Consider the following 116,204-nt stretch of genomic DNA (forward strand, 5'->3'; position numbering starts at 1 on the left):
TGCTAATTTCTCCAGCCCCACCCGTCCATGCACGCCACAAACCCTCCCCTCCTCTACCCTGTGAACTCCGACTGCCAAACTCCTTCCCCCCCCCTCCCGTGCCTATATAAAGCCACAACAGCAGATCATTTTTTCTCACCTGAAGACGGACGCTTGTGTTGCGACCGAAACGTCGTGGGTTTTTTATTTTTTTTTTCTATATACGAAAGAACCAGAGAGTATCATAATAACAGTCTGGACCACTGGATGTTTCCACAAGATTGGAAGGATGCCCTCTCTGGTGTTTCTCCTCTTTAAGAAGAGGGACTACACATACTAACAACTACAGGGGCATTTCACTCATCAGTGTGCCAGGAAAGGTCCTGGCAAGGATTATGCACCATCGCCTTGCCAGGCACGCTGAGGAGAGGCTTGTGGAGCCCCAATGTGGTTTCAGAAAGGGCGGTCCTGCACAGATGCCATATTTCTGCTACAGCAGTCGTGAAGGGAATTCCAACAAGACCTACATATCTGCTTTATTGATCTGGTCAAGGCCTATGATACCATCAGTAGGCCTGGGCTCTGGGTTGTTCTTCGTGCTTTTGGAGTCCCTGACTCTCTGCTCATGATCATTAAGAACCTTCATGATGGTGAGCGGGCCCAGGTAAAACTACGTGGCCATGAGTCGGAGCCATTCCTTGTTCACCTTGGGGTGTGACAGGGATGTCCTCTGGCTCCCACATTATTTAACATCTATTTCGACCACGTAGTTCGAGAATCCTTCGATGGCTGTACCGGAGGCATTTCCATCTGGTACAGGTACAATGGGAGGCTGATCAAAAGCCCGGGTGTGATCAAGGGATGGCTCCCTATTGGTCAACCATGTTACGTATGCAAATGATCTGGTAATTGCTGCTCACTCAGAGGACGAGTTGGAGGCACTGCTGCTGAACCTGGAGCTTGCCATTAAGAGGTGGGGCCCCACAAAAACTAAGCACCTACCTGGGTATTTTGTACCAATAGACACTCCACCCCCACAACTTCCAATTGGTGATGGAGCAGTTGTGGAGAGAGTGGAGAGTTTCCCATACCTAGGCATTGTGCTCATGACCGGCTCCGGTTTGACAACAAAGGTCTCACTCCAAATCAGTCGAGCGGCAATATCTTTTCATCAGTTGCGTAACACTGTGTGGAAGCTACCTGGTCTGTTGCTCCACACGAAGCTTCAGGTGTTCTCGGCCACAGTCATGCCCTCCCTTCTCTACGCCAGTTAAAAACATTTAGGCTGGCCTGCCTACGATCCATCCGGGGTTTAACCAGGCTGGATTGTGTGAGGAGCTCACAAATTCTTGAAAGGTCTGAACAAAGTCCCATTGGTGATCTCCTCCAGCTGGGAAGGCGCTGGGTCATGTAGCCCGCATGCCCAGCCACAGCATGCCTTAACAGCTTTTGTTCGGCCAGTCAGAGGGGGCTAAACGGGCGCGGCACGGGCTAGAGAAGAGATGGAGTGATGTGGTACAGGAGGACGTGGAGCTGAGTGGACTTGCCGATGACTGGTACCAGCGGTGTCAAGATCGGCCTCTGTGGAGGAGGCTCGTGAAGGATGCTACTGGGCAGTTGGAGGTAACAACGGAGGGCAGAGGAGCGACGCTCACAACAACAAGCGGTGGGCCGGGTGGCTAAAGTACAGCAGGTTGGCACAGTACGGGGCACAGGTGGTGCATCGGTCAGTCATCTCAGTCAGTCGACCCGTGCCACCTGGGTCTGCCCCATGACCTCCTGCCGGCGGGCGTTCGACACTTCACGTGGCCTCAGCGTGCACATTGACTGGCAAAAGCGACGTGGTGACATCAGCGCCACTTAGTGGCAAATGCTGGCGGTTGTTGTTGATAGTGGCTGGGAGCACGTGATGGTAGATAGGTGCACGTGGTGGCGATGGTGGTTGCGTGCACGTGGTGGTGGTGGCTGGGTACACGTAAGGAGCGCCAACAAAGCGGTTAGCGCGCTGCGCTACGAAACCGGCGATCCGGGTTCAATTCCCGCTCACGGTCAACACCAGTGACGATTTTCTGAACCGGTCCGGGATCTCCCCTACGTAGACTCAGCCTCAAATAAGTACCTGGTGCGATGTGTACACATTGCCACTGGAGAGACAAAGGCGGCTGGGCATGGTGCTGACCACCCAGCCCCTGTGGTGTCGTGCTGGCCTTCATGTGTACTTGCTGACAGCACTTGCCCCAACAGACTGTTAAGTCTATACGGGTGATCTTTGTCTTTGGGTGGCTCGGCTGCACGTGGTGGTGGTGCTGGTGGCCTAGTTCGCGTGTGGATGGTGGCTGGGTGTACGAGCACATGCGATGTAAGTGCACCACCTTTAGGGAGCCCTGGGTATCGCGACAGTCAGACGAGTTGGAGGGAAAGTCCGAGCAGTTCAATGTGAATGCTGTGAAGGTGAAGCTTTGCGTCATCGTCATCAGGCATGGGCTATCCACTGCTGGGTTAAGATGCCGCCACCTCTCTCGACACTGCGATGTCATTAATAATAATCCACCTGGCACCTGCGCATAAACTGATTTCACCGCTCCATCTCCCAGGCGGATGAACCATTCTTGGACACGTGCCGAGCTTTTCGTTACGCAGTAATTGTACTGTGAAAAGTAATTGTTTTAATTGCGGATTGAGCGCGATTTTATTTCGAGAAGAGCCGTGCTGTGCGATGATATAAATAGTTGGACAATGTTTTCTGCCTGTGCTTTCCCACGCACGCCACTGGGCGGGGGAGGTGATGAAGGGCGAGACCCGTTTGATGTCATCATCAGCATCATTTGGAAGAGGGAGGGGTCCCCACGGGTTCCCCCACCCTCGAGAGGCAGGATGTCTCAGGGGCTGTCATTTTTGAAGGGCCCCAAGTAAATCTACACAAACATCGTAACCAACAATTTTTTTTGTCGTGGTCAATTACTCGGGGCCCTCTACAAATTAATTCGGTTTCATAAACTTAGCTTGCTTCTGTTTAACACGTAGTAGTAGGGCGTTCACGACCAATATCATCCATAAGAGGTGTTTTTGGGTGAGATCGCGTGAATATAAATGTGTCGTTAAACCCGCAACCACCCGACACAGCCAACTAGTAAGGTTTGTCACGTAAACAGAACGTGCCAATTCGTTACTAGTGTAGTGGGTTCCACGAAGACACACACTTGAAGTTGGAGGCAACACGTTTATTCTAACACCCCAACAGGGTAACTGCATAAACGTACGGAATAACGACATAGGTGGTGACTACCACGAGTAACTTAGACCACAACGGGGTAACTACATAACCAGGTCAGTCAGTAACGCAATGCCTGACCCACAAAGCCGAGCATAACGACCGAAGACCGAAGAGACGTTGCACTGTGGGTTAATTCCAGAAGACAGCCCCGATCGGCTCTCGGGACCTCCCTTTTATGTGCCTAAGCATGGCCTGGCTCCACCCACGGCAACGCCCCCTTCTGGAACCTACCAGAAGGTTCTGGGCCACATATCACGTGTCCCGATCGCCCCCCTAGGGCCCCCCTCGCTACCCTGTCTTGGTCACGTGCACTCTCGGATTCACCCAGACCGTCATGTCCTGAAGTGCCCTCTCTCTGCCCGTTGCCAGAACCATGCCCCCTCGGGTCCCCTTCCATGCCATACACACTCTGGTGCCAGAGAGAGGCTCTAACACGCACAGTTCCCCTCTTCTCTCAGTAGCTGGCGCTAAATGCCGTAGTGACTCAATACACGCCACTACACTAGTACAGCACACTGGTGTGTTGGAGAGCAAAGCAATTTCGCCAGTAATTACTGGCGAATTGGTTGAACATGCTGGTAAACCACACTCACGTGAAATGGACTTTTAATGCAAGCAAGTGTTTTCTTTATTAAAAGCCAAAATACCAGTCATGAGTATGCAACCGGTGTTCGGAACAACTTCTAATACTGTTACAAAATTGTTGTTATTCATCAAAAAAGCAAATCAATCGGGCAATGCTCTGTACGTAAAAGCAATCAACATAAAACAATCCAGCGTCAAAAGCAGCAAATGTACGATTGAAAATGAATAAGGACTCGATACCACAGACCCTAAATAGCCGTGATACTCATTGACGAATTGACCTTAAGCATAGCCCGGTATCCTGAGTCGCGGTCGATGAGCAGGCGTCTTCTCTCGCCTGTAGGAGTCGTTGTGCACGATGCCCCTTCCTCCGGTGCAGTGCAGATCAACGAGGGCAGCACGGATCGACGTGCGCCGTGGCGATTCCGCAGTGACGCGGCCACAAGCCGGCAGCTCGACGAACGATGAGCCCCTGTCACGGCGGTAACGCAGTCACGGGCCGTTCATGACAGCACAGCAGCAGCGGTGATGTCATCCATCGCTGAACTCTATTGCGAAGCGTAGACACGCGATATCCTCATGGATGTAGACAGCACCACAGCACTTTCTCCCGGTTAGGTGACAGCTGGACAGGTATCCTCACCGTGATGAGAGTTCCACGGACGACTAGATATAAAGTCGTTCTGTAGCTCGGATTGATTACACTATGTAACACGATTTTTGTTCCTGGGTAGTAAGTGTAATTTCGTAATTGCTTATGCCTAAGAAGTATAGAAAATGGCTATTATTCCCAACAAACTTTGTTTTTGTGACCAGGGCAGTGATATTTTGAAATTTACCTATTTAAATGAGAAAACGGCCGAATGTATGTCTTTTCGTTCACATAAATATATAAAAAACAATATATTAATCAAAATTACCATGTATTTATACTAAAGTAATAAAAATATGACTACACAAGATTTAGAACTGAGTAGTTTTTCGAGATTTTACGATAATACTGTAAATCACTTTCACGAATCAGCCCCCAAATGTAGTCTCCCATCATGTTCTCGTTATACTATCCTTGGTAGTGGCTTTCAAAGTCCAGTATATCCTGGTGGAAGCGCTCGCCTTGCTCCTCCGAGTACGCTCCCATGTTCTTCTTGAATTTATAAAGATGAGCATCAAGGATATGGACTTTGAGGGACATCCTACAGCGCATTGTGCCGTAGTTCTTCATCAGTCTCAACCAACTCCACATCGTTTTCGACCTTGTGATTGCCCGGGAAGCCACGAACCACTGCGACAAAGCTGTTCCAAGTCGCTTTCTCTTTACTAGTGATCTTCTTGGGGAATTCATTGCACTCCAGGATCTTCTTTATCTGTGATCCGATAAAGACACCGGCTTTTACCTTTGCCTCGGAGAGCTTAGGGAAGAAATCTTGAAGGTACTTAAAGGCTGTCGACTCCTTATCTATAGCTCTGACAAATTGTTTCATAAGGCCAAATTTGATATGCAGTGATGGCATCAGCACCTTCCGGGGGTCCACCAGTGGCTCCCCACTTGACGTTGTTCCTCCCCAGAGAGAACTCGGTCCGCTGTGGCCAGTCCCGCCTGTGGTCGTGCGCCTTGGTGTCTAAATCTTTTGTAGTAATTTTTTTTATTACTTTAGTATAAATACATGTTCATTTTTATACATGTTGGTTTTTTCTGACTTTACGTGAACGAAAAGACACAAATTCGCCCGTTTTCTCATTGAAAATAGGTACATTTCAAAATATTACTGTCCTGGTCAAAAAAAGCAAACTTTGCGGGGAATTATAGCTATTTGCTGTACTTTTGAGGCATAAGCAAGTAGGCAATAACACTTACTACCCAGGAACAAAAAAAAATAGTTACCCAGTGTTACGGCTCGTCACTTGATTGGCACAGTTCAGTGCTTTCGGTGTTCTCTCCTCTGTGTGGATCTTCTCCTTGAGTCGTGCTCATCTCCACTTAGTCACCAAAAGACAAAGACCCCTCCGTATAGCCTTAACAGACTGTTGGGACAAGTGCTGCTAGCGAGTGACTATGAAAGCCGAGATGCCACGCGAGGGGGTGGGTGGCCAGCACCACCCCCGACCGCCTTTGTCTCCCCAGTGGCGATGTTTACTACACACCGCACCAGGTACTCATATGAGGCTAAGTCAACCGAGGGGAGACCCAGAACCGGTTCAGATATTCATCACTGGTGTTGGCTGTGAGCAGGAATCGAACCCGGGATGCGCTACGAACCCGGCAACCCGGGTTCGTAGCGCATCCCGCTAACTGCGACACTACCGCTCCCCATTTATTCACCAACGACTCTTTAACACTTCACTCTTCAACCACGGAACATCTTCAGATACGGTTGAACTAGCTCCACCGCTGTATTACTTCTCAACACTTGAAGTTCTATAGCTTATTGTTGCTGACTACATTACAGCGGTGTTACAGCTTATCTCTCTCTTCTGCTCCTCCACTGCCTCCCACTACCCGTCCAGTGGGGGGTGGCTCTTTGTCCCGACGGCGGACGGCCCGTGTCTCGTGATGATGGGAGCGGCTTTTCAAGGGTCAAGAAGCTATCGCGCTCGACCGACGCGAACCACGCAGTGCCTTGGCCGCCGCTTGTCTGCCCACAGTTCAGTGATGGCCATGCGTGGATATACATACTGAAATCACGAATTGACCAATGTATACAAATTATTTGTTTCATTGTTTATCAGGTCCTTCCCGTGAGCAAGGGCTGCCTCTCTTTCCTATTAGTGGAAACTTTCGCGGTATGGTGCCTCCCTTTTCGGAGGTAGATGGTGTTCGTTTTTATTTTGATAATGCCGGGAGCCATTAATTTCATGTTCGGCAAAGTGGGGTGTTCCTTCTCTCCCTCTCAGTGGCTCAGTCAGCTCTCAACGCAGAATTGTGTTGCGACTCTTAAGGTCATTTTTACTTCGGTGTGTGAGCCTCAAGTCGTCTCAATTAAAAAAAACACACGAATAATAAAAACCGTTGTGCATCCACATCAACCAACGCATTACTATAACTCAACCAATCTGTTCAACGGTATACCCACGACACCACCTCCGAGGTAAAACAAAAAAAACTGGCACACACCGTGGGAAGATGAAGAATATCTCACGACACTGGAATGTGGAAGAGCTACCGTTGTCCTGCGCGGTGTTTTATTACGCAACTGAAAACAAAGAGAGCACTTAAGAATAAATATATATGCAGGGTCAGCCACTTCAAAAATAAAAGGGACGATGCTGGGAACAGCAGGCCAGGTGGTTTAACACATGGAGAGTTTGGGTGGGTGGGGGGTATTTTGACTTTAAACTTTCGTGACTGCAGGAATTAATATTCTTTCGTTCTTTCGGTAAAGTCACGGAGATAGAAAAAAAATATTTTAAAAATACTGTATTTGTATTATTTTTATTATCATGTTTTCTATCTACGTGACTTGACCGAAAGAACCGAAGAATAATGGTGGGGGTAGTCGAGGGAATTTGTCAGTTTTCGATTCTACTTTATTCTTGGAATGATGGAAATATGATCAGGAGCTGATTGCCAACGCCGAGGTCTGCTGGTCACGAGCGGAGTCCACTCAAATACCTCATCAGATCGTGTTGTTTCCTGGCCCTCAAAGGGGCCTTTTCTTCCGCATTTAGCTCGACTCGTCAGATCTGGATTCGAATTAAGGACGTCCATTTCGCTCGGATGACGGTGTCAGTTGTGCTCAAGGTGGTGGACACGGCAAGCCGATTGGCACGGTTGGTTGGCTACGTACGGTGCGAAAAAAGTTCAACATACACGCATACAAACACGTGACGGGTGGGTCCATCGCGAGAAGGGGACCCCCACCGTTACCCACCCAGTTCACGATTTTACAATATTTGGTTTTGAGATTAAATTGTGTGAAGTGCAGTTTAACGCCATACGGCGCAGTAACACTCACGCGATCAGACCCGAAACACAATTATGAATCATAACATTGACCGCGAAAATACACGTGTTAAAGTCCCCCACGCCCACCCCCTCCCCAGGTAAAGGCAAAATGTGATGTTGCATTGGTGTACAGCTTTTCCCCGTGGTAGCTCACGTGGTAGCTCACGTGGCGCAGCAGAACTCGCAATGACAGGGCTGATTGTGCCATCGCCCTGATGAATCACATGACTCCGCATGCACAATTGCAACAGCGCATTCCACTCCTGTCCCATCCCTGCAATTGCAACAACCACAATTACCGTATACGAGCAGAGCGCGCACTGTGTCCGGATGCTGCCGCCGTGTAAAATGGACTTGAGCCCAATGGACTTGCAGTCCAGGGGTCGCCGGTTCCATTCGAACTCCCGGCGCGGTAGTTGGAACGGTGCAGTTTTCTTAAATCTCACCCCACCGCCTCTATCCACCAAGAAGTACAGATGGGTACATCACCGTCGATCGGCAGATCATGTGTGGCGGGGGAAAGTGTGGTGGGTATTTCCAGTTCTTGCGATGCATCTGGCGAGCGTGGAAGAGTAGGCCAAATGTTATCGAGAAGAGGCTTTTTACAGCTCCGTCTAGGGCTGCCTCTTACCCTTTTTTTCTTTCAATACTTACCTTGTATGCATTACTGCATACACAAATCCATTTCAAACTTCTAAGAAATTCTAACTGACGCGCCACGGTGGCGAGATGCAAATTACCTTGCCTGGTATATAGGAGCACATGGATTCGATCCCGACCCTTACGCCTGCTGTATATTTTGAGTATGCATGTTCTCCCCGTGCTATAAATTTCCACGTGACAAGCCACTTAGTTGCGGTATCATTTGTGACCAGGTCGCTTCTGACAAAGAGCCGTAGAGCTCAGAGGGCCTTACCTTGTAATATTTTTTTTTTAAAAGTGTATGGTTTTTAGTTTAGCTGTTGCAGAAGCATTTGAATGAATCGGCCGCATTCAAATCGAGATAAATTTCCCCAACCAAATTCACAATAACGTAACACGGTGGTGATCTATTCGTCGGGGGCGTATTCAAATAGAGCCACTGTACTGCGATTTAGCTGCAAGCAACGTGAGTTGAGGACGGGGTGGCTTGGTCACATTATGCCCCTAATTGCATGCGATTGTGACTGGTGTGCCTGGTTGGGTGCGTGCTTGCTCTGCCCTCATGCTGGCATGAGCCCGCTGATCACATGAAAGGCTTACAGTGTGCTTGCTGCTGCTGCCACGGCTGGTGGTCATGCTTCACGCTGGGTTACTGGCAGCTGGCTCAGTGCTCTGGGAAGAGAGAAGATTCCACAGGGGGCCAGGAGAGAGCCAAAAACCATCGTTGTCTTTCTCGACTCTCAGCCGGAAAACATCTCCCAGCCGGACAACTTCTGATGACGGTAACCATCCAGTGCTTTGTTCCCGGCGCAGCGTTAATCAGCTCGGCACGTGTCAAGCAGGCTGCAGTGTGCTGCTGAGAGACCCCCGTCCCCCCCACCTCTCTTGTTATAGAAACTTATCCTCCGCCACACTTTCCACATGATACATCGTTGGAGCAAGGGCTTAACTCTTTCACTCGAAATTGTCTGCAAATGCTGCTAGGCTGGCTTTGAGTCGTGATTATAGGCGTACGGCACTGCCATGAAAGTACAATGTTATTTAATGTGTCCTGTATTCCTAGGAGAGTATTAAGATAAAATAAGGGCACAGTAACGCAGCCTTTCTAATGCACAGCGGCGGGGGGGGGGGATGCACGAAAGACAAAAGCAGATCGTATCGTTACTCATTGTTTCACGATTGACATTTGTTTAAAGTTTATTTAACATTGACTGCGTCGTGCCCCCCCCCCCGCCCCGAGTGGTATATATGCCCCCCTTTAAACAAGCTTACCCTGGTACAGGGTTGCCATTAGTGATGAAGTAATTACGGATATAACCCTATTAAGTCTGTAAGCTCTTTCACGACCTCGCGTGAGCGTCACCGAGAGATGGAAATTACAGTAATGTTCTAAATGGGCTGGAGATCAACACGTTGTATTTAGTACGTTATAGAAAATAATGCAATGCACACACACATTTAGTATGTATATTATGAGTTGTGTAATGAAACGTTTTCGGAAATGGTTTAAAATCTACTTTACCGATGTTCTTTCAAGACATCTGATCAGAATACTCTAGATTGCAGAAGAGCTCTCTTTAGGTCTGACAAGCGCTATATCAGGTTTGTGGGATCATAGTCCAGGTTTGTGGGTTCATAGTCTAGGTTTGTAGGTTCATAGTCGAGATTTGTGGGTTCATAGCCTAGATGTGTGGGTTCATAGCCCAGATTTGTGGGTTAATAGTCCAGGTTTGTGGGTTCATAGTCTAGGTTTGTAGGTTCATAGTCGGGGTTTGTGGGTTCATAGCCTAGATGTGAGTTCATAGTCCAGGTTTCTGGGTTTATAGTCCAGGGTTGTAGGTTCACAGTCTAGGTTTGTGGGTTCATAGCCTGGATGTGTGGGTTCATAGTCCAGGTTTCTGGGTTTATAGTCCAGGTTTGTGGGTTCATAGTCCAGGTTTGTGGGTTCATATTCCAGGTTTGTGGGTTCATAGTCCAGGTTTGTGGGTTCATAGTCGAGGTTTGTAGGTTCATAGTCCAGGTTTGTGGGTTCATAGCCAATGTTTGTGGGTTCATAGTCCAGGTTTATGGGTTCGTAGTCCAGGTTTGTGAGTTTGTAGTCCAGGTTTGTGCGTTCATAGTCTAGGTTTGTGGGTTCACAGTCTAGGTTTGTGGGTTCATAGTCCAGGTTTGTGGGTCCATACCTTAGGTGTGTGGGTTCATAGTCCGAGCATCAGGATTCTCAGTCCGGTTTCTGCATACAGGGAGTTCATGGTGCAGCCTGCTGGTCAACGTTGTGTTCAAGTTGGAGTGCACAATGATCATCATCTGATAAAGGTGTTGCAAGATTTAAAATTAGGCTAAATATGTATTTTATAGTCTATTTTATATATTTTGAGCTCTTTACTATTTTGTGGACATACAATGTCCATGATGTAATGTTGTGTTTCCTTGTGAAGCGCTCTGTAACGATTTTATTGTGAAGGGCGCTGTGTTAAATACAGTTTGAGTGATGGCCAACAAGTGGCTGTACCTTTACCTTAGGAATGAATCGTAATTAATAATTGCGAAAGCAACACGTGACTCTTCCATGTTTGTGAAGATACTTTTGTGAAGAGAGTGGGAGTGAGAATAGATGATTGTGGAACTCCATAGCCCAGGCTATTTTGACAGCAGGCTAGCCCTTGTACCACAAATGTCAATATGTACACGATTACTGAAGACATTTAAGAGAAGCGAAATGGTGTTGAAAAGTGGCAGCAAACTCAAATAATTAAGTTTTTACCGATCCATAATAGAGTTTTTTGGGTTAGATCGTGTAAATATAAATGTATTGTTAAACCCGCCACCACCCAACACAGCCAGTTTCTACTGATTACGGCCTATGTAATGGGCATGATAATTAGTTACTGAGACCAAAATGTAACTGGCTTACTGTGAATGGCCCTCATGTTTTACCAGTACAAACTGTGCTACTCCCTTACAACACATCTTTAAATGTAACTTCATGTATTCTTAAATGTCAGTTCTTGCCCGAGTAAAAGTGTTGCTTGTTCGCATCTCGATTGCGGTATTCATATTTATACGACCGTATTTATATCAGCTGAAGGTTTATGTTTCGTAGAGCAGCGATTCTGCTGCACAAATTGGTTGGCAATGGCACTAAGTTTAGGGGCTTGATGTTCTCGCTTGTGAAGTGATGTTATGGAACAACTTGGAATGTTTCGAAAGACAAAATAAGATAAACGGTCTCCATGCTCAAATGACTAATAAATATAGCAGGCAATGTCCCCTTCAAAATGAAACAATAAGAATAGGTTTTACAGAAAGGGTAAAACCTATTCATATTTTTTCATACTTTGATACTGGCAAAAAGGTCCCATTTTGATGTTATTGATGAGCGAGTTGAGTTGCTTTCTTATTTGTGCACCACTACCCAATACAGCAACAGCACCAATATGTTTAACATTAATACGTTGAATATGAATTGATGTTCTCATGGAGAAACTATCACCCGCCATTGGAATGTGGAATTTACAACCAACACAGTATCTGGTTTCAGGCAACTATAGAGGTGACCAACAAACCTCTGCTTGTTTGTCCCTCTCGCCTGTCCCGCCAGCCAGCCAAACTTTTTTCAATCACATACAGTACTGTTTTGTGTGACACTCGCATATAATTCCCCCCTTCATCGGCACCATTGTTTTCCTCCAGCAATGATCCCTATCGTCACTAGATGCCAATAACAATACCCCGCCAATCGCCACGAAGTGGCTGTGACGTCACCACGGCGCCTGTGCCAGGCCAGGTGCACTTTGAGGCCACGTGGAGTGTCCGAAGGCCTCGCTGACAGGAGGTCACGGGACAGACCCAGCAGGTGCCATGGGTTTGCCTGACTGAGATCACTAGCAGATGCTGCCAGCTATACCCCAATATTGTGCGAACTTCCTTCACTTTAGCCACCCGGCGCTCCGCTCGTTGTTGTGAGCATCGCTCCTCCCCCCTCCGTTGTTGTTGGAGGGCGACTACCTCCAACTGCCCAATAGCGTCCTTCACGAGCCTCCTCCTCCACAGAGGCCGATCGTGACACCGCTGGTACCGGTCATCGGCAAGTCCACTCAGCTCCACTGGATGGCGACACGCACACACACGTAATGTAGTAAAATATATTTATAACTAGCTTTTTTTCCCGTCCAAGGACGGGTGGATATTTCAGTAAATTAGAAATATTCAATAGAAAAATTGTTCAGCTCATGATTATTAATGAGGGGGAGGGGGTTGCCCATGTGGAGTGACGTCACCCGCTAATGGTTATTGGGGAGGGGTGCGGCATGTGGAGTGACGTCACCCCCTCATGGTTATTGTGGAGGGGTGTGGCATGTGGAGTGACGTCACCCCCTCATGGTTATTGTGGAGGGGTGCGGCATGTGGAGTGACGTCACCCCCTCATGGTTATTGTGGAGGGGTGCGGCATGTGGAGTGCGCGACCTTCTTGTGCGTTCATGGAAATTTCCACGCGGGGATGAATATTAATGAAGGGGGGGGCTCTTTTGCAGTGACGTCACGCACAGATGTAGCACTGTGCTGGATAGATTTATTTTTTACCGTCACTTTCTGTAAAGAAACGTCATATTTGAAGCGACTTTGCGTAATACATTATTTAATTCAACTCGACCTTCCTCTGCGTTAGTGTAAAAAATCCACTCACTCATGAATATTAATGAGAGGGGGTGGGCCTCATGTGGAGTGACGTCACGCGGGGGACGGACAGACATTTCCGGTTGATTATAGGTAATTGGCGACGTTTCGGGCAATGGCCCTTCTTTCATGGGCTATGAAAAACGTCGCCTATTGTATATTTTGCTTCTTTTAAGGCCACAGTGTGGTTGACGAATGTGTTGAGTTGTTTGTAGAGTCTGCTTGTGTGCCACTGCCAACGCAGCAGCATGTACAGTCCTTAATGTTCTTTGGTTCAAATTATAATAAACATAAAATAAGCAAAAAACTACGTTTCGATCACAACACAAGCTGTAGCTTTCCCCCTCTTTTTTCCTCCTGATGACAATCGCTTGTGTTGTGATCGAAACGTCGTAGTTTTTATTTATTTTATTTTTTATTAATTTGAACCTATCTACGTGACTTTACCGAAAGACCCAAAGAATATGAATTACTGCAGTCACGAAAGCTTTAAGTCAAGATTTTACAGTCCGAAATATTTGGTGGGCATGTCATAATGCAATCGATTATAATTATCAATCGACGCATGTCCGTTTACTTAAACTATTAAGCTCGGCCGAATCTAGGCAGACGCTAATTAAACTCGGGTGCTAAAATTGTTAAATGTATGACAGACAAAATCGAATGGTTATTTAATGTACGTAAATTTGTTTACAATTAATCAACCGTACAGAACAAATTAGTACGGTAGTCCAGTGATAACACATTCCTGCGGAGGGAGCTGGTAGGAACGTTGGGTTGCTCGGTCAATGGCCAGGGTCCGACTGTGAGGGCGGGCACAAGCCGGCGTGAGTAGGTTAAACGTTGAGTTTTATAAGGGCACAACGGGGTGACCAGCCCCTCCCCACCCAGCCCCTCCCCTCCAGCCCCACCCTCCCCACCCAGCACCTCCCCACCCTACCCTCCCACCCAGCCCCACCCCTCCCCATCCAGCCCCTCCCCACCCTCCCCTCTTCACCCAGCCCCACCCCTCCCCACCCTCCCCTCTTCACCCAGCCCCTCCCTCCTCACCCAGCCCCTCCCTCCCCACCTAGCCCCACCCTCCCACTCAGCCCCTCCCTCCCCACCTAGCCCCACCCCACCCTCTCCACCCAGCCCCTCCCCACCCAGCCCCTCCCCATCCTCCCCTCCCCACCCAGCCCCTCCCCACCCTCCCCTCTTCACCCAGCCCCTCCCTCCTCACCCAGCCCCTCCCTCCCCACCCAGCCCCTCCCCACCCTCCCCACCCAGCCCCTCCCCACCCTCCCCACCCAGCCCCTCCCCACCCTCCCCTCCCTACCCTCCCCACCCAGCCCCTCCCCACACTCCCCACCCAGCCCCTCCCCACCCTCCCCTCCCCACCCTCCCCTCTTCACCCAGCCCCTCCCTCCTCACCCAGCCCCTCCCTCCCCACCCAACCCCTCCCCACCCTCCCCTCCCCACCCAGCCCCACCCCTCCCATTTTTGGATGCACGACGGACGGACGGCCACAATAATCCCCTGTGGGCTGGTGGTGTCACCAGGAGGTTCCTACCAGTAAAATCCTATTCCCAGGGTTATAAGACGCACGAATATCATACTTGTTTTAACATTCTTACCCGCCCCTACTTGACATCTGTGAAAAAGAGCTTTATAGCTCATCGGATTCCTTCAGTACAAATAAATATTCTGATGAATTATAGCTGTCGACATATTTGAGTTACAACGTTTTTTTTTAATAATGATACTAATTTAGTTTTATCCTGCTTATATCTGCAAAATAACTCCTTTGTCTCCTCCCCAATCCTGATGTGTTTACACATCAAGGTGCTCATCGAATAATACTGAGCTCCACCGACCCCCAGAGAGAGAGAGAAGGGCCACAACAGATGGGACTGGGGTGGGCATCTCACCCACCACACTGATGTGATGTTGGCCGTGGGCTGGAATCGAACTTGGATGTGGTTGTGTGTGTTGTAGTGGGGGTGGTGGTGGTGGCGTTTGTCTCTCTCTCTCTGTCTCACCCACGTCACGAAGTTGATTAAAACCAGCCGTGTACGTCGACCGAAGGCGAAATCCACACGTGGTGGTTGCACCCAGCAACATCAACATCCAACATTGGCACGAACCACCCCACACACGCACACGCACGTGCTTCATGCTCGCCTCCTCCGTTCTTGCCTCGGCAGATGAATTCAAATATCGTCTATCGTTGTTGGATCCGTCGTGAAAACTCGTGGACGGGTGAAGCCACCCGGCGTTGGGAGAGCAATAAACAACACGCGGTGCTTTGGTGTTGGAAGAGTAATCAACAACAACCCCCCCAAAGACTGGGAGGAAAGTCACCAATTCTCGTGGCCAGAGTTTGTGGCCTTGAATAATCGTCACCTGTGGCCAAGGGCGTTGTGAAACCCTCGAGCTGTTGGGGTTTGGGGGGGGGAGGTGTGGGAAGGATTCTTTCGTTGTTTTTCCTCGGGACAAAAGTTTTTTTTTGGGAAGGGTAAGTTCTTTGCCTTTTGTTTTTGCTACATTCTTTGTAACTTAAAATATTTTTTTTTCTTCAAGAAAGGGTTAAACCAAAATTGTTCCGCGTGGAACGTTGGGTAGGCCACAACCCCCACCCATCGCGAGGCCCACGTTTAACTGGGTTCACGTCTAAGAAGTAACAAGTGATGTTCATTCGTCCGCCGATGTTGATTGTTTGGTGTTCTCTTAAAGTTACAAGCTGTTAATTGTTCCGCGAAGTTGTCTCGCTCAGTAGTTGTGTAGTTGTTGTTGTTGTGCGTGAGTTTTAAGTGAACCTGTCGACTCAGCTCCTCGCACGAGTTACCCCCGGGGTTACGGTGTGCAGCAAAAACGTCGCCACTTGGGGGAGAGACAAAGACGGCCGTGCGTTTGGTTGCCAGACCCCCCCCCCACACACACCTCCCCCTTCCCACACCCCCCCCCCACACACCTCCCTCGTGTGCCACAGTGCCCGTACGCCTTCGTAGGAGCTGCTGCTGCTGCCGCCGCTCGCTAACGGAACTTTGCCACAACAATTGGCAAGGACTTTGTACACACACGGGCTGGGGATCTCGTCTCGGTGTCTGTGTGTGTGTGTTGAAGTGACGATTATCCTGGGCCTCCCCCCACGCCCTCCTCTAGGTCGACACGGCCTTAAATTGGTACCCGGTCCATTGTGTAAACGTCGTCACTGGGGGGGAGGGGGGGGAGACAAAGGCGGCCGGGTGTGGGTGCTGGCCACCCACTCCCCCTTCATCGGTGCTCCTCGCGAACAGCACTTACCCCCAGCAGTCTGGTAAGGCCACATTGGGGGATCTTTGTGCTTCAGAGTGCCGTACGGTTATCGTCAACATTATTTGCTAGTGCATCGCTGGTGGTGGTCAATCCACTGCTGGATGAATCGCTCGCCGTCACCATTGTATCGCTCGCCGTCACCATTGTATAATATATATATTTTATCAAATGTACCGTGCTGGTAATGGAAAAACTCCCACGACTCTAGGAAGTGGGCCCCGAAGCGTGCCACAACGTAAGGGACCGTGGTGATTTACAGCCAACGTGATTGAGCGTGGACAATTACACCCAAGCCGAAACATAACATTAAAAAAATGTTTAAAAATAAATATATTTTATTATGTATGATAGAATATAGTATTGTCATCAGTATGACATACGTATACCAAGTTTGCAGTCGATACGACATTGGGAAGTGTGTTAAAATTGAGTTACAAGATTTGAGAATACTACAACTGAAATGAAATCGTGTAATCCCTTAACGTTGAGCTCCCTCGCCTGCACTCCCGACTTAAGATCGTTAACGTCGCTCCGGTAACATTGACAATTGAGCACACACACACACAAATAATAAACACTTGTTAAAAAACACACACACGTAACAAAAAGTTGCTAAAAATGGTACGGCGGTGAGATGTTGGGGCTTACTAATCTGGAACAAGCAGTGGTTTATATATTCTTGATTCTTTCGGTAAAGTCACGTATTTTATTGTTTCCCTTCTACGTGGTGACTTTACCAAATGAACCAAGAATGTGAATCCCTGCGGTCTCGAAAGCTTTAAATCTAAATTTACGCAGTGGTTTGTCAATGAGCGCGCGTTGTGTGTGTGTCTGTTGTAACACGTGTTACACTTAACACGTGTATACTTAACACGTGTTACATTTAACATTTAACACGTGTTACACTTAACACGTGTACAGGGTGCTTTAACATTTTTTAAAACACTTTTTGGGACTATCGTTATAATACACTGTAACGTGATAACAAATGTATGTTAATAGCTTTAAAAAAAGTTTCCACTTGTTCGCAGTGCCGGATTATCCTAGCAGCAAGAGTAGCTACACATGTAGCTGCGAGCTATCAATTCCGGTTCAGTGATTCTGCACTTGCTCTATTACTATAGTACTATACCGCCTTCGACTTTTACCAACGACTGGGTGTTTAAGGTTAGCGATTTGTCGTATTATCTGGCTGTATAGCAAATAAAAAACTACATTTACTTTACTATGCAAGTTAAACATTTGTGTTTTAATATTTATGTGTTTTTTTATTACACGCTTTTATTTAACTCACTGACTTTACCGAAAGAACCAAGAATATGAATCCCTGCAGTCACGAAAGCTTTAAATAAAAAAATTCACTGTCCGTTGTCGTAAGCTCAAATCCTGTAACTCAATTTTAACCCACTTCCCAATGAGGTATCGACTGAAAACTTGGTATTCTTATGTCATACTGATGACAATACTATATTATATCATAACAAATAAAATATATTATTTTTTTAAACATTGTTTTTTATATGTTATGTTTCGGATTGGGTCTAATTGTCCACGCTCAACTGACGTTGGCTGTAGTAAATCACCACGGTCCCTTACGTTGTGGCAAGCTTCGGGGCCACTTCCTGGAGTCGTGGAGTTCTTCCATTACTAGTACGGTACATTTAATTAAAGCGTGTTTTTTTTAAATAAAAAAAATATTTTTTTTTAATGTTACTTCTTTTTTTAGGGCCCATTTATAACACATGCTGTCGGGCCTCCGCACTAGCTTCATCCGGCACTGGCTTGTTCGCCATCGTTGTCAACGCACGTCTGGAATCTTCTACAGGTGGATCTACAGAGCCCCAGAGGGACGTCTATTGTGGGGTATCACTCTCTCTTGTGGGGTATCACTCTCTCTTGTGGGGTATCACTCTCTCTTGTGGGGTATCACTCTCTCTTGTGGGGTATCACTCTCTCTTGTGGGGTATCACTCTCTCTTGTGGGGTATCACTCTCTCTTGTGGGGTATCACTCTCTCTTGTGGGGTATCACTCTCTCTTGTGGGGTATCACTCTCTCTTGTGGGGTATCACTCTCTCTTGTGGGGTATCACTCTCTCTTGTGGGGTATCACTCTCTCTTGTGGGGTATCACTCTCTCTTGTGGGTATCACTCTCTCTTGTGGGGTATCACTCTCTCTTGTGGGGTATCACTCTCTCTTGTGGGGTATCACTCTCTCTTGTGGGGTATCACTCTCTCTTGTGGGTTATCACTCTCTCTTGTGGGGTATCACTCTCTTGTGGGGTATCACTCTTGTGGGTATCACTCTCTCTTGTGGGGTATCACTCTCTCTTGTGGGGTATCACTCTCTCTTGTGGGTTATCACTCTCTCTTGTGGGTATCACTCTCTCTTGTGGGGTATCACTCTCTCTTGTGGGGTATCACTCTCTCTTGTGGGGTATCACTCTCTCTTGTGGGTATCACTCTCTCTTGTGGGGTATCACTCTCTCTTTTGGGGTATCACTCTCTTGTGGGTATCACTCTCTCTTGTGGGTATCACTCTCTCTTGTGGGTATCACTCTCTCTTGTGGGGTATCACTCTCTCTTGTGGGGTATCACTCTCTCTTGTGGGGTATCACTCTCTCTTGTGGGGTATCACTCTCTCTTGTGGGTATCACTCTCTCTTGTGGGTATCACTCTTGTGGGTATCACTCTCTCTTGTGGGTATCACTCTCTCTTGTGGGGTATCACTCTCTCTTGTGGGTATCACTCTCTTGTGGGTATCACTCTCTTGTGGGTATCACTCTCTTGTGGGTATCACTCTCTTGTGGGTATCACTCTTTCTTGTGGGGTATCACTCTCTCTTGTGGGGTATCACTCTCTCTTGTGGGGTATCACTCTCTCTTGTGGGTATCACTCTTGTGGGGTATCACTCTCTCTTGTGGGGTATCACTCTCTCTTGTGGGGTATCACTCTCTCTTGTGGGTATCACTCTCTCTTGTGGGTATCACTCTCTCTTGTGGGGTATCACTCTCTCTTGTGGGGTATCACTCTCTCTTGTGGGGTATCACTCTCTCTTGTGGGGTATCACTCTCTCTTGTGGTATTGTTGCAAATTCTCGGAAGTGTTGACATTGTTTTTGAAGCCTCCTGTACTTTAATTTTTGTCACGTTGAGTACGCGCGTGCTGTGTTTGTTGCACAGCACTTATATGGTCCCGTGGTGAAGTATGGTCAAAACCCGCACGGACCGACGGGAGTGGGGGGTGGAGAGGCCTTCATCCAGCAGTGGAATGATTAAAGGCCTACGCAGTGCTGTGCATGTTGTTTATTAGTGCGGTGTTAATGGGCATGTAGCTGTGCACGTCTCCCGCAAGTTTATAAAGCAGCGATTAAAAAAGCGTTGATTAAAACGACACGGCAATAAATGAGTTCAATGTACGTAGTTTAACACGTTAGGATTTTGCCGACAGATGTCCACAATAGAGGTTTTCTTTTTTGGGTTAGATCGCGTAAATATATAAATGTGTCGTTAAACCCGCCACCACCCGGCACAGCCAACTCGTGAGGGTTGTCACGTGAACAGTACGTGGCCAATTCGTTACTAGTACAGCACTAACCGGTGTGTTGGAGAGCAAATCCACAACATTTACACTCACACTGTCGAAACTATGTACTCAGATTGTAAATGTTGTGGATTTACTCTCCAACACACCGGTTAGTGCTGTACTGGTAACGAATTGGCACGTTCTGTTTACGTGACAAACCTTACTAATTGGCTGTCGGGTGGTGGCGGGTTTAATGACACATTTATATTTGCGTGAGCTAACCCAAACCTGTATTATCAATATACTTAATCACAATTTAAGTAAGTCTAAGTTATATACTGTATGTTCCCATCGGTCTCTCCGACTGAAATAACACTAAGTGTATTAAATTTGGCCCTAAATTTGCAGCACATTTGGGAAAGTGAGTATCGATCAGCAGCAATGTGGGTTGGTGTTCAGTGTAAATGGGTGGATGGATGAGAGAGCTGGTGGTGCATACTGATCCAAGTCACACACAGATCTCAGAAGCTAAGCAGGCATTTGAGCCTGGATAATGCTTTGGTGGACGACCAACCACCACCAATGCACGGCAAGTGCAGCAATATGGCAGTGCAGAAAAATCCCATTAATAATTGTACTGTGCTTCTATGCTCCCACAATTATGCTGCCTGCCTTCAACCGACCCGCACTGATTGGCGTGGTCAAGTGTGGCCAAATAACCCTGACAGGCGTGGGGAGGCCCTCATCCAGCAGTGGATTGATCAAAGGTTCTGTATATGAACCTTATGGCTTGACCCCGGGGTCCCGAATAAACGGAAGTCAAAATCGTAATTAATTTATTTTTGGCGACTCCGTCCCATCCGCGCACATAAACAAACGCAGCGACCCACCTGGCGTGGATCGTTCTGTTGTCATGTCCAAGCTCACCAGCGAGGACGAATGCGCAGAAGAGCTGAACAAGCGAATGCACTCCATGCTCGGGTATGGGCAGGATCATAACAAGTCTTATCCAAAGCTGCTTAAACTGCCTACACGACTGAAGTCCTTTATTTGTCATAACGGTATGCATAATACAGTGAAACTGCTCTCTTATCATCAATATTATTTGTGACCTACCAATGTCTGCAGCCAGGATCAATCGATGACAATCCTATTACCTGCAGATATTTAACAGATGAGATGTGTTGCACCGTTAATTCCTCCTGTTTGATATTTATCTTGTCCGTATGCATCTGTGCAGATAGTTTTTTTTTTTGCGGTTAAGCCATAGTCCCCACATACCGCTCGTATCAATGCAGATAAGAGGAGCGGCGACCCACTGCTCTGTAGAGTAACATTGATATAAACGCTTGTTACAATATGAACAGCGCATTGAAAACGCGTACTATTTTACGTACTGTTTACAAAGTGTGTTCACACATCCACAACTGAGAAACACGATGAATGACGGAGAGGGGTGTAAATTAATTTTTCAATAGTGTATTTAAATAGAGGTACTGCAGGTAAGTCGTTTTCAGTTTTAAAGGCTTAGTTTAACAATACAACACTTGCCACCATCCTTCAAACTCATTGGTGAAAAAGAGCAAAGTTTTTGTTCACATAATGTTTACATTATATATAATATATTATAATGTTTACGCGAAAGCCGGGGGCTTATGGGACCCTGGGGTCCAGCCATAAGGTTAATATGTACAGTGAGGGAAAAAAGTATTTGATCCCCTGCTGATTTTGTACGTTTGCCCACTGACAAAGAAATGATCACTCTATAATTTTAATGGTAGGTTTATTTGAACAGTGAGAGACAGACTAACAACAAAAAAATCCAGAAAAACGCATGTCAAAAATGTTACAAATTGATTTGCATTTTAATGAGGGGAATAAGTATTTGACCCCTCTGCAAAACATGACTTAATACTTGGTGGCAAAAGCCTTGTTGGCAATCACAGAGGTCAGACATTTCTTGTAGTTGGCCACCAGGTTTGCACACATCTCAGGAGGGATGTTGTCCCACTCCTCTTTGCAGATCTTCTACAAGTCATTAAGGTTTTGAGGCTGACGTTTGGCAACTCGAATCTTCAGCTCCCTCCACAGATTTTCTATGGGATTAAGGTCTGGAGACTGGCTAGGACACTCCAGGACCTTAATGTGCTTCTTCTTGAGCCACTCCTTTGTTGCCTTGGCCGTGTGTTTTGGGTCATTGTCATGCTGGAATACCCATCCATGACCCATTTTCAATGCCCTGGCTGAGGGCAGGAGGTTCTCACCCAAGATTTGACGGTACATGGCCCCGTCCATCGTCCCTTTGATGCGGTGAAGTTGTCCTGTCCCCTTAGAAAAAAACACCCCCAAAGCATAATGTTTCCACCTCCATGTTTGATGGTGGGGATGGTGTTCTTGGGGTCATAGGGCAGCATTCCTCCTCCTCCAAACACGGCGAGTTGAGTTGATGCCAAAGAGCTCCATTTTGGTTTTATCTGACCACAACACTTTCACCCAGTTGTCCTCTGAATCATTCACATGTTCATTAGTAAACTTCAGACGGGCATGTATATGTGCTTTCTTGAGCAGGGGGACCTTGTGGGCGCTGCAGGATTTCAGTCCTTCGCGGCATAGCGTGTTACCAATTGTTTTCTTGGTGACTATGGTCCCAGCTGCCTTGAGATCATTGACAAGATCCTCCCGTGTAGTTCTGGGCTGATTCCTCACCGTTCTCATGATCATTGCAACTCCACGAGGTGAGATCTTGCATGGAGCCCCAGGCCGAGGGAGATGGACAGTTCTTTTGTGTTTCTTCCATTTGCGAATAATCGCACCAACTATTGTCACCTTCTCACCAAGCTGCTTGGCAATGGTCTTGTAGCCCATTCTAGCCTTGTGTAGGTCTACAATCTTGTCCCTGACACCCTTGGAGAGCTCTTTGGTCTTGGCCATGGTGGAGAGTTTGGAATCTGATTGATTGATTGCTTCTGTGGACAGGTGTCTTTTATACAGGTAACAAGCTGAGATTAGGAGCACTTCCTTTAAGAGTGTGCTTCTAATCTCAGCTCGTTACCTGTATAAAAGACACCTGGGAGCCAGAAATCTTTCTGATTGAGAGGGGGTCAAATACTTATTTCCCTCATTAAAATACAAATCAATTTATAACATTTTTGACATGCGTTTTTCTGGATTTTTTTGTTGTTATTCTGCCTCTCACTGTTCAAATAAACCTACCATTAAAATTATAGACTGATCATTTATTTGTCAGTGGGCAAATGTACAAAATCAGCAGGGGATCAAATACTTTTTTCCCTCACTGTATACAAGAAAGCTGTGGGTTAGACTTCCACTCTGAAAGCAATAGGGGGGGACACAGTGCACATGGCCGTTGTGTATGTTAGGCATTGAGATGTTTAATTCACAGCTGTGACTGTAATAACATTCACCTCATTTAGGGCGTTGATGCGGCTTCTGTCTATGTGGCGTTACCCCACATGATGTCTGTGTACACTTCACCTGACGTAAAGCAAAACATCATCAATCTCCATCTGTCTCTCCGTATCTCTGTCTTTGCATTTCAGTTTAAATATACACATTGTTTTTCTAAAAAAAAAATATTGCATGTGGTATCACTGTTTGTCTCAGCATCTCCATTTTTATATAAACTAGCCTCTTGCCCGTCCTAGGACGGAAGCTGTAATATTTACAAAAAAATTGAGCAGAGTTATAATTGTATCTTGTGGGTAATTTTAATGGCAGTGAATCTTGCACAAAAGTACGTCATCAAACACTTCACTGCATTTCACTGTAGCACTGTATTAATAGCAGTGAATCTGGCGCAAAACGAAGTCATCAAACACTTCACTGCAGTTAACTGTAGCATTCTAGATTGGAAGTTTTCGTGACTGCAAGGATCCATATTCTTTGGTTCTTTCGGTAAAGTCACGTAGGTGGAAAAAGAAATTAAATCACGACGTTTCGATTGCAACATAAGCAATCATCATCAGGTGTGACAACCACAGCAAGAAATCTCCAGTAAAAAAATATTTCTTGCTGTGGTTGTCACACCTGATGATGATTGCTTGTGTTGCAATCGAAACGTCGTGATTAGATTTATTTTATTTATATTTTTTTTATTCCACCTACGTGACTTAACTGTAGCACTTATTAATGGCAGTGAATCTTGCACAAAACTATGTCATAAAACACCTCACTTCACGTCACTGTAGCACTGTATATAACTGACCTTCAATTTGTTCCAAATTATTCTATTCTGCTTTCGGTCGCTGGGGTTGAAATTAATTGGAAATCGATACAATATCTGGAAAATCACTGAGAAATGTCTATTTTACCATAATCTAGAAGCATAAATTAGACTTACCTTTTGTCTCAAGTGCTGAAGAAATAAATAAAGACAACAAATCCACTTTGTTGCTGCGTATAATTATTTATTACATTCACTTTGAAGAAAGAAACGTGAAACTTAAAGCGAATTTGCGTGAGTGTAAAAATCCACCTGCTCATGAATATTAATGACGGGGGGTGGGGGGGGGGTGCGGCATGTGGAGTGACGTCACGCAGGTTACACACCAGACATTCTTGGCTCATAGTAGTAATATAAGATATACTTTTCTGTTTCTCCAATTGTCTCTTTAAAATCAAATTGTTAAAGCCATTTCCATTTGGTGTAAAGTAAATTTTAGGAGGAATTAGCCACTGTAATTTCGACCCTTTTGTGGATTATCGGCGTTTCTAGCCTTTAAACTTTTCTGTCACGGCAAACACAAATTAACTTCCCTTAAAATGTCACTAAAAGCAGAAAACGTTGACGGGAGTGTGAGAGAACCATCACTTTTAATGATTTATGCCATCTCAGTTTAAGTGATGTTTTATTGAAATTAAAGTTTTAAAGCAAATATTAACGGATCTAAAGTGATGTGCGAGTATTAGAATTTTTAAAGTCACGGGCTGTTTTAATAAATATATTGTATCTGTTTTAATCAGCAAAATGTCATTGCATACGTTATTTTTTGTGGGCAGAAGTCTAATACTGCATATGCTTTTTTTGCAGTTAAATATTTGAAGATACTTCGTCACTTTGGCTCTGAATTTCTCCCTCATCCTCACCAAGAATTATGTGCGGATCTGCAGATTTAAATGACATTTATCCCGCGACATAATACGCTGCAAACACTGCACGATGGAAACACCACTGTCTCTGAACAAGTACATCCAAGATATTTGTTGCACTCAATCCTACAATGATTTCATGGCAGCTTACAACATCAACAGGGCTGCAATCTGCGACCGGGCCAAGCAAAGTGCCACTGAGCATGCCAAGGAGGAGGAGGATGCTGAGTGTGCACAGCATGCGCTTAAAAGCATAGGGCTGCTGTGTACAGTCCCCTCGGCATTTCCTCACTGCAGTGAGCATGAAGTGTGGGCCGATGGCTCCACACGGGCTCAGGAGGCATGGCCAGTGCTGGAATCGATTGATCCTGCCGATGATCGGCAGCTGCTAAGTGCTGCCCCGTCAGACAGTGCAATGGGAAATCAGGATGGGAAGCCGCTCGGAGTCAGCGCTGATGCGACGGGAAGGCGGCGCTTGGATGAGATGGCAGAAGTGGCGGGTGTACAGGTAGGTTACGCCAGTGCGCTGGATTCTAAACGTGCGGACGAGTTGCAGGGGATGGGAAGTAACAAACAGCACTCGGCGGGTGACACTGTAGGATCGACAGCTTTTTCTGCGATTTGTAAATGCAGATCTGTGGCCGATGGCCGAAGTGGTGTAGCTGTGCTCCATAGTGCGAGGGAAGCACGGGGAATAATGCGTACGCACACCGAGCAAGCTCTGACATTTATCACCCTTGGCGAAGGAGATGGCAGCAGGCTCGCTCCTGTGAATGATACAGTTTCATCAGCTGGGCAAAACTGTGACCTGGTGAAGTGCACAGGTCGGCACGTAGACAATGCCAAATATTTAACCTCATTTTATGATGTTGATCTTCATAATGGTAATTTCAAGCCGGATCATAAACGAGCAGTGTGTACCAAAGGATCGTTGAATAACAACAGTGTTTTGGTAAATGTCCAGAAGGCTATGTTAAAACATGAGCCACTGCAGGGAACTTTAAAAGCAGAGGATTATTCAAAAGAAGGAATTTTGAAAGAAACCGAGGAACCACATCTACTGTTCAGAAACCCAGGTTACTATAATTACGGAGAACACTTCCCATCAGATTACAAACCTGGCAAGATAGACATTTCGGATCACCATTATGAAAAGATACAAGAAGTCCCTTCATTTTCAAGTGACCATCAAAAACAGGAACAAGAGTTTAGAGATTGGTGTGATGAAGATAACGGTCGGCTTGAATATTTGTCATCTTTCAAACCTAAAACACAAAACAAAGCGCAGGAAATTTGCTCAGCGAAAACCAAGTGTCCGCAGATGGGTGTGCATGGTCATGATTTTTCTGAGTTGCTGGATACCGACAAACAGGAAACCATATGCGATTTAGATGTCAAGCTGCCCGCTCGAGATGTTTCTCCAGAATACGCTCCATCAGAACTGGAATCTGACCAACCGAGTGGCGTGAAAATGAGGACAAAGACGTGGGCCGAATCCAGTCCCAAGCTGGAATTTTGTGACTTGAACAGCTTCTGTCTTCATCACGACTCGCCGACACGAAGCCCTTGCCTGCACAGTACCGTCGTGCACAGAAGGCACATCAACACACAGTACCCGATCACCACCACTCGACAACTGAGCTCCCCGGTGGCGTCCCCAGTTCTGTCGCCCATGCACAGCCCTCTTCGGTCAAGCCAAGAGCACGGCCTCTGCACCGACGCAATCCTCATGCACAATCACGAGTCGAAGGTGCGCAAGCTTGCCAAGTCGTGGGATATGACGGCCCTCAAGAATTCAGAAGTCAGTCGTTCTGCCGACTGGACCGAGGAGACGATGAGTCTGAAACAGAGACAGGAGAAGCTGCAGAAAGCTGGGTCCATGGATGCCCTTTCCTGGGGTAAAGGCGATCAGAGCAGTGACGTTTTGCGTGGCAAAATGCGTCTGGATCCCAAAGAACCTGCGCAGCCTCTAGGCTGCAATGCAGAATTCACAGGTATGTCTCCAGATGATGCTTATGGAGAGGGCTGTTTGCTTACATGATTTATCAACTGAATGGTGAAGCCTTGAATCTATTAGTGATAAGTTCAAAAGTGTCAATATTTTAGAGAAGAGTCGCTAAACTCTGTAACTATTGTTTGTGATAGTTTTCCATTATGCCAGCATTAATTACTGTGGTGCTTATAGAACACTTGCCTTGGCATAACAGGGAACATTGATCTGTTGGTCCACAGCGTGGGTATTTCATATATTTTTTTCAGTAACCTTGCACAAATGACAGGTTTAGTTTAATATATATTGCCATTATCGAGGGAACGATGGGTCACTGTGAACCCGGTGACCCGAGTTCGATTCCCAGCCATGGCTAACTTCAGTGAGGAATCATATCTCAAGCAGTATTTGGCTTCCTCCTTTTACCAGCCGTATTGAGCGGCACTGTAAAGCACGGTCAAATAGCCCGGGTGGCTGACACGGCGTGGGGAGACCTTAAAGCGATAGACTAGTGGTGGCCATCTGGCATCTCCCGAGCCGCATGCGGCTCCGTCGAAAGGGCATAACGTAGAACGCACCATTACAGTAGCAAAAATGTTTTTTTTATGTCTCCCGTGCTGTGCTGAAAACTGCCAATATATACACATTTATATTTACACGTGGCGCTTTGCAGAACTGATGGTTACTTTTTGGCTCTTGGTCTGTTACAGGTTGGCCACCCCTGTATTAGACGAACAAGTTTCAATTAAATTTTCTTAGCTGAATAATTAAATTAGCTATAGTAATTTAAAACCAAAATATACAGTCGGCAGCGATGTGTTTTTTTTATATACTTCTAGCTAATCTAATTAAAATGTTGACAACATTATACAGTACTGTTGCTGTTTTATTTACCAACGCAGTGTAGGGAGATGTTGACCTCTTTGTATTTTGTGCATTAGGGAGGGCGCTGTTGGAATGGGTTATCCGTTCGATCCCCGATGGAGATGTTATCAGCTCTCAGGAGAAACAGGAAGAGGCTCGCAGACTCTGCTCGAAGCTCCTGCACGCTGGGCTTCTCTGCGTAGCGAGGCGTTCACCAGAGCTGAAATCCACAACGTTTTCTGCAGAAAATTCACCACCTTTTCAGGTACGGTTACTTTTCATTGCCGTGGCAATTAAAACTTGTTGCATTCTTGCAGAGGGTTTGTGGTTCGTGCCCAGCGGATGCCCGTGACTATTACTGCGGGCAGATTAGCCGAAAATGTCAACGGTCCAAATTTGGCTTTATCGCAACATCGCCCCCTACGGTGAAAGTACCATAGATTATTGTCGTCTGCTGAAACGTCGTGCATTCGTGATAGCGAATACCAAATATACTAATTGTGTGATTTAGCTTTCCTTGGGAAACAGCTTAGTTGTCTCCCTGCTCAAACGGGCAATGGGGCAGCACTCATCTCTGTCATTGTGCCTTAGCTGGTCGTGGATATGACACATTCCCATGGTGGTGGGTGCCAGTTTATCCATGCGATGGCCACAGGGTGGTATGCATTTTATTGGCGATCTCTGACAGGGGTTTGAACTGTCAACTCCTAATTTGGTTGAACGCTCTGAGCACAACGCCACTCGGCCAGATCTTAAGGAGATGAGCTTCATGAAATATTTGTTTTTCCATTCGAGCTGTGCTGTGTGATTACTTGATTGATTGATTGATTCTGCTCCAGATTATCGGTTCAATTACTCGACCTGGCATAACTACAGTCCCGCGGCTCTTCCTTGAAAAAGTGTTCACAGGAAATATTCTTGTGTTGTCACGGATATAATATTTCACGAATCTTTAAGCTATTAAATGTGAGGAATGCCCAGTGCCTTTTGAGTCCTAGTTTGTTCAACACTACTGTTGGATTTATTAAGGCACGAGTGACATCGCTGTGATGTCACTCCCATTTGTTTTACTACAATTTTTTTTACGGTATAATTTCAAAGAGTGATGTATATCTATGATGTGTGTCCCCATGCTGTCTGGCAATGAGTTTGAAGCTTGGCTGATGATTACAAAAAACACTTAATGTGACTCTCAGGAATGCCCTCGTGATGTTGTCCCTGTACTGTGCCACACTATTGTAATTGTTTTTATACGCTATCGCTGGAGAGATATCACAAACGTCACTGCAGGGTCCTTTTTTCCCCCCCATCATTAACGAAGCTTTCAGCTCATGTGGAACAGACTGGCACACACAGCTATTTTGTGTACTCGATTAGAACTACTTGTTTTTTTTGGGTCTTGTATTCCTTTAATAACGTGATATTTTTAGACGTTGTTATTTTTCCGTGTGCGATATTGATGCTGCAGATAATTTATACTCGCGCACGCACATCCAGCGCTAGCTGTGAGAGCGGACTGGTATCGATGGCTGCCCTGTAAAAAGTGCAGTGTTTTTTTGCATCCTAATCAATAATGTACGGCGAGAGCTGCGTTCCAAAACCTGCAAAGGTTAATTTTTTTCATGGCCACTCGTGTGCCTATTTGCAGTTGTACAGTGAGGGGAAAAAAGTATTTGATCCCCTGCTGATTTTGTACGTTTTGCCCACTGATAAAGAAATGATCAGTCTATAATTTTTAATAGTAGGTTTATTTGAACAGTGAGAGACAGAATAGCAACAACAAAATCCAGAAAAACGCATGTCAAAAATGTCATAAATTGATTTGCATTTTAATAAGGGAAATAAGTATTTGACCCCTCTGCAAAACATGTCTTAGTACTTGGTGGCAAAACCCTTGTTGGCAATCACAGAGGTCAGACGTTTCTTGTAATTGGCCACGAGGTTTGCACACATCTCAGGAGGGATTTTGTCCCACTCCTCTTTGCAGATCTTCTCCAAGTCATTAAGGTTTCGAGGCTGACGTTTGGCAACTCGAACCTTCAGCTCCCTCCACAGATTTTCTACGGGATTAAGGTCTGGAGACTGGCTAGGCTACTCCAGGACCTTAATGTGCTTCTTCTTGAGCCACTCCTTTGTTGCCTTGGCCGTGTTTTTTTGGTCATTGTCATGCTGGAATACCCATCCACGACCCATTTTCAATGCCCTGGCTGAGGGAAGGAGGTTCTCACCCTTTGATGCGGTGAAGTTGTCCTGTCCCCTTAGCAGAAAAACACCCCCAAAGCATAATGTTTCCATCTCCATGTTTGACGGTGGGGATGGTGTTCTTGGGGTCATAGCCAGCATTCCTCCTCCAAACACGGCGAGTTGAGTTGATGCCAAAGAGCTCTATTTTGGTCTCATCTTACCACACCACTTTCACCCAGTTGTTCTCTGAATCATTCAGATGTTCATTGGCAAACTTCAGACGGGCATGTATATGTGAATTTCTTGAGCAGGGGGACCTTGCGGGCGCTGCAGGATTTCAGTCCTTCACGGCGTAGTGTTACCAATTGTTTTCTTGGTGACTATGGTCCCAGCTGCCTTGAGATCATTGACAATATCCTCTCGTGTAGTTCTGGGCTGATTCCTCACCGTTCTCATGATCATTGCAACTCCACGAGGTGGGATCTTGCATGGAGCCCCAGGCCGAGGGAGATTGACAGGTCTTTTGTGTTTCTTCCATTTGCGAATAATCGCACCAACTGTTGTCACCTTCTCACCAAGCTGCTTGGCGATGGTCTTGTAGCCCATTCCAGCCTTGTGTAAGTCTACAATCTTGTCCCTGACATCCTTGGAGAGCTCTTTGGTCTTGGCCATGGTGGAGAGTTTGGAATCTGATTGGTTTCTAGATTTGAAGCTTTCGTGACTGCAAGGATCCATACTCTTTGGTTCTATTCAGTACAGTCACGTATGTAAAAAATAAAACAACAAAAATCACGACGTTTCGGCCACAACACAAGTGGCCTTCATCAGGTGAAGGGGCCGTGCTGTCACGAAGACAGCGTAGGAATTAAGAAAGTCAAGCCAGGTCGCGTCCTTTAAGCTGTGTGGGAGGAAACCAAACGCTTTGAACAAAGGAATTAGCATAAAGTGCTGATAGAGCACCAAACACGGGGGGGAGGGGAGTTTACAAACGTTGTTTTGAAGGGAAAAATAAGCTGCTGTGAAAGTTTGGTATATCACTACTTGGATAAATATACTGTACCATTGAAAATTAGTTTAATGTTTGGTATGATTTAGAACATCTTTCCAATGATTGCTTAATTTTAAACCATCTTCTCGGCTGAAATTGTGTCTGTGTTTGTAAATCTGAATTGCCTCGTGGACAAATCTCTGATGATAACCTATAGGTTTGCAAAGGACCTTGGTATCGGAGAACACTATATCGTGATCACCCACAGCGTTGTAACAGTGGTCAGCCATGGCAGAAGAATTCGTTCTGCCGTGTTTCAAATCTGATTTGTGCTCGCGAATTCGGTCAGCGACATGTCGCTTCGTCTCCCCGATATAGCAATCACCACAAGTGCAGCTCAATTTGTAAACCCCGGGGTACTGTAAGTCAGGAATGACATCCTTCACGGATGGGATCAGGTCACGGATTTTGTGTACTGTATTGAACCGGACCAGGATCTTGTGTTTGTTTAGAATTTTGGAGATCTTTTTAGTAACGTCTGCTATATATGGTAGTGTGATGGTTTTGACCGGAGTATCAAGTGGTTCTTTCTGTATGGAGGGAGAAACAGCTTGGCGGATGGTACTGTCAGAGTATCCGTTTCTCTTGAGGGCCAGGTGTACATGTTTTAATTCACTGGTCAGGTGGTGTTGGTCTGAAATGCAATGAGCCCTGTGGTATAACGTTTTGATTAGAGTATTCTTTTGAGCTGGGTGGTGGTGGGAATCAGGCTTCAAGTAGGAATCTGTGTGGGTGGGTTTCCTGTAGACAGAATGCCCCAATGAGCCATCAGGTCTCCTCTCAATCAGAACATCCAAGAATAGTAGCTTGCCATCTTTCTCTACTTCCATGGTGAATTTGATGGCGGGATGTCTGGAATTGATGTGGTGTAGGAAAAGGTTCAAAGCTGGGAGGCCATGTGGCCAAATGACGAAAGTGTCATCCATATATATCTTCCACAGGGAAGGTCTGAGGGTGGAAGTCTGGATGGCGTCTGATTCAAATTTCTCTATGAAAACATTGGCTATCACTGGTGATAAGGGAGAACCCATGGGGGTACCCTCATTTTGTTTGTAGAAGGTGCCATTCCAAGTAAAGTATGTATTGGTGAGGCAGTGTCTAACCAGCGCAGGTGTATCGGGGTCTAGTCCATGTTGTACCAAATTTTCAATTATTTCAATGGTATCAGGTACCGGGACCTTGGTGAACAGGGAGACCACATCGAAGCTGACAAGGATATCGTCAGGGCACAGTACAACGTCTTTGACCATAGAGACCAATTGGGCTGAGTTAAGTACTGCTGAGGAGGTCTTGCCAGTGAAAGGTAGCAAGGTATCTGACAGAAAACGTGCTAGCTTATAGGTAGGGGAGTTGATCGTGGATACGATGGGTTGTAGTGGAGTTCCTTCATTATGAATCTTGGGGAGACCATAGAATGTAGGGGGTCTAGCAGCAGAAGGTTTTAGGGAGGGACGTTTAGTTTGTTCGATTAGGGAGGTCGAACTTGTGATGATCTTGTTGGTTTTTATAGTAAGGCTATTAGTAGGGTCATTTTTAATTTTTGAGTAACTTCCATGGTTGAGTAGGTTCTGGATTTTGTTGTTGTACGAATCTTTATCCATAATTACAGTAGTGTTGCCTTTGTCGGCTGCGAGGGTTACTATATCACTTCTGTTTTTTAAATTCGCGAGTTCAGAGCGTTCATTTTTGCTGATGTTGCTAATGAGTTTCTTAGCATTCTTAAGAATAGTGGCTATTTCAGCTCTCGCAACGTCTGCTTGGATGTGTCCTATGCTTTGAGGACTACATCGACTTGAGAGATGATATCATCTACAGGAATATGTTTCGGGGTGACAGCAAAATTTAGCCCTCTAGCCAGTACTGTTTTCATATTGTCCGAAATCGGGGTGTTACTCTGATTAATGACGATTTTGTTAACGTCTAGTACTTAACTCAGCCCAATTGGTCTCTATGGTCAAAGACGTTGTACTATCCCCTGACGATATCCTTGTCGGCTTCGATGTGGTCTCCCTGTTCACCAAGGTCCCGGTACCTGATACCATTGAAATAATTGAAAATTTGGTACAACATGGACTAGACCCCGATACACCTGCGCTGGTTAGACACTGCCTCACCAATACATACTTTACTTGGAATGGCACCTTCTACAAACAAAATGAGGGTACCCCCATGGGTTCTCCCTTATCACCAGTGATAGCCAATGTTTTCATGGAGAAATTTGAATCAGATGCCATCCAGTCTTCCACCCTCAGACCTTCCCTGTGGAAGAGATATGTGGATGACACCATCGTCATTTGGCCACATGGCCTCCCAGCTTTGAACCTTTTCCTACACCACATCAATTCCAGACATCCTGCCATCAAATTCACCATGGAAGTGAAGAAAGATGGCAAGCTACCATTCTTGGATGTTCTGTTTGAGAGGAGACCTGATGGCTCATTGGGGCATTCTGTCTACAGGAAACCCACCCACACAGATTCCTACTTGAAGCCTGATTCCCACCACCACCCAGCTCAAAATAATTCTCTAATCAAAACGTTATACCACAGGGCTCATTGCATTTCGGACCAACACCACTTGACCAGGTGGTGTACACCTGGCCCTCAAGAGAAACGGATACTCCCACCGTACTATCCGCCAAGCTGTTTCTCCCTCCATACAGAAACAACCACTTGATACTTCGGTCAAAACCATCACACTACCATATATAGCAGACGTTACTAAAAAGATCTCCAAAATTCTAAACAAACATAAGATCCTGGTCTGGTTCAATATAGTACACAAAATCCATGACCTGATCCCATCCGTGAAGGGTGTCATTCCTGACTTACAGTACCCCGGGGTTTACAAATTGAGCTGCACTTGTGGTGATTGCTATATCGGGGAGACGAAGCGACATGTCTCTGACCGAATTCGCGAGCACAAATCAGATTTGAAACACGGCAGAACGAATTCTTCTGCCGTGGCTGACCACTGTAACAACGCTGTGGGTGATCACGATATAGTGTTCTCTGATACCAAGGTCCTTTGCAAACCTATAGGTTATCATCAGAGATTTGTTCACGAGGCAATTCAGATTTACAAACATAGACACAATTTCAACTGAGAAGATGGTTTGAAATTAAGCAATCATTGGAAATGTGTTCTAAATCATACCAAACATTAAACTAATTTTCAATGGTGCAGTATATTTATCCAAGTAGTGATATACCAAACTTTCACAGCAGCTTATTTCCCTTCAAAACAACGTTTGTAAACTCCCCTCCCCCCGTATTAGGTGCTCTATCAGCACTTTATGCTAATTCCTTTGCTCAAAGCGTTTGCTTTCCTCCCACACAGTTTAAAGGACGCGACCTGGCTTGACTTTCTTAATTCCTACGCTGTCTTCGTGACAGCACGGTCCCTTCACCTGATGAAGGCCACTTGTGTTGTGGCCGAAACGTCGCGATTTTTGTTGTTTTATTTTTTACATACGTGACTTTACCCGAATAGAACCAAAGAGTATGGATCTGATTGGTTGATTGCTTCTGTGGACAGGTGTCTTTTATACAGGTAACAAGCTGAGATTAGGAGCACTCCCTTTAAGAGTGTGCTCCTAATCTCAGCTCGTTACCTGTATAAAATACACCTGGGAGCCAGAAATCTTTCTGATTGAGAGGGGGTCAAATACTTATTTCCCTCATTAAAATGCAAATCAATTTATAACATTTTTGACATGCATTTTTCTGGATTTCTTTGTTGTTATTCTATCTCGCACTGTTCAAATAAACCTACCATTAAAATTATAGACTGAACATTTCTTTGTCAGTGGGCAAACGTACAAAATCAGCAGGGGATCAAATACTTTTTTTCCCTCACTGTATAGCCTCAGGGGCAATTTGTGTTGATGAGAATGTTTTGCAGTTTTTTTGAGATGCAATGCAATACTCGAGCACACGGGGTTGTGAAGTGGTCTGTGTTCAGTCAAAATTCAGATGCCGTCCAAATCCAGCATGGATGTTGCTGTTCTGTTTGTAAATTGTTAGCACACCGCGTTTGATTTCACCTCCCGGCGCGGCAGTTGGAACTATGGGGCAAGTTTCTAAAATATCTGGCCCACTGCCTCCGTCCACCCAGCTGTATAAATTGCTAACACCACAGTTAGGTGGAAAAAAATTCACGTGCGGTGGAGTCAAATGTGTGTGAACTCCCACATCTACCCAAAGGTCTGACCAGTGTGGAAGAAGTAAGCCGAATTCCCTCGGCAGGGGCTGTCTAGAGCTCTGTCGAGGGGGAGGCCCATCCGCTAACAGTGGCGTTAGCATGTGATCGCAGGGCTGCACCTGTACCTTTACCTTCCTTTAAGGCAGAGGAGCTGTATGCCTGGGCGGCTGTGGGTGGTGAGAGAAGAGCGGCTTGGGACGACAGCCCTCCGCAGAGACTGCAGGCAGGCTGGCCTTCATTCAAGTCCGGAGAAGCTTCTTCCGCCCAGGCTGACTCGGCGCATTTGGTGGAAGGTGAGATTAATGAACGGTGGGGCTGCGAGGTGGCCAGGCGATGACGCTTAAGATTTAGATGCGATGCAATGGATGGAGTCCATGTGTTTATTGAATCCATCTGTGAGGATCCTTCAGTGTCATAACTACTCTGGAGTCTTCTTTGGTTCTTTCGGTAAAGTCACGTAGAATGAGAATAAAATAATAAATTGATAAAATAACACAATAATATTCTCTGGAGTCTCTGCGTTTCATTCTACATGTGGAAATAAAAAAATAATCAATGGAATTGGTGGCAAAGCATCCCAATGGGGGGGACCCTTCTAAAGAGGAGCCCTGAGACTCTGTGTGGCCTTCTTGGGCAATTAAAGTGCGTCATACTGGTAGGAACGAAGTTGTAAACTGAGTGTACCAGCCTGCAATAGATTAATGTGTCCGCCCTTCCGTCTGTCGGTCCGTCCGTCCATCCGTCCCCTTTCAATACTTTAACGAAGTGAAATCTCGTGCTGTTGGGTGTATAATTTGTCCGAAGAACCCTCAACGATTTTGAGGGCAAAAAGGTGGGAAGACGCTCTCAATTTGCACAATTTTACGTAACAATGTCATAAAATTGCGCAAAATTACAATGTTCCTACCAGCCCACCCTGCAGGGACCTGTTTATTACTACTAAGAGTTCAGAGCTTACTGATATATTCATTAAAGCTCCCCCCCCCTTCTCCCCCCACAGGCTATTTAACTCATATATGTATATTGTAATGAATTTCAATCTTTAATTGCATTTTAAGAAAGGATTACCAGATTTAATTTTAATTTGGGTAATTCTGTCATTTATTACAGGTGTTGAAATGCTATTGTTTGTTTTGCAAACTGAATTTGAACACGTAGGCTTTCGCGACCAATATCATCCATAATATAGGTTTTTTTAGGTTAGATCACGGAAATATAAATGTGTCGTTAAAACCGCCACCACCCGACACAGCCAATTAGTAAGGTTTGTCACATAAACAGAATATGCCAATTCGTTACTAGTGCAGCACACTGGTGTGTTGGAGAGAAAAATTTAAAAATATATACAGTAAGGGAAAAAAGTATTTGATCCTCTGCTGATTTTGTACGTTTGCCCACTGACAATGAAATGATCAGTCTATAATTTTAATGGTAGGTTTATTTGAACAGTGAGAGACAGAATAACAACAACAAAATCCAGAAAAACGCATGTCAAAAATGTTATAAATTGATTTGCATTTTAATGAGGGAAATAAGTATTTGACCCCTCTGCAAAGCATGACTTAGTACTTGGTGGCAAAACCCTTGTTGGCAATCACAGAGGTCAGACGTTTCTTGTAGTTGGCCACCAGGTTTGCACACATCTCAGGAGGGATTTTGTCCCACTCCTCTTTGCAGATCTTCTCCAAGTCATTAAGGTTTCGGCTGACGTTTGGCAACTGAAACCTTCAGCTCCCTCCACAGATTTTCTATGGGATTAAGGTCTGGAGACTAGCTAGGCCACTCCAGGACCTTAATGTGCTTCTTCTTGAGCCACCCCTTTGTTGCCTTGGCTGTGTGTTTTGAGTCATTGTCATGATGGAATACCCATCCACAACCCATTTTCAATGCCCTGGCTAAGGGAAGGAGGTTCTCACCCAAGATTTGACAGTACATGGCCCCGTCCATCGTCCCTTTGATGCGGTGAAGTTGTCCTGTCCCCTTAGCAGAATAACGCCCCCAAAGCATAATGTTTCCACCTTCATATTTGACGGTGGGGATGGTGTTCTTGGGGTCATAGGCAGCATTCCTCCTCCTCCAAACACGGCGAGTTGAGTTGATGCCAAAGAGCTCCATTTTGGTCTCATCTTACCACAACACTTTCACCCAGTTGTTCTCTGAATCATTCAGATGTTCATTGGCAAACTTCAGACGGGCATGTATATGTGCTTTCTTGAGCAGGGGGACCTTGCGGGCGCTGCAGGATTTCAGTCCTTCACGGCGTAGTGTGTTATCAATTGTTTTCTTGGTGACTATGGTCCCAGCTGGAGAGCTCTTTGGTCTTGGCCATGGTGGAGAGTTTGGAATCTGATTGATTGCTTCTGTGGACAGGTGTCTTTTATACAGGTAACAAGCTGAGATTAGGAGCACTCCCTTTAAGAGTGTGCTCCTAATCTCAGCTCGTTACCTGTATAAAAGACACCTGGGAGCCAGAAATCTTTATGATTGAGAGGGGGTCAAATACTTATTTCCCTCATTACAATGCAAATCAATTTATAACATTTTTGACATGCATTTTCTGGTTTTTCTTGTTGTTATTCTGTCTCTCACTGTTCAAATAAACCTACCATTAAAATTATAGACTGATCATTTCTTTGTCAGTGGGCAAACGTACAAAATCAGCAGGGGATCAAATACTTTTTTCCCTCACTGTATATAACTGTAAAGTGCAGAGAAATCTCAAGACACTTCAAACTCTCTAGCTCTGGCTCACAGTGCCTCTCACATGTTTCCAAGCTTAATGAATCACCTTGGAGGAAAAACAGCTTCCTCGTGACCTTGAAGCAACGTGTTTGAACTAACGGTTTGAGGGGTGAGGCGACCAGATGGAGATGTACGGACGAACGGACGCACGGACGGACATCGTCATAACGGCTTGGAAAGTGTTTATAAGGGAAAGGTCCGGATTGTTAAGTGTCAGTTTTATTTTCTTGCAGAGTATCGAAAGAAAATCCTTCGAATGAAGCAGAAGCACGAGGGGGCTGTGTCACGTGCAGAGGTCAGCAAAGGAGTTGTAACGTAACAATTGAACAAATTACTTGCAATTAACAAGCAACTCGATGCATTTGTCAATCGTGATGTGGCCTTAAAGGGAAAGTGTATAATAATAGTCAACGTTTGGGGCAATGGCCCTCTTTCATAGCATATGAATGTGATTTGACGTTAAAAGTGTATGAGATTCAAGTGTTGCAGTGGATACAGCATCGTGAGCATCATTATTATTATTATACATCACCGCGAACTCTCCTGTATGTCCATTGGCTATCAAGTCCTAAGAATAACATTTAAACATTTGTGTTATCATACTTATTGAATGTGTATGTAAAGTTATGAGGTTTTTCTTTGATGTATATTGATTATATTTGAAGCATTGTTTTTCGATATAATTTTGTTTACACAGTGCAATTTGTTTGCTGTGTGTTCCCGTACTTATTTAAATTAGTGTCTTCCTTGAGAAAGACACTCCTGGTCTGAATGGGCTGCTTTTACTTGGTCATGAAGGTCCGCTGCCTAAAATCTGTAAATGATGAGAAAACCCATGACAACAGAAAACTTTAATGCAGTCTGGAATTTTAAATACACAAAGGCATGCAGCGTCCTATGTACAAAAAAGCCTTTTGTCAAGAGTTGAGAGTGTTGCCCCATGGTGTAAAGGCAAGTCCTATCCACATTATGCTCCCAGAGGATGTGGCAGCAGCCAACATTGATAGCTGCACTATACTGATGAGTCCTAATGAGGACAAAGTGCCGGTCTACAGCTGTGTCTTTGTTTCACTGCTGTCTGCTGGGGGTGGCTACATTTGATCAATTTGTTGAGTCCGTGGTCCTAAACGACAGCATAGCCCCACGATCAGTTCCTTTGAGCCGGTGGTCTGGTTAAGGCTGAAAGCTTGTGTACATGCGGTGCAGTGCACCTTTGTGTCTTGTTGCATCTATTCTATGCATGGGTTGAGGATGATATCTCATTCGAAAATTTGAGCCACGTATAATTCATGAACTATTGTTATACCGACATAGGGGCCCCGGGAAGATGTGCGTTTTCATGCAACTCGCAATAAGGCCCAGGGTATCGCCTCCCTCACAAACTCGTACGTTTGTAGTAAATAGAGAGTCGTCGGGTAATGTTGCTGTGGTGTGATTCTTAGCACTCTGGACTTGTAATCCCACAGGTTGCAGGTGCAATCTCCCGGCACGGCAATTGCAATGGGCAAGTTTCTTTGAACCTCTCATCCCCTCCCCCACCCGCCTCTCTCCACCCAGTAAAACAAACGGTTAGCACCACAGTTAGCTGATGAGGGGGGGGGGGGGGGGGGGTAAAGCATGGGTGCTCCCACCGCTTCAGAGGTGTTCGGTCCAGCGTTGACGGAGCAGGCCAAACTACTTCTGTAAATGTTGAAAATGTGTGTTTTCAGAGAATACACGAATGTAGAGTCTTTCACTTGAATGGAGAGCATACAAGGGAGCTCACGAGGCTGGAGCATAAGATCGCGGACTTGAGGAGAAGGATTTCTGAGCTGGCTGACATCAACAGCAATTGCCTGGGACGTCACGGCACCGTGAGGGACGCGGCCGCCCACGCGGAGGCCCACGGGACACAGGGCATGAACGCTCAGACGCAGACGGATGCGACGGCGCACGCGACGAAGATGTCCGAGACAAGATCGGTTCAGACATCTCCCGAAAAGATGGTTTCCCCGCTCGGCACGCTATTCTACGGCGAAGAGCCCTCCAGGGCGAACGCGGCGTGCTCTCCGCAGGCCGAGAACACCCCGAGACCAAAGTCGTGCTTCCAGGCTAAAGTATCGCGTAAAGTCGGCCCGCCTGCTTCATTTCCCTTCTACGAACCCTCGCCTAAGTCGGCCCCAAAAATGCCCAAGGCAGGGGGCTCTAACACATCTCCACCTTTGCCTGCGGTCGACAATGTAAATTCCACAACTTGTGGAGACCCAAAGCTTCCTCATCCACTTCCTACAGACTGCTGCCTCCCAGCTATGTCTGAAGGCTCCATTCCTCTCCCCCCTTCTTTTATTCCTCCAACTATTCCTGTGGATTTGATTCCTTCGCCTCCTCACGGTCCTCCACCTCCTCCTCCCCCTCTTCCTCCTCTGCTGCCTCCTCTTCCTGGGGGCTCCATTCCTCCACCTCCCCCTCTTCCTCCTCTTCCTACGGGTTTCATCCCTCCTCCTCCACCTCTTCCTCCTGTTCCTTTGGGCTTCGTCCCTCCTCCCCCTCCTCCTCCACCTCTTCCTGGTGGCTTCATCCCTCCTCCTCCACCTCTTCCTGGTGGCTTCATCCCTCCTCCTCCACCTCTTCCTCCTGTTACTTTGGGCTTCGTCCCTCCTCCCCCTCCTCCCCCTCCTCCCCCTCCACCTCTTCCTGGAGGCTTTATCCCTCCTCCTCCACCTCTTCCTGGAAGCGTTATCCCTCCTCCTCCACCACTTCCTGGAGGCTTCATCCCTCCTCCACCACCTCTCCCTGGCGGCCATATCCCTCCTCCTCCACCTCTTCCTGGAAGCGTTATCCCTCCTCCTCCACCACTTCCTGGAGGCTTCATCCCTCCTCCACCACCTCTCCCTGGCGGCCATATCCCTCCTCCTCCACCTCTTCCTGGAAGCTCCTTCCCTCCCCCTCCTCCACCTCTTCCTGGAAGCTCCTTCCATCCTCCTCCTCCTCCACCACTTCCCGGTGGCTGCATCCCTCCCCCTCCCTTTCCACCTCCGCCCCCTGGAGTGTCTGCCCCGCCACTCCTCGCTCACCCGGGTGCCTTGTCAAGTGCGTCGCACGACGGCGTTGGCTTCCCGCACAGAGGAGGGCATCAGGCGGCGTTCCCGCACGGCGTGGCGCTGCAGCGGCCCTCTGTGGAGCCGCACCTTCCGATGAAACCGCTGTACTGGGTGCGCGTTCAGCTCAGAGATAGAAGGTACCTTCTTAATGCTGTGTTAAAAGGCAAAAAACTAGGAATTCAACATGTCTTGTCTGCTCGATATGCGGGTTTCCCTCACTTTATGCCGTAGATGCGTTCTGCAATGCACAAAGCAGAGTCACGTAGAGTAGACCGCTTAACCCACAATTCACCGCACAATGAACCACAATGCCTTGCTGATCTCGTCAAGGAGCATAAATTATCACAAACTCTGATCATCCTCGCAGTGGCTTTTGGCTAACCATCGATGCATTTCTTGCGGCCGTCTGTAACACTCTTCCCATATTAGAAATGCATGCACTTTTTAGTCATCTAGATTGAAAACGAATTTAATTTTTTGTCCTTCCCCCGCACCTCCGATTAGCATGGTTGACTATGTACAGTGCAAAAGAAGTTCAACATATACATACAAGTAGCGCATACAGTAAACAAACAGTGAAAGTGGATGGTCAGCAGGAGACGGAGGAGACTTTTGCGATGGAATAGCAGCCGCAGGAAGAAGAAACATGCCCTAGAGGACGACTACCATGGAGTTAGAGAAATAATGTGTGCAGATGTGTCTTCACAGGACAGAGGGATGGCAATGAGCGTGGGCAAGCCTTCTTCCAGCAGTGTATAGAACATGGCTGGTGATGATGAAGCATGGATCCTTATAGCCAAGCAGTTAGGGAATTTTATACCAAGATCAAACATTAAAAGGTTACGTCGATAAAAATTCCAATTTCACGTGATAAATGGGATGCGAATCAAATAGGCTGATGTCTGGCCAATAAACTCTGAATGCACCATGTCCTTTCCCAGAGGCATTGATGATCATGGCCTTCCATTCAGCTCTGCCCATAATATTACTCTAGAACTTTGCATGAGTTACTCCTCCCAGTTGCATCCAACTGTTTAAATTGCTCATGTGACTCAATTCGCTGTCTTCTGCGGGCTTCTTGTACCTATAATTGTGGCAGTCAAAACATCATACGTTGTCCTTTATTTTCTTATATCATGTCGAAGAAATCTAACTTGCTTTTCTCTGTTTATTCTTATTAATGATGTTGTCAATTAAAAGTCTGAATACAAATAGTTTTGGTGTAGCTTTGGCGTGCACTGTCTAAAAAAAAAAATCACCAAACTGGGTTTGATTCCCGGACGTGGATAACGTCAGTGACAAGTGATATCTAAACCCGGTACGTATATGTATGTACTGTGAACTTCTTTCGTACCGTACGTAGCCAACCATGCTAATCGGAGGTGCGGGGGGAGGGACACCAGACTAAACATCAAAAGCGGCACCAGTACACCCTCTTCACCATCGCGATGTGACCCAAGTGGTGAAGAATGGTGAAATGACCCTACTAACCAACCAGGCTGTATTCTCAGCTCCCTTAACCCTTACATGCAATTTTAGCATCCTCTGCTTTAACTTAAACTCGTCAAGGTCAGGGGCTTCTATTTGCCGTGCCATCAACCGACAATCCTCTCGTGTTTGTTGTATTTTTCTGACTCGATGTCTTTACATTGCAGAGCACTGTCGTCTTTAATGTAAGGTTATTTTGATTGCAGGTCAGATACCGCAAAGACCATCTGGGATGGTTTGGATGAGGCAAAGATAAATCCTTTGGAGTTCGAAGAACTTTTCTCCAAAAAATCCGTGAAAGAGAAAAAGAAGCCGCTCTTCGACGTGTTCAGCAAAAAGTCTAAAACCAAGCAAGTGAGTCGCTCTTTAAAATTCTTAAGCATAATGTTGGCCGTCTGCCGCTTGTTTGCAGAGGTTTGTGGTTCGAGCCCACCAGCTGCCCTGGTTAATACTGCGGATGTATTATAATAGTAATAACAATAATGAACACAATTCATAGCGCGCACATATTTCACAAATCGGATTCAATCTTCGATAGAAAATCTCGCGAGGCGCGGATCAAGAACTTTAAAGCATTAACCAAGGAATTTACCGCCGTTTGCTTTGCGTTGGACGGTCAAGATCCCGTGATATAAATTCGCAAAGAGTGGGCAATTTGTGCTGGTGTCACGGTCCAAATTTGCCAAATTTACTGGCATATTACCTCATTGGGTAAAGTCACATGGCACTATCGTGCCCCCCCTCTACTGCTCTTAAACTACTACGGACTGTTATCACCTGTGAGCCTTAGCGCCTTATCCAATGTTCATAGACGTTGGAGCTTAGAAGAATTTTAACATGTAGACTTTCGCGACCAATATTATCCATAATAAAGGTTTTTTTGGGTTGGATCACATAAATATAAATGTGCCGTTAAACCCGCCACCACCTGATACAGCCAATTGGTAAGGCTTTCCATTTAAACAAACGTGCCAATGAGTTACTTCAGCACACCCGGTGTGTTGGAGAGTAAAGTCACAACATTTACAACAAATCGAGTACGACGTTTCGCTGGTGATTGCAAGCAGCTTCATCGGGAGATTAGCCAGAATTGTGAAGGAAGTCTTTTATCGAAGAACGGTACAACAATGTTTTTTTTTTTATGCTGCACTGTCCTCTGCTGCCCAACCACGTGGCCCCACAACAGACGACAACAACTTGTTGCACATTGTTGGTCACCCATTCTAGCATTCTCAAGGAGCTCAAGCCTGCGTAGCTTTCGAGCTCAGGACACCGGGAATGTTCTGGGAGATTTGATCACAGGGCCATTTGCATCATATACAGCAAACCCTTGTTAATTCGACACATCTGTGGCTCTGGCCTTGCCGAATTATCCAATATTACGAGTTATTTACAATGGTACTCCTCAGTGCCTCCTGCCCCAATAAAAAATGTTTTTTTCCGAATTTTCCAAAAATTATTTTCCCAAAAAGGTAACACTTACCATGAGTAACCAGCACTGCAGGCAAAGAAGGAGGATGTGGTAGGTTCCATTTTGGTAGGTAACAGAGGTTGTGGAGGGGGGCTTAATGCACCTAGTATGTACTTACTGTATTGTATGTTCAAGGTGCTTGATTTAATGTCAAACTCTTCACACTATACGCATTGATACACTTGCATCAATTCTATCCAAAACTTCGGATTTGACCCGCAGACTAAGGGATTTATACTTCAATCCCTTTCTAATACTTCTTGGTGTAGGTGTAGATGAGATTTCTGAGAGGGTTGGCTTGCACAGCGTGCATAAACAATGTAAAGTTCAAAGCAACAGGTCTGCACTAACGCTCACCGTGCGCGCCTCCACTCGACGGAGTTGTTGTTTTGGTCGTGGCGTGCAGTCTCGCTCCATGTGTATGCCGAAATTGGACCATTCGGTACGGCAATTCGGCTCGTGGCGAATTACTTGTCCACAATATATATATTCCGAAAGTGCAGCCGTGCCGAAATATCCCCAATTACGAATGATAAAATTATCGTAATGATGAGGCTTTACTGTAATGCGAAAATGACTTGAAAATAATAGCTTTTAATTTATATAAAAATCGATTCGCCTGGTTGTTCGGATACATAAAGCATGTGCCGGTCACACTTCATACCTTGTAAACATTTACTTTGTGTATTTTTGTAGATATAAGCGGGTAAAACTAACTTAGTATCAAATATGTACACAGCTGTAATCAGAATCTGAATATTTATACTGGAAGAATCCGATGAGCTGTGAAGCTCTTTTTTCACAGATGTCCAGTAGGGGCAGGTCAGAACCTAACAAGAACAAATAATACAAGAACACGATAGGAGTACAAATTATAGGCTGATGATGAAGTTCGTTGTAATTACTAGCGAAACGTCGTACTCCGATTGTAAATGTTATGGATTGCCCTCCCACACACCGGTGTGTTGTACTAGTGTAGTGACATTGGGGATGTCACTGTATGGTGCCGGACCTAGAGGGCCATGGCGTGCGATGTCCCTACATCGCGGACAGCACCGTGTGTGCGATGCATCGTCATCGCGTACACCCTGTAGGTGGGTGTGGTACCAGCCCCTTAGCGGGGCTTGGTGAGCGCTGGGATAGCGAGGGCACCACGTACGGCGTGCAGTGTGGGCTCCCACTAGAGGGAGCGGGAGAGTGTCAGCCCAGAGGCAGGGTTGCCCCGGGCCATGGCACTCTAGTTGACCCCGTAGGCACGTGTACCGGAGTGTCCATAGGGAGGCCCCCAGGTAGGGGGGGGGGGCTAGGGGGTGATCACGTGTCCGGGGTCAGCTCTCGAGAGGGATCGAGAGGGAGCTGGAACGCTCTCGAAGGTGGGCGGGGCCGAGGGCGGAGCCGGCCCTGACCCGGGAGGAAATATGGTGGGTCCCTGGGAGGGACCAGGGTTGCTTCGTTCTGCAAGCTGCAAGCTGGAAGCTCCACGTTCTACATCTGAAGAGGCGCCAACACGTGGCCCGGGACCCGAGGACGGGTCCGGTCCGTCGTAGCCATAACTCCTGTATGGTAGTGTAGTTAGCTGGGTGGTCACCACCCTAGGCTGTATCTGGTAAAGGGGCAGCTACCCCTTTGGTTTATACGTGTTGTGTAATAAATGTGTTGCCTCTGAAGAAGAACGTCTGCGACTCAGTTGGACTCGCTACACTAGTAACGAATTGGCGTGTTTTGTTTACGTGACAAACCTCACTAATTGGCTGTGTTGGGTGGTGGCGGTTTTACGGCACATTTATATTTACTCGATCTATCCCCAAAAAAACCTATATTATGGAGGCAAGGTAAGCAAATCACTTTAAAAATATATGCAAATAAAAACAATTCTTAAAAGGTAGGGCCCGCTGAGTGAAAACAAATGCAAATACTTTAATTAGTGGATAATTGCTGTGTTTGTGTGCTTGCCTGTGCTGACACAAAATACAGTAGAACCCATTTTAACGACGGTAATTGGTTCCACGAAACCGGTCGTAAAGTAATTTGGTCGTTAAGCGAGTCTAGGAAATAGTCCCACCACTTTGGAGCTCACCGATTGGTCGAAATTGGCGTTCATTTGCTGCTGTCGTAATCCCGTCATCAGAGGAATGGCCGGTAAGCGACCACATTGAGCTCTGTGGAGGGCCCCGTCTTCAACCGATTGGTCGTTAACAGGGATGGTCGTTAAGAGGAGTTCTAATGTAGTTACTGTGTTTGTGTGTGCTTGCCTGTGCTGACTCTACATATTATCTTCCTGAGACACCGTTGGGTGATACTTCATGAAGGCCTCGTGCTGTTTATGTCCATTCCTTTTCACGATGACTTTGAACACGCGACTAAGCATCGCGTAAGCGAACCACGTTGTTGGAACTGTGTTTTGAACGCAGGTCACTAAAATCTTGGATGGCAAGCGATCTCAAGCTGTAGGAATTCTAATGTCCAGCATTCACCTTGAAATTAAGGACATTCAACATGGTAAGGCGATCTCTTTGCACCATACCTGCGGTTTGCTGCTGTTCCATTCGATATCCCGCACGGCGATTGCCGTGGACTAATGCAGGCACGTAAACACGTCACATAACGCCGTCAGGCCTCCTGCTGCCTGCCCATATTTGCTCATTGAGGAGAGGATTTAAATGTGGGGTACTACCATCCATATGTGTATGGTCAGCACACTGGACTTGCACACCAGAGGTCGCTGTTTCCTTTAAATCTCCTGGCAAGGAAGTTAATGGAAGGTAGTTGAAGTTTCTTAAATCCACCCCCCCCCCCCTCTGTTCACCCATTTTTATAATGGATACGGTTGGTCGACCAACAGGTCGCATGTGATGGCATAAAGTGTGGGTCTTGTCACCAGATACCATTTCTAGGGGCTCTCTAAAGTGCTCTTGAGGGGGAGGTCCTTCCACCAGCAGTAGCATCAGCATGCAAGTGCCGGGCTGCACCTTAACATTTCCTGTGGTGAGAGCATTGAGCTCGCAGTCACATCACAGCCAGGGGTCCACTCGGCCCTTCTTCCGGGGTTGACACAATTGTAGTGGATTCAACTGAGTCGCAGACATACCTCTTGGAGGCAACTAATTTATTAACAGCAACACATTAACACAAAGGGGTTACTGCTGCCCCTTTACCAGATAACCTATGGTGGTGGACCACCAGGCTAACTACGCTAGTTACCGGGAGTAGCTACAACGGACAGGATCTAACTGGGGTCCACGTCCACGTGTTGGTGACTTCTTCTTGGACGTAGAACGTAGAACGTAGATCTTCAGATGACAACAGCAACGCTGAACCCCTGTCCCTGTGCGGACCCGGTTTATACGCTGCTGGGTCGTGGCTGGCCCCGCCCTTGGCCACGACCACCTTCGAGAAACCTCTTGTCGTTTCTCGACCCTTCCCGTAGGATCTCACCCTGACACGTGACCCCCTCCCCCCCTAGCCCCCGCCGGGGGCCCCTGTATAGATCTTACCCGTCACGTGCCTCCTAGGGTCAACCAGAGTGCCATGGCCTAGGGTAACCTTATCCCATGGCTGACACTCCCTCCTGTAGGAGTCAGCACTGCACGCCACGCGTGGTGCCACTGCGCTATCCCAGCACGCACCCTTTTAGGGCTGGTACTACACCCACCTACGGGGTGTCCGCGTTGACAATGCATCGTTGCCTCGCTAGAGCCGGCATTACTCGGCTACATTCACGATGTCGCTACATACGTGCTGTCCGCGATGTGAGTACATCGCACGCCGTGCCCCTCTAGGCCCGGCACCACACAGTGACATCCGCGATGTCACTTCACAATCATCGTCTTTCATATGTTAATGCTCCACATGCCTTTACTTCTCAAAGTGCATGAAAATGGCTTCGCGTAATCCAAATGCCCACGGATCTATAAACAACAACAGCAATCAGTTACTGTATAAATAAACAAACATGAATGCAATGTTACATTACTTTCAGTATCTGTCTGTTTCTACAAGTATGTATGTATGTATGTTGAACTTTTTTCACATCATACATAGCCAATCGTGCTAATTGGAAGTGCGGAGGAAGGACACCAAACTAAACACATAAACAGTTCTCAAGAAATCAGTTTTCAATATAGATTTAAAAGTGCATAGCTCCAGTGGCTTCCTAATATTGGAAGGAAGAGCATTCCAGATGGCCGCAGAAGTGCATCTGGAAGCGCAGTGCAGTGACCATCTTTACATGCAATGCACATGAGTCTTTGTTCATAGCTTATTAGAGAAAAATAACCCTGGGGTCTGAACCAATCCAGGCTTGTCGATGCAGTGGTATATGTATATATGGCCAAGCAGACCATTCCCAAACTTAAGTGCCACCGTAGCAAAGGACATACCACGCTGCGGGAAGTCAGCAGTGGTTGGCCTATGGGGAGACGCATCAAACTTATTTAGTTGCTATTAATGTCTCCTAACGTGGAAACATTTTTTTTTAATAAATGTGCATTTAAAGAGACTGACCTCCACAATGGGAATATGGAATTGTCAACTACTGGCTCAGGGACGTGAGAGAAAGATAAGTGCTGCCGAGTTTGCTCGGCCTGTAGACCTGTTGCATTACATTGCATTTGCAAAAGATTTGCTAAATTTTGTTTTATCAAACTATTTCTCTCTGAAATTTACCAGAATCTCACAGGGCCACTGGATCTTCTTTCCCTCGGTCGCTTCGGGGTGGTTTCATTGCCATGCTAATTTCTCTGCTCCAGCAGCTGCTCCAGCAGACCCACCTCTCTCTCTCTGCCCACCCCCCTCTCTCTCTCTATTTAAGGCCTCGACACAGAGGCATTGGGTCTCTGTGTGTCTATGTTGTGTCTCTCTCTGTGTGTCTGTTTGCCTCTGTCTGCTTGTGTGTCTGTCTGTGTGTCTCCGTGTCTGTGTTTTGTCTCTCTCTCAAATTTAGTTCTACCTGATGACGACTTGCTTGTGTTGCAATAGAAACGTCGTATTCTATTATTTAATTTATTTTCTTTCTACGTGACTTTACCGAAAGAACCAAAGAGTACTTAATTTTAGCCCAGAATCTTCCTTTTACATATACAATATGGATAGTTCTCACAAATGTATGGCAAGAAGCGTGATATATCCGCGAATATGCAGGGCACCCATTTGGCCAATAATAGCGTTCATAAAATTTGATGACTTACAGTAATAATGATGAGGCTGATCATTTTCTCCGCGTCTTATCTAACAAACCATAATTTGTGATTTTGTCATTTCCATTGGATAAATCTAAAGACACTGATGTTTGTTTTTTAACCATTACATTTTGCGATCACCGGTACCATGATGTATAATACATGGTTTATTTTGCATTTCCAGGCTTAAATATTTTGGCATGTAAATAATTGTGAGCTGTGCACGAGATACTATCCCCTCCTGTCTGACCTCTTATGCTCTGAAGGAGGGCCGTCGCCCGGAATTATCGGCCGAATATTATTATTTTTTCCTCTTAAGACCTTTGTCCATTCTAAAGAGTGTTTTTGATTAACGTGTTCAGTGTTCTTGTTGTTTTGTCTTGTAAGGTTACGTTGTCTGTATTTGTGGCTTAGCTGTGCTTCAGTTGGACAGCTCCCTGGTGGATCTGGAGACTCTGCAAGCTCTATACGAGAATGTAAGTTGTATTCATCCGCTTTCCGCGTGTGTACTGCGTCTCCTTGGAATAACGGAATCAGAATCTTTATTTAACGTGAGCGGTTATGCCACGGCTCCCCCACTCCTAACTTGGCTCTGTACAGTGCGAAAGAAGTTCAACATACACACATATAATGATTCTATCTTAAGCTGATTATTTAATGATGCTGCTGCTGCGTAAAGTGCAGTCTCCAACTCTGATGCACTCTTATCGCTCTGTATGTGCGATGAAGAAGGGACTTTGCCCAAAATGTCGCTTGTATATTTTTCTTTTAGGGCCACAGTATTATTGACAAATATCTTGGAATTGTTTGTTAAGTATTCTGTACGATCACTTAAGAGTCCACATGTTCAGTACCATACAACCATCATACAAAGGCAAGTCACTGCGTCGTACTTTCAGATGTGCTTCTGCAGCCGTCTGCAATGCTCTTCAAACATTCGGAAGCCACTGGAGCTATGCACTTTTCAATCTAAATTGGAAACTCATTTCTTGAGGACTTTTTTTTTGTATTTAGTTTGTTGTTCCCCCGCACCTCTGACTAGCACGGTTGGCTACGTACAGTGCGAAATAAGTTCAACATACATACACCAGAAGAATAACTATGATTTAACAAATGTTTACTTATCAATTTCTTAATCTGCACAGTTATTTTTTTTCTATTTCCTGTGCCTGTTCATATTACACCACTGGTATAATAAAATAACTACCTGGCCTGGTATACAGGTGGTGGATTTGTGGGTTCGATCCTGACTGATGCATGTATGTGTGGAATTTGCATGTTCTCCCAGGCGGGAATGTGGTTTTTTCTCCAGGTTTTCCATTTTTTCCCCTCCACATTTAGAAACACGTATTTAGAGTATTTGCCTGCTATATATTTCCACCACGATAAGCCACTTCGTTAGCTGTCATTTATGGCCAGGCCGCTTCTAAAAAAAAAGAGCTACATTACCCATTGTGGCCTTACCTGGTAAAATAAAAAATAGTTAATAGAATAAGATGCAGACTCCTCGACATGTTGTGATGCCTTGATCATCCAGGGTCTCCCACCAACCCTGTGGTCTGTGTCTTCTTGCCACACGCTGCTGAATGGCGCCGCAGCATTAATGGTTGAGCCTTGCGCATGTAAGACCAGGCAAGCCGGCAGCAATTTTCCAATGAGTCACGCTCTTCTGGTGAGATTTGGAGAAGCCAATACAGGGTCAAGATTTTGCTCATTTAAACATTCTTCTCTAAAATGTTGCTCCTGATGCCCCCTGAGGTTATTTAGCATTTTATCACTTTCCAACCAAGGTTGAAAGCATTTATGCGCTCATTAGCTCTCCGTACATTTGTCCTATAACGGTTGGGGGGGGGGGGTGGAGAAGGCACGATAACGCCCTTAACAATGATGCAATATGAATGAAACCAAAGTGTAAAGTTGCGTGGCCATTATTGACTCGCTCTATTGAAAACCGGTCACATTTATGCCACGGGTGTTTCTGTTCGAAGCGGTACTGGAGGGCACGTGAAGTTGATGCTCTTTGTAAAAAAAAAAATGTTTTGCTTGCAATTTCATCAGAGAGGTGAAAAGGAAGAACTGGGAAAGATTATGCAGTTTGTAACGTCTAAACAGGGCGCGGAGGACACAAGGCAGCTGGATAAGCCTGAACAGTAAGCGTTTTCCTCCTTGTGCTATCTACCAGTGCTTGTATACATGGAGCTCTTGTCTAACTCCCAAGTCAAATGCAGAGGCGTAGCGGCGTGGTTGCCATGGGCCCTGTAGTCTATAGGCCAGAGCACTTATTGCTACTACACAAGCTAGCAAAGCTTAGTATTTACGATTGATTTATGTGGCTAATATGACTGAATAATTTTTGATATCCCCATTAAATTCAAGTGGTTATTGCGTAATTCACTTTTATTGACCGCTTGGAAAAATTGGAACCTCTCAAGTTATCTCCAATTGAGGCGGTATAGACAAGTGACATATCTTATCTGGGCTCTCATGGACTACTTGGTACAAGGCATGAAATGGGGCCCCCTGTCCAATTTCCCATCCCCTTCGGGAGCCTGGTGCCTGAGCCCCTCTGGAACCATAGGTCCTGGTGCAGTTACACCGCCTACACACAATAGCTACTTCTACTGGTCAGGAGTCAGCGTCTCCCTGATCAGTCGAGCATCACCATTGGTTGCCCTGAGCCAGTGGTGGTAATTCCACATTCCCATGGTGGCTGCCGATCGATATCTAATTTATATTTATAGAGTGCCTTCACTCAAGGCGCTTGACATAAGCTTCCAAAACGGTGACAGAATGGAGTGATGTAGATGGCAGGGGGCATACAAGCATTGAGGAATGAGTGACAGCGTTAAGACGGTATTTTAGGGATCACAAAAGTGTAGGGGTGGGAGTTGAAATGAGTGGAGGGGTGAGGGAATAGAATGGGCAACAGAGAAGAGGTGAGGCTTTAAGAGAGGAACAGAAGGAGGTTAAGGAGGGGGACTGCTTAATGTACACGGGAAGTTTATTCTAGTGGAGGGGTGCAAGGAGAGAAGGATCGAAAAGAGGATTGGACACAGCGAGAAGGAGGGGACGGAGAGCGATAGAGAATATTGGGAACGGTGCAAGCACTGTAGAACCGTAGCCAATTGCAACGTTTGATTTTTTTTTCTCAAATAAAAACAGCCCTGTGCGTTCTTTACTGCCACGTGTGTTTCTTCGTTAGGTTCCTGTACGAACTGTCGCAGATTCCCTGCTTTTTTGAGCGGGTTTTCTGCATCGTCTTCCAGTCCACGTTTACGGAGCACATCAAGTCCATACACTGCCGGCTAGAGCTGGTGCATCGCAACAGCAAGGTAAGGTGGCCACAAGCGGCACCTTACAGTCACTGTCACTCAATGCCGGAGGTGACCCGATGGCTCACAGAGGTCAGAGCGCCTAGCTGTTACCGCTGAGGTCCTGAGTTCGAATCCAGGCAGCCGCCCTGCGATTATATCAGGTTTTCAAATGTAGCGAGTTGATTGTCTCGCCCCATTCACCGATTAAAACTAAACTACTTTTATTTTACCAGGTAAGGCCCACTGAACTATATTGCTCTTTTTCAGAAGCAACTTGGCCACAAATGATAGTCCAACGAAGTGGCTTATCGCGTGAAAATTTATAGCCGCAGAATACTCTAAACGCATGTTTCTAAATGTGGAGGGAAAAACTGGAGGACCCAGAGAGAAAAAAAAAAACTAAACAACCACAGGGAGAACATGCAAACTCCAAATATACAGCAGGTGTCAGGGTCGGAATCGAATCCACGACCTTCTGAGACCAGATGGGTAAAAATTGCTCGCCCTACTATGGGGACCTGAGGTGACTTTAAAGAGGATCTCGGGTAACTCTGTGATGTCCGCTTCTGTGGACCGTTCTCTAACAAGAGGGGGTTTGCAATGTTCTGCGAGACATCCAAATGAATTATCGTTGCTATGACGCCGGTAGCTCAATTGCGCGATAATGTTGGAGAGGAAGACGAATGTACGTGTTCAATATGAATACGTTAGTATAACGGTCTCACCGATGTAGCAATGAGAATTAATAAGATATGTTCAGGTGTAACGCTTGGTTTTATATTTCATTCAGGTTTTGGTTGTTGGGGTTATATTTTATGTTTATTAAACTTAGGACATATTTTTATGTTTGTGAAAGTTTTTGAAGCAAGCCAATATGACGTAGTTATTAGTTACTTCAGTCTGTAATTAAATATTTGATGTAAACAAATGTACTATGGCCAGTGATTAAACTGTGAATGTAACAAATAAGCATTTGATGATCCTGTGCTTAAAATAGATTCTTAGACTCATGAAACGCACACGTTGAATTATGCGTGTGAGATTTTGACACTTTTATCATGCGCGTAATGCATTGTGCATGCAAGGATTGATTATCTGTCACACAGGCAACTGTTCTCTTTAGGCTCGCGGAACAAACGAGGCAGAACACACATGTGAGAGATGATACCAGAGAGCTCAATACTGAATAGACGCTTAAAGAGAACCGTGGTGTCAGATTGTGATACATTTGTCGAATCGTTGGCGAGAGGGGAGTTAACTGTTACGAAATTGTATTCATTACTAAATTTACAATGCCTTCGAATAGATATTCGGAGGCTTGAGAGAGAGAATTAAAGTCTTAAGATCCTGACAAAAACTCGACAACGATACCGACGTGCAGCGCAGTGAGAGAGGGGGTTTGGGATTGAATTCCAGACGACGGGAGCTGCGACAGAGATACCACGTTCACTTTGTCCGCTTCGAGAGAATGGGCATGGCAGCGTGGTGGGGGGGCACTTGAGGCACATGTCCCAGCGAATGATGGTTTCTAAGTATCGTGGATTCATTGACAAGATGTTTCCCCTTTGTGGCGCTTGTAAAATCCACAGTGGATGCAGGGTTTCCTTGAGTCAAATTATATGTTCGTGAACTGTAGACGTTTGATTTTTAGGTACAACATTTTAGACGCAATATTTTTGACACAACAGCGATTGATTTATAGGCAACAAACATTTGCTGCATTTACGTTGAGTGAGCTGAACGAAGCAGAAACACAGGCTACGGAAGGAGATGTGGCGGAAATTGATTTGGCCCTATCGCCGCTGATAGGCGAACGTAAAAGAAAGCTGGTATCGGATGGTCTTGAGTGTAGGAACTGACTATTATAAATTACCTTTTTTATTGTATGAAGAAAAGCGACTTTTTATATCGCAGCGGTGGCATGCATTGGGAAGGAGAAACATTTGTGCAAATAGAATGCTATTCACTACATTAGCATGGAGAGATACGAGCTTGGAATTACACTTGAGAGACCGAAAGAGGGCAGTAGAGAATGTGTGCAGGTCAATTATGTTATTGAATCTGTTAAGAAATGTCAGTGGGCTTGGGCAAGAATACATCACGTCTCGAAGGGACGGCGATGGCCAATGACGGTCGAAGGTCAAGAATACGAACGGAGCAGCAGCCGGGGAACGGAGCAACTCCGTGTGGGCATCCGCCGGGGCGATGGAGCGATGAAAATCGGCTGGCGTGCCAATACGAGGCCGATTATTACATCGCAGGATCGTGAAATATGGTGTTGGCATGGGGAGGGCTTCATCCAGCAGTGGATTTATTGTGCCTGATGATGATGATGATGAAGGGTTAAATGCATTTTAGTTGAAGGAGAAGCTAAATTGTCGACTTTGCAGGGAGCACTGTAATATTGGAGGGTTTTTTTTAGCAAGGATGACAAAAAGGCTAGCGCTGTGCATACCATATGCTGTGCGTTCTGCAGTGTGCACCGCACCCCACCGTATGGCAGCCACATTTAAACACCCGTAGCAGTTATGGCTGCAGCATGCACTTAACAGAGTAAATAAAGTCATTGTCTGGAAAAAGAGGAAGAAGCTTGGTAATGTTTTACAGACGTTACACACAAGCCTCCGTTTGATGTGGATCCTGTGTCAGAAGCAAGATCCTTCAAGGTTCATGGGTAACTGTTTGCGAAGCTGTTAACACGTTTATCTGCAGAAGGATCGTTCAAACATGATTTGTGTTTGTAAAAGCATTCATACAGTGCCGCTTTTCCTTCTCTGATAGAGTAATTTGTCAACATTTTAAATATTTATTTCAACATGCATTAGGGTTCATTTCCCTACAGTTTGCACACTCCTGGAAACTTAGAACAGTTGCATTGTCCCTGAGCTATAACATTTAAAGACATGTTTCTAAAGTTTGTTATTATAGGTGTGCTTTCTGTTTAAGGTTTTGAGAATGTATCTGCCTGGTCTATGCAGATGTTGTAAGTTTTAGACGACATCGTATTTGGCTGCGTAGGTTTTCGCGGTTGTAATTGTGCAGCTGTCCGATGCGTTTTCGGGTTGTACAGTGAGGTTTGTTCGTGACGGCGTCCGACGTTTCGCTCCTCATTCATGAAAGAAGCTCCCAGCACCTCCGACGAGCAGGGTTGGCTTCGTACGGTGCAAAATAAGTTCAAACGTACATGCATACATACGAGCGTAACGTCGGCGAGTATGCCAAACGGCACGCGGTGCAACACCAGAGCACATCTGAGAGCTATAGGTGCGATTTAAAATGAAATGAATACTATTTTGAACTGAAAGTGTGACGTGGAAAACTAGTTTTGGATACAAGATGCAGCATGGAGAGTTTTAATTTCGTGATACTAAAGTGGCACCAAATAGAAGACAACCATAATAAGCAAAATTTTTAGTCCGTGAATTGTTTTGTGACGTCATTTTGTGACTGGTCCACTGTATTTGCTCCAGAAACCTACGATTTACGTTGATTTTGCGGATATTTGATTGGCATTTAGCGACGCATCAATATATTGGCTAAAATGGATTGTCACTCTCACGATACGTGCATTCCATCGTGCGAGTAAGAATCGATCACTTGCTCCTTATACAAACGATATGGTAAAGTTCATGATTCGTAAGTGATTTTTGGGTCCGATCGCGTGAGTAAAATGTGTGTCGTAAACCCTCCGCCACCCGATGCGGCCAATTCATAAAGTTGTCACGTGAACAAATGTGCCAAGTTATTACTGCTTCAGCAGCACTGGTGCGGTATTGAAGAGTTATCCACATGATATTAAACAATTGGGTGCGCAACGTTTTGATGATAGAAGCAGAATCGTCAGGCAGTTTCCAGAATTGTGAAAATGTCCTTTCAGTCTTGGGGGACGTGTGTTCCACTTACAATGAAGTTCAAATTAGGCTAATTTAAGAAACAACTTTACAAACAGGACGAAGGAAAGAATACAAATGGGGCCATACAATCGAGATAAAAAAAACTAAACCGTTGTTGTATCGACTCGCTACTCCGAATCGGCACTGCGGCGTTTCATGCCACTATGGATGTGTTTTGACGCAACGCTGCGGGATGTTTAACCCGCTGGTATTGTCTCGCACAGCTGCTGAAGACCAGCGCCGGAGTCCACAAAGTGCTGAGCCTCATTCTTACCTTCGGGAATTACATGAACGGCGGCAACAGGACCCGCGGCCAGGCCGACGGATTTGCGCTGGAAATTTTACCCAAACTCCGCGACGTGAAGAGCAACGTATGTCCGCGCACATTTTCGGCCCACATAGCGCAGGGTGTTTTTAGGCTTCTGTGCGGTCGTGTAGCGGTTAGCGCGCTGCGCCATGAACCCGACGACCCGAGTTCGATTCCCGCTCGCAGCCACTAACAGCAGTAACAATTATTTGAACCGGCTCTTGAGGCTCCCCTAGGTCGACTCAGCCGCAAATGAGCACCTGGTGCGGCGTGTAAACATCAGCACCGGGGAGACAAAGGCGGCCGGGCATTGTGCTGGCCGCCCACCCCCTCATGTGCTGTGCCGGCCTTCGTAGGTGCTCGCGAACAACACCTGCCCCCAACAGTCTGTTAAGGTGATACAGGGGATCTTTGTGGGGCGACATGGTGGACAAGAGACGATCGTGCAGCAAAGTCCATTGTTTTACTGCACTAGTGTCTAAAGTCGATGCTCCCTGCCTTCACCAACCCACACTTACTGGCGTGGTGGAGTACTGTATGACCAAATAGCCCCCCCCCCCCCGACGACCCACACGGTTATGTATGTAGAACTTCTTGTGAGGATGCGCTCATCAAGCAGTGGATTGACTTGTACAAAATGTCTTGATTAAAAATATTGCCGTTTACTTAAAATAATAGGCGCAGAAACACGTGACCATGGATTGGTTTGAAAAGGCTCCTCGGATATATACATATGAAGTAAAATTTGGAAAACAATGAGTAGAATTTTAATTGAATAATTATGTTGCTCGGTACAATGGTTAGCAGCACACTGCAATACCGAGATCATCAAACGATGATGCAAGTTTTGTTTTTTTAAATCCTCCCCATCTCTGTCCATCGAAGAGTAATAAATATTTGTACCACAGTTGATCGGCTGGTCACTTGTGGTGGGGTAAAGTGTGGGTACTCCCAACTTTTCCATGTCTGGCCAGCATGGAAGAGCAGGCCCTTCCATCAGCAGTGGTGTGAGCAAGCAAGTTGCAAGGCCTGGCCTTTATGAAGGTTTTACAAAAGAACAGCTTTAAAAGTGATAGCTGTACGTGCCCTGATATTGTGTTTGTGTTTTCTCCCTCAGGACAATCGCATTAGTCTAGTCAACTACATCGTGGCTTATTACCTGCAGAACTTCGACGAGGTGTGTGAGTCTTACGCAGCGGGTTTCAAGATGGCTACACACTTTTAAAATGGCTAGGGAAAAACCTATGGCCCCACTCAGGGGCGGAGCCAGGATTTTCAGCCCGGGGTGACATTCAACAAATTTTAATTTCAAGAATGATTAGAGAGTCAGGCTGTTGAACTAAAGTTCAGACGATATGATTGCGGCGCGGGCGCATCGACTGGAACGGCTCCATGATTTCGTCGTTGGTGTGACGCCTTTTGCAACGTCGTTTTCGACGAACAGGAGCATCGCGTCAGTAAAGTACTCGGTGCCCATGGTTGTACGCAATCGGGTCTTAATGTGCTTCATCGCGCTAAAGATGCGCTCGGCTGTGGCGGCGGCCACCGGTGGGGTCAACACGAGGCGCACCAGGCGGTAGACCAGGTGAAAGCCGGAATCTCCGCCGCCACTTGTCGCCAGGTTGATGGACAGCGTGTTCACATTCTTCAGCTCTTCATCTCGCCGGATTTCCTGGTCGAAGTGGAGCAGCTGCTGCTCGAGGAGAAGCATGTCGAGATCGGGAAAATCGCGCTTGTAAAAATCACAGGCCAGCTCCAGGATCTTGCTGACGTTGAACGACTCAAATCGATCGCGGGGCGATAAATGGACCGCCAGCCGCAACATCTTCATCGACTCCACGCCGAAACGCAGATCGAGCTCGACCAGCATCTTGTCGATCGAGGCGTTAAAGAGGTCGATATGAAACACGTGGTCGTTGGTGATGACGTAGGTGCAGCGCCGAGGACGTCCAGGGCGGGTGTAGTTCATGTCGGCGACGGGTACCTCGTTGACGTCGCAGAAGGCGTTGACGTCCTTGAGCAGATCGTCGTAGCCGTTCTCGCACAGCTCCTTCAGCGACTCAGTGGCGCAATCGACAAGCCGCATCGCATTGACAACGTCCTGGTCCTCTTTCTGCAGCGCCACGTGCAAATCGTTCGTGATCTTAAGCAAGCGCTCCTCCGTCAGGTGGAGGCAGAACGCGAACTTGAACGAGAACATGTCGTTGAGAAGGCGATGAGCTTCGGCCCGTTGCTCTGCCTTGGCGCGCCGTCCTCTTCCACGTTCTGGATGACGACGGCAGTCGCGTTGAACATCTCAATCAGGCGGTGCAGCGAGCGCCAGAAAGACGACGACCACCTCGTGTTGCCCGCCGCCGACAACGCCGTCTCCTGATTCTGACCGCGGCCGGTGGAGACCGCCAGCTCGTCGACCAGGTCGTCCACGAGCTTCTTGTGCTCGGCGAGCGGTTGGTCGTTGCGCTTGCGCGAGCCGGTGGCAGTGCGGGTTATGTCCTGGACGAGGTCAAAGAACGCGGCAATGTCGGCGACGCCATTTGTGCAGGCAGCGACGAGAGCGAGCTGCATCCTATGCGCCCAGCAATGCGTGTGTAGTAGGCCATGTCGTTCATGGCCTTGATCAAGGTCTGCAAGCCAGCGATCTCACCGCTCGTGCTCGACGCGCCATCGTATCCTTGGCCGCGGCAGGTCTCAATAGGGTGCTGGCGACCCGAGAGCGGGTTGACAATGGCGCTGCAGAGGGTGGGCGTACACGTGTCCGACACGTGCTGAATGCCGACGAGTCGCTCGCGCAGGATGCCCGTACTGACCTCGACAAAGCGGTTGACGACGTCCAGCTGCTCCTTCTTCTTTGGTTCTTTCGTTAAAGTCACGTAGAATGAGAATAAAATAATAAATTGATAAAATAAGATAACACAATAATATTCTCACGACGTTTCGGCCACAACACAAGCGGCCTTCATCAGGTGAAGGGACGAGACTGTCTGGAGGACAGCGCTGTCCTCCAAGCGGCCTTCATCAGGTGAAGGCCGCTTGTGTTGTGGCCGAAACGTCGTGAGAATATTATTGTGTTATTTTATTTGATCAATTTATTATTTTATTCTCATTCTACGTGACTTTACCGAAAGAACCAAAGAAGATGAATCCTTGCAGTCACGAGAGCTTTAAATCGAAATTCAGCTGCTCCTTCTTGCTGACGTCACGCGACTCGTCCGCCACGATGCAATAGGACACGTCGCCAATCTCGGCGTCGAGGCGCCGGCGCACCAGTTGAGCGTGAGCATGGATCAGGTCCTTCTGAACGTCGGGGCTGGTCATGGTCGCATTCTGCGGCGCGTTCTCCCAGGTGATGGCCGCAAGCAGTGCGTCGCACTTGCGTAACATGTTGAGAATCTCCAGACAATTGCCCCGGTCAAGAGAGCCAGGCGACTCGTCGTGTCCCCGTCATCGCAATGCCCCGGTTCACGCAGACGCGCATGACGTCGACGGAGGCGTCCAGGCGCTTGCGGTTTCCGTCAATAGTTTTGGCATTCTGTCGGGCCAGCCGAGCGTGGCCCGTGATGACGTGCTGCTGGGCGTTGAGAAGGTCCCTGGCCTTCTTCACGGCGATGTTGTGTGCCGACTTGTGCCCACCCTGATGCTTGAGTAGGCTGCATTTCTTGCCACCGATCTCATTCCAGGTTGAGAAGCCGGGGGAGTAGATGAATGCCGACGCAACGTTATCTGCGCTTGACGACGGCGGGAAGAGGTAGCAATAGAAGCAGTAAACATGCTCGCTGATGAACGAGCACTCGAGCCAGTCGAAGATGAACAAACAAAGACGCCGTCGGGCAGCGGGCAGCGCCGCCAGCGAACTTGGACGGTATTTCAACGTCCCGGTCAGGCCAGGTTGTGGAGCCGGAGGCGGTACGAACCGTCTCGCTTGCAGATACGCGTAGCGCAATACTTCGGCGTCCGACTCCGCCATCGCCGCCATCGGTAGCCTCGTGGCGGGGGTCGCGATCCAGAGCGCGAACAGACCGCAGCTGCCGCTCTTGCTCATCGGACTGTGGCGAAATCCGTTGTTCATCCGGCGGCGGCGAAGGCGAAGGCGAACGATCACGCCTCCGCCGAAGGGCAGGCTCGTCTTGCGCTTCAGGAGCAGGCCGAGGACGCCGCGCTAAGAAATCGGCTATACCCCACGCCATCGGTTGTTGACACACTCTGACAATGCAGTTGCACGGAGTCCGCCAGACCGAGTGTCGTACACTTCTACGCAGAATGTTTCAGATTTTCGATTTTTTTTTTCTTTCGGGGATGACAATTGTCTTCCCTGTCACCCCCCTGGCTCCGCCCCTGGCCCCACTCCAGGCTAGATACGGTCCACGTGGCTTCGTTTCATATGACCCACGTGGCTTCGTTTTATTTAGCCCACGGCCACATTGAAGCCTACCACTTCGTAACACGGTCAAGCTCGTATTTACGTTCCGATTCACGATTTCACTCCTATGAGGGCAGACATTGCATTTAACGACACATTCATATTTAGGCGATTTAACCCAAAAAATTATGGATTTGTACAAATTATTTGCCTCACTATCTTCATTATTTTACAAAGTATCCGTTAAAACTGCTTTTATGCCGGCTCACGAATTAGCCAACTCTAGCAACAGGGCAAAGATGCTTGACAGATGATTTCGCACAACGTTGCTTTTTTTAGGCCCTGGCTGTTGTTCGTGGGGGTCTACAATCCAGTGGATATCAGAGCCAGTTCCAAGCCTGGATAAAAAGAGAGTGACCAATGTAGAAATCAGAAAAAGGTTGCACTTAGAAGAAGACCTGATGCAGGCAATGATGAGAAGGAAACCGGCACGATTTGGACACATGTGGGGTGGACAACAACAGCAACATTTTAAAGTGTGTTGTTGTTGTTGTTTGGAAAAAATGGAAGGAACCGGAAAGAGAGGAAAACCTAACAGAGAATGGCTTGACGATGACATCATAAGAGATTGGTGCCGGAAAGATGTGGCACTACTTGAGCATATTGGCACAGGACAGAGGAAAGTGGAATCATTTGATGAAATGTGCAGCAGACACTTACCGGGCTATCTGCCCATGGACCGTGATGATGATGATGATGCTACTGCTGTTGTCCCTGGGCAGGACGCTGGGACAGAGCGGAGCATATTCCCACTGCCAGAGCCACAGGAGCTGCTCCAGGCTGCCCAGGTCAAGTTTGAGGACATTCAGAGGGATATGCGCGAGCTCAGAAAGGATCTTAAAGGTAACGGGACCAGTTGTCTTTGTTTCAGCGTTTTTCTTTTAGCACTTAACTTGCGTTGGCAGGAGTCCACAAGAACAATTTATGAAAGAAAAAAAAACTCAAACGCATTTGTCAATGACACTGTGTCCTTGCAAAAAAAATATATAATAGGTGACATTTTGAGCAATGACCGTCCTTCATAGCATAGTCCCCCTGTGACTTTATAAATCCCGAAAACTTAACACATTCATCAATAACACTGTGCTATGAAGAAGGGCAATAGCCTGAAACGTTGCCTCATATATATGTTTTTATTTTATGCCCACAGTGTTATTCACAAACGTATTTAGCTTTTCTGTATTATTAGCATCGGCTGGCCTCACCAAATACCTACATATGCTCTCCTAAAACTGTCAAACTGATCTCCAATTAATAAGATCCATAGTAGAATAAAATTTGAAACTACAAGCTGAAGACCAGAACCTGCATTTCTTGTTTTTACAATCCCATTGTTACAAACGTGAGAGTGCCGTTTTATCGAAAAGCATCCAGTAATTGTTAAGTATGAGAATAGGTTTTACCCTTTCTGGAAATAACACAGGTGTTAAGATATTAAAACACCAAACTGTAACTTTTTGCAAGGAATAATGTCTGCATTAACCACATATACTTGTGGTGAACATGCAAACAATTTGGTGAATGCAGACATGATTCCTTGTGTCGTGAGCCCAAAGATGATGGAGAGCCGGTACTTGAGACAACAGTTTATTTAACAAATAAACTCAACGCAAGATCCCTACTATGAAGGGCAATGGCCCCTTACACCCGCTACCTGGGGAGGTATGGCCTCCGGGCTATAGTGCCTCTGCCTCCTAACATTGGGACCCACTCTACACTCAGCCCTCCGGCTTGGGGCCCTAGGGGAGGCTACTCTGACCCGACTCAGCCAAGGTCTTTGGGTCCCGAACACTGGCCCACTCAGTCCCGGCCCTTACAAGGACATCGGGTCTGGGGGTACCCAGGGTCCGACCGCTACCCCACCTCAGTGCCGGCCCTTAGAAGGACAGCGGGTCTGGTGGTCCCAGGGTCCTACCACTGTCCCACCTCAGTGCCAGCGCTTAGAAGGACAGCAGGTCTGGTGGTCCCAGGGTCCTATTCTAAGCCCAGTCTTCTGTCTTCGCCTTGAGAATGACTGCCGAACTCTTTCAGGGGACCGGCTTTTATACCCCTCCTAGGGTCCCCATGCCCCTGGCCACGCCTCCCTTCCAGAGTGTTCCAGGGGATCCTGGAATATTCCCCCCTACTGACGTATGTCCGCTAGTGCAGCTAAGTACACCGTGTGTTCATGGCGTTACACTTGCAAAAGGTTTCAGTTTTTGTGTTTTAACATCTTAACACATGTTTTGTTTCCAGAAAATGTAAAACCTGTTCTTATATTTTGATACTGGCAAGGGAGGTCCCATGATGAAGGAGATTAAGTGTTTACTGTTACCTCACCTGGTTCGTGTTGTGTTCACTTCTCTACACTTGATCGTGTTCGCGTTGTGGCTCTGTGGTGTTCTCACTGGTTCGTGTTTTGTACACTTCTCTACACTTGATCGTGTTCGCGTTGTGTCTCTGTGGTGTTCTCTCTAGTTCGTGTTGTGTACACTTCTCTACACTTGATCGTGTTCGCGTTGTGTCTCTGTGGTGTTCTAGCACCATCTTTGATGACGTTAGTGTGGATTGCAAATGTTCAGCGGTTTTTGAGATGCAATTTGCAATAATGACACTACAGTGAGGGAAAAAAGTATTTGATCCCCTGCTGATTTTGTACGTTTGCCCACTGACAAAGAAATGATCAGTCTATAATTTAATAGTAGGTTTATTTGAACAGTGAGAGACAAAATCCAGAAAAACGCATGTCAAAAATGTTATAAATTGATTTGCATTTTAATGAGGGATATAAGTATTTGACCCCCTCTCAATCAGAAAGATTTCTGGCTCCCAGGTGTCTTTTATACAGGTAACAAGCTGAGATTAGGAGCACACTCTTAAAGGGAGTGCTCCTAATCTCAGCTTGTTACCTGTATAAAAGACACATGTCCACAGAAGCAATCAATCAGATTTCAAACTCCCCACCATGGCCAAGACCAAAGAGCTCTCCAAGGATGTCAGGGACAAGATTGTAGACCTACACAAGGCTGGAATGGGCTACAAAACCATTGCCAAGCAGCTTGGTGAGAAGGTGACAACAATTGGTGCGATTATTCGCAAATGGAAGAAACACAAGAACTGTCAATCTCCCTCGGCCTGGGGCTCCATGCAAGATGTCACCTCGTGGAGTTGCAATGATCATGAGAACGGTGAGGAATCAGCCCAGAACTACACGGGGAGATCTTGTCAATGATCTCAAGGCAGCTGGGACCATAGTCACCAAGAAAACAATTGGTAACACACTACGCCGTGAAGGACTGAAATCCTGCAGCGCCTGCAAGGTCCCCCTGCTCAAGAAAGCACATATACATGCCCGTCTGATGTTTACCAATGAACATCTGAATGATTCAGAGGACAACTGGGTGAAAGTGTTGTGGTCAGATGAGACCAAAATGGAGCTCTTTGGCATCAACTCAACTCGCCGTGTTTTTGGGGGTGTTTTTCTGCTAAGGGGACAGGACAACTTCACCAGGTCAAAGGGACGATGGACGGGGCCATGTACCATCAAATCTTGGGTGAGGACCTCCTTCCCTCAGCCAGGGCATTGAAAATGGGTCGTGGATGGGTATTACAGCATTACAATTACCCAAAACACACGGCCAAGGCAACAAAGGAGTGGCTCAAGAAGAAGCACATTAAGGTCCTAGAGTGGCCTAGCAAGTCTTCAGACCTTAATCCCATAGAAAATCTTTGGAGCGAGCTGAAGGTTCGAGTTGCCAAACGTCAGCCTCGAAACCTTAATGACTTGAAGAAGATCTGCAAATAGAAGTGGGACAAAATCCCTCCTGAGATGTGTGCAAACCTGGTGGCCAACTACAAGAAACGTCTGACCTCTGTGATTGCCAACAAGGCTTTTGCCACCAAGTACTAAGTCATGTATTGCAGAGGGGTCAAATACTTATTTCCCTCATTAAAATGCAAATCAATTTATAACATTTTGACATGCGTTTTTCTGGATTTTGTTGTTGTTATTCTGTCCCTCACTGTTCAAATCAGAATCAGAATCAGAAATAAACCTACCATTAAAATTATAGACTGATCATTTCTTTGTCAGTGGGCAAACGTACAAAATCAGCAGGGGATCAAATACTTTTTTCCCTCACTGTACGTAAAATAAATATTATAATCCAGTCAGAGCAGTGCAACTTCCACCCCCCATTTACCCCATGTGTTTGAGAACAGATTACAGAAGCAGATATTACAGAGCACCATCTGAGATTCTTTAAGTGACCTCTGGTCTACACTCCAGGGTGGCACCACATTGCCACCTGCTGCTCGACCGCTTAATGTTCATCACGTGACAGTCAAACTGAAAAATGTGTATTAAGAATTTCCCACCTGGAATTTTACCAACTTAATTGCAGCACCAAATCTGAATTTGACGGGTTTTTTCTGTGCAGTAATTGGTGGCCCCCTTTTGATTCCGTATATTTCAGTCTCACGGAGTCCGCGTTCCAGTGCGGGTGTCAATTTGGGTGGTGTGGCTCAGGATTCCGAGTCCCCCCCCCTCCGCTCTTGAGAGCGTGGGTTCGAATCCAGGATTCATCTGTCTGCGATTTAAACCGGTTTTTCGAGTGTAGTGAGTTGACAGTCTCGCCCCAGTCGCAAGTGATGCAAACTTGGCAACATTCCAGCTCTGAGAATTAAAATAATCAGTTTGACTGCGATGTGATGAACGTGTTCTTTGTGTAGTGTGTGCGGTGCTCCCTTGTGAGAGGTCATTAGAAGGCATCTAAGAATTAGTTCTATTATATCTTCTTCTATGGGGTGTTCTCTGTCAGTCTCATGAACTGTGTACTCTGTGCGACTTCCAAATGGGTGCTTCTTTTCATGACATGGCACCGATAAAATAATAGAAATAAAAGAGGGATTTTTATTTATGGTCATGTGATTTTCTTTCGAGAGAGAAAACTATTCTATAAGCATGTCCATGTGCATGGCCCTCATTTTCTTCGAATGTTCAATGTTTATATTCTTGGTTCTTTCGGTAAAGTCACGTAGAAGGGAAACAATAAAATAATAAAAAAATATATAAAACAATACAATTCTCACGACGTTTCGACTGCAACACAAGCAATCATCATCAGGTGTGAAAACCACAACAAGAAAATTTGAAAAAGTGGCGGTTTTTTTACGTTGAAACGTCGTGAGATATTTATTGTTTTATATTTTTATTATTTTATTGTTTCCCTTCTACGTGACTTTACCGAAAGAACCAAGAATATGAATCCCTGCAGTCACGAAAGCTTTAAATCATTGTTCAATGTTTGTTTATATTTCCAAGCGGCTTTATGGTATTGCAATGATTTTGAGAGATGCCTTATTAAAGCAATAGATCTTTTCTTTCCACCATTGAAAGCCTGCGAGTTGGAGATGAAGAAGGTCTATAAGCTGTCGAAGAGTGAACACATTGAGCCTTTCAAATCCCACATGGAAGCCTTCACGCACCAAGGTGAGGTCCTGCTCGCTCCTGTTACCTCACCAGGCAAAGTTCCCCGCGGTCTCCTTCATTGGAAGAGTAGAGCAAGGACGATTCGTCCTTTAAGTTAATTAACCCTTCTCCCGTTCCGAGACGTTTGCAAGCTACAGTGTGGGTGTCCCATTCACCGGTGAATCTCCGAACGCGCAAGCGGTTCACGTTAATTTTACTCGGAGAGGCGTAGCGCCGTTGTTTTTAAAGACATTGTACTCGCCGCAGAGATGTGTAGCGACACGACCACACTCTATGATAGCTGTCGCCAAACTGTGCCACACGCCCTCCTCCCTCATGGCCTTTTACTTCCTCCCCCATGCAAAACACTCCTTAAAATTAAATCGGCCAACCATCCCAATGCAGGACTCTTTAAAGTTAGTCGTGAAATTCTTTAAGAGTGTCCTGGATACATCAATGGCATTATTATTATTATCATTTTAAGCGGAAGCTGCGAAACATCCAGTTATAAATCAGGTGACGTAGCAATACCATCTCAACGTGATGCATTTTTTTCGGGACTTTAAGTTTGCTTGAAATGAGAGAGTTTACTTTGTAAACGATTGCTTTTCATTTGTCGTTTGCAGCAAATATTGACCGTGAAGTTGAAGAGAAGTGTCTACAGGAGACGCAGGCAAGGTGTGTCCCTGCTGGAAACCGCCACTGGCTATGGGCAGCAGAGCCTGGCGGCGGTGGTGGTAACTATGCTCGCCTGTAATCTAGCCCTGTGTGTGGAGGGCACCCAGGGTTGTTGGATCGCACAGATGTTGCGAAACTCCCTTCCCGTGGGTGTCGAGGAGGTGTCATCGCCAGGAGAGTGCAGTAAAGTAAATTTGTAGTCCAACTGAGTCGCAGACGTTATCTTAGGAGCAACACTATTTATTTACACAACGGTACGTAACATAACACAATCTACACTCGGGTCTCGGATGCCCATCTAACCACGCTACGGCAGAACTAGACACGGTTCGCTATCCCGGTTCGGACCACAAGCTGGGTCCCGGACCGTGTGGCTAGAGGCTTCTTCTCCCCGACGTGGATCTTCGTAACACCGGCACACGAAGAACCCCGTGCTCTTCACGGGGCCCCCGTTATATGCCCCCGGGCTGGGGCTGGCTCCGCCCTTCACTCCGCCCTTCACTCCGCCCACCTTCCAGGTCCCTCGAGCTCCTTCTCGAAGGTTCCCGAGAGCTCCTTTGGACCACGTGACCACCCCGGGGCCCCCGTCCACCTTTGGCCCCCCTCCAATATCATCTGGTCACGTGTCAGCAGGTCAACCAGCGTATCATGCCCCAACGTAACCCTGGCTGCCTGACGCTACCTCTCGCTCGCTCTCGCTCCCTCACCGGGAGCCCGCACCGCACACTGCTTGCGGTGCCTTCGCGCTAACCAGCGCTCACCCAAGCCCGCTAGGGCTGGTACTACATCCCGTAACCCGGGCTGCCCACAATGACACCACATTACCCGCCATGGCTTCGTAAGCCCCGGCACCATAGTGACAAGCACAGTCACTACAAATGTGAACTACACCTTTTCTGTCTATGAGGTCGTGTTTTCCCCTTACTCTTGTGGTTTTCTCCAGGTGCTCCGATATTCTCCCACGTAAACGCTCATGAATTGGCCGTTAACACCTTAATATATAGAGGACTACAGAGCTTCGGCAAATGTTGGCGCAAGCTTATCGCGTGACTGGTTTCTCCCTGCACTTCCGAGTCGTCTTCTGTCTATGAGAGCGAGCGAATACTGTGCATCGGCAGCGGTGCGTTACAAGTCGAAATTATCATCGTAGGAGATGAGCAATTAGTCACTTGAGCAGGGTAGTACTTTTAAATCTGGATTGAAAACTCATTTTTTGAGAACTGCTTTTTGTGTTTAGTCTGTTGTTTTTCCCCGCACCTCTGATCAGCATGGTTGGCAACATGCGATGCGGAAGAAGTTTAACATGCATGTAATGATTCTGTGTTGAACAAATTATTTAATGTTGCTGCTGCGCGGGAGTGCGGTCTCCAACTCTTAAACACTTCTATCTCTAAAACATACATACGCTCTTATACATACATATATTAACCTGATGACTGATAGAATGTAGCATGGGTATTATTCTCAGCCTGCGACAAAATCGCCCCGCAGTGCTGCCGATCTCATCAGACCTCGGCAGCCAAGCCTGGATAAATGCTTGCGTTGGTGACCGCCATGCACAACCAGGTGTTGTAGACTTCGGGGCGAAGTTGTGGCCAGCAGTGGGCAGTTGTGGCACAATCCGTTGTATTGTACTTTTTTGCTCCTGCATCTATACGTCCTTGTCTTCATCAAAAACACAGTGATAGGAATGGAAAAGTAAAGTTTAGTCAAGTAAGCCCAACAACTAACGGAGGTGGGAATGCCCTCATCCAGCAGTGGATTCACAAAATGGGCTGTGTGTGTGTGTGTGTACATGATTACCAGGCAATACTTTCGTTTGGCCTACTGCGCGCCGTGCGGACACCGCACCATCTGGACGTTGTGGGCACTGCAGTGGCGAGATGTTAACTCCCTTGCCTGATATACAGTGAGGGAAAAAAGTATTTGATCCCCTGCTGATTTTGTACGTTTGCCCACTGACAAAGAAATGATCAGTCTATAATTTTAATGGTAGGTTTATTTGAACAGTGAGAGACAGAATAACAAGAGCAAAATCCAGAAAAACGCATGTCAAAAATGTTATAAATTGATTTGCATTTTAATGAGGGAAATAAGTATTTGACCCCCTCTCAATCAGAAAGATTTCCGGCTCCCAGGTGTCTTTTATGCAGGTAACGAGCTGAGATTAGGAGCACACTCTTAAAGGGAGTGCTCCTAATCTCAGCTTGTTACCTGTATAAAAGACACCTGTCCACAGAAGCAATCAATCAGATTCCAAACTCTCCACCATGGCCAAGACCAAAGAGCTCTCCAAGGATGTCAGGGACAAGATTGTAGACCTACACAAGGCTGGAATGGGCTACAAGACCATTGCCAAGCAGCTTGGTGAGAAGGTGACAGCAGTTGGTGCGATTATTCGCAAATGGAAGAAACACAAAAGAACTGTCAATCTCCCTCGGCCTGGGGCTCCATGCAAGATCTCACCTCGTGGACTTGCAATGATCATGAGAACGGTGAGGAATCAGCCCAGAACTACACGGGAGGATCTTGTCAATGATCTCAAGGCAGCTGGGACCATAGTCACCAAGAAAACAATTGGTAACACACTACGCCGTAAAGGACTGAAATCCTGCAGTGCCCGCAAGGTCCCCCTGCTCAAGAAAGCACATATACATGCCCGTCTGAAGTTTGCCAATGAACATCTGAATGATTCAGAGGACAACTGGGCAAAAGTGTTGTGGTCAGATGAGACCAAAATGGAGCTCTTTGGCATCAACTCAACTCGCCGTGTTTGGACGAGGAGGAATGCTGCATATGAGGTGGAAACATGCTTTGGGGGTGTTTTTCTGCTAAGGGGACAGGACAACTTCACCGCATCAAAGGGACGATGGACGGGCCATGTACCGTCAAATCTTGGGTGAGAACCTCCTTCCCTCAGCCAGGGCATTGAAAATGGGTCCGTGGATGGTTATTCCAGCATGACAATGACCCAAAACACACGGCCAAGGCAACAAAGGAGTAGCTCAAGAAGAAGCACATTAAGGTCCTGGAGTGGCCTAGCCAGTACCCAGACCTTAATCCCATAGAAAATCTGTGGAGGGAGCTGAAGGTTCGAGTTGCCAAACGTCAGCCTCGAAACCTTAATGACTTGGAGAAGATCTGCAAAGAGGAGTGGGACAACATCCCTCCTGAGATGTGTGCAAACCTGGTGGCCAACTACAAGAAACGTCTGACCTCTGTGATTGCCAACAAGGGTTTTTGCCACCAAGTACTAAGTCATGTTTTGCAGAGGGGTCAAATACTTATTTCCCTCATTAAAATGCAAATTCAGAATATTTTTGACATGCGTTTTTCTGGATGTTTTTGTTGTTATTCTGTCTCTCACTATTCAAATAAACCTACCATTAAAATTATAGACGGATCATTTATTTGTCAGTGGGCAAACGTACAAAATCAGCAGGGGATCAAATACTCTTTTCCCTCACTGTACAGAAGGTCGTAGGTTCAATCCGGACCCTGACACCTGTATATTTGGAGTTTGCGTGTTCTCCCCGTGGTTTTGTCGCCCTCCGGGTTTTTCCCTCCACGTTTAGGATCATGCGGTTTAGAGTATTTGGCCGCTATAAATTGCCACACGATAAGCAACTTTGCTGGGCTATGATTTGTGGCCAGGTCACTTCTGAAAAAAGAGCTATACAGCTCAGTGGGCCTTACCTGGTAAAATACAAATTAGTTGAGTTATTGAGTCGTCTGCTGCGGGTGTCCTCTCATGCGTGGCAGCTTCCTGGACACGGCCGCCTTTTTTTGCTTCAAGCCGAAGTCGGGGGAGAAGGAGGTGACCCCCTCGCATTTCTTCTCCGTGTGGCTCGAGTTCTGCTCGGATTTCAAGGAAAACTGGAAGAAGGAGAATAAAGTGATCGCCACCGAGCTGTAAGTCACTCTGCCCGTCCCTGTCCTGCTGCGTTATCGTACTCTCCAGGCTATAAGATGCTCATGAAGGTAAGATGCACCCCTAACTTTTGGGGTCGTTTATCAAAGATTTTTTTTTTTTAATCGGGAGAATGCGGTACTGTTCTTGCCGAAGATAGTTACGTACTAGCTGCTTTAACACGGTGAGAGACGTCTTGCGGAAGATGAGTTGGAACCGCTCACGGCAGGACCATCGTCCGGAAGATGAGCATGAACAACTGACTCAAAGCGCGTCTTTTGGAAGACAATTCATTCTGTGGATTATAAGACGCACCCCCCCCGCCCCAAACCTTGGCTTTAAGATACAGCGGAGGGGGAAAGTCTTATCATCCGGAGAGTATGGTGATAAAATGTGCTTTTATATCGCGCGATTCGGGGCACTTGCCAATAAAATAAAAAAACACTCAAACCCCTAGGTCAGCTCAGCCTCTAATGAGTACCTGGTGCAGTGTGTAAACATTGGTACTGGGGAAACGACGGTGCTGGCCACCCACCCCCTCGTGTGCGGCGGTGCCAACCTTGATAGGTGCTCACAAGCACTTGCCCCAGAAGTAAGTTACGGCTATACGGGCGGTTATTGTCTTCGTGACTGATGAACCCTGTCACCGAGCCTTGGATACTTCACTGCCACCGAGTGGTGGATGGCGACTGTTTATGTTAATTACGAGATTTATATTACTTTATTGATACGGGGCACAAGTTGGGGTTGCTTCTTACCTTCCGAGGCATCTTATAATCCAGAGAATGCAGTATACTTTTTTTTTACTGCTATCTGCGTGCAAGAGAATGTTGACATGTCACCGACAAATGTCGATGCTTCTACTCTTCATGCCAATGTTGCCAATGGTAACCAAGAGCTCGTCATCGATGGCAGTTGCCGCCGATGCCCAACACACATCGCCATCGTCGCCTTTCCCCGTGTCCAATTCCCCCCCCCCTGCCCAGGCCATTGTTGCATTTGTGATTCATCGTCCGTGTGTCTTGTCCAGGTTGAGGAAAGCCAAAGAGAGCGTGAAGCAGAAAATTGGCGAGAATAAAGCCGTCACCGCAGAGAAAAAGTCCTCGGGGCTGGTATGGCAATTTTTTTAAAAATCTTTGCATACCTCCGCTGCGTCTGATTGGAGGAGAAGTATGTGCACATTTGAAATTGTGATTACTATATTATTATTATCCTCGGATCATTGTAGCTTCGCACAGGCCACCGTGGTATTCTTCAAAAAAATATTTACCTCTTTATTTATCTTAACTCAGCTTAACTGTGAATCTCTTGGGAGTGTATATCGATGGAAAATCTTAGATCTGTTTGCTCACAGGATTCGTGGCAAGGATAAGCAAAAAATCAGAGCCATTCTGCTGCATTTAGATGGTTTTAAAATATGATCCTTGTTCCTGTGCTGCCTGCTTTAGATTGCCCGTGTAAATAACAAGGCTGAGTCACCCAATTTGCTTGTCATGGGCAGGGGAGGGTGGGATAGAGATGTAGCGCATTTACTATAAATCCAGTGACTTCAATCTGATTCTCAGCCGTGGTTAGCATCGGTTGCGAGTGATATCTGAAACTGGTTCCGGATCCCCCTTCACCAACCCACTCTGACCGCCGTGGTGAAGTATATTCTAAAGCTTCCTTGCGATCGGCGCCATCTGGAGGAGGCCTTCGTCCATCCATGGATTCACAAAGCTGCAAATTAAGACGGATGCAACGATCCATTGAGTTATTGATTAAAACCAATTTTTATGCCCGTGTGCGTCAAGTCATGTTCGTGAAGTGAACGTTCATGCTTTGTGCAACTGGTGTATTTTTTAAATGCTTCCGTTACATTTTGACCGAGGGAGTAAGCAAAACTACATGAACGACACTGAAAAAACGAGAAATTATACAAACGAGCATGCGAAAATGAGACAAGTGAATCCGTCCTTCAGTCGAATAGCGGCGCCGAATCGTGGCGACCCGTCGAATCATCTTGGCGATTAATTGTGGGTGGCATGCCCAGTAATCCGGTTGGGGGACACCGCGGAAAATCGAAAGGTTAGGAGGTCAAATCGCAGTCTGAGTTTGACTCGGCACGCAGTCCCTCCAATCGGATAGATACAATGGAGGGACTGCATAATCCACAGGTACGCGTGTGTTTTCCTGCTCCTTTCGGTCGTGTTGATTTATTTTCTGCACGGAGTCTGATTCAATGATTCACTCTTAGAATTTGTAATGTTAATTTTTTTCCTATAGATGTTGTGGAAACACTGAATGTCTATGGTGATGCTGCGTTGGCAATGGTGCACAAACACAACAAACAAGCAACATGCGTCAATAAAAATGTTTATTAGACGACGTTTCAGGCAATGACCCTTCTTCATAGCACATGTGAAGAAGAGCCTTTGCTCGAAATGTCACCTTTATTTTTATTTTAAAGCCACTGTTATTGACGGAACGTGTTTATAATTTTTTTAAGTATGAGATGTGGCTTTTTAACACATTTTTTTCTTTTCTCTGCACCTGTGTGTTTCTCACAGAAAGCAAAAATCCACAAGAAGATGTCACTCCAATGAGACGTTGCCGTCGAGGCTTGACGATTCCCGGGGTCCCCCCACACACACACACACATACACGAGTCCATCATCACCAGCTCCCACAATACAGGTCATATCGCGTTTTGATTTTACTCGCTAACAATCCTCGTGAAATTCCACGTGTAGAACCCGTCCCTGACCACTTGTACTTTTAGTCTCTTTGTCGTGCAAATCATTTTATTTTCGTTAGTTGCGTACGTTTATCCTGCCCGCCCGTGTCTCTCCTTACCGACGTAAATAAAACCGTGTTACACTGGCCAAAAGGGGGGTTCCGTGTAAGGGAGACACGACCCAAAAGTATATTTCATGTTATTTTATTTTTGTAACCAAACACAACTTTGGTCCACAGCGATGTGACAGTTCAAATTTTAATTTAAAAAAAATGTCACGTTCACCTTTAAAACCCATTTTAACTGACTCGTGATTAAAACCTGCGGCGAAGAGTTTGGCATTGTGCAGTGTAAGCCGACCTCTATTGGTTTACCTTGGCCACCTCCCAGCATGGCACTGGGTGCAGTGATGTCGCTGTGGGGCCGGCTCCCACAATGCACCATGCATTGTGATGTTACCTCGGTACCACCTCCCACAATGCACCATGCATTGTGATGTTACCTCAGTACCACCTCCCACAATGCACCATGCATTGTGATGTTACCTCGGTACCACCTCCCACAATGCACCATGCATTGTGATGTTACCTCGGTACCACCTCCCACAATGCACCATGCATTGTGATGTTACCTCAGTACCACCTCCCACAATGCACCATGCATTGTGATGTTACCTCAGTACCACCTCCCACAGCGCACCGCACATCGTCATGTAGCGTTAGTACCTGCTCCCACAATGCACCGCGCATTATGATGTAACTGTAGTACCACCTCCCACTGCACCATACATCGTCATGTAACTGACGTACAATCTCCCACAATGCACTGTGTGCGTCATGACCTAGACGTATTTAATGGTATGGAAATCTACCGCAGTGACATCGCTCGAGGGCGCTATTCCAGAACTCATAAAAGTAACGTGACCACGACTTTCATTCTTTCTTATCATTTGCGAAGATTAAAATCTGATGTGTGACAGCCTGGTACGGAGAGCACAGGTACTAATTTGTCAAACAATACCCCTTTGTGTTTGGCTTGTGTCTCCCTTCAGCGAAGGATGCAAGCGATAGAGGGCAGGAAGTAGTGTAAAGAGAAACATGTCTTTTCGCAAACTCGTGTGAGATTGGGTCAGCCTGTAGGGTAGGGTCATGTGTACATACATTGCATTGTTATCATAATACTGTAACACTTTCCCAATTCACAAATCGTTTATTGTTACCGTGTGACATTGATTTTGTTCTTTTACAGAGGAATATTTGGTGGTTTCACCATGATTTCACCTTGTCGAACACTTGCGATTATTGTGAATAAGTATGTAAACACAGTTGATTGTACAGACGCCAAGTGCAAACTATGCAAATGAAATATTGCCGCTGATTTTCCCAGGCTATTGTCAACCCGAAATAAACTACTGAGTGCTGTGCCTACAAATGTATTACATAGCCAAAAACAATTGTAGCTAAAATCCAATGGGCCGGTATGTAAAATTACTTTAATATGGCCTAGCATTTTATATTTATAGTTGCACCGTGCATTATTTCTATCACTTTGTTATATTTACGTCTATGTATCTCGATGCCTTCCTGCGGCGTATGTTACTCGTCGGAGATGAATTAGACGTCGCTCAATCGAAATCTCACGTTTACAGCAACGTTACGTTTAGGGTCCTCTCTCGGCAGTGGCTATGTTGTGTTTGCGAATGCGGTATTTAAATAAAAGCTTATTATGTTACCATGTTAGAGTGGGAATTTGTACAGTCGGTCGCATGTTGGTTTACATTGCAGGAATGGACTTGCTCTGCTGAAAATAAGGTCAAGAGGTCAATCACGTGACTCACTGATGCCACGACATCTCTCTATGAATTCGTCCTGCTGGATCTTGCAAAGTTGACATCCCCGGGCCTTCAAGGTCCATGCTTACTCAGGAAATAATTTCAGGTTATATATTTTTTATCGCAGTTTTAAGGTCTTATCAGATTTTTAGATCATTTACATTTTGTAATCATGTAGTGTGTCTCCACCCGATGCCACGTCACCCCACATTTGTCGGGAAAACCGCATACGTGAAAGTGATATCACTTCCTGTGGCGCCACATGCTCGGATTACAATAAGATAAGATTCAATTTCGTATCTAGGCCTGATTTTGGCATTTTTAGAATTCGATCATCGGTAACATCCGTAGCTCTTTAAAAAAACTCATTTGTAGAAATTACACTGTGGCCTTAAAATGAAAAATATATAATCGGTGACGTTTCAGGCAATGTCACCTATTATAAAAAATATATAAAACCTGGAACTCTTTCCTTAGTAAGCATGAACCTTGTAGGCCCTGGGATGTCAACTTTGCAAGATCTAGCAGAACAAATTCATACGGAGATGTCCTTTTCATTCTGAGGCAGTAATAATTGATCTAGCTCAGTGGTTCTCAAACTGTGATCCCTGGACCACCAGTCATCTGCGACGGTCCTCCAGGTGGTCTGCGGGCTGTAATACAATTGCATATTGATCCGGATATACGAACAATGGGTATACGTTTTATATTGGACATTAATTAATATTCATTCTATGATATTTCATTAAAAAATTGTTAAAATAACCTGATTACACTACCCTAACCCTGGGATCTAAATGCCTCATATCCCCCCCTCCCGAAAGAAAAAAAACTTTTCGCTGCGTTAAATAGAAATGTTTTATGTTCTGGTGATATTGTAGTGACTGGGAATGTCACTGTGGTGCCGGGCCTGCGAGGCCACGGCGAGATGTATCCTGTTCTGTGTACACCCCGGACACAGGGTGTAGTACCAGCCCTAGTGTGGGCTTGGGTGAGCACCACGCACAGCGTGCGGTGCGGGCTCCCGTTGAGAGAGCGAGAGAGTGTCAGCCAGCCGGGGTTACGTTGGGGGCATGATGCTCTGGCTGACCTGGGGACACGTGACCGGATGATACTGGAGGGGGGCCACCGGTGGAGGGGGCCAATGGGTGGTCACATGGTCCGGGAAGAACTCTCGAGAGCCTTCGGGCAAGGGCGAGAGAGATCGAGAAGGTGGGCGGGGCGAGAGGCGGAGCCAGCCCCAGCCCGGCCCGATGTAAGGGAGGGTCCCTGTGAGGGGCTCGGGGTTCTTACTGTTGGAGAGGCAGGAGATCCACGTCAAGCTTGAAGAAGCCTCCAGCCACGCAGTCGGGGACCCAGCTTGTGGTCCGGACCGGGATAGCGGAACCGTGTCTAGTTCCGCCGTAGCGTGGTTAGTTGGGTGGTCACCATCCGAGAGTTTGTTCTGTTAATAGTCTGGAGTATGTTGTGCAAATAGTTTTAAAAACGTGTTGCTCCCTAAGACAATGTCTGCGACTCAGTTGGACTCACTACAATATGAATAATTTTGTATGACTGGTATTGAAAGAGAGAAGCGAACGCGTTTTGTCACCGGGTATGGGGGTGGTCGGGCAGTCCGCGGAAATATTTGCATCGGCCGAGTGGTCCGCCGACCAAAAATGTTTGATAAATACTGCCCTAGTTCAGACAGTGTCCCAATGTCTGCCCTTAGGTCTCCTCTTCCCCTTGGCCGCCGACCACCCCTGTGCCTGTCTCGGATAACCTGACCTCCTCCAACCCTCCACACGTGGCCCCACCCATCTCAACCTCCTCTCCCTTTTGTCCCAATTTACTCACAAACTTCTGAGTTGCTGACTCCCTTAGCCCAGCTTGAAATTCCTGGCACATTCTATGCACGCATCTGCAATGCAAAGGACCAGAAGTTCTTTTCACTTTGTAAAAGTCAAGCTCCGTGACCGATAACAGCAACGCCCGTCGCCAACACCTCTCCCAAGTGGTTGACACGATGCATCAAAAACGAGCCGAACAAAGGCAAATGTACATGAAAACCAGCAAAAGTTATTTTGTTCAAAAAGTGCAAAAATCTTCCAAAATACCAATCGGCTAAGTTGATTAAATAACATGTATATTGCAAAACTCCGATTATTAGACTGCCCACCTTGTAGCATATCTGTCAACCCATACGGTGTACCCGTATTCTTGTTCAGAGAAACTTTGTTTTCAGGTCCATAAGGCGTACAGCCATTTCAATACGGTAACATTTTTTGTGTCTATTTGTTTGTGTTTCTCCCTTGTGATGGGACTTTATAGGATCAACGTTGAGATTTAAAAGGGCACGGGGTGACCAATAAGGTCTGAATTGGTCTGTAATAAGGTAGGCGCTGGTAAGGGGTCAACAGGTATGTTGTAATTATTAAAGGAGTGAACCACGTGGACAATCATGAATACAGTAGATCTGATTATCCGCGCGCAGTTTATCAAAATTAGCAGATTAAACGTGCACCTGAGATTTTGACATTAATTCATCACTCATGGATTTTCCTTTAAGCCCAAATTAATATTCTAAAACCCGTTATACATTTGTAGTGACTAACGCGGAGGCACTAGAGTTGGAGGCACTCTTTATTAACAAGCACCAACGGGAGTTACCACTTTACAATAAGTCCGTCTATGGTCGACGACGTTGCCCAGTCAGGACAGTTGGTAGGCTGCCTGACTGGTGACGCCCGAGATGGTGAAGACGGAGACGACGACGAGAAGGATGGTGAAGACGACGAAGAGAATGGTGAAAACTCCAACAGCACGATGGGGATCCCACTCCATATGACAGCCCCGAGATCCCCTCCGGGGGCCCCTCTTATACTGTCAGCGTGGCCTGGCTCCGCCCCCCGGCCACGCCCCCTTTCTAGAACCTACCAGCGGGTTCTTGGTGTGCCCCTTCTGGACCTTTCTCCTAGATCCCCCTCTGGTGTATAACTTGGCCTGCTGACGTCAGGGCTGCTGTAAGCTGCAGATCCCTTTCCCCACCAGCAGCCAGGACTATGCTGCTACATTACATATTCTATGTCACTACACATTTGTAGAGACAGTGTGTGGACTAGTGGCCACGAGTGGTAACTACGGGTGTGGAAACAGTATAGGATTACAACAGGGACAGTACGCCTGGCAATAAGGGGGGATAACCAGGCCAGGGAACTAAGAGGGGAATGATCTGGAGGCTTTGGGAATCTGCGAGGGAGTTCGAGAAGAGGGGCGTGGCCAGGGGCGGAGCCATGGCCACACTGGAGGATAAAAGGGGCGAGAAGCAGGGTTCTAGGCTGCCGTGGGGTTTGGGGTCCTGGCCGTCGTCGCTCTCATCGCTCTCGCCACCATAGTCGTTATATAGTCAGTCAGCTATGTAGACGGATCGTTATGTCCTCAAAGTCATAAATGTGAGATCGAGTCGACGCTGGGAAGAGATAGAGAAATAAATGAAGAAACCCTCTACAGTCCGTGTATTCCGAAGTCATTATACAGTGAGGGAAAAAAGTATTTGATCCCCTGCTGATTTTGTACGTTTGCCCACTGACAAAGAAATGATCAGTCTATAATTTTAATGGTATGTTTATTTGAACAGTGAGAGACAGAATAACAAAAAAATCCAGAAAAACGCATGTCAAAAATGTTATGAATTGATTTGCATTTTAATGAGGGAAATAAGTATTTGACCCCTCTGCAAAACATGACTTAGCACTTGGTGGCAAAACCCTTGTTGGCAATCACAGAGGTCAGACGTTTCTTGTAGTTGACCACCAGGTTTGCACACATCTCAGGAGGGATTTTGTCCCACTCCTCTGCAGATCTTCTCCAAGTCATTAAGGTTTAGAGGCTGACGTTTGGCAACTCGAACCTTCAGCTCCCTCCACAGATTTTATATGAGATTAAGGTCTGGAGACTGGCTAGACCACTCCAGGACCTTAATGTGCTTCTTCTTGAGCCACTCCTTTGTTGCCTTGGCCGTGTGTTTTGGGTCATTGTCATGCTGGAATACCCATCCACGACCCATTTTCAATGCCCTGGCTGAGGGAAGTAGATTCTCACCCAAGATTTGACGGTACAATGGCCCCGTCCATCGTCCCTTTGATGCGGTGAAGTTGTCCTGTCCCCTTAGCAGAAAAACACCCCCAACGCATAATGTTTCCACCTCCATGTTTGACGGTGGGAATGCTGTTCTTGGGGTCATAGGCAGCATTCCTCCTCCTCCAAACGCGGCGAGTTGAGTTGATGCCAAAGAGCTCCATTTTGGTGTCATCTGATCACAACACTTTCACCCAGTTGTCCTCTGAATCATTCAGATGTTCATTAGCAAACTTCAGACGGGCATGTATATGTGCTTTCTTGAGCAGGGGGACCTTGCGGGCGCTGCAGGATTTCAGTCCTTCACGGCGTAGTGTGTTACCAATTGTTTTCTTGGTGGCTATGGTCCCAGCTGCCTTGAGATCATTGACAAGATCCTCCCGTGTAGTTCTGGGCTGATTCCTCACCGTTCTCATGATAATTGCACCTCCACGAGGTGAGATCTTGCATGGAGCCCCAGGCCGAGGGAGATTGACAGTTCTTTTGTGTTTCTTCCATTTGCGAATAATCGCACCAACTGTTGTCACCTTCTCACCAAGCTGCTTGGCAATGGTCTTGTAGCCCATTCCAGCCTTGTGTAGGTCTACAATCTTGTCCCTGACATCCTTGGAGAGCTCTTTGGTCTTGGCCATGGTGGAGAGTTTGGAATCTGATTGATTGATTGCTTCTGTGGACAGGTGTCTTTTATATAGGTAACAAGCTGAGATTAGGAGCACTCCCTTTAATAGTGTGCTCCTAATTTCAGCTCGTTACCTGTATAAAAGACACCTGGGAGCCAGAAATCTTTCTGATCGAGAGGGGGTCAAATTCTTATTTCCCTCATTAAAATGCAAATCATTTCATAACACTTTTGACATGCGTTTTTCTGGATTTTTTTTGTTGTCGTTCTGTCTCTCACTGTTCAAATAAACCTACCATTAAAATTATAGACCGATCATTTGTCAGTGGGCAAACGTACAAAATCAGCAGGGGATCAAATACGTTTTTTTCCCTCACTGTACATTGTTACACTTGGAAATGTTTATTACAAGTCACGCACTTAAACCGAACAAATATACGCTCTGGTTAATCCGAAATCTACACGATCGCCTCTATAGTAGAGTAGTTGCATATATTTACACCAGTGGGCGGAGTTTGATTGATGTTGATTGGCATGGCTCTCCTGCTGTCCACTTAGTGGGCCGATTATTTACGCGTGAGCAGGAAAAGTTTTATCACCGAGCACGTGCATCGATTGGTCGATCGTTAGTATTTATCCAATCGTTTATTTTATGAGTTTTTATTTACGAAACTGCGATGGCAGAAAAACGTAAATATAATTTATACCCATTTTAGTAGTTTATTGGCGTAGAGATCCACGGAAAAAATGTATACTTTTGGATTATCCGTAATTTTGTATTATCTACGTCCGTCCTCCGCGTCATTAGCACGGATCATCCGTGGGTCTACTGTAAATTATTTAATGTTTACGGTTCATGATTTCATAATAGCTAATATTCGTTTAAAATTACGAGTACTTTTCAAACTTACTAATATTCAAAAATTAGCCTTAATTCCCATACGGTTACAGTGACATGTTTGTTTCTCATTTTAAACAGTGGACAAAATAGGAGGCACTTCTTCCAGCCATATTCAGTGCTGCGCAAATGAAAACTGAAAGTGAAAATATATATTTTCAATGAACATTAAAATTTAAACAGACAATCTTCTTACGTAATGGTAGCTTCGTGTTGCAATGGTTTGAATTAAAATAATCAAGATTCATCCACTACTGGATGATGAAGTCCTCTCTCAATCTTGCGATGCAACAATCCATCGTCTAGCTTCAGCAACTGAACGGAGGTAGAGAACGTGAGACCCTCGATTCAGGTCCTGAAGAAGCTCCTAGCGCGTGGCGCGAAACCGTCGGACATCACGCCAAAGAACGCGTCTGACAACCCGATAAACACCTCGGAGAGCTAACGAATTCCCACGGCCTACACGTGGTGTTTGCTTCTTAGAGAGAGGGGAAACGTGTAACTGGCAACGTTCTTAATCCCATTGCCATGCTCATCAATGATTTTAGCTGTTATGTAGAACAAGTATTGGAAATAAATGCGTTTCCAATGCAAGCTATGCACTGTTCCCCTACGTGACAGCATTCCACTTGCACGACAAAATCGTTTTAAACGTCTTGCGGAAGTGCATGTTGCACAGCGCGTAACACATCGGGTTGACCGTGCTGTTGACGTAGCAAAGCCAATATCCCAAGTGCCACAGCTTCTTCGGCACGCAGTCGTCGCAAAACGTTGAGACGAGCACCATGATGTTGTACGGAGTCCACGTCACAATGAACGCCAGCAATATCGCGCACAGGATCCTGACGGCCTTGTTGTCCCTGGCGAGCAGGCTGCAGTGTCTCCTCGCCGTGCTGCTGTGCGCCTTCCCTCCTTTGCACCGCCCCCTGTGTGATCGTCCTCTCAGAACGATCTTATCTGCGGCAGGCTCGTCCTCACGTGGCGATTCTCTCTCGGCGTCCCGTGGGAGGAGGGACTCCTCGATACGCATGTCGACAAGCGTCGCGCAGTTGCTTCTTCCGAGGTCGCGTCCTCGCACCGTCGAGCTGATCCGTGCGTGCTGCGGCTCGGCGCAAGTTTCGCCGCCGTTGCCGGCGACTGAATCGGCCGCTGCCACGGGGTCATCTGGGACGTCAGATGGAGCGGAAGGTCGCGGAGAGCTGCCATCTGTTGCTGCAGCAGCTGGCTTGGCGCAGGAGTCCGCCCGCTCGTTCGCAGGCTCCTGCTCGTCGTCGTCGGAGCTGATCGCGCACCCTAGCGACACAGCCTCCTCCTCCTCCTCGTCGTCGTCCTCCTCCTCCTCGTGCGTCGTCTCAACGTGTCCCTCGCAGCTCTGCAAGCTGCATTTCCATGGCTGACTGCCCTGCGACGTTTTGCTTTTTGGGGAGCGGATTCCGTCGTGAGCCCTGGCACCGCAATCTTCGTCGTAATCGTCGTCGCAATCATCGTCCTTGAGAAAGGTCAAGCATCCTCGCGTCCCCGTAGGCACGTGGCTTCTGGACTTGGACTCGGAGCCCTGCAGAGTCGCAAACTGCCTTGATCGCCGCCGTGTCTCCCTGTAGATCCTCCAGTAGAGAACCATCATGATGGTGATGGGCAGGTAAAAGGCAGCTATGGCTGTACCGAACGTGATTATGGGCTCGGAGAGAAACTGTATGTAGCACTGATCCTGCGGCACCGTCCTTTTGCCGACCATGTGCTGCCAGAACAAAATGGCCGGCGCCCAGAGGACGAGCGATACCGCCCAGGCCAGGCCGATCATAATGGAGGCCCTCCTCTTGGTCCGCTTGGCTTTGTACTTCAGGGGTCGAGTGATGGAAAAGTACCGGTCGAAGCTGATCGCCAGCAAGTTCATGACGGAAGCGTTGCTGGCCACGTAGTCCAGAGTCAGCCACAGGTCGCACATGACCGCGCCCATGGCCCAGCGGCCCGTCAAAATGTAAGCGGTGTACAGGTTCATTGAGAAGAGGCCGACGATGAGGTCGGCGGCGGCGAGGCTCAGCAGGAAGTAGTTGCTCACCGTCTTGAGCTGCCTGCTGACCCTGAAGGAGAGCATCACGAGCGTGTTGCCGACCACGGTGATCAGGCTGAACATCGCTGCCACGACGGCAATGACGACGACTTGGGCGACGTTCTGTTCCCCAGCCAGCGGATCGTCGGCGGCGCTCGAGTTGAGCGTCAGAGCAGCGCTCGGATTCTGAGAGGTGGGGCTCCAAACGATGCCTTCGTCTTGAATATTGATTCCTTCCATTGCTGTGCCTGTAGGAAGTTGGCATACGGAGCGTCGTGTTTTTCGTACAGCGGAGTTGGTCCACACGCGTTTCCGTTCCGCACATTCAGGTGTCTCGCCCTGTAAACAACATCGGTGTTATATGAGAACAAAAAATCATCAGTATTATTATCCCCTTGTCTGCGTGGGGTTTTCCAGAGTAAAGACAAGAACAACCTCAACAATTGCTCACAAACTCAGGGAGGCCTTCTTGAATGAATAAAAAGCATTTATTTACTGACTTATTAGTTCTGGTTTTAGTTACCAGATTAGTTAAAAGTGCTCACCAAGGAACATTGCCAGAGTGTAACGCTCTGATTTCAATCCAAATGTATACATTAACAGTGCACGCTGATAGAATAACAGGATCGGTGTAATGTCACGTGGCCCTAGTTGCCTTTCTCAGGGTGCAGCAATTGAGGAATTACCCGTCGACCCTTCACATCCACGTCCCTTCGCACACCGCGAGTTTTTTTTTAGCTGGTGCCGTTTGTCCCGTTTAGCCACGGCGATCAGCGTCCCCTCGAGAGGCGCTCTTCCAACGGGGGATAATATATTGATGAAGCTCCAGTCCTTCACAACACAACCAATTATCGGCTTACTCGATTCAGGAATTGTGGGGAGTGGTGGTTCAAAGTGCGATACGTTGTCGATCGCAGGCCCGAGTCACGGCTCACACCAAGTTCAATGATTGTCTTGAAATGGACATCTTCATCGTCTTTGGTTCTTTCGGTAAAGTCACGTAGAATTAGAATAAAATAATAAAATAAAATACGTGACTTTACCGAAAGAACCAAAGAAGATTAATCCTTGCAGTCACGAAAGCTTTAAATCGAAAAATGGACATTTTCAATTAAAACTGTCAGGAAGTTACATTTTTATTTAAAGCTTTCGTGACTGCAGTGATTCATATTCCTGGTTATTTCGGTAAAGTCACGTTGAAGGGAAACAATATATATTGTTATTTTATTGTTTCCCTTATTATTTTATTGTTTCCCTTCTACGTGACTTTACCGAAAGAACCAAGAATATGTCAGGAAGTTGTGGAGGGGCAGCGTGAATGTAACGAGGCCCACATTCATCATCGGATGTGCTGCTAAACTAAACTATAATATGTTTTATTTGACCAGGTAAGACCCACTGAGCTATATAGCTCTTTTGCAAATGCGACCTTCTGATGACCCGGAGAAAAATCCACGCGACCATAGGGAGAACATGCAAACTCCAAATATGCAATGAACATCAGGTCGGATATCGAACCCACGACCTATTTTTCAGGCGAGGTATACCTTTAACAATATAATAGTTAACATCTCGCCACCGCTGCGCCAAGTCGCTGCTGCTGCTGCCTAGCGTGAGCTGTGTCTGTGTCTCACTTTTATGTTGATATCCACATTTCTTTACTCGTAATTTTGCGAGATTTTGTTAAATCAGCCCATGAGGACACATCAAATGTCACCAACCGTGTTCTATCACCGTGCACTGTACACGTTTTGGTTTAAATCTGAGAGGGTCACACTCCGTGAATGTTCCTTGTTTGTGGAATCAAACAAATTCTGGATGCTATTGTTTTCCAAAAGGAAACTGAAGATTAAAGATTTGAAAAACTTGTAACAATATAAATTGCGATAAATACAACACTCACAGCAGGCATCTCAACTGAACAATTCCATAGTTACCATCGCATGGAAAAGACATATCCAGCCTCGCTACTCAAATCAGTTCTGGGCCAAGCGCTCATCTCCACTGGCAGGCCTGAGCCAGTGATGACAATTTCATATTACAATGGCAGGGAGAAGCTTATCCATATGACAATCACAGTTGAATCAACATTATCTACCATTAGAGAGAAGATGGGTTGAGTTGGCCCGACTGCGACTTGAACTTGTAAACCTCCCAATTGTCAGACGAGCGGTCTTAACGCTGCAGTCACCCAGCAAAAATGAGCCATTGTTACAGCCCCTTTGCCACTCCACTGCTGGATGAAGGACTCTCCCATGTGTCGGTTGTAGGAGTTGATTGACAGTAGTTTAACCGTAGTGGTCTCACTACATAGTGTGGAAAAGTGCCGGTGCCCTGCTGCGTAAGGATAAAGCGAGCGTCCGGTCGATGTGGGCTTTTCAAAGTTTAAGTTCCGTGAAAACTTCGAGTGGCAGCTGTCCTAGAAATACAGACGGTTGCACTGCGCTGCGAGATTTCTTCGGTGGATTCCGGCCTCTAACGTCAGCTGTCATGAGCACACTCAGAATAATCTTGGGAAGACCAAAAAAAAATGTTTTTGGTTTCAAAAAATAAAATAAAAAATTCGACGAAGATAATTTTTTGCCAATCGCACGAACCGTAAACATTGCTGTCAAATTATTGGTTCTTTCGGTAAAGTCACGTAGAAGGGAAATTAAAAAATAATACAAATAAAACAATGAAATTCCTGATGATGATTGCTTGTGTTGCAATGGAAACGTCGTGAGAATGTAATTGTTTTATATTTTTATTATTTTATTATTTCCCTTCTACGTGCCTTTACCGAAAGAACCAATAATATGAACCCCTGCAGTCACGAAAGCTTTAAATCGAAATTAATTGCTGTAACATCACACGGGTTAACCCCGTATTCTTCTTGTACAGGGAGATTGAGTTTTCAGCTCCATACGGCATACAGCCGTTTCAATAAGGGCACAACAATCTAATATTGTCTATTTGTGTCTCCCTTGTGATGGGACTTTGTAGGATGAACGTTGAGATTCATAAGGGCACGGGGGTGACCAACATTGTCTGAGTTGGTCTGTAATAAAGTAGGGCACTGATAAGGGTTGACAGGTGTGCTACTATACACTACACTACTATATACTACTCTACCCTATTAGATACCGTGTCAAACTATACGGTTTACCCCTATTCTTGTACAGGGAAATTTAGTTTTCAGGTCCATTTTGGCGCACAGCCGTTTCAATATGGGCACAACAATCTAATATTGTCTATTTGTGTGTCTCCCTTGTGATGGGACTTTGTAGGATGAACGTTGAGATTCATAAGGGCACGGGGGTGACCAATAAGGTCTGAGTTGGTCTGTAATAAGGTAGAGCACCGATAAGGGGTTGACAAGGTGTGCGTAAAACATCAAGCGAGAATCCCCTCACCTGCATGGATGCGTTCCATCTCCCTCTGCCCGTTGCATCCGCGGCCCGACATCACGACGCCAACACCTCTTGATGTTTCAAAAGCGCCCGCAGACTTCGGTGAATTCCAAGCCGAGCGTGTGATGGTCGAAGGGTTTGGGAAGTTAATAGGTCACGAGCGCAGACTTTCGTGTCTCCTCCTGCGCTGTTCCGCCACTGGTGAATGTTGTGTCTGGCACAGGCCGGCCGTGTCAGCCTGTGCCCACCGTGCCAGCCTGTGCCAACCGTGCCCTCCCCAGCGAGGTGGCCCCACCCCAGAGATTTCGCATTGTCAACAGACACTTAAATGCTGCCGCTCATTGAGTCACGGGCAATCGCATGTGTCGGCCACGTGCGATTGCCGTGTGGAACGCACGACGATTACCTGCGGGGCTAAAGCAGGCACGTCAACACGTTACATCACACCGTCGAACCTCCTTTACCTGGCTGCCCAGCACATTTCAATGTCGGGACGTCAACCGGCCGTACGTGTAATGGTCAACCCACTCACTGGTCATGCCACCCCAGAGGTCGCTGATTTGATTTAATTTCTCCGGCAAAGGCAGCTGAAACAATCTGCTTCGGTCGTCTCATTCTTTCGCACGGCTTGTGTTGATGCAGAACAACAAACTTCCATTTCACATTCAGGTGGGCAAGGCAGATTACCGCGTCAGGAGCAACGGAGTTATTTGGCTTTACACAATGATCACGTTTCTTAAATCCTCCTCTGAGCCGCAGCAGTATAACTATTTTTATTTTACCAGGTAAGGCCCACTGAGCTACATAAACATTTTTTTCAAAAGCCACCTGGCCACAAATGACAGCCCAAATTAAGAGGCTTATCACGTGGAAATGTATAGCAGCCAAAAACGCCAAACGCACCGTTGTTGATTCTAAATGCGGAGGCAAAAATCGGGAGGACCCGGAGAAAAATTCACGCGACCGCGGGGAGAACATGCAGACTCCAAATATACAGCAGGCATCAGGGTAGGAATAGAACCCACGACCTCCTGCATACCAGGCGAGGGAGTTAACGCCTCTCCACCGTGGCGCCCCTATAAATGGGTCCACACCAGTCGACTGGCAGGTTGTGTATGGTAGGGTAAAGTGTGGGTACCCCCACTTCTTCCGACACATCTGGCAGCATTGAAGAGGCCAAATACCCTCTAGAGGGCTTCTCTGGAACTCCCTGGAGTGGAAGCCCTTCCGCCAGCAGTGGCGTGAGCGCGCAAATGCAGGGCTGCGACTTCCCCCTTGACTGTGACTCCCCCCTTGACTATATTAATGAAACAAGCTGATAAACCCAGCCGATTAAGGGAAGTCTCGTCTTCATGAGGCGATTTTCATGTGTTGCAACAGGGAGACAAAGGCGGCCGGGCGTGGTTGCTGGCCACACGCCACCCCCTCGTGTGCCGTGGCTGCCTTCGGGCGTGCTCGCTAACAGCACTTGACCCCGACAGTCTGTTAGAGGCTACACGGGGGGGGGGGGGGCATCTTTGTCATTGTCCTCTGCGAAAATTTTGGGGCTTCATTGCACCTCTTTGGGCAAGCCAGCACGAGGATGACTCAATGTAAATGAGTGAAACTTTATTTCTATTTTCATGTTACTTTTTTATTTACGAAACAGTATTGATGATATTCTTAGCTCTTTCGGTAAAGTCACGTTGAAGGGAAACAATAAATAATAAAATATATATAAAACAATAAAAATTTCTCACGACGTTTCGACCATAACACAAACGGTCGTCATCAGGTGTGTCGGTTTGCATTAATTTATTTATTTTTAAACGGTGTATTTATTTATTTTAAAAAAAACGTCAGCGCCACGCGCAGCGATTTGGCAGTTTATTTAGAAGGACGAGTCCATCTATGTTCTGAAAAGAGGAGGGGGAGACGAAAAATTAATGTATGCTGTCTGAAAGCCACTATAAGCGTGAACAATCAATTTAGACCTGAAATGGTTTATCAAATCTTTCCAATGATTGTTAAGCCAGAATCCATCTTTTCGGTTGAAATTGTCTCTGTGCTTGTATATGTGGATAGCCTCATGAACGAATCTCTCATGGTAGCCAGCTGGTTTACAAAGAACCTGTCTTGGAAAAGTCAATGTCATGTGAGCCTACTGAATTATAACAATGATCTGCCACGGCCGAGGTGTTGGTCCTACCGTGTTTAAGGTCTGCTTTGTGTTCACGAATGCGGTCCGAGACATGGCGTTTGGTTTCTCCAATGTAACTACTACCACAGAGGCAACTTAGTTTGTAGACACCAGGGTACTGTATGTCCGGAATCACATCTTTTACAGACGGAACCAGGTCACGGATTTTATGTAATGTGTTGAAACAGACCTGGATCTTGTGTTTATTCAAGATTTGGGAGATCTTTTTTGTGATCCCCGCAATGTAGGGTAAAGTGATGGTTTTGAAAGGCTCCTCAAGAGGGTCCTTCTTAATGGTTTGAGTGATAGCTTTGCGGATTGTATAGTCGGAGTAACCATTAGCCTTAAGAGCTTGGTGTACGTGCTTGAGTTCACTGCCTATGTGTTCCTGGTCGGATATGCATTGGGCTCTATGGTACAGAGTCTTGATGAGAGAATTCTTCTGTGATGGATGGTGGTGGGAATCCTGTTTCAGATAATATTCAGATGATATTCTTGGTTCTTTCGGTAAAGTCACGTAAAAGGGAAACAATAAAATAATAAAAATATAAAACAATAAAATTCTCACGACGTTTAAACTGCAACACAAGCAATCATCATCAGGTGTGATTGCTTGTGTTGCAGTCGCGAAAGCTTTAAATCAAAATTTAGCACTGATGATATATGTAAATGTGCAATATTTTCTTATTTATGAGTTGAATAATGCTTTACCTTTTTGGCTGAACCACTACACACGTTTTATGAACAAGGTGTACAGTTTTGATTTAAAGCTTTCGTGACTGCAGGGATTCATATTCTTGGTTCTTTCGGTAAAGTCACGTAGAAGGGAAACAATAAAATAATAAAAATACAAAACAATAAAATTCTCACGACGTTTTATTGTTTTCCTTCTACGTGAATTTACCGAAAGAACTAAGAATAAGATGTTCAGTACATCCCGTAGCCCATTCTCGACGTTACAGTGAACCGCAAAACGACGTTCAGTGAGCACCACATGTACCAGTCTTTGATTCACGACGGCTGATAGATTGAGCAGGACCAGCAGCTCTCGTGCTCACGTTTGTGCTATTTTATATTTCCCAATCGATAACACCCAACACCCTCAACTCAGTCAGGCATGACACGCTTTAACCTCTGCATTTTGCAATCATGTGCCCATCCCAGAATTACATTACCTGTTGTTACACAAAGACAACACTTTTATCACATGCTACTCCACGCACACCTGGGACCCAGCGCTGCGGAGGGGTTGGTCAATCGCACAAACGTCGAGGTGGTGGTGCCATGGCCGGCCAGAAAGCGAACAGCAAATAATGGATTCGTCTCAATCCGTGCCATCTATGCGAGCTATCCGAGTATGGTACCCTCGCACGCGTGGGTTGTCGTCTTCAGGTGGCTCCGGTTTCCTCCCACGTTCATATTAATTGGATGAAAACATCTTCATAACAAAAAAACCCCAATTGGAGGACCCTGAAAAAAAAAGGTCATTGTAATTGGTGTGGCTTACCTGGATAGACGTTTTCTTCTCATCAAACTTTCTCTGCTAAAGAACCTTAGTGCCATAACTCGCTTGTATCCAGGGCCGTGCAGAGGGCGGTTGCGGAGCCCGAAGCAAATTACACCGGCTGCCCCCCCCCCCCATGCATTCAATCTAAACCGTATTACATCTGATACCGTAACGTCAAAGCGTGGGGCCCCCCAAAGCGCGGGGCCTGGGGCAGTCGCCCCGATTAGCCGTGTAGCCCAAGGGCGGCTCTGCTCGTACCCCCCTAATACTTATATCCGTCACATGCCTGTTGCTGCCACACACCCGTTGCTATACCGCACGTTCTCATTACGAATGTGTTCATCACACATGTTATTTCATTCACACACTAATCTTCACACCATTTGTTCCCATCCTACACCAAAAGATACGTTTTTAAATATTGGATTTTCTGTTCATCATATTACATTGGAATTTATCAAACACAGTTTTCTGTCTAACTAAAACATCCTACAAAAAGCTACAATTTTTGAATGTTCATTCCCAAGACTGCAACGAGTGGATCAAGTACACAACCGATTGCCATTTTTTTTATTTTTGTGAACAGTTTTGTAGTGTTTACTTTTTCTACAAATATTCCCAATGCCTATGAAATGACAACAAAACAAAAGCAGAATACATACAAAACCTCACGAGACATTTCTTCTTCAGTTGATTGACACAGAAAGAAAACATTTTCAAAGTTAAGTTCAAATAACTTTCAAATAATCTACAACGTGTATTGTACAATTTAAAACAGCTCTTAAGTCTCAAACCTTAAGCAATAAAGTAAGTAACCGATGGCATGAAGAACTTGGGCAGTTTTCAGAAAGCCCAATTTTTTTTTTACATGATGTAACATAGTCCGACGATACAACCCAATATACACTCCCACCTTTAACACGCAAATTGGTTGTGACCTCATTCTCGTTTGGCGTTCACACAGCACGCAGCCGCTGTGCTTAAAGTGCAAAGAATCGTTAGTGTACAATAGAATTAAACTTGATTAAATCCCCCAATATTCGTACATTACATTAAAACTGTGCCATCACCCGCTCTAAACCGTATCGAAGCGCAGTGTGAGTGATCAGGGCAAATTATGCTTCGAGTGATGGATTTCAGGCGTGTACGTCAGCAGAACGATCATCACCCAGACGTGCAGCAGAGCCTGGAACACAAGAGGGAATTCCGTGCGTAAGTGGTACAGTAAAAAAATGCCCGGCTTTCGACCAAAGGCAGATAGATGCATCCCCGAAACAAAACAACTCTCAAACTAGACCTGAAGTTTTCGTGACTGCAGGGATCCATACTCTTTGGTTCTTTCGGTAAAGCCACGTAGTTATGAAATAAAATCAATTAAATGACGTTTCGGGCGCAACACAAGCGTCCGTCATCAGGTGGGACAACCACAGCAAGAAACAACTACCGCAAATAATTTTCCTAGGCGGCAGCAGCAACAGCAGCAGTGTAGTTCTCGAGTGTGCAGACGGTAAAACTGCACCAGGACCCATGGGTCGGAGGGGAGCAGGCACCATGGTTACAAAGAGCGTGGGGGAGGGGGGGGGAGGACATTGGACAAGGGACCCACAAATAATTGTTCGCACCAGTCCCATGTCAACCATGCAATTCCAACCTCACTACACCCACCACTGCCAGGCAGTGTCCCGGGGTTGTCTAACAGGAGTTTGAAGCTGTGTTTAATACAAAATAAAAAACCACGTGGTGCCCACAGCCCTCGAGCAATGTCACTGCTCTACAATTAAACCATGGGAGTTAGATCGTAGCAAGCGGTGTCGCTCGAATGCCATGACGACACGCTTGAGATTGCATCTCCCAATTATGAAGTTTTGGATCTGTGGCAGACTGCGTGGGACTACAGCCCAGGTGCGTATCGACGGGAGATGTTTGTTTTTATCCGGTGGCATCTTCCTTTAAAAGCTCTCGTGTGCTATGTACATTTGCATCCACTGTAAAGCATGTTTACATTTGAAGGTTTGACGTGAGAGTTCAATGTGAAAGACTGAACATAAATAGCAGAATGTGCACATCACTTTTATCGTTCCATTGCTGGGTGTGGGCCTCTCCACGCCATCCGGGACGTATTGGTTATTTGACCAGACTTCTCCACACTGATCAGCGGGGATTGATGAAGGCATGGAGCATGAGGGGACATACGAGTATAACAATGGATTCTGCCGCACTCTCCTTCTCAAGGGAATTTGCCCTTTCTTTTTTGACTTCAAAATACAACAAAGGATTGTTAATAAAGATAAGCCAGTCAGTTGATTTTGGGGACGGCCCACTGACCTAAGTCGCCGTTTTTTAATGGTGACCCTGCCAAAACAGTTAATACGGTAGCAAGGATGTTACCATATCAGCTGTTCTGGCTGAATACGATGTGAATTTAAAGTTGGGCTGCCCTAAAATTTCCAGTCCCAAGGCAAATGTTACGGCAACACAAGTTACATAATTGGTAACATTCAGTGATGTTAAGCAATGACAGCATTCTGGACAGTCGCGGTGTGAGAGCGCTGCCTTTGTCATCTCAACTTTATCTGATTTGAGTACGTACCATGTAGACAATGACCAGAACTCTGGCGATTGGATATCTTCTCAAAAACACCCCGAGACGTATGCTGCAAACACCCAGAAATCACAACATCAACGATGATTAATAATTTAAACTTGTAAAGCGCCGCGTAGTATTCGCTAGCCCTCGAAGGGAACGACTCAAAATGCGCGAGGAACGACACACAAAGGGGAAGATAGCAGCCACACGGTGAGCCGCTGGCTGCCAACAATTTGCCCAAGATCTGCGGTCCTCTTGTTAATGCCCAAATGCTGGGTGTAATCTCCAGCAAAATGTTGTACAAAAACTTGCATTGGAATATTCATCCAGTTTTGCCGCAAAATCTAATCAATTGGCATAGTTGCCAACGTGATAACTTGATTTCATTGGCTCTGATGGGTGGTGGAGGGTTATAAAAAACAATAATCCTGCACGAGGATCTAACCCAAAATCAACTAATTATGATTCATACCTCAGATTATCACGGATGGCGACGTATGGTGCCAACTAGGTTCTACATATGTACATGAAAGCCTACGTATACATCTTTAGACACTTAATTCAAAGTGTGTTGAACCACACTCCATGCGTGCATCCTGAGACGCTACGTCGGGTTACTTCACCTCAGTGTAAGTATAAATGAGTGTGGTCGTTACCTAAACTTGTCTATCGTGTTGGCGGCCTTCCGTACTTTCCCGTACATCCCATCATGCATGACATCAGTGTCGCTGAAGAGCACGGGAACAACCCTCGACCGGGCACCTGGAGCACAGCAAGAGAGGACGTGAAGGTCTCCCATCAGCAGATTATAGTTGTCACGTGATGTAGCGTTCAGTCGGGACATCACATCTCTCAAAAAACACATGGGCCCTGATTCACATCTCAGCCGCAACACAGTCTTGACAAACTAGGGAAGAGAGAGAGAGACCCAAAAGAGATGTAGAAGGCACACATTGAGACAGCAATACACAATGACAGGCATGGATAGACAGAGAGAAAGAGAAGCAGAGACGGACAGAAAGGAAACATACAGTAAAACCTTGGATTGCGAGTAACTTGGTCTGCGAGTGTTTTGCAAGACGAGCAAACATGTTAAATAAATATTAATTTGATAAACGAGCGAGGGTCTTGCAATACGAGTAGTACGAATATGCTTTGTCTGCCAAGCGTCACGTGATCACAACTGATACACGATTGCTTTGGATTACAAACACGTTTCCGGAACGAATTATGCTCGCAATCCAAGGTTTTACTGTAGAGAGAAAAGATACAGACATTGAGAGACGCACACACACAGAGACTCGGCAAGAGACAAAGTGAGGCACAGAGATTGACGTGGAAAAAGTAAAACACAGAGCGAGACATGGTGAGACGCACAGACCAGGAAAGACAAGACATGGGCAGGAACACAAACAAGGGGAGAGACAGAAGAGACACACAGAATTTGTTGGGGAACCCTAAAACACCAGAAGACCTTGCGCACAAGCACCGCGCATGGGTAAACTCGGCGATCGCTCAGTGCACTGCTGCTCAAACGGAGGGCGCCACCTTCTGCCACGTGGGGCATGTTGACGGTGGCCCCGCCGACGCTCGCCCCCTTCCGCAGCTGCTGCTCCAGCCGCTCCAGCTGGATGACGAGGGAGTTCTTCTCGGTGCCGAGCGCCTCCAGCAAGGTCTGCTTCTGGATGAGCGTCTCGGTGAGCTGGTGCAGTCGCCCCTCCAGCTCCGCCTGCCCACTACTGCTCAGTGACTTGGCGGTCAGCTGCACGGAGAGTGTGTCAGGAGTCAGCCTGCAGGCTTTTTATTTATTTATTTCACAATTCTAGCAGATCGCCTGATGAGGCTGCTTGTAATCACCAGTGAAACGTCTTGTTCAAATTGTAAATGTTGTGGGTTTACTCTCCAACACACCGGTGTGCTGAAGCGGTAACTAATTAGCTAGTTTTGTTTACATGACAAATTTTACTAAATGGCAGTGTCAGGTGGTGGCGGGTTAACGGCACATTTATATATATACGTGATGTAACCCAAAATAAACCTTTATTATGCATATTTTCGTTTTAATTAATAATGAACAATATTTAACCAAGATTACCCCTTGAGATGGGAAGGCTGAAACACTGCCCTCCGTTGACAAAGTAGCTCCGCAGCAGCCTATGACACTTGTTTTACGAGTGGTAATCGTCCATACAAGCACTATCCAGGCTAAACACCTGCTTAGCTTGAGCACTGAGGGTGATTTGGTCACAGGCAAAACACGCCTGGATAGCGCTTGTATGGATGATTTTCTCATGGTGACATTGGTACGTCTTTGCAAAAAAAAAATGCTGAAATAGAATATTAGTCATTATGAGAATCTGAACCCGTGCTTTGTTATCAGGTGAGATGACAGTGGTGGATAGTGAGTCTCTGAGTTGGGCAGAAATAAGGCACCATCAGATGTGTTTTGGAAACATCCATTTAGATTATTAAGATTTGGCTGCTATAATTGACACATGATAAGCAACTTTGTTGAGCAATCACTTGTGGCCAGGTCGCTTCTGAAAAATAAGCTAATAGCTCAGTGGGCTTTACCCATTAAGATGGAAGATAAAATAGTTTTGTTTTATTTGTATATTTTTTGTCTGATTTTCTTACCTTTCCTATACTTTGTACTCGTATAGTATTGACCTGTAATGTTCTGACCCCTACCTTGCGGACATCTGTGAAAAAGAGCTTTAAAGTTCATCGGATTCCTCCAATATAAATATTCTGATTCTGACTAATTCATTAACGGGCCAATGCTTCACTGCACTGTATACCGGTTGTTCCGCGAGGATACCTACAATCTTCCCGCACTACCTTCACTCCTCGCGCTCACCTGATTTCTCAGCCTTTTGATTTCTTCTTCTCGATCTCCTATCCGACTGTGAAGGCTGGTCTTGGTCCTGTGTAGTTCCTCTTCAATATACTGGTATTCCTGAAAAAAAACAAGACATCTTGAGATGTTTAAAGGTGAACCCAAGTCAAAGTGTGTCCATGCCCAAAACAGCAATGGGACAGTGCTAATTTCTGGTTAGTGGCCCCCTTTCGCACTGTACACAGCTAATTCCACATTCTCATGGCAGTGGCCAGTTTCTCTACACAGAGCCTCGTGTTGACTTCCCACGAAGCAGCACCTATTTTATTGGCTCCAGATAAATTATTTGCCGAGCTGACCACCCCTAGAATTTAAACGTGCAACCTTTTCTTTGCAAATCATATGCCCATCTTAAAACTCCAGTGTGCACCTCCTAAACTCTGATATTCCACAGGCAAAGAGTGTGCAAAACCTTGCAGTCATCATTGTCCCAAATTATCCATCTCTTCCCACATCTCAACTCTGCAGGACCTCATATCTCTGTCTACGCAGTATCTCCCTGCATCCGCCATTTCCTTTCCCCAACTCCTGCTGCTGATGCCCTAACCCATGCTGCCATCCTATCCCCACTCGACTACTGCAACCCCTATAAGGCTTCCACAAACCCCACCACTTATAAACTCCAGGAGATCCAAAATTCTGCAACCGTACTTTCTCATCTGCACATCTAAATGAGACCACATCAGTCACCCCAACCCACAACAATCACCTCAATACTCCAGTCAGACCACTGGCTCCCAATACAAAATGAGTAGAGTGATGAGAAGGGAGGCCTGACACGGGGGCGAGTCCGTGGAGGATTTTGAAAACTGCAGTGCGACCTTGACTCTGATCCGGGATTGGATTGGAAGCCAGACAATGGGGGCGGCAGAAGAGAATAAGCAACCTCAGCAACAGGACGCGGTACGAGTGCACGAGGTTGCGGTGGCTCCTCCCTCACCTGCTTCTGTCTGTCGAGCTCGCTCTCGGCCTCCTGCCGTGCGCGCTGCTGCAGGCCCAGTTGCTCGTGCAGCTCCTGCTGCTGCTCGCGCTGAGCCTCCACCTCCGCAGCCTGCTGCACCTCGCTGTCCTGCGACATCCCAACAAAAACGAAACGTCGTTCACTCACCCCAGAAGCTTCGTCGAGTCTTCTGGGGTTTTGTGGGCAGCAGTGCCCTCAGGTTTTCATGCCAACCGACCTCTGAAATCGCTGAAATTGACCTAAATTAGACCTACTTCCATTATTTCCAGATATTGTGCACTGGGAGAGGTTTCAAGTTATTTATGAAAACTGAAGGACTGCACCGCTGCTCGAGACTGTTTTTGACAGGTCTTACACTGGGATGTTTGACCAATTCAATTAATGTTTTTTTTCTTTTTGTGTGTGGAAGGAAACCAGAGAAAATGCTTGGTAGGAAGTCAACAGTGGACATCCGATAGTCCACTGTTGGAACTGACCCCTCAAACGAAGACAAGCATGGTCAGTTTTATGATAGTATATATATTTTTTTTATCCTGGCAAGTGTTAAGACTCTTCTTTAGGAGGGTCCTACATGGGATTTTTGGGAAGAAACTGGTGTACTCGGTGATGTTTTTAAAGCCCTAATCAACACTGGGGGGAGGCCAAAAGACTGGTTCAGACGTAACTCGCCACTGAAGTTAGCCGTCGCCAGGAATCGAACTCTGGTTTGGCGCTCAACACTGGGCCGCACACACATGCCCGCACAAGCTCACACACGCACGCGCGCGCCTGCACCTGCAGTTCCACCCTGAGCTGCTGCACAAGGCCCTGGAGACGCTGCGTCTCCTCCCGCTGGAGGTCTCGCTCGTGCCGCAGCTCCTCCAGCTCCACGCACGAGGCGGCCACGGCGCCCTCCACCCCCTCCATGCCGACGCCTTCCTTCAGGCTGCTGATCAGCTTCTCTTTGGACTGCAGCAATAATGGCATGCGCACACACACAAAGGCAAAACAAAGATCCCCCATATAGGCTTTACCAGACTGTTGGGGCAAGTGCTGTTTGCGAGCACCTATGAAGACCGGCATGGCACACGAGGGAGTGGGTGGCCAGCGCGACGCCCGGCCACCTTTGTCTCCCCAGTGGCGATGTTTTTGCACACTGCACCAGGTACTTATTTGAGGCTGAGTCAATCTAGGGGAGGCCGAAGACTAGTTCAGATATTCGTCACTGTTGGCCGTGCGCGGGAATCAAACTTGGGTTGCTGGGTTTCGTAGTGCATCGGGCTAACCGCTACACTGCCGCTCTCCGCACACACGCGCGCACACACACACACAGAAGCAAGCGTTTACACTGCCCGATTGTATTCCGGTTGTGTTATTGGCACTTTAGTCAATGACCAAACCGTGTGACAGATCTCGGAAGCTAAGCAGTCTTGATATTGCTCGGATGAATGACTATCGTGCATAAAAAGGTGTTACAGGACACTGTAGGTCTACGTGGTGGACAGTGCAGCAAACTCCATTATTGTCCTTCTATGCCCCGACTTGTGTGCTCTCTGCGCCAACGTGAGCGCATACTTCACCACGCGGGTCAGTGCAGGTTTGTAAATACAGCACAACAATTGAATGTGCTGAACTGCACTCTGCTGCCGAGAATGTAGCCACACCACAGCCTATAACCCCTCTTTTGTGCATGGTCATTGCCCATCTAAGCACTAGTGAGGCTTAAGCCTCCTCCCCACCCCCCCCCCCACCGCAGCAACCTACCTGCAGTATGCGTGTGGCTTTCTGCTTGTAGTCGGCGAGCTCCTGTTTCACCGACTCGGCAGTGGCGCGGGCGGCCTTGAGCTGCTGCTGCATCTCGTCGCTGCGTCGCTTCTCCTCGCCGCTCCGCCGCTCAGCCGTCGTCAGGGACTCCGCCAGGCTCTGCCGCTCCGCCTCAAGCTTACCCACGCGAGCCGTCAGCTCGCTCTGCGTGGACGAGGTTTAAGCATAATGATACGATTTCATGATGTTAATAACACCAATGATTTATCCAGGAAGGCCTAAATAACAACTATTTTATTGCATATTGGTAAGTCCTCGCTGAAAAGAGTTTTCACGCAAGGCGTTTTCGTTAAGACGCGGTTCTTCCATTTGGGAACACTTTTCGCAGAACGCGGAATATGCCCGTTATTACGCGGTTTCTGAGCGGTCAATGACGAACTATTTTCTTGACTGGCGCGGCTGAGCGGTATGGGAATTCTGGATATACGCATGGAATGATACAGTATTCGACAGCATACCATACTCTCAGTTCTTTGTCCCGCCATGGGATGACTGCAGGCTGATATTATACTGAAAATGTGAGTCAAATTTGCATTGTTTTAATCATTTATGCTCTGTAAAATATACGCAGTAGTTAGTCGCTTAACATCTTTTCGAGTATAGTGCGAAATGCAACCACATCTCAGGTAGAAGGGGGATGGAAGAGTCTGGAGCAGGGAAACATGGGAGACAGGCCAGGGAGCGACACCACTGAACAGCATGGGACAAAGCAACCAGAGCCAAGCATCAGCAACAACGAGCCCCAGGGACCGCCGGGACGGTCACGTCAGCACAAGAGCCCCAGGGCATCCACAGGGGGTGCAAACCAAGCAATACCAAGTCTCAAGAATATTTTAGAAGGGTCTTGTTAGGATGAATGGCCAATTCTCTTACTTTAGCAGTATTTTGCAAGTGTGAAGAAACCAGGGTGTCCTGAGAAGGGCCACACACCAAATAAGAGGCCCTCACAAACGGGCTCATGCACCAACTTTCTGTAATGCCGTCTCCTAGCCACCACCTTGCAGCCCAGAGGGATTGGGAGTTTCACAAACCTACTTGAGCCAACCACCCTTGATCTCCAAAGGGCCGAGTTACATGCGTACGCCAACATGCCGCACCGTCAAGCATTGTCTAAGCTCGCTGGAGTGGCAACATTACACCACGTTGCGTGAGTGTGAGCGGGTGCTGTGCTTGTGAGCTGGGCAAGGACCTGCATCTTCCGGTAGCTCTCCTGCTCACGACGGACACTAGCCTCAGCGTCGTGCAGCCGTTCTTCAACAGTGTGCAGCGCCTGCGTCTGCAGGCTGCTGCAATCTCTCTGGTCGTGCAGTATCCTGTAAGCGCAAAACACACGACTCTCACGTCAGAACAGACGAGCCGCGTCACAACACGTAACCCGTGTCAGAACACACTCCCTGCCGTGAAGTGGCTGGGTGGCTCTGGGGATTAAATACCGCATCAGCGCACTTGGCCGGAACAACTAAAAGCTGTGTTCAAATTTGGGCAAATACCTATGATTAGCGGTGACCAGGTAACTCCGCGATGAGAGCGCATCTGGACAGCCACATGTGATTGAAATGGGTTCTCAAATGTAGTAAGTTGATGGACTCAGCTCTGTCACCAAAGACTGCACAAATGAACTAATTTGGCTCATTTTTAGCTATGAGAATTCAGCATTTTTTATTGGCAGTGACAAACACATGTGATTGAAATGGGTTCTCAAATGTAGTAAGTCGATGGACTCAGCTCTGTCACCAAAGACTGCACAAATGAACTAATTTGGCTAATTTTTAGCTATGAGAATTCAGCATTTTTTATTGGCAGTGACAAACACTCTGTGCAGGGCAGGAAAAGTTATGTGCCTAGTGTAGCTAAAAGTGAGCTTAAAGTAGTTAAGTTATGTCATCCTCCAGGAGCCATTATTCATTAAATAATGTAATTTAATTAACCCAGACAATAAGAACGAATGTTAACTCTGATTTCAGTCATGTCCTGCACTTAATTAGTTTGGCAAATCCTCCACTTGGAGTTTTTTTCTGCATGGGGTGGTGTAATACTAGTTTCTGCGAGGAATATGATGGGACTCCCCAGGGTGATGGCTTGGGAAGACCTACACACAGCAGTGCATTGATCATGGTTAACGGCAATGAAGAATAGCTACTGAATTACATTACAGTAATAATGAAATAATGATTCCAATTGTAATTCAATGTCAAAGTAATACTGCACTGCAACTACACTGTACAACTAACAAAAACTAACCAAATTAATAAATTTTCTAGACTACATAATAAACAAATCCCTACTGAAAACCAAAAATGTAAAAACAAAACTGTACTGAACTTGACCAACACTGTATTAACCGGTGACATGGTCTCTATCCTTTCTAAAGGCCTTTACTTTGCCGTTACCCCACGCACAATTCCAGTGGATGAGATAATTGCTGAGGTAGAATCAGCAGTTAGACTCCTTCCACATAATGAGGCAGAGATGACTAGACATGAGGTTGCTAAAATAATTGAGAATAGCAAAGTTCCAAAAGTAAATATTAGCTCTAACGAGGCAAACGCCTTAAGAGAGCTGCGTGTAAATAAGGATATCCAAATCCTAGCAGCTGATAAAGGCCGCACTACTGTAGTGATGTCACGAGCCGATTATGATAATAAATCTAGAAATTTACTAGAGGAAAGTACCTACATTAAAATTAAACGAGATCCAACTAATACTTTAGAACGTAAGACCACTGCAATAATTGCAAATTCATTAATCCCTAAAAATGAGCAATACCTAATTAAGCCAAGGGCCTCAAAACCACCTAGACTCTATGGGCTACCAAAGATTCATAAAATCGGCATCCCATTACGACCCATAGTCAGTACAATTGGCTCTGCCACATATCAATTAGCAAAATATATAACCAAACAAATACAGCCCTACATCGGTAAGACATCTTCATTCATAAAAAATTCAGAACATCTTGTGAATGTGATTAAAGATATTAAACTTACTCCTGATGATATTCTGGTACGTTTTGATGTGATTTCTCTATTCACTAAGGTTCCAGTGGACGAATCGCTTAAATTACTTGATACACTAGTAAAGAATACCGGTTTACAAAAAGATATTACGAAACTTGCTGGCCATTGTTTAAATAACACTTACTTCTTATGGAGAGGGGATTTCTTTAAACAAAAGGAAGGAGCAGCAATGGGTTCTCCTTTATCCCCTGCTATAGCAAATTTGTACATGGAAAACTTTGAAATAAGAGCACTTGCCTCGAGCACATTAAAACCATCCTTTTGGTTTAGGTATGTGGATGACACTTTGGTTGTCTGGCCACATGGTAAAGATACACTTAATGATTTTCTAAATCATCTCAATGCACAAAACCCGGCCATCCAGTTCACCATGGAAATGGAGGTGAATAACACACTCCCATTCCTAGATATTTTGCTTGGACATGGCCTAAACGGTAAAATAACACACAGCGTTTACAGAAAGCAAACGCACACTGATGCCTATCTGAATGCAGAATCACATCATCATCCAGCTCAGAAATCCTCTCTTATCAAGATGCTCGTACATCGGGCCAAAACAGTGTCAGATGGTGAGAGTCTAGTGAGAGAGATTAAACACGTTAAAGACGCACTACGACAGAATGGCTACAATAATGCTCAAATTAACAGAGCACTGAATGCCAAATCACGATCGCAAAGCAATACTACTGAAAGCGACCAGATTGTTAAAACAATAAAAATTCCATATATCTCAGGAGTAACTGACAAATTAGCCCGTGTTCTGCAAAAGCAAAACATTACAGTAAGATTTGGTACAGTACACAAAATTCAAAAACTAGTATCTTGCACTAAAGATGCATTACCTAAACTATCAACAGAAGGTGTATATCGGATTAATTGTTCATGTGGCAGCTGCTACATTGGGCAGATGGGACGTAACATCAGCGTAAGACTAAAAGAACATCAGAGAAATATTAAATTATCTCAAACACAACTGTCGGCAGTGGCAGAACATGCTTGTCAACAAGGACACTCAATTGATTTTGACAATGTTGCAGTGGTGTGTAAAACTAATTATTACTGGCAAAGACTAATTAGAGAATCCATTGAAATTGAGAGGAACAAGAATAACTTTAATCGCTCTGACAGCTACCGGCTTAGTGCGGCCTGGAAGCGTATTATTAAATAATACACATTACATTTAAAGAATTACTAATCTACAACTCATTACTAATCATAACCAATGACTGATTACTAATCGATTATATAATTACATTACCCCCCCTCCGCCTCTAATCACTGCACCTGATGAGTTAAGTGATGACGTCACCCTGCTGCTCTATATAAAACCGGGAGCAAGCGAGGGCTTTACCATTCTGGCGAATTGCCCGATGATGCTGGAAGTATTTACCAGCGAAACGTCGTACTCAAACTGTAAATGTGGATTAACTCTTCAACACACCGGTGGGCTGAAGTAGTGAATTATTTGTCTTTTGTCAACGTGACACTTTTTTTGCTGATTGGCCGTGTCGGGTGGTGGAGGGTTACGACACATTTATAAATAAACGCGATCTAACCCAAAAACCTTTATTATGAATCTAACTCTAATACAATTAGATTTACTTATGACAGGAATACAGCACTACTACCAATGTCTATGGGACCCTTTTCACCAGTATCAAGATAATAAAAAAGTATTTACCCTTGCCGGCAAGAATACAGCTGTTAAGATGTTCAGACACCAAATGGACACCTATCACAATTCATAATAGGCATCTGTATTCTTGCCGGAAGATATAAAGCCTATTCATTTTTTCATCACTACGACCAATTGTAGCCGTAGCAATTTTGCCATTGTATCACAATCCTCACCGTCATTAGCAGGAGCAATTCTAAAGACAATGTCCAGAGACGATGGCAGTGGTGGTGGCGAGGCCCTCACTACCTGTTGCGGTCCTCCTGCAGGGTGTCGAGTGCCTCCGTGCGTGCCCGCAGGAGCTGATCGGCCTCGCTGAGCCGCACCTTGAGCACAGCGAGCTGCGAATCCTTGGCGGCGAGCGAGGCCGTGAGGTCATCCACGCGCGCCTGCAGCAGCCGCGCGACTCGGTCTCCGCGCGACGCGTCCGCGTCCCACTTCTCCATGCGCGCGCGAGCCAGGCCCAGGTCTGCGCGGAGAGCGGGGTCCGCCGCCAGGGATAGGCAAAGAGAGTGGGAAGTACTCGTGTGAGGTATCATGCAGTATAATGAATTCCTGGATTTTATTCTGACTTCCTGGATTTTAATCCTTACTCCCCGGATTGTATCCGGAAGATGCTTGGCGCATGGCACACTTTCAAGGGAAACGTAATTCCTCACAATCAAATTTAGCAATTAGATTGTTTCCTCAGCTTACCGGTGAGCTCAAACAATAATTTGCGTGTTAGACACTTGAACACCTGAAAATGTGATTTGTTTGGCTGTGTCAAATGGTGGAGGATTGCACGTCGTAAATGTAGCCAGATGATTACGTGGCCTAACCCAAAAATCTATTATAAATAATAAACTGGATGAAAAAACCTATGTATCACATGAATGTAAGAGTTATATCTCTCAATTGTCTGTAGGTGTAGCAGTTGATACAATATAATATGAATGGGCACACCACAGTCTATCGGCAGGTAATGTGTGGCAGTGTGGGTACCACCACTTCTTCCAATACGTCTAGCCAGAGTGAAAGCTAGGCCAAATACTATCTAGAGCTCCCTCTATTAAATAAACCTGCCAGCAGTGACACGAGTAATTGCAGAGCTGCATATTGACCTTTACATATCCGTTGGCAGATTATCGAGTTTGCGGATAAACTGCGTTCATTCGTGCTTTTTAACTTGGGCGCCGGTTTAATCATCAGCTTTAACGACTTTTTATTTTGGCTACTTGGTAGTACGGTTACTGCAAGAAAATTTTTAAAAGGTGTTTGGGAGTTGAAATCTGGTGGAGTGAACTCACCCCATCATCCCTCTGCTGTACATAGAATATGTACCACATTTTGGCAATGGCGCTCATCATATTCACACACGGACTGGCTCCTGCCTTGGGAAAGTGGAATATCCACCACTAGCTTAGGGCTGCCAAAAAAGATGAGCAATGCCCCGTACAGGTAGACAATTTGGCTCGACTAACTTTTTAAGTGCCGTGTGCTCATATATATTTAGTTTACTTCCACAATTGTAACTTTTTTTTCTGCAATTATTTAATGTTGTAAAAACAAAAACATGTACGGTGTGCACCCCGCAGGTCTGCCGCGTTCACGTGATAATAAATACGGTTCATGCACGGCGAGTTAATTTCGTGAAAAGTATCCGCCAAGACCTTGTACAACAACACCCACCTTCTTGAATCTGCTTATTCCTCTGCATTAGTGAGACCATCTCCTGGTTAAGGGACGACACCTCGTTCCTCAGCAGCTGGTTCTCCAGGCGCAGGTTGGACAGCTCCTGGGACTGGCTGTCCTTGGAAGAGCGAGCTGGCGACACCGAGACTGCGTCCGGCACGTCCTCACCGGACGCAAGAGACGAGGCGGGCGTGGATGAATCCCGCGGCAAGTCTAAACTCTCGGACGTGTCTGACGACGGCACGATGACAGAACCTTGGTAAAACCAACAGAGCTAGGACAGCTCTTCAATCTAGTAATCTACACATGCATTTTGACTTTTCATCCATATATGGGGACACTTTTGCACACAGAAAAGAGCTTTATGCCACCACAAGCAAATTGAACACACTGGGCAGGCAGATTCTCCCACATCCTGCCATACATTCCAGACCTGGTCCCCAGTGATTTCCATCTGTTTGGTCTTCTTAAGAAGGTGCATTTGGGTGGGCAACACTTCCAATCTGATGACCAAGTGAAGACGTGCATCCTGAAATGGGAACTTGTGCGTGGGTGGGAGAAGTGCTGTACTGTGGATGGAAACCACGTTGAGGAATCCGTGAACTGCCATGATCCGGGAATTAAATCTCTCTTCTGTGAGCAGAAGTCCGGGAAATACTTGACCCACCCTCATATACACATATATACGACACTTCATTTGTCAGTGTGTCCGTCAGAGGACTTATTTTTTGTCATAAGAGTCATTCTGACCAGACGGAAACAGGAATCTGTGTTATTCACGATGAACTATGTATGACATGATAAATTCACCCAGAATTCACACTATCTCATTGCATCGCAGAAGTTTAGCAGGGTTGAGCCTGAATAGTACAAGGATGGGCAATCACCATGGACATTAAAATCAGTTGTAGTAGGCTGCTGCGGGCCAGCAGAGAGAAGTGCAGATGCCCAAATGCCGTCAATACTCCCCGTCTTCACCAACCTGCACTCAAGAGTGTGCAGTAGAGTTAAATAACCCTTGTGACCCATCCAGATGTGGTTAGGGCCTCATCCAGCAGTGGACTGATGAAAGGGCATAGAAGCTGAAGCATTATACAGTACAATGGAATGTGCTGCACTGCCCTCTGCTGATGTCATCCCACAGTATTAGGGGGTGCTATCCTGTATCAACAGAGGGGGTATAATCCTCCATAAGTTGATCATAAACCATAAATACTGGAATAAATATCAATCCTTTTCATGCATAAATCCTACAATGTGATTATAAAAGTTCATAATAATTTTTTTCCGGCAATGATGACGCACAATTAGTGCAGAGGCTCCGTACGTGGGAGGTTTTGACATGTGATCTATACACTGACAACCCGCTCGCGACAGCTTGTGGACTGGTAGCCAGTGTGATTTGAGTGATTTATCTAACACCCCCTATAATAGCTGCTTTAATGCACAGCGGTCACCGAGCCAAGCACTATCCAGTCTCAGAACTTCTTAACTTCTGAGATCTGACGAGACCAAGTGCATTCGGGTGATTTAGTCAAAGACCTCACCGCGTTATAGATAAAAATGCATATCTCTATGTGGCAGATCAGGAGGTAATTTAAATTATCACTGCAGCATTGTTAGCTATAAAAATGACAATATCATCATTGCAATTACTTATATAGTACTTAATTCCTACTCTAATTGACCCCAGGTCTGGTCTGCGGTGTGCATGCGCATCGTAACTAACGCAGGACCGCCTCTCCACTGTTACCCTGCTCATTGCTGGCATCGTCCCTTCGCGACCCCCCATCCTCCATGCTCCTCCTGGCACCGCCACCGTTGCCACCACCGCCGCCACTCGCTGACAGGGAGCTGGAGCTGGAAGCACGCGAGTGACCACCGAACGCCAACGGTGTTTTTGGACGTTCGCCACCACCGGTGGCTCCGTTGGCCGCCTTCTCCGCGGGACTGTTGAGGAAATCGAAGAGCGCCTGCTCGTCATCCGGCTCCACCTTCTTGGGCCGCACGAACTGCGCCGAGGGCCGGCTGCCATTGCCGACGCCTGCCGCTGGCGGCGGCGGCACGGCCACGGCCGTGGCCATCTGGGATAGCGGCGTCAGGTTGGCCGTGCCAGCCAAAATTGTGGCCGCATTTGTCTTGCTCGATATGATGTTGCTGGCTGCGGAGGAGATGTAACTGGACGATGGGTAGCTCGGATGGAGCTCAGATGATTGATACGTAGCTCCCCCCATGGCAATGCCTTGGTCATAAGTCTTGCTGGCGGCACTTCCCTGCAGGGAGTCATACTCAAGGTCCACGCCACTTTGGGACTTGCTCAGAGCAACAGCCGCCCCCTGGTCCACGAGGTTGAGTAACTCCTCGGCTTTGCCGGCCAAGCCCGTGATCCAGGACATCTTGTGGTGCTGTCCCGGGTCACACTTGAGAGCAAGTCCTGTTCGGGAAGACAGCAGTGAAGACTTGCTCGTGAGTATGTCTGAATATTCGAAATTGCATTTGTGAGAAATTAGTAATTACCAAGAATTGGCAACTTATTTTGCATAATCAACAAAATGGTAGTTATTGGATGTACTGTGTATGTCTAGTCTGCTGTTGCAGGATGAAAGGTAGAAATTTCATATTCCTATGCCTCAGTTTAGTATATCCTTAAAGAATGATGTTGCCTTCCCATATTGAAATGTAAATACCATATTCTGATGTCAAAACCTATTTAATCTTTAATTACTGAACATAGGCAGGTGGTGATGGCAATAATGGTGGTGCTGATTTTGCTGACAGTGGTAATTATGATGGTAATGATGATGTTCATGAAAAAAGTGATGATGGTGAAGGCAATGATGGTGGTCCTAATGTAGATGGTATTCAAGATTTTGATAACCGTGATGATGTTAAAGGCAACCAAAATAACAGTTTAAATGGCTATTATAGTGATTAAAACTGTAAAGTAATGTATTCTGATAACGACTGGATCAATATTGGTGGTAATGTTGACAGGTCTGCATTGCCTCTAACTTGGAGTTGCCCTTGCCACAGTCACGTACATCACCACCACTGACATCTCTCCCACCCTCCTTATCACCACATAATTAACCCACTCACCACCTTTACAATCGTCACCTCCAAAATCACCATTATCATAATTACCATCACCACTATTATCAACACAATGATCGATATGACCAATTCGACCATTCTCACTACCACCAACACCCATCACCATCATCATAACATTCACCATAACCACCACCATCACCAACAGCAGCACCATTATCATCAGCATCTCCACCATCATTGCCGCCAAATCACCTGGAATGAACACGAGTCTCATCAGATCTCGGACGCTAAGCAGGAATGAGCCTATGTCAGTGTTCTTCATTGCACTAGCGGCCCCTGGTGGCCTTTAGTGTGGCTCAATACTCCACACAAATTGTGTAAACACCCGCCCATCATCATCATCGTGCTGCTGTCAATCCCCGATGGTTTCAAATGCGTGACGGCCCTCAACACTGACGTCCTGTCGGCGAAAGTGCTCCCGCCCCCACCCCTCTGAAAATTAGTGAAGATCGCTGTGCTAGTGCATGGGGAAGGCAACCACAATGCACAAACAGGTTGTCATCAGTTTAACACGTAGTAGGATGTCGCGACCAATATCATCCATAAGATGTTTTTTTTTTTTGGGGGGGGGGGGTTAGATCGCGTAGATGTGTCGTTAAACCCGCCACCACCCGACACTTCGTTACTAGTACAGCACACCAGTGTGTTGGGAGAGCAAATTGTCTTGTGCATCTACTCTCCAATGCACCGGTTAGTGCTGTACTGGTAACGAATCGGCACGTTCTGTTCACGTGACGAAGCCGTTCTAATCGGCTGTGTCGGGTGGTGGGCGGGTTTAACGACACATCTATAATGACGCGATCTAACCCCTCAAACATAGAGGTTGTCATCACAGAGAGTGCGGGCCAACGTGCTCGGGCGGCAAGTGAACGGCAGTGCAAAATCCACATCTGTACTCTACTGTACCGTACTCCTATGCTCCCGTGTCGACCCTCATCGCCTTCCTGAAAGCATCGTCAAATCAACGCGCAAAGACCCAACCCAACGTCAGCGTCTGTCGACTGAAACGAGGGACACGGCAGCTCCGAGCCGGCGATGGAAATTCCACATTCGCGTGGCTGGATCGAGGACGGCCGCGCGCGGGCCTGGACTAAACAACAACAACAAAAAAACCCTCAGGTTGGCCGCGGCTCCCCAATATAGACACAGACCCCGTGCATTTAATCGCGTAAGCTACTCGCCGGCAACTCACTCCGACGTTGATAACGTTGGTGTCGTTCAGATGGCGCACGACGATGATTGTTGATTGCCTGAGCGAAGGCCGCGGAGATCCTGAGACGTGGACGAAGCCCAGGCACCGCCCCCCTCCCCTCCTACCACCGTCACGTGACGCGCGGGGCGGGCGCGTGGACCAATGGCGGCGCGAGGCTCCCTCTCAACACCCTCGCCCCCCCACCTCCCCGCCATCGCCCCGCCCCCTCCACCCTCGCCCCGCCCCCACCCCAGCCCCGACCAGCGCACCCCCTATGACGTCACATCCGCTGTGGGGGAAACTCCACAGGTCAAAGGTCGGAGTATCACCCCCCCTCCCCTTACACCCCCCCCCCAAAAAAAGAAAAGACAAAGATCCCCCGTGTAGCCTTGAGCTGCTGGGGCAAGTGCTGCTCGCGAGCACCCACAGCTGTCAACCCCTTATCAGTGCTGCCTAACCTTATTACAGAGCAATTCAGACACCTTATTACATCTCCACGTTCATCCTACAACGTCTCATCGTCACAAGGGAGAAACAAAAACAGATTGAAACGGCTGTACGCCCAATGGACAAACTCAATTCCACTACACAAGATTACGGACGGGGTAAACCGTATGGGTTGGCATGTGTGAGCACCTACGAAGGCCGGCAGGGCACACGAGGGGGTGGGTCGCCAACACCACGCCCGGCCGCCTTTGTCTCCCCACTGGCAATGTTTAATCACCTCCAGTGGGCGGTGTTTTCACACCGCACCAGGTACTCGTTAGAGGTTCGTAGCGCAGTGTTGCTGACCGCTACACCACCGCTCCCCACAAAGGTCGCAGTATCACACACACACACAGGTCGTGGCTTATCACGTGGAAATTAAAAATACTCTGAACGCATGTTTTTGAATGGGGAGTGAAAAACCGGAGCATCCGGAGAAAAATCCACACATTCACGGAGAGACACGCAAACTCCAAATATACAGCAGCAGCAGGCGTCAGGGTCGGGATCGAACCCACGACCTCCTGTGTACCAGGCGAGGTAGTTAACATCTCCTAGCCACCGTGATGATGATGAGAGAGAGACACGCAAACTCCAAATATACAGCAGCAGCAGGCGTCAGGGTCGGGATCGAACCCACGACCTCCTGTATACCTGGCGAGATAGTTAACATCTCCTAGCCACCGTGATGATGATGAGAGAGAGATGCAGACTCCAATTATACAGCAGCAGGCGTCAGGGTCGGGATCGAACCCACGACCTCTTGTGTATCACCAGGCGAGGTAGTTAACATCTCCTAGCCACTGTGATGATGATGAGAGAGACACGCAAACTCCAAATATACAGCAGCAGCAGGCGTCAGGGTCTGGATCGAACCCACGACCTCCTGTGTACCTGCCGAGATAGTTAACATCTCCTAGCCACTCTAATGATGATGAGAGAGACACCGCAAACTCCAAATATACAGCAGCAGCAGGCGTCAGGGTCTGGATCGAACCCACGACCTCCTGTGTACCAGGCGAGATAGTTAACATCTGGTCACTGAGAGGCCCCAATAGTGGAGATTTGAACCGAGGTTTGGAATTGTAGTCCGTAAGTTAGATAACTGGGTATATTTCACCACTGTTTAGTAAGTGTAGGAATTGGCCTCACAGCATGGGATTAATGTAGACATGCTGGGTGGTTTTGTGACAAGTTCAGCAAACTAGATAGCTTTTGGAAGTTGTCACAATTTGAATGTTTAATAATAATAATGTATATTCTTAGTTTTTTCGGTAAAGTCACGTTGAAGAGAAACAACAGAATAACAAAATATATATAAAACAATAAAAAATTCTCACGACGTTTCGACCATAACTCAAACGGTCATCATCAGGTGTGTCGGTTTGCATAAATTTATTTTGAAAACGGCATATTTATTTATTTATATATAAAAAAAAATAACGTTTGCGTCACGCGCAGCGATTGGCAGTTTGCCCAGGACTAGTCCATCTATTTTTTGAAAAGAGGAGGGGGGAGACGAAATTTGTTTTTATGTATGCTGTCTGAAAGCCACTGTAAGCGTGAACAATCAATCAAGAACTGAAATGATTTATCAAATCTTTCCAATGATTGCTAAGATAGAATCCATCTTCTCGGTTGAAATTGTCTCTGTGCTTGTATATGTGGATAGCCTCATGAACGAATCTCTCATGGAAGCCAGATGGCTTACAAAGAACCTCCGTCTTGGAAAAGTCAATGGCATGTGAGCCTACTGAATTAGAACAATGATCTGCTACGGCCGAGGTGTTGGTCCTACCGTGTTTAAGGTCTGCTTTATGTTCACGAATGCGGTCCGAGATATGCCGTTTTCAAAATAAATTTATGCAAACCGACACACCTGATGATGACCGTTTGAGTTATGGTCGAAACGTCGTGAGAATTTTTTATTGTTTTATATATATTTTGTTATTCTGTTGTTTCTCTTCAACGTGACTTTACCGAAAAAACTAAGAATATGAATTACTGCAGTCACGAAAGCTTTAAATCAAAAAATAATAATGTACTGGAGATATTTCGACTCGGTGAAATTATTTTACGTGTCTCTCTCTGTGTGTCTTTGTGTTGTCTCTCTCTGCTTGTGTGTCTGTGTGTCCCCGTGTCTGTGTTTTTGTCTCTCATCGCCCAAAATGTTTTATTCCTATTAAGGCCACAGTGTTATTGACGAATGTGTTGAGTTTATTGTCTATCACTGTACGAACACTTTGAGAGTACACCATTGCTGATGTCTTCGAATTTGAATCAGGAGGCATGCTGTGCAACCAGCCAATAGCCTGTTTAACACGTACGCTTTCGCGACCAGAATTAATCATAATAAAGATTTTTGGGTTAGATCGCGTTATTTATAAATGTGTCGTAACCCTCCACCACCGGACACGGCCAATCAGCAAAAAAGTGTCACGTTGACAAAAGACAAATAGATCACTACTTTAGCCCACCGGTGTGTTGAAGAGTGAATCAAACTGTAAATGATGTGGATTCACTCTTCAACACACCGGTGGGCTAAAGTAGTGAACTATTTGTCGTTTGTCAATGTAACGCTTTTTGCTGATTGGCCGTGTCGGGTGGTGGAGGGTTACGACACATTTATAAATAACGCGATATAACCCAAAAACCTCTATTATGAGCCAATAGCCTGCCTGTATTATGACAGATTTTTAAGCCTGGCCCGGGAAATTATAGGTGTGTTCTCCCTTCAGGTTCAAGGATGTTGCCAAACAATGTTGGTGTTGCTATTAAACATTTGCCATGTCACCATGGCAAATGTATTTAAAAATTGACAATTGTAGCTAATCACCTGCATTAAATTGCCTTACATTCACATTGCCTCTGTTTATAATTTTAAATTGTATTTTTAAGTGACAGTACAAGACAATGTGTATTATAGCATTTTGGACCTTACCTTGTCTCGTTCACATGCAATGACTATATTTACAGTACAGTGAGGGAAAAAAGTATTTGAAACCCTGCTGATTTTGTACGTTTGCCCACTGACAAATAAAATATCAGTCTATAATTTGAATGGTAGGTTTATTTGAACAGTGAGAGACAGAATAACAACAAAAAAATCCAGAAAAACACATGTCAAAAATGTTATAAATTGATTTGCATTTTAATGAGGGAAATAAGTATTTGACCCCTCAGCAAAACATGACTTAGTACTTGGTGGCAAAACCCTTGTTGGCAATCACAGAGGTCAGACGTTTCTTGTAGTTGGCCACCAGGTTTGCACACATCTCAGGAGGGATTTTGTCCCACTCCTCTTTGCAGATCTTATCCAAGTCATTAAGGTTTCGAGGCTGACGTTTGGCAACTCGAACCTTCAGCTCCCTCCACAGATATTGTATGGGATTAAGGTCTGGAGACTGGCTAGGCCACTCCAGGACCTTAATGTGCTTCTTCTTGAGCTACTCCTTTGTTGCCTTGGCCGTGTGTTTTGGGTCATTGTCATGATGGAATACCCATCCACGACCCATTTTCAATGCCCTGGCTGAGGGAAGGAGGTTCTCACCCAGGATTTGACGGTACATGGCCCCATCCATCGTCCCTTTGATGCGGTGAAGTTGTCCTGTCCCCTTAGCAGAAAAACACCCCCAAAGCATAATGTTTCCACCTCCATGTTTGACGGTGGGGATGGTGTTCTTGGGGTCATAGGCAGCATTCCTCCTCCTCCAAACACGGCGAGTTGAATTGATGCCAAAGAGCTCCATTTTGGTCTCATCTAACCACAAAACTTTCACCCAGTTGTCCTCTGAATCATTCAGATGGTCATTGGCAAACTTCAGACGGGCATGTATATGTGCTTTCTTGAGCAGGGGGACCTTGCGGGCGCTGCAGGATTTCAGTCCTTCACGGCGTAGTGTGTTATCAATTGTTTTATTGGTGACTATGGTCCCAGCTGCCTGTAGTTCTGGGCTGATTCCTCACCGTTCTCATGATCATTGCAACTCCACGAGGTGAGATCTTGTATAGAGCCCCAGGCCGAGGGAGATTGACAGTTCTTTTGTGTTTCTTCCATTTGCAAATAATTGCACCAATTGTTGTCACCTTCTCACCAAGCTGCTTGGCAATGGTCTTGTAGCCCATTCCAGCCTTGTGTAGGTCTAAAATCTTGTCCCTGACATCCTTGGAGAGCTCTTTGGTCTTGGCCATGGTGGAGAGTTTGGAATCTGATTGATTGCTTCTGTGGACAGGTGTCTTTTATACAGGTAACAAGCTGAGATTAGGAGCACTCCCTTTAAGAGTGTGCTCCTAATCTCAGCTTGTTACCTGTATAAAAGACACCTGGGAGCCATAAATCTTTCTGATTGAGAGGGGGTCAAATACTTATTTCCCTCATTAAAATGCAAATCAATTTAGAACATTTTTGACATGCGTTTTTTCTGGATTTTATTGTTGTTATTCTGCCTCTCACTGTTAAAAAAAACTACCATTAAAATTATAGACTGATAATTTCTTTGTCAGTGGGCAAACGTACAAAATCAGCAGGGAATCAAATACTTTTTTCCCTCACTGTATATACTGCCAGCATATCTAGATGTATACACTTAGGAGCACTATTATATCTTAACTAATTGCTATTATTTAACGCGTAACATTTCAAAGTCTTTAAACGTTGTAACATGTCTAGCATATCTCTAGCATTTCCGTTACAAACTACGTGTACTGGCAAGTAAGCTGGTTATATACGGAGAGGCAGAGGTATGTAAAGCTGACATTAATTAATTGTATGGTGCATCTTTGGTGCATGTCATACTGTTGCTATCTCCGTAAATTGAGCAACAGACAATTAGGGTAAATCTTTTAAATTATTGATTAGAGGCTGGGATGGGCCAGATACTTTCCACCACTCTGCCCTCCTCTGTTACCTATAGGGTGGAGCCCAAAGCCCTTTCGCGATTTAGGAAAGGAGTTATGGCCTATAGAAACATTTTAAAAAGAGAAATAAAAAAAATGTTACATAATTTTTTGTGAAATATATAATTTACGTTGGAAATTTTTTTTGTTATATATCTGCATGCCAACTCACATTAAGTCACGACGGACGCCGTTCCCGTCATTGTTGACATGTCACCGTGACAACCGCGTCAATATGAGCCGACACGGTTGTCACGGCAACAACACAACGTGAAGGGAGATCCGGTGGTGTGACGAACGTGACGATATCCTCTCACCTTGCCAAAGCATATTTTAAGGCTCGTCTGATCGCAGTAAAAATGTTGGGTATCACAAAAGCATCGCAAAGATCACACTTTTGCCTTTCTACCATCGGATGGTTGCCTGACAGTCTTGAAGACCAGGGCCCGGTAGGCCAAGCCGAAGCCAAGGCTGGGAGGGCTCTCTTTTTGGTCGAGGCCAGAGTCACGGCCGGTCAAGGTCAGCCAAGAACGAATCATCTAGACCATTGCTCTTCATTGCAAGTCCCGCGGGCTACTGGTGGCCCATGACATGCGCCCCCCCCCCCTCCCGACAATACACAACATGTGAAAACACCCCCACCGTGCTGTCAAACAACCAATGGTTTCAAATGCGGCGGCCCTCACAGCGATGTCTTATCGGCGAAAGTGGCCTCCAGCTGGAAATTAATGACGGACACTGCTCTCGACAGAAGCCAGCGTGAAGGCTTGGTGCACGTCAGCCAGGTCCTCGAACAAAGTTCACAAGCCCGGTGCCAGTCAAATACCAGAGATGGGAAGATGTCCTCGAGCCGGCCTAGAGACACGAGAACTCGTCTTGAGGACACCATCGCTGGTTGCTGATAAAAGAGACCGCGTTGAGTGATTCATTGCCGAAGCTTCGGCAAGGATACCCCAAGAATCATGTCGATCGCGGCACAGGTGACTGGTGCAATAACCGTGCAAGATATTGGATCCCCGTGTTGTTTGAACAACAGTTTGGACAAATGCATCGCCTGAAACAACTTATTGGCTTAAGTTGGCACAACACGGAGCAGCTGCTGTATGGCGAAGCGCCAGTCAGCCCTAAGAAAAACTGACGAATGCTCTGGTATGCAGTTGCGTTATGACCACAGCAATAACGCTGCACAGATGGCAGGAGTTCTAACATTGTCAGCGACAGAGCTCTCAAGCCTTGAGTCTCAAAGCTTTCACTCTCACGCTCAGATGACAGCAGAATGGAATGCGTGAGAATTGGAACTTTGAATATGGAGAGCGTAGTAATGTTTCCACCGGAATTTGTTGACCTCG

The 116,204-nt window shown here is 46.4% G+C and overlaps 3 protein-coding genes across 6 annotated transcripts; 1 reads left to right on the forward strand and 2 right to left on the reverse strand.

The window, feature by feature from the left end:
- The first annotated feature begins 8,745 nt into the window (after nt 1-8,745).
- On the forward strand, nt 8,746-75,690 carry LOC116943341 (uncharacterized). Of its 4 annotated transcripts, none has more exons than XM_032956156.2 (19): nt 8,746-9,205; nt 24,970-27,022; nt 27,960-28,147; nt 35,460-35,610; nt 38,293-38,354; nt 39,769-41,276; nt 42,834-42,981; nt 46,510-46,597; nt 49,690-49,751; nt 51,334-51,425; nt 52,478-52,607; nt 56,707-56,853; nt 57,907-57,966; nt 61,929-62,049; nt 66,584-66,676; nt 67,282-67,333; nt 71,096-71,245; nt 72,274-72,355; nt 73,793-75,690. In XM_032956156.2, exons 2-19 carry the CDS (start codon nt 25,099-25,101, stop codon nt 73,826-73,828), a joined length of 5,094 nt encoding a protein of 1,697 aa, XP_032812047.2. In that variant the 5' UTR covers nt 8,746-9,205; nt 24,970-25,098; the 3' UTR covers nt 73,829-75,690. The 4 variants fall into 4 exon arrangements, with proteins under 4 accessions (XP_032812047.2, XP_032812048.2, XP_075923732.1 ...); XM_032956157.2 differs by lacking the exon at nt 8,746-9,205 and adding an exon at nt 16,087-16,398; XM_076067617.1 differs by lacking the exon at nt 8,746-9,205 and adding an exon at nt 17,908-18,047.
- A 5,077-nt stretch (nt 75,691-80,767) lies between these two features.
- On the reverse strand, nt 80,768-83,926 carry LOC116943132 (muscarinic acetylcholine receptor M1-like). Its single transcript, XM_076067618.1, has one exon. It carries the CDS (start codon nt 83,711-83,713, stop codon nt 82,034-82,036), a length of 1,680 nt encoding a protein of 559 aa, XP_075923733.1. The 5' UTR covers nt 83,714-83,926; the 3' UTR covers nt 80,768-82,033.
- Nucleotides 83,927-91,107: 7,181 nt separating this feature from the next.
- On the reverse strand, nt 91,108-109,626 carry GOLGA5 (golgin A5). The gene is made up of 13 exons (XM_032956155.2): nt 109,474-109,626; nt 106,921-107,601; nt 105,165-105,398; nt 103,743-103,962; nt 99,991-100,114; nt 98,742-98,945; nt 97,773-97,946; nt 96,978-97,106; nt 95,999-96,097; nt 94,687-94,900; nt 93,795-93,900; nt 93,142-93,205; nt 91,108-91,737 (listed from the first exon to the last, which is right to left on the reverse strand). Exons 2-13 carry the CDS (start codon nt 107,561-107,563, stop codon nt 91,657-91,659), a joined length of 2,292 nt encoding a protein of 763 aa, XP_032812046.1. The 5' UTR covers nt 107,564-107,601; nt 109,474-109,626; the 3' UTR covers nt 91,108-91,656.
- Nucleotides 109,627-116,204: the final 6,578 nt, after the last annotated feature.

Source organism: Petromyzon marinus, chromosome 17 (assembly GCF_048934315.1).
Source record: "Petromyzon marinus isolate PM22_M1 ecotype Great Lakes invasive population chromosome 17, UKy_Petmar_22M1.pri1.0, whole genome shotgun sequence".
Taxonomy (NCBI): Eukaryota; Metazoa; Chordata; class Hyperoartia; order Petromyzontiformes; family Petromyzontidae; genus Petromyzon; species Petromyzon marinus.

Bases quoted from the DNA above. Each gene is read 5' to 3' on its own strand.
- LOC116943132 (XM_076067618.1), bottom strand. From the start codon at position 83,713: ATGGAAGGAATCAATATTCAAGACGAAGGCATCGTTTGGAGCCCCACC.
- LOC116943341 (XM_032956156.2), top strand. From the start codon at position 25,099: ATGGAAACACCACTGTCTCTGAACAAGTACATCCAAGATATTTGTTGC. The intron at 28,148-35,459 runs GTACGGTTACTT...CCTTCCTTTAAG, and splicing joins AAAATTCACCACCTTTTCAG to GCAGAGGAGCTGTATGCCTG. The intron at 38,355-39,768 runs GTCAGCAAAGGA...GTGTGTTTTCAG, and splicing joins GGGCTGTGTCACGTGCAGAG to AGAATACACGAATGTAGAGT.
- GOLGA5 (XM_032956155.2), bottom strand. From the start codon at position 107,563: ATGTCCTGGATCACGGGCTTGGCCGGCAAAGCCGAGGAGTTACTCAAC. The intron at 100,115-103,742 runs GTAGTGAGGGCC...TTGCGCTTACAG, and splicing joins CTGCAGGAGGACCGCAACAG to GATACTGCACGACCAGAGAG. The intron at 91,738-93,141 runs GTACGTACTCAA...CTTGTGTTCCAG, and splicing joins TTCTGGTCATTGTCTACATG to GCTCTGCTGCACGTCTGGGT.